Genomic DNA, 144179 nt, shown 5'->3' on the forward strand with positions numbered 1-144179 from the left:
AAATCTTTAACTTCTCTTCTTTCATTTTCCTTTCTTTCATATCATGTTCTCAAATAACCATCGTAATTGTTAGACGCAAGATGTATTTTGAATGATTATGGTCGAATAATAACTAATGAAACCAAGTATTAATGTCAGGATAAGATACATTACACTGTTATCGCGTAATAAATATTTTAAGAAATTTTATTTTCAACTGCGCCATTTGTCAATTGGTAGTCAAAACTATCAAAAAAAGTATCAGTATTGAAATGCACGAAAAACTTCAAATAATTAAAACTATTATGATTGTCCACCTATTAAATGTTCACAGATTAAAACTTGTAATTTTTATTACTTAGAAATATGTAGTCATTAATAGGTTAAATAAGCGTAAAAGTAATTACTATTTGACAAAATTTGTTAAACAGTGAGACGAAACTAAGATTGAATTTCAGAGCGTTCAAACGATATGTGGCAGGTTGAACTGTCGCCTGGTAATCATATTCGGCATATAAATGCTTTAAGGTGATAGTCGGCCGTTTTTTTTTAATTTAAACAATAATACTGATTAATAATTTTAATCAATAACTGGCGAGTGGAGTGTACGATGTGTGTACAATTTATATTTCTTTGTCTTTCTATATTTTAATACATGTCGGGTAGACATACTGTATTTTGTATTATTTCATTTAGCAGTACAATAATAATATTGTACAGAAGAAAATTTTGTTATTATTTAAAAATAGTTATAAAGTTATCTGCTTAATGGTAAAATAAGTATTTATTTTAGATATTGCTTTTATTATAATTTACAATCTGTACGAAATATTTGACAGTAAATAAATAGCTCACATTCGAAAACGTAATTCTATTGCTTCTCTTGACGTGTCACACCAAAAATTATATTCGTCTACAAAATATTTAAGATTAAATTAGTAGATGGTCAATTTTTATTTTGTTTTAATTTTATTTTTCTCAAATTTTTAAAATATCAAGTATTTATTTATAAATATATTAATAAAATTATTATTTTAAAATTGAATGGACTTTATATCGTCAAATACATAACATAGCTAAACAAAATTTGGGATTTTGATTGTTTATGAAACTTTTTTTGTTTCCGATACGTTTATTGACGTTGATTCTGAATATATTAGTTTTTCTCTGATTTCAATATTAATTATGTATAATGATTGTGTAAAATATTCAAATTATTTAAATATTTGTAAAATTACCATTTTTTTACATAAAATAATTAAAAAAAAAAAAATTTCAATACCCTTTGATTATACTTATAGAATCATGGTGATAATTTGTGCAAACTTTGAAATCATTCTGTCAATTCACACATTAGATATGGACTTTTGAAGTTGAGTTTAAAAGAATTTTTACAAAATTAAAGTTGACCTTTCTTTATAACTTGTTTTTTATTAATTTTTATAATGTTATTATACTACAATTTTGATCAATTAAATTCCCTAGCGTCCTTATCAGGGATATTTTGGGCATTCAGCGGCAAAGAGGACGTAAACGCGTGACTTATGGTGGATTGAGGAAGGGGAGTAGTATGTTTAAGGAGGGCATGGTTAGGGTTTATTCAAAAAGGTTGGAAGGGTCTACAAACTTTACAAATTGGCGACCGCCTCCCTATTTAACCCTAAAAGTTGAGAGGGGGACTCCGATGTAGACAAGGACGCTTATTTAAACTTAAATTAAACTTACGGGTATCCCTTCATAAAACCTTATGTAAAATAAACAAGCTCTCTCGTAAACTCTACGCAATGTCTTATGAGGGTACTCCCTCTCCTATTATTTTGTACTATTAAGTGGCAGAGAAGTAGGAGGACGGGATGAAATCTCAGTTGTCTTTATTCTACTCTGTGAGAGAGGCTAAGGCTCCCTTGGCCATGCGAATGAAGGCTTTAACACAACATAACTTGAAACCTATTAAATCGCCACCACCATCCGATGTCGCCGGTGATCAATGTCACTGCTACCGATACCGCCGCCGCCGCTATGGCACATTCACGTAACCTTGAACGTTAGTTTTGGATAATTTACATAAGATCGCTTATATCTCGTTAACAGATGCTCCTAGCGGTATGAATATTTTTCTCAGCTATTCCTCGATAAACGGTACATCCGAACTGATCTCGTCACGATATTTAATATGAGTCCCCCTTTATATCCCCCCGAAATCTCAATTTTGAACCCTACTTAGTAATCTCAACTAATGTCTGGTGAGGCTATCCCACTTCCATTAATGTATAATATTAAATGGCGATGAAGGGGATGAAAACGCGAGGTGTCCTTAACCGATTCTGAGGAAGAAACAATTGTATATAGAGTGTTCAGTAAGTAAGGAAACGGGTCAATTGTTTCAAACAATGAGAACTATAGAAACCCGTTTCTTTACTTACTGAACATTGTATATAAATTAAATTTATTATGCATATTATATTATTTAACATCCATTGTGTCAGTTTTTAGCTATCATTATTTGAATATATCTCTATTACTAAGGTCGTTGTATGTGCTGAAGGTATGAAAGGAAGGCGTTGGAAAAAATGTCGCTAATTTATAACCTTGGAGTACCTGCGCATCCTTCATTATTTTTGTTCCATGCTCTCATAATCCAGATCACTGTGACAGTGCTTATATTTATGGAATAATTATATAAATTAAAAAAAAACATCACGTAATAAAACGAAATGAATTTAAAGCGGATAAATATATTTTTCTATTATGCGCATACAACCCTATAATTCAAAATATTTTTTCGACATTAAAATATAATAAATAAGAGCTTTGACTCATTAAACTTCATATCCGTAACGTTAATCCATTTTAAGATCATTTCGCTTTTTTAACACGCTTGTATTAGTTTCACTTGTATGTATGTTTGTATGTTAGTTTATAACATTCCACGAGCCACGTGTTATCGCGTATCCCATCTTTTTTCAGTTTTTTTAATATAATTATATTTTTTAATTCATCTCGTATGCGTAATAAGGATGTCAACTTAATTTGTTTAATTGCAACATACATTTTTAACTTGGTCGATTTAATAACTTTTGATTTATTATTTCAGAAGCTATAACTGTTTCAAAATAGTGGCACAGTAAAGTGTGGTTTAAGTTATTTTTTTCATAACGCAATACTCTGCCGCACTATTCCACCATTCCGTATTTAAAAATGTTAATAACTTCCCAAATAATGGATTAAAAATTATTTTGGACTAGTCATTTTTTTAATTAGATCATCTTTTATTTTATATGCTAGTTCAATATGTATATTATTATTTAAAAAAAAGTTAACACCCTTATAAGTTCTAAGGGATAAATTAAAAAAATAATAATTAATAATAGTAATAGTAATTAAAAAATCAAGAAATATATAAAACGAAAAAATATTTGAATTATAATATGATTATTTTGAGTGGCTAATATTAATAGAATAGAGCAATAGAGAAAAGTTCAGTTTTACCTTTTTTAAAAAACATCAAAATTCCATATCAAAGGTTAAACACTATAGAATGATTTCGAAATTAGCAACATTATCATCATGATACTATAAATATAATTAAGGGGTATTTATTTTTATTACATTTTATGTAAAAAACAGTTATTTTACAAATATTCAAATTGTGACCAAAATTAAATTGACTTAAAAGTTCATTTTCTACTAGTTAAGTGTCAAAATATACATATGCACAAAAATGAATCGACACTATTATTCAAAACATGCGCGTGGGCTTAAAAAAAAGAAATTGTAAACGATAAAAATGAACGGATTAAATAAATTTTTTTATGATATTTTAGAAATGTGCTTGGGGCTAGTGAATATTTCAAACCTGAAGTCGTAAATCACTGGCCTCATCGAGCGTTTTTCTCAAAACGGTAAAAATTTTAAAACTTTTGAGGGCGAGCGGCAAATATTTTCCGATAATAAATTCCCCGGAGTCTCGTGACCAAGTACTTTCATTGAAAATAAGAAAATTTTTGAAATTCGGAACACACTAAGTAATTTTCCCGGAAAAGCGTTTTTATCCTTGTTATATAATATAATAAGAATCCTTGACCACGAATTTTGGTGAGATGTGTAATTTATATATAAAAAATTTCTCCGACTATTATTTCACTTGCTTATTTATGAATATTTCTATAAATTACTTGTATAAAATTAGAATTAATAAGAAATGGGTTATTTATTTATTGTTAAGGACTTGGTTAATTAATGTTGCATTAAAATAATATCTATATAAGCACAATATTTTTTTATCATAACAATTGATTGGGTTATAAAAAAAAATTACCTGTATATGATTAACTAATAAAATTAAATATTTTCGTTTACATCTTTGTAAACAAGGAAAGTTAATTAATATCTGAATACTCCGTTACGTAAATTTTGATTTTTAAAGAATATTTGGAATATTAAAGATGTATTAATGTAATAATGGTCGTTAATACACGTAGGATTTGTATTATCTATTTTAAATTTAAAGTATAATAAAAATGTAAAAATAATAATTTGTACTTGATAAACCAATTCCTTCCCGTGCCTCATTGGAGTTGAAGTTTAACCAAAGAGGGTCGTTATACAGTTATTCGCCTTTATATCAAATACTATTATAGTTAGCCCAAAAATTTTCCAATAAAAAAGATATTTACATAATGTATTCCAAGATACTAATTTTGTTAAATAGTTAAATGTTAAAAGTTATTAAATAAGTATTAATGGTCTTTATTACACGTAGAAAATGTATAATCTATGCTAAATTTAAAGTATAATAAAAATGTAAAAATGATAATGAAGTCATAATTATTTAAAAACGTTGTATAAATATATTATGTTACTCTAAATAAATCAACAAAATGTACTTTTCTGCCGATGCTTTGAAATTTTGCTTATTATAACTAGGTAACTGTTTTCAATTATTTTTAACGACTTAAATTAAAAAATTCTAAAATAAATTCAATAATTTAAATAATTACAAGTGAAACATTGCTGTACGTATTATGTAATAATAAAGTAAAAAAAAATTTCTAGGAAGTTAGTTTAAATTGATGTGTAAACAAATGCATTTTTAGACAGTAAATGGTTTTTACGTACACCTTGAATAATGGATTTTGGTGCTTTAATAAGATTCTATTTGGTGTTGATATTCTTCTTCAAATGATAATAACTGAATAAATGATAATATCTTTATAAATTCTTTATAGTCATTTCGTGTTAAATTATCTTTTACTTTATTTTCGACGAATGATAACACTTCACGAATGATAACATATATTATACTATTAAAATGTAATTTATAGTGTTCATTTGCATAAAGAAATGTCCAAAATACTTCAATTAAAATCGTGAGTTAAATTTAGGAATTCTGCCGCTACCAATAATCTATTAATTTTCCTCATTAAAAACATTTTTCTTAATTTTTTATGCATTGATAGTGTGACCTTGTTCCAATCAAATGAGCAGTGTTTGAGTCTAACGACCCAAATACAATTTTAATTTTAATTTACAATTTGTTTAATGCTGACGTTATATTTTTACAGAAATAATTATTAAACATTTTTTTTTTAAAGTGAGGGACGGGTGATACCAGCACTAACTTTCCAAGTATTCTTTAAAAATCAAAATTTTATATCACGGACTTATAAAATATCCAAACATTAACTTTTTTTACAATCTAGTAAATAAATGCTAGATAATTTAAAAATAGCAATTTTACAGAATTTAAAAAATAAATTACATTTTTCTAAATTTCTAGAGTAATAATGTATTTATAAAAAAATTTGTGAATATTTTTTTTATTGAAAATTTAAACAACTTTTACTTTATACATTTTAGCGCTATCTAATATAATGTTATAGTACTCAAAATAAATGTAAAAAACCGTGTAACAACCTCTTTGGTCAAACTTCAATCCTAATGGGTTCCATCCCAATGGGAAGGAATTGGTTGATCAACTCTAAATTTTCAAAGTACAAGTTTTTTATACTAAGTTAAAAAAATTACGGAGTGCTGTAATCTAATATCTGAGAATAAATTTTACACTATAGGTTTGAACCAGCTTAGTGTTTATAGTACAAATAATTAAATCTATTTTATGAAATAATATTTTATTGATAATGATAACCTTTCCATTCTTTTTCTTTAGCTTTATCATAATCTGAAATTATTTTTTCAATGTCCGATCCTGAAATTTCTCCATTATAAACTTTTTGATCACAGTCAGCACAAAAACGAACTCTAATGCAGGGTTCCATTTTTGATACAACTTTCTTACAGTTCATACATTTATCTTTAAATAAAATGTAAATAAATGTATTATACAATTATTTTGGATTCTACTTAGAAAATGTACATGGTAATATTATTGGATATGCATTAAATATTTGATTTTAGTGTCGATGTGAAGCTGAGAATGTATTAATTGTTGATGTGTTTATCACTACAATCTGCTGAGATCATACTGATCCAATTTCACTCAACGATAGGTCAAAATATCTCAATCATAATTAGTTGCAGATATTACTCTCAAAATTTGGAAAAAAATTCCCTTGTTCTACTAAATATCCTTCAAAAAAATTATGAGTACGACTTAATATAAATTATTCATTTCTTCGATAAAAATTTATAAAAAATATTAAATTTTTAAATTTTTGAGAATTTTGTACATTTTTTTTTATCTAAATAGCAATATTATTGACCTTTAATTGTTAAAACTAAACAAAAATAATTTTAGAAATTCGTATAACATTTTATATTTTTAGGTTGAACAAAGGTAGATAAAATTCGAATTTAAAATTCTTTTTCTAGAAGCCACTCACATCAACACATATAGAAAGGATATTAATTTTTAATTTAAAGTTCTTGATCACATTACCAGAAGATTTCTTTGGAATCTCAATTTTTTTTAATTTAAACTATTATTTTGACAATATATTTCAAAAATATACTTACATAAACGCTTTCCTAAAAAACATATATAAAAATACAATTATTTATTAAAATATATAACTATATTAAAATATAATTATCTTTGGATAATTATTTTAAAATATTTAGTGCTATATTGTGTTAAGCGGTCAATATTTAGAATGTTTTATTAAGTGTTTAAAAAAATAATATTTTTTTTGTAAAAAATCCTATATATGTAAATTGTGTTATTTATAATATTAGTTAATTTTATAAATTATTTGTGTTGGATTTTATTGGAGAAAGATAAACAAAAACTCATATAGATTAGATATAGATATTTGAAACCAAATTCATACAGATAAAAATAGAATGTCTTTGCGCAGACCTAATAAAAATTTCAGATTATAATCGAAAAACGCTGGCGACAATAAACGATTTTGAAAATATTTTTAAACTCTTACGTGTGCTAAAAAAATGTTGTTATCTTTGTAAAAATTTACCTAGAATAACGTCATGGAGTTCTTTCAATTAAAAAAAAAAATTTGAAAATCGGACATTGTTGAGTAATTTTTTCGGCATTGATTAATTTTTCAATATTTTAATATACAGGGTGTTCAGTAAATAAGGAAACGAATTTCTATTGCACTCATTGTTTGTAACAATTTAACTGTTTCCAAACTTACTGAACACTCAGTATATTATATTAGTATATGGTTCAACATAAAAAAAAATTTGATATAATAAGATAAAATTGAGAATATTATAATTATTATTTATTAATAGATAATAATAGAATAAATACCTTCGGGAAAATTTCCATGACAGTCCTTTACAATACAACTATATCCGCTTATTCTAAATTCTAATACACACTTTAAACAATACTCATGTGTGCAATTAACGAAAAACGGAGTAACTGGTTTCTCTGAATTACACTGTGTGCATCGCTCTTAAACATATGTATGAAAAATTTACAGTTAAGACAATAAAATTTAACATTGATTTTTATGTGAGATAACATAATTGATTGTATAAATTTATAATTGAAATTTTTTTTTAAAACATTGTTTTATTTTTTCAATTATTTCCGAGAAAAATTTTTGTAACATGGTTTTCTGATTATCATATTACAGAAGTATAACCCTATTAAAAATTTACCTAAAATGACCAAAAGAACTTGTCATAGCAACTTGTTGTTTATAATACATAATTTTACAATGTATAATTATCAAAAGATAATAAAATGGAAAATAATTTTTTAATCAAAACGGATCGCTTGTTGTAATAACTAGGTGAGGTTAAGGCTTGCTCCCAAAGGTTTCTCTAATCCTCAAAAAATTGTACGTTGTATAAAAATAAATTTTAAAACATATCATTAGCCTTTCCGGAAAATTTTTTTAATCATTTTCCATATATACATACGCTAAAATTAATATTTTTTAAATAAAAATATTTATGACAATACAAGTTATATAATAATTTTTTTCGGTAATATATAGAGTGGAACAGGTCAAACTGATAACATTTATAACTTTTGATACAATTAACATTTTATTGTAATTTATGGATACTTAGTTTACGTTAAATAATATTTTTATTTTTTGTTTTTAATAATATAAATAATACATTTTTTTTTAAAATTTAAAAATAGCCAGTTTATAGCACTTTTCTGATAAAAATGATTTTAAAACAATTTTAAGACAAGTAATTATTGTGTAACAAGCAATTCGATACATAAAGTGGATATGTAACGTGGGAGGAGTTATAAATAAAGAACAGTACGAACTGTTTGAACGAACAATAACTTTAGATCTCGGACTTCGCATACTATTCAATTATTTTTTTTTTATAGCAAACTTCTTAGCTCACTTCATTTTAAAATAAATCTCAAAGGCAAACAACTTCTATAAGATAGCGTTAACCATTATATAATACAACAAAAAACTTCAACCAAAGAAAACAACTCAACAGTGTTAAATCAACATAAAACGAGTCACTAATCGAACATAATCTAACATAGAAGAACAAAGTAAGAAAAAATTACACTGAAACTATCAAACAAATAGTACAACAGAACTCGAAACATTCGATAGTCACTATATACAAACAACGACATATCCAGTAACAGGTAAAACTCAAAGGCTATCGCCATACGACATTTAACCATACTACATGTAAAATATTCGAGATTCATCACGAAAGATAGGCAATATGAAATACACATGTACGTGAATGTTTTATAATATTCTATAAGCATGTCAGGTTGGGTTGGGATGGGTTAGATACAATCTACTTTCTTTATTGATTAAATAGTGTTTTTCAATAAATAAATATTTAAAAAAACCCATAAAAAAAATACCAAAGTATCTAGAATTGGTAAAAAACCACTTTTATGGATAAAAAACTTAAGCTCGTTAATAAAAATTACCATATTGAAATTTTGGAGGATAATGGATGTTGAAATATTTTAAAGTTCTGTAATACATTATTTGATTCACACATTAATAATGAAGATGAGCAATTATTAATGCCTTTTGATTAATGAATAAAACAGTTAAATGGTGTTATTCTAAAAGAAATGTAGATTTTAACATATTTATATAAAAAGTATAAAAAATTTAAAAATAGCGTCTTTACGGATAGGTTACAGATTATGGCCGAAGTACCCGACTATGCCGGTCTCGATAAGTATTGTGCACAAAAAGCATTTCTTCAGAACCAGTTTAACAAAAATATATTAAACATTTATTTATTAAAATAGAAAACGGGTAAAGAGTAAAATTTATTAAATATAAGATAGATATTTGTTGTCATCACATTAATATAATAATATTTCAATTTTAACACCATCTTTGGTATCAACGATATTAATAAAACTGCGTTATGAAGCCATAGGTGATAGGTTGAAATGTGTTACAACAATATAGAATTTCAAACAAAAGAAAGTAAATTTAAATTTGTATTGATGTATTAGATACATCAATACAAATTTTCATTAGCATCCAATAATTATTAGATGCTAAATAACATGAAAATTAAGAAAAATAAAGTTAAAAATTTCAAGTTTCAATTTGAATATATGTTGAATATTATAAATATATGTTCTTGTTAAATAAACTATAACAATTGTTATAATTATTAATATTCATTTTACTAATTTTTGGCACCACCTTCGGAAATTTTCAAAACACCTTTCAAATAATTAATGTTCAAAAAATACATCTGTTTAAAATTTTATTTTAAGTAACAATGTATATAAAATATTATTAATATATTTAAAGATAATTGCAAAAAAAAATTAATTATTGAATAATTTTATCTACGCAAAATAAAGGTTTCAGAACCTAATGAAATATAGAGAAAATGTTTTTATATGTTTTTACTGACTTTTTAAAAAATGTCATGTTCAAAAAATAACGATGCTAAAAAAATAAATTTGAGTAATTGTTGTTCAGTAACTAATCTTGTAATAATACATAGTTTATTTTATTATTTGCTTTTTAAAAGAATGTATGATATATTCAACTTACTTATGGGTTTAATCGTTGGTATATTATGATCTAGAAATATATATACGTGTAATAATTATATTTAACTCATAAAGTTCCATTTGACTCTTTAAGTTTTTTTATAATGTAAATCATTTGTAATGTATTTTATACTCTTAAAAAAAATGCTATAATTTTGTTATATAGATTTATCATTAATCATGGACTACTTAATTAATCAAAGATTAATATCTAGATTCAAGATATTAGTTATCAATATATAAAAATATATTAAATATTATTAATATATTTAAAGATATTTGTAAAAAAATTATATTTTATAAAAATAATTTTATGTACGTTAAATAAAGATTTCAGATCCTAATGAAATACAGAGGAAATATTTTTATATTGTTTTCCTTAACTTTAAACTTTCTAACCTTTTAAAAAATAACGGTACATAAAAAATAGATTTGAGCAGTTGTTTGGTAATTAAATTTATAATAATATTAAGATAATTTTTCTATTGAATTTTAACGGAATGTGTGATACATTCAACTTACTTGGCGTGGCTCTACTCATTGACATGTTATGATCTAGAAAAATATATACAACTAATAATTATAGTAAATTCATAGAGTTACATATGATATTTTTATTTATTTCTTAATGTAAATCATTTGTAATGCATTATTATATTTTTGAAAAAATGCTATAATTTTGTTTTACAGGGTGATTAATTTATCATGAACCATTAAGTTAATCAAAGATTAAAAATATTGAATTTTTTTTTTGTTTCTTTTGGTTTATGTTTTTTTCAATGTATCAATCATAAAGTATTTTTTATGTTAATCTCCTATAACTTATAAGGGTATAGACTTTATCTGTTCAAATAGTAATATACGTAATTAACTAGCTTATTTATTAGATAATGATATATTTAAGAGAATGACTGTCCAATAACAACTATTGGAATAGTATTTCGGAATTGATTAACATTTGTAAAGCTAGGCGGAAAGTGAGCGGTCTAAAAATATGTCATGACAAGATTATGAAAACTCGTGCTCACCGCCAGCCATTTCTTTGAATATTTAGTAACTTCCGAAATGCTAATCCAATTGTTGTTATTATTCAGTCATTAGTATTAATTAGATCATTTTTTATTTATTTTTTTTAAATATGAAAAATATTAATGATATAATATCTACACAATTTACTTTTTAGTAATAATTCTTAATAAATAAAGTAAGAATTATTCTTAAATAATTCATATATACATAACAAAAATCACAATATTATAAAATGTGTACTATATATTATGTTGATAAGAAAATAGTATCACTAAAATCATGCGACATTTTATACATACATGTTTTTAGGTAACAGCTAACTAAGTATTAATTATCATGTTATAATTAATACATATGATAATAATAAAACAGTCAAATTGAGCACTATATCAATCAAGATTACCAAAAAGAAATTGGGTCTATCTTATGTATAAAGGAAAAAGGCTAAGACTCAATAGTAAACTCCGATCTCTCGCGACACTACTTTTCAGGTTTACGCTCTTCTCTGCATTTATGACCTCTGTCATAGATTTTAATTACAAGAAAAGTATTAATTGTTTTTAAATAATAAGGTTATATGATCAGTCGAAATCATTAATATAAATATATAAGTAATTAATATTATCTTATTGTATATTAAGAGCGAAGCATTTGTGCTGTTGTGGCACTATTCAAGGCAAAGAAGTATTTGGAGACAGGTTGTGTTATTGCACATGCTACTCGGGGTTACTTAATACACATGAAACCATATCCTTATAATTTAACATACCAATCGAATAATCTCATTATTTTAATACCTTATTATTTTTAAACCTTCGTACGACGACCCCAATGGAATTATTTACAATTAAATATACGTATAATTCACTAGTGCTCTACTCCGTTACCCCTTTCACAAAAGATCATTATTTTTACATTTTAATATTAAAATAGTAACAAATCCTTTAGATTTATATCTTTTTATTTTATTTTGAATTACTACAGCAAATAAAAGTATTCAAAAGTAAAATTTTCGATATTATAGATATTTTTCTATTAGTAAAGTGATCAATGAAAAAATAATCACTCTTTACATAAATTATTTATTTATTACCGTTATGAATAACCATAAATACAATAGTTGAAGAGAAGATTAAAGAAAATAATTTCTGAAAAATAAAAGATTTAAGTTAAAAGTAAGATTGACTCTAGTAAAATATTCAATTTTAAAATTTGTATTTTTCAAATTATTATATTTACCATTACGATTTGTTGAAAGATAAAAAATTATAGTTTAGAATACTACAAATAAATTTTTAAGAAGAATTTAATGTAATTAGAGTTTTATTAAAGATTTTTTATAGTTATTTCAAAGTGACTATAATAATAGTTGATATGATATGTTTATCCAGTTGCAATAAAATGTTACTATAATTATATGATAAAATAATAGTTTTACATAAATCAATGTGAACTTAATATTATCACCAATAAAATAATATACGTAATTTATAAAAATTTTGTTGACAGTCTTTTAGCTTCAATGTGAAACTAAAAATGTATTAATATACACAACCATGATATTTTTTTATGTCTTCCAATAAAAATTCTTAGCTCATACTGGACCGAATTTGATGATATATACGTTAAAAGAACCCGACTTTATTCCAGTTGAAGATATTATCTTTTAAAATTAAAGTACTCAGCCATACCAAGTGAAAGGGTTGCTAAGTTGTCATAGGGTAGTTAGCCGAAAGGTAAAGTGATCATTGGGATCCTCTATGGCACCTGGCGCACCATAGAGTATACAGGCTTATCACAGTATCGAGCTCTGCTGTACTGAGATGAACCTTTATTTTTCGATTACTCGTGGGAACTATATGGATAAAAACATACAAACACCACAAAATAACGAACTTGGTACGAACAGGGACCCTACGGACATCCTATCGGAACAAGTGTGAACTGGAGATTCTTTTCAGAAGAATCGTTGTACTTTAAGGTCTCAATGTGAACAACGGAACACTTGGTGAATTAGCAAAGAGGCAGCAACGTCAACATATGCAGACCATGAGTCGCAAGATCAACTGGGAGCAGTAGCTGACAAATCGAGCGTTTAAAACTTAGACCCTTAGAGCGTTTAAAACTTACTGCATCACAGTAAGGGGGCCAGCAGTGTATTACTAAGGACCATAACTGAGAGGCTCACAACACCCTTACAAATAACACCTATTCAGAAGCCATGGATAAATGGTAACCAGATTAAGGGGCTAAATCTAAGGAATTTTAAACTGTTTCATAAACAAGCAGATAAACCATGAATTTGTACTTTGGTTAATAATAAAATTAAAGCCAGCTTGATACTTAATCTATCTTGACTATTAATGAAGTAACACCAAGTAATGGTAAAAATATTATGTAGCTTCAGTATACCTACCATATGAGGTCACCGACCTAGGTAAGGACCTAACTATGCTCTATAATTATTGCAAAAATGAAAAATATTTAGGACATGCCTTGCCTATTGTTATCAACCGGAAAGCTGACGAAAAGCCAGGGTGGTGTTTATACCTAAACCTAACCGGACTAACTATTATGAAGCAAAATCCCACAGGCCATAAGTCTTACTTCATTTCTTCCTAATACTATGGAGAAACTTATTGATAGGTACATCAAGGAGTGGCTTCTAAAGGAGAACCCTTTACATGAAAACCAACATGCGTATCAAACGGGGAAATCTACTGATACAGCTCTACATTGCTTAACCACTAAAATAGGGAAAAATGTATGCAGTAGGTATATTCCTGGACATTGAAGGGGCTTTTGACAATACTCCTTTCGATGCTATGTGTGAATCTGCACAACAGCATGGAATAGAACCACTTATTACTAAGTGGATAGAATCCATGCTTAAGAATTGCTCAATTTTGGGACAGCTCAATGATACCAAAGTAATCAAGAGTGTTAAACAAGGTTGCCCATAAGGCGGGGTTCTATCCTCCTTGCTATGGTGTCTAGTATTGGACTCGCTTATTTGAGAGTTAAACAAATATTGTTATACACAAGTCTATGCGCATGACTGAGTTATAGCAGTGATGGGTAAATTCCCAGACATTATTATAGACTTATCACAACAGAGACTAAAAACTATACAGATATGGTGTAGTAAGTATGGTCTATCTGTTAATCCAAATAAAGCAAAGGTTGTTATGTTCACTAGAAGGAGAATAGGACTAGACAGTCTTGACACTCTTACTCTAAATGGACAAGAATTTAGCTTAAAATCGGAAGTAAAATACTTAGGTATTATCTTAGATAGTAAGCTAAAATGGAAATCACATGTTGAGTCAAGAATCAAAAATGTAATGACTACATTGTGGACTTGCAGTAGAGCCCTGGGAAAGACATGGGGTCTTAAACCAAGAGTTATGTATTGGTTGTACACATCAGTGATTAAACCTATGATATTGCACGGTGCCCTAGTCTGGTGGACCAGAACAGCACTCATTACAGCTAGGAAAGAATTTAGTCGCATACAGAGAATGGCTGCTATGGCCATCACTGGAGCATTAAGAACTACACCAACGGTCGCATTAGAGACACTAATCGGATTGCCTTCTCTGCATCTAGAGGTTAAAGCTCACGCCAAAGCCACAGCACTAAGATTCCACGACTTAGGTATATGCACTTTGGAGAGTAATACAACAGAACATGGTAAAATACTAAAAGAGATAGACCAGGGCTTTTTGAAATATCCCTTGGACTATATCAAACCGGTTCTTAAGTATAACATTCCCTACAAAGTGGAGATCACTACACGTAATGAATGGAATATTAACCACCTGACTGAAAAAGGAGGATTTGTGTTATATACAGTTAGATACAAAAAATCAGGAAAGGTAGGTGTTGGAATTTGGGGTTTAAAGCCACGAATAAATATCAGTATGCCATTGGGCACAATACCCACTATTTTCCAAGCAGAGGTGATGGCGATACTGGTAGGGGCTCAGAACCTGCTGGTATACAAAAATAGGAAGATATTGGACCAGAACCAGTGGTAGGACTCACTGAGCAATCGCTCAAAGCGCTACCCAAGAATTGGTACAAAGAACAACACAGGAAAATCTGGAAATACTTGGTAGTACCTAGACAATCTAAACTGTTTATCAAAACCCCTGGTCTATTGCTGGGTGATCTTAGTAGCATGTCTAACACCAATTAACCACTTTGACTGGTCTACTGACAGGACATTGTCACTTGCTTAATCATCTTTACACAATGGGGGTATCGGACTTACTAATGTGCAGACAATGTAGAATAGAAGAGGATGACTCATTTCACATTATGTGCGAATGTGAAGGTGTCCACACTAAGATCAAACTACTTGAATAAACCTCTTCCTAAAAAAGAAGATATTAAAAACCTAAGACCCAGAGAGATACTTAATTTCGCAGGAAAGACAGGACTCTTTGGTCATCCATAGGGGTGACTTGATGGTCCACCTTTATACAATGATAGGTATAATGTGATAACATTACGGTGATAACACTTAGATGGGTAAACCGAATCAAGACAATTCGGTATGAGTTGCGCACAATGAACCAACAGGTCTGAGTGCATGGGCATTAAGTCCACCTAACTAATAACTAAAACTAAACTAAAACTAGGTCTATAATTATATCTCAATAAGTAATTTTTTTATATTTTTTTAAAAATATTAATTATTTTTAAATTTTAAATAAAATTTAAAAAAAAATTCGTAGATAGAAAATTTGTAGAGTAGATTTTAAGAAAAATTTTGGTAAATAATATCTTATTAATATTCAGTAGTAAATATTCTGTAACATTTTAAAGTTTGTGAAAATTTGAATTTTCATGTCTTATTTTACGGTATTAAACATTGAGATACTTCTTGAGTAAAGGACAGAAAAAAACACTATCTTTTCATGACTACTATAATTTGGAGGTGTGTAACTTTTTTCATGAAAATTACATACGCTTTTGAAAAAGAGACATAATTGCCTTATCAAATTTCCTATTATAGTATTAATACCAAGTTTGTAATTATAATAGACTTTATACTTAGTATAATATAAATCTTGACTCGTGATAAATACATTCAAAATTCAGTTAGAATAATTAGTTTTATCTCTAAAGAGATAAAACTACAAATTAAGAAATAGATATTGTTTGCGTTTTTTTTTTAATTAAAGTCGGTCATTAGAACGTTAACAATTTTCATTGAAAAATCCATACACATATCATATATAGTCCTTTTTTATAAAACATAGCCAGCGTTTGATACCGTGGAATAAATACAGAAAAATTTGAATTTTTACAAAATTAAATGTTACAGAAAATGAACTACAAAACATTAATGAGAAATTTTTTTACCAAATTATTTCTTAAAATTTATTCTAAAAAATGGCTATTTTGAATTTTTTTTAAACATTTTTCGTAAATTTTTAAAATTATAATTTTTTATTTTAATTATAAAAATTATATTTATTACAGTATTATTATAAGTCTTATGTATATTAAATATTTAAAAAAAAATTAGCAAAAAATATTAACTGGATCAAAAGTTATTTAAGTTGTCAGTGTGTGCTGGGCCACCTGTATAACGATATGCACAATTGTAAAAAAAAAAAATATATATTTTCTTTAAATATCTCTTTTATTATAATTTAAAATCTGTACGAATTATTTGACAATCAGTAAATAATTCATTATAGTTCTTGAAGATAAGGTTTGGGATTTGACCAGTTTTTAGTGAATTCTTCAAAATAGGCTAGAAAATATTTAAGATTAAATTATTATATGGTCAAATTTTATTTTAGAGTTTTAGTTTTAAATTTTTCAATTTCTTAAAATATAATTAAGTTTTTATTTAAAAACATATTTTTAAATTTAATACTTTAAAAGGACTGTCTGTCATTGTATACATAACATAGCTCGATAAATTTGGGTCATTGATTGTTTAAGAAATTTTTTTTTTTGTACCTATAGGTTTTTTGACGCTGATTCTGAATAAGATCTTAGTTTTTATCTATATTTAATATTAATTATGTATAATAATTGTGTAAAATATTCAAATTATTTGAATATTTGTAAAATTACTGTTTTTACATAAAATGATAATTAAAAAAAAAAAAAAATTCAATATTCTTCAATTATATTTATAGTATCATGATGATAGTTTGTGCTAATTTCGAAATAATTCTGTTAAGTTACATCTTGATATTTATTTTTTAAGTTGAGGTTTATGTTTTATTAATGTTATTATTATTTGCATCGATAGAAAATATTACTAGGTTTCAAAATTAATAACATTTTGAATAATGCGTCCCTTTTTGATGACATAATCGCTATAAATGTAAAGAAAAACTTAATAAGTCAATAAAAATTTAAATACTGCTCTATTTAATTAAAAATATTTTTATTATATATTTCATATATCGTAGAACAAAGGCTTGAAAAATTATTTTTCAATTGAATCTAATATAAATAAATACGCAGTATCATTTTCTTTTACCGAAAAAAATACACACATAAATAAACAAATCAATATGTATTAGTTATTTTCAAAAGGAAACGGACGTATTTATATTCCATATGTCGTATAACAAAAGAAATACGTTGACTGTGATGTAATATTGGTAGTCACAGTGTGCTCGACTGACATTTCGGTTCTATCGAAGGTGTCGAAGAGACGTTATCATAGGAAGTTTAATGGAATTACGCCAAGGTATGAGATGCAGACGAAGTGCAAGACACAAATACTAAGCGTACCAGTATATAACTTAGAACAAGGCGTAGACGAGGTGCAAAATATAAGTACTAAGGAGTGAAAACAAGTAGGTAAAGACGTCAAGAATTAACAAACTAATTTTGACGTAATGTTGAAAGTCTGACAGTGACAAACGAGTACTGGACTGACGTTTTGACAATAAATCTCGATAAGCTTAATTGAATACCTAGTACCTTAATTTAATTTAATTGTCAATTCAACAGTCGCCAACTAAGTGTTACCTTAATTTATTTTCTACAATTATTAAAAAATATTGATGACATGACAGCACGATAGTGTTTATGTTATTATAATTAATTACGATAGAAAATATGAGGATTTAAAAAATACTCAATTTTGTTTTTACGTCACTTTTAGATTACATAAACAATAAATCGTAATTACTGTTATTATTTTAAATTCAAAATTTCTTAACGCTGTTAAATTTGGTAAAAAAAATACAGACCTATGAATTTTTTCTGGTAGAATGCTATTGTAAAATCAGATTTTGAAACTTTCAATTATTTATAATAAAAAAACCCATCATAAATAATTGAATTGTAACATAAAATAAAATAAAATGGTGTAGATGTTTTTATTTCAATAAAAAAATTTTACTATTTAATTTCCCTTTAGATTTTTTTAAAATCTAATTAAGGAAATATAAGTGTAGAAAACGACGACAGATTCCACTAAGGCATAGCAATAATGATAAAAGATATCAGGAATCATGGAAAGAATCATTGATGGGTAATTATATGTTGAGTTTAAATTGGAAAAAAATTTGAATATTATAATATATTTATAAATTATAGAAATATATATGTATATTTTAACTTTATTTAATATTAAAAACTGACTATTTTTAAAGATTTTATTTACTAATTACACTATTTAATAACTTAATATTTGAATATTTCAAAATCTTATTTTACAATAGCATATTTTCACAAAAAATATATAGGTCTGTATTGTTTTTTTTTTTTTTTTACCAAATTTAACAAAGTTAATAGATTTTTAATTAATAAATAGTATTTATTTTGATTTTTTTGGCTTATTAAGTAACTCTTGATTTCTCATTATGTATTCTATCTGGTTATAATTAATAATAACAAAATAAACATCAGAAAAAGAAAAGTTATAAATAAAAGTATAGCTTCACCTATTTAAATATGTTGTAAAAGTCAACTTAATAAGTACATATCAAATATGAAATGGTTTCGAAATTTGTACAAATTATCATCATGATACTCTAAATATAATAAAGGTATTTTGAAAATTTTTTTTTTTAAATAACATTTTACGTAAAAAACAGTAATTTTACGAAAATAATATTATGGCCAAAATATTTACGTTAGAGAAACACTAATAGGCGTCAAAAAACAAAAAAAAAATGTCTTTATCATTCCATGACCCAAATTATGTTTAACTGTATAATTTTTACGTGACATATTTTCCAACTATTATTGCACTTGTTCATTCATCAATTTTTATATTGAACTTGTATATGATAAGAATTGTTAAGAAAATAGGTTATTTAAACTTGTTAAGGACCCGATAAAAATTATTGAATCACAATAACATGTATCTAGAGTGATTTATTTATAATAACAAATGAGTGTGTTGTAATAAAAAATCACTTGTAAGGAATATGAGATTGATTAATTAAGTTAAATATTATTGTTTACAACTTTGTAAACTTGAAAATACAAAAAAAAATAGAAAATCCAACCCACTGACATTTAATATTAGTTTGGGTAAGAGATCTAGTTTTTTATATTGTTAAGTATTTAAATTTCAGGTATTAAGACCAGTTTTTTAATTTTTATTAATGTCTCTGATATTTTAAAAATTTGAAAAATTGTAGAATCTGAAATATCAAAAATTATTAGCATATTTATTAGGGTGGTTCAAAAATTATATTACTGTTCCACCATATTTTGTTATAATGTATAAATATTTATACTGTAAAAATTTGGACTCGATCAACCAACTCTTATCTGTACGCCGCATTGGAGTTGATGTTTAATCAAAAATAACAAAGAAGGTTGTTAAATAATTATTCGTGTTTATTTCAAGTAATATTATAGGTAGCACAAAAGTATCAAGTAAAAGTTATTTAAATTTAAATTTCATATAAAAAAGATATTTACAAAATGTTTATAAATCCATTATTACTCTAATAATTTAAAAAAGATAACTTATTTTATAAATTCTACAAAATTGATATTTTTTAATTACCTAACATTTTTTCATGAGATTATAAAAACAGTTAACATCTGAATACTCAATGATGTAAATTTTTATTTTTAAAGATTATTTGGAAAGCTAGTGCTGTCCTGCTCTTACTACAATTTTTTTTTAAATAATTAATGCTATAAAAATACAACGTTATCATTAAAAAAATTGTAAATTGAAATTAGAATTGCTGTTGGGTTATAAGACTTAAACTCTGCTCATTTGATTTGAACAGGGTCGCAACTATCGATGCATAAAAAATACCCTATGCTATTGAAAACTTTAAATTACATTTAATAGAATAATAAATTATATTTATGTGTTAGAGTGTACAAATTCTCAAATATAATTCTATTAGAGTTGTGACTAACATTTTTTTTGTTACTATTGACAAACGGAAAATTTAAATCTTATACTGGCAGGTGCAGATTGGCTGTATTCTGGGCTACTACAACATTCCTTCATCGATATATATTTGCTTCCCTCAACTTAAATGTGCCCTTATTATCTACTTACAAGTATTGAGAATATTCAACAAAAAAGTTGTCATCCTCAAAAAGAGGTAATAAAAATCCAATTGGCTACCTGTATTTGTAATACCTTGTGTATTATACATGTATATTAACTCAAAAATTTGAAACTTTAATTGTTTATATCTAATAAACAAATAAAGTTATATTAAAAATTCAAATGCCATTTACTATTAAATTAAAAACTCAAACATTTTATTAAATTCAAAATATGTGTTCCCATTTAAAAAAACAAAGTTGACACCCTTACAAGGCATAAGGGATGAACATAAAAAGTTTTAAATAGTTAATAATTCAAGAATAATGTGTAACTAAAGATAATAATAAAAAAAAATTTTTTAATTATTATTATTCTATAAGTAATTGAGTGGGTTATGATAAAAAAATCACCCTGTATGTGAGAAGTGATCCGCTGTCTCTTCAATTATATTTGTACAAGAACACAATATTTATTCATTTCAGCGTGTAATATATTATATTATAAGGTTTAGAATTAAATTTTATGAGTACATAGATTAAGTAGGCATACAGGAAAATCAAGTGATCATCAATAATAAGAAGTATACCAAGTAAATTTAATAAATCGATAATAATTGTACAGAGTTAATCAGCAGTTCTTGTTATTTCTTGTTTATTTCAGGAGTTAGGTTGGAGGTTCATATGTATAGCCACCATACAATTTTGGGTAGACACGAGGAGACTCAATCCCAACTATCATCAATAACTGTCAAAACTCGTGGCATTATTGATATTAATGAATTGACAATTAATCACAATAAATCTCATATTAATAAAAGTATAGTATGTATAGTAAATTATAATAGCACAATGCGGTCGAGACACAGTGTGGACGAGGCATAGATGGGACAAGTATAGATGATATCTGTATATATTAAAATCACTATCGTAAGAAACGTTTCGATGCAAATCTGTAGATAGTGTTTCATTTTGAGAAATTGCTGGATTATTCTAAAAGCAACATCAACTCTTATTTCTTTAATTATATCTTGATTAGTTGTTCTTTGATTTTAAAATATAATATATGAATAAATAGTAATTATAGTTTTTAAATTTAGTATGAAATTGTGAGGCCAGGTATGATGTATGGTTTATAGTATTGGGCGGTTGACAAGAAAGTAGAGTAGAGAATAAGTGTAGCAGAGATGAGAATGCTTAGTTGGATGAGTGGAGTGACTAGAGAAGATAGGATAAGGAACGAGCATATAAGAGGAAGTATAGGTGTTGCGTCAATCGTGGATAAGATGACAGAAAATAGACTTAGATGGTTTAGTCATGTTATGAGGAGAGAAGAATTGGAAGCTGTAAGAACAGTTATAGAAATGAATTTTAAAGAAAGAAGAGGTAGAGGAAGACCATAAAAGAGATTGAGGGATGTTATTGAATGCGACATGAGGACAGCTGATGTGAGCATAGAAGATGAGGGAGATTGTGTCAAGTGGAAGCTTAGGATAAGGGTGGCCGATGCCAAGTAGTTGGGATTAAGGCAAAGACAAAGAAAAATATTACCAAAAATTTCGTTGGCAATTGACATAATATGATTGTTGTTTGGGAATGTACAATTTAGCGTTTAGTTGGGTTTAAACAATATAGCGTCAAATCAATTACCTACTCTATGTAGTATCACATTTTAATACATGTAATAATTAATACTTATATTTAATAAAATATATCACCATATCAGTGTTTCCCCGTGGATAAGATGAGTAATAAAATAATACCCTTACACAAGATTTAACCTCCCTCTTACGCATTCCATAAAATGCCCACGTAAAAGATTCTATCACATTAACCAATCAAATACAGCAAAAAATATTTCAAGAATCTCACCAGAGATCGCTAAACCAGTTTTGCGGGTTATAAAAAGGCCATTTTCTCCCAAATTCGGGTGGTTCTTCTGTGCTTGGTTCTCTTACAGTGGTTATGTACGATTTCTGAACATCCCTCTAGCGGATACTGGGACGCCTTGCCATTCTATCTATGCATCTCTACGGCTCTCTGGAATACTCAACCAAGATGTGAATGTGCGTGAGTTTATGTTTCATTCTTAGCTACAATTCTATATGAAATCTACATAATTTTTACCCTCTTTCGTAATCACTGAAAATATTATACATCTTATTTTCGGTCGAATACTTTTGGTGATATAAATATTCTAACACATATAAAATATTGGTATTTATTTATTTCTTTTAATTTACATTTATATTCATATATATATATAAGCATATTCTAAGGTACTTAATTTGATTGAGTTGTATCTACTACTTATTGAAGGGCCACAACCTGGCTGGACAGGGTAATAGTACAATAATATCATAATTAGGATTTTAGTTAACCATAAGATTTCTTCATAGTGTCTCTCCACTTATCGACTAGCTAGTCTGATCTCAGCCACAGTGCGGGCAATCGGAGTGTAGGACACTAGTATAATCTATTGTGCAAAGAACTGAAATTGAGCTCGCATCTACCCTAGATCACTATTTGGACGACTGAAAAGACGTAGGCCACTTGGAAATAGTTTGTTGCACAGGACAGTTATGTTGCTTAGAAGTTATTTATTTGCTTTATAAATTATTAAATAATAAATATATTAAGGTAAAACACCATATACAAGGTTAAGAACTATACTACATAAATATACAAAAGGTTTTTACAAAAGACAGAGTTATAATAAACCTAGACTTCACCTTGGGTAGATTTAATATAGAATTGTACTAGAAAAGTAGTTACATGCGAGTTAATAATAATATAAACCGTATAAATATAATTGCGTGCATTAATGCGTAAACGTATACATCGATAATCATTACATCAACAACATCATTCATCACAAGAGAATATCAGGATAGTCAGAGGTAAGTGAAACATTTGTTTATATAATAAGTTTATAATAGATCCTTTACTGAAGAATTTTTTAGTAATAAACAATTAGAACAAGATAGGTCATTGAGAATAAACTAAAATATTTTTATAAAAAACACGATACTTGTGACTCGCCGGAAATTAGTGTGCGCGTTTCTGTGCAGGAGCTAGGTAGTGACCCAGCCTTCCTTGTAATTCCATCTTATTCATACATTAGACGTTTTTACACAAGCATACCCCAAGATCCCTTTCTATTTCATTTTATTGTAGTCACTACCGGGTATCTATAGACACTTTTACTTTCCATTGGTACCCATCCTTTTTACACTACGCCTGCTACGATTATTATTTCCTTATTGGCCACCTGTGTTACATTTCTTTACATTTCTTCCCTTTCACGCTCCGAGCCCCAAACACCTTTAATAACATTCCTTCGCCACCTTATTATAGCCATTTTGTTTATTACAAGACTACCCCCTACTACCTACATACCTCCACTCTTGTCTTCTTTTTGTTTATTACATCTATCGGTTGTATATTAATATACACTACACTTTAATGATACAATAAATAAATAAACTCGCACATACAAACATATGCATTTATAACATAGTGTCTAATGTAAGTATAACATGATAAAAAGTAACCGTAAAATGAAAAAAATGGAAAATAAATTTTAGTACTCATATTAAATGTAATGTAACTCGAAAAATATTTGTTTAAATGAAAAAATATACGATAATTTGTTTGTTTATAATTGTCTTATAAACAACTTTTGTACGAAACTTTTTTTTGTAACTTATATATTTTTTGAGAAAATGAAAAAAGCTCATATTTTTTAACTTTTTCCTGACTGTAAAAAAAAAGCTCAATTCCAATCAATGAGGACTATTAGTATGTCATTATACATAATTTAATTCAAATTTTAAAAAAACAAAATTTGGTTGGGAATTTTTTCCGCAATTTTTCCTTTGTTGACTGGTTTAGATGTCAATTTTAAACTTGTAATTGAGCTAAAAGTTATGGTAGTATATTCAATTTTTTTTACTATAAACTTTCATAAATCTTTATCAAAAATTTTTCATCAACCTTAAAGAACCAAAAAATGGGTGAAAATTGAAAATTTGGACTGATTATTTTTAACATATTAATAATCAAATCAGTACTAATTTGAAAACAATTTTTTTTTCTTTTAATTATTATTTTATATATAATTAGTAATAATATTAAAAATTAGAAGTGAAAGAAAAAGTCTACTTTTAATATAATATAAAATATATATTAATATATTATATTTATATATATATAAATATAATATATTTTAAAATCAAAGAACTACTAATCAGGATATAATTAAAGAAATAAGAGTTAAAGTTGCTTTTGGAATAATTCACCAATTTCCTACATTAAAAAAAAAAAATTTAGTTGGGGAATTTTTTCTGCTATTCGCCAAAATTACTCCTTCGTTGACTAGAATGAATCATTAAATAGAAAATTTTATGAGAATTAAAACAATGTTATTTTTAAGATTAATATGCAGTCAGGAAATTTTATAATTACTATTTACAGTATATTTATCAGAAAAACTTATTACTTTTTTGCATTTTTATCGTAATAGACAATATAAATAGAAATCATAGTAATTATTTCAGTAGTAGATGTGTAAAGTATGAGCTGGGACCCCCCAAAACGGTCCCGGCCGTTTCCTCTACCTAGATAGACGTGCGATATATGTTTAAAGAACGCAGTATTTCCGGAACATTTTCAAAAATTAAGTTGAATAAGTTAGTTTTTGTAAAAAAGTTGCTATTTTAAATCCCCCTCATGAACAGGTTAAATGTTAGATTTTCAAAAAAATGATATCAAATGAAAGGGAAATATCTAAGGTTTTAGTATAATAAAAATGATGTTAATTTGTTTATTTTTCAAAAAGTTATGGAAGTTTTAAGAAAAAAATGACAAAATTTACCGATTTTTAAATTTGTAATTTTTTTGGAGATTTCCCCCATTTGCGGGGAACGAGGGAAATTTTTTTCAATTTTTAAGGGTAATGTCTTCAACTAGATACAATTTGTGACCTTTTGACGTATTGTTGAAAGAAATCAGTCCAGTAAGAGCTGAGAAAAAGTGGCAACAGACATAAAAAAAAAAAAAACTCATCATGGTAAAATTAATACCTTCTCAGCTTCTCATCGAAGCTAAAAATATATTATTAGAAATTTATATGCTAGAATAAATAAATGAATATTTATTTTTAGAAAATGTAAATGTTGCGGAGAGAATGCAGGTGGACCTCAGTGCAATTAGTCCTAAACGTCGTAGATAAAGTAACACCGATAATACTATTAAATGTAAACGGGTAAAGGTGAAACGATTACAAGACATTACGACGAGCGGTTTTCATAAAACGGGAGAATCGTTGAATAGTAAAATTTTATGGTTTTACAAAAAGAATATTGAAAACGTAGCTGGGTATCAATCTTTTTTGTCGACAACTGTAATATTATATTATTACTTATAATATTAAAATATTATATTATGTTATCTTTTGTACATGTATGTCATATATTATGAATTCACAAGATCACCAAAACAGGGTTCCCTTATCTAAGACTTAAAATAATCAATAAAGTAGTCAATTAAATCTGATTATCGTACAGATTCAAAGTCACGCCCATGTGAGGGTTCTCAACTAAGTCCAGCCAATCACATTCAACTATTAATTGAGATCTACAGTTTCTAAGATCACACTAGGGATCGCTACACGACCCTCGTCTACTATAAAAACCCATTTTTTCCTATTAAAATCAGTTCTTTCGGCTATTTTAAATTACACAAAATCTGCGACACTCTACTCAAGATTCTACTCTCTGGGACTTAGTTTATTTTTTAATTTATTTGGACTTAGAATATTTTTCAATTTTTAAAACACTTAGTCGTTTTTTTTAATTTATTTGGACTTAGAATATTTTTCTTTAAAACTAAATGACACTTAGAAATTTTAAAGTGAATTTTGTTTTGGTGAATCTTTTAATCTAATTTAATTTGTTCATTATATAATGATATTTTATTTTTATTTTACCATGGAAATAAATGTCAATTAATATTTTAAAATAAAACATTTTTTTTTTTAAAATAAAACCGAATCAACTCTAATTTTCTCAGTTAATGATAAATATTGATTATATGACTAAGTGTATTGCAACTCTATACTTACTGGGTAGCTAATCTTCTGTGGTTTAATGTCTTTGTTCTAACGAACATCGCGCCGGCAGACAGAGTAAAGGTTGCAATTAAATATTTTTAAAGTTAGGTGTTAGGTTAGAATATATTTGTAAGCCTATGTGTATTGGGTAGCTAATCTTCTGTGGTTTAATGTCTTTGTCTTAACAAACATCGCGCCGGCAGACAGCACAGAGAAACTTACAAATATATGTTTTTAGTGTTTAATTTTTGTCTTGGTGATTATTGTGCCGCATCCTTTCAAGGTGCTTTAATTTAGCACCGGGACACATTGGGCCACCACAATTCCGCCCTGACAAATCTTTTACATAGATATAAATATTTCTGAATCTTGTTTTGGCCAGGCCAGAGGAAAATTTAAGAAATATTGGTGTCGATCTCTCAATAAAATATAATCTCTCAAACAATATACTCATTCTACTAAGTCAACTAAAGATACATTATTTGATTATAATTATAAAAATATAGAGTGTATAGAATCTCTTGCATACAATAATACAGTCATAGATTTTGTGTAACAGTTTCGTATTATTTATAATTAAACGCTTTATTCTCAAACGGTCATATTTACTGTTGAAATCAAAGTGTACAACGTGTGAAATACAGTGTAAACTCATAATCAACATTGGATTGTCAAAAATAAACATTACACTACGTGGGATACAAGGTAAGTACAAATTTAAATTCCCGCTTTCAAATTATAAATACTATATTGCGTAATAAACCATTAAGATAGGTAATAAAGTTTGGTAGGATAATTGACTTCATTTATTCAATATTGTTCAACCCCGAGATCAGTTCATTATTTTTGTCACAACGTTTTTGTGCATTTTTATTTATTTGATCATTACCCTCATGTATTTAAACTCCGTTTATTCACCCCTCTGAATCATTTTTTATTCATATTATTATATTCTTTGCACCCTTACATATCTTGCCACATTTAAACATGTGTTACTCCGCCATTTACCATCTTATTTAATAATTTTTATTATTATTCGGCCATACATACGCTATATTATATCTTTAGTCTGAATAAGAACCAACCCTTAGATTTTCTTTTGGTACAATATAAGCATTTATACATTCAATAGTAAAATCCACATCACCACCATTTTTTTTCTTATCCTCCATTATTAATCCCTATAAACCTACCTATCATCTTATAATATTTTATTATACCTACCATTTATTATATTTTATTATTTTNCCTATCATCTTATAATATTTTATTATACCTACCATTTACTATATTTTATTATTTTACATTCCAACAAATTCTACTAAATACAAACTTTTTCTTTTTTTTAATCTTTTTTTCTTTTTGGTTTATTACACAACAAGAGCCGAATTATTTGAAAAATTACGCGACTGTCTTAAAGAAATGCGCCCGATAAAATTCAACCTTAAACTTGAGGCGACTTATACTGTACCGAATAATGAAACCAAGTACGAAAATCGGTCATTTATAATGTCGGCAGTCGAGATAATTAACGAGGACGATATCGGTCATGCTGTGGATATTTCATACACAAAATTATTAGAAGAACAGGAAAACTATGCTGGTAAAGGTAGTAATTTCTCGTTTAAACGGTATTTTACTGGGTGTTTACAAGTATCAGCCTTTAGGCGGGAGTTTTTACATTGATTTAAAATAAAAAAGCTGTAATAAACCCACAAAATATAGATCAACAATGTTTCAAATGGGCTATATTAGCGAAAAAAGTTACGGAAGGTAAAAGACATATAGTAGAACAAAACTATAAGTCTATAGAAAAATCTTATAATTTCTCCGGATTATCATTCCAAACACCGATTTCAGACATAAAAATGTTCGAAAAAAATAATCCGCATACTTCAGTCAATGTTTACGGACTAAAATTGAAAGATTTACATAATTAACCCGAATATTTAGTTTATTCGCTGAAAGTGTGCGCTGAAGAACGTAAAGACCATTTCGATTTGTTAATTGTGACAAACGCCGCGGGTGATAGTCAATACACTTATATCACTGATTTTGGAAAACTGGTTCAATCACAAATAACAAAGAATACGGCAAAAAGGATATTTTGCAAACTGTGTTTCACGGGCTTTAATAATGTACCTAAAAAGTATAAACTATATGAAGTTGAAGCGCTAGAAGAACATAAAAAAATTTGCGTTGAAAACAAACCGTTTTTACCTGTAATGCCTGAAGAGGGTACTAAATTAAAGTTCGAGTCATGGGGAAAAAAACAGAAACATCCATTTGCAATTTATGCTGATTTTGAAAGCCTGTTAGTTAAGTCCAATAATGATACGAAAGGCAACACAAATTTTGTTCATGAAAATGTTGCAATGAGCTATGGATACATAGTAAAAGCGGCCGATAGTTTACCCATAGAATTATTGCAACAGTTTAATATTCAAACGACGCCTAAAATATATAGAGGAAATAAAAGCACTGAGCCGGAGGAAGTAGTCAATCGTTTCATGGATGACGTAACTGAAGTGACGTTGAAAATTGAAGAGTTGCTCAAGACGAACGTTAATATTTGTACGACACACGAAGAAACTGAAGAACATATTAAGAAAACCTGCTGTGACTTGTGTAAAGGTAGTTTTACAGAGAATAATCATAAAGTAACATTTTTAATATATTTTTTTTAGAACCAAATACCAACACAAAAATCAAANGCAGACCATGATCATTTGATAGGTAAATCATAGACATAACTATGTTAAATGTATAGTAATATAAAAAGAAAAATTTATATATATTTGTTTCAGGTAGTTTTAGAAAAACGCTTTGTAACAGTTGCAATTTAAAGTTAACAACGCCCAAGTTTGTTAACGTATATTTTCATAATCTCAGCTCGTACGACGGACACTTTTTAGTTAAAGCCCTTGGAAGAGATACTAGTAGAATAAGTGTAATACCCGCTACAGAAGAAAAATATATTTCTTTTTCAAAGTTTGTTTCAAATAAATTTTTGCTTATGTTCGTTGATACATTTCGTTTTATGGGCACTAGTTTAGCGGCTCTCGCTGAAAATTTGCGCGCCGCCGACATAAAATTATTCGAAAAAACCGCAAAAGCTTTTTCATCGAACAGTGACATTGATTTGGTGACTCGTAAAGGCGTGTATCCGTATTCATACCCGTCAAGCTGGGATGTACTCGAAGAAAAACAATTGCCGTCAAAAGCCGATTTTTATAATGATCTGTCAGAAACACATATTGATGAATACAAACACGCACAAAACGTTTGGCAACATTTCAATTGTAAAACACTCGGTGAGTACTCTGATCTGTTATATGTTATATGTTATATAACATATGTTATATGTTCATCTTCTCTCTATGTCTGCATTGTCGCCGCCATCTTAGGGTTTTTTAGTTATAAGCTCTATGGCGCTTGCGAACCTATAGTATCTAGAGAGGTTTTTACTTTGATGGTCAATTTCACATTGTAAAAAACTCGATGAGAGAATTTTTTTTTTTTTTNATAATAGATATTTTAGAGTTTTATTTTTGTACTTCTTTTTTAAGTATTATAAACAACTATTTTATTCATTAAAAATAAAAATCATAGCAATAGTAACTTTAAAATTTTGATAAATCTAATAAATAAATGTTTATGAATCATTAAAAATCTATTTTTCTTGGTTAAAAATAAGGCAACTTATTTTATAATTATATGTTACTAAATATATGTTAAAATAGTTATTAAATACTGGGAAAATACTGAACTCTATTAAAATATTAAAATTTCATATAGTTAAAATGTTAATTATTTTTATGTTATAAACCCTCGCCCAAAGCTAATAATTTTATTATGCAAATAAACTTTCTTAAATTAAATAGTTATTTTGGTAATTTTTTAATAAAAATAAATATTTTGTAATTTTTTTCTCCAATGTTATACACCTTAACAGATGATGTTGATGGTGTTTCACATTTTTAATATATTTTTTTTAGAACCAAATACCAACACAAAAATCAAAATTTTACTATTCAGTAAGGAAGCTTCTGTATAACTTAATAAAAAATTTATTATATTACAAGTCAAATTATTACCATAATAGTTAATTTATGGATGAACTAATTTTATGGTTTCCTGTACATATTAATATAAAAAATATTTTCAATGTTTAAAAAAGTAAATTATTATATGCTTACTGTTTTCTATCAAAAATAACATGATTATTCTTTGGTGTCATATATGGTGAATGTGAAATTTCTCTGTTTGTTTTATCTATACCATTCAATGGAATATTTCGGTCAATTGACTCAATAGCTTTTTTAGGGCAATTTACAAAATTATCAAAATCAAACTATTAAATAAAAATTAATTTTAGTATATTTATGATAAATGTCTTTACTTTATCAAATTTTATTAACATAGAAGTATACCTCTTGGCTAGTTCTGTTTCTTACACCAAAATTTTCTAATGTTTTCCTTAATTTACGCTTTTTATCATTAGGATTTTCTCTACCTAAATTTTGAAACTCATGTGGAGAAGAATTACTGTTACTAGAATTGTTTCTAAAAAAAGTTATTTGTCAAATTAAAAGTATTTCCTATTAAAAAATTTAATTATGTATCAAATATTATAAGAGGAACTCATGAACAACATAATTTCTTAAAATAACATACTCTGAAGCATACGATACTGATAAATTTGAAATATCAGAAGTTGGCGTTGTAGATCTCATTTCTCGAGCTCTTTGAGCTATTCGATAACTAAATCCAGGACTTGTTACTTCAGCTATATTATAATTTGGTCTGCAAAATAAATTATATAAAATTTTTTATCAAATTAATAATTAATTTTTATACCATACACTTACATAAATGGAGTATTATTTCCATTATTTCTTCGAGAAATAGGCAATTTCTGGTTAAAAATATTAAGAGCTTTTGCCTCAGGACTATTGAGATTTAATGTTTTCCTACTAAGTGGGCCCGTAGATTTAACTTTGTCTGAATCAGACTTGAAATTAAATAAATTTAAAAATGAAGAAAACATATCAACAGGATAACAACTATTAAAGTCGAAGATTATATTAGGCAGTCACAAAAAAATAATACGCGGAATAGAAAATGACGATTAATAACACATAAGGCCTTGTTTATAGCATGGACAAATAAGTAAATAACTAAAAAGAAAAGATAAATCAAGTTAAAATTATTAAATTGAAAACTCCGACGAACGGCAGTGATATAAATCAACATGTGGGTAACCAGGAGCAACTAAATTATTAAAATGTGAAAAGTAATCTGTGCAAAATTTAATTTTTAAAATATTTTTTTGGTCTTATTAAGTTATTTTTACAAAAGTTTATAATAAAGATAGGTTGAACTTTTTGACAAAAAATTTTACTAGCTTAACTTGATGATCTGAAAATGATTTACCTTAGCTAAAAAAAACAATTAAAAAATATTACATTTTCAAGGGTATTTTTTTGACGTATTATTGAATGAAATCAGTTCGATGAAAACTGAGAAAAAGTGGTAACAGATACAAAAAAAAAAAAATAATTATAAAATCAATATAGTAAAATAATTTCCTACTATAACAATAATTGATCAATTGTGGCTAATGTTATTTAAAATAAAAATATTATAAATATTTAATTTAATTTTTAGTTAATTACCAATTAAGTATTTCATTAATTATAGATGAAAAAGAGTGTCCTATCTGTCAAGAATTAGGTAGAAAATTCGTGACTTTAATTCCTTGTTTACATAAAATTTGTAATCTTTGCGCAAACAATTTAATGTTAAATGAAATTTTATTTTGTCCATTCTGCAAATTTGAACTGCTTCAATATGTGTAAATTTTCATATTTTGATTTATTATATTAAATAATAAAAATAGATTACTTATGGCTAGTATTATTTAAAATTTTAAATATATTTAAATTAACGTTTTTAATTTTAAATATTTTGTCAAGCATTTGTTTCCTAACAAATACCAAACATTAATTTTTAACTTAAAATATTTTTATAGTAAAATGATTACATATTTATTTAGACTTTATAAAAAGATGTATATGTAGAAAAGAGTTACAAGAAGTAACCGTGCACCCTTGTAAACATAAAGTTGGAGTTAATTGTGCTGAGAAAAGTTGGGAAAAAGCGTTTGTTGCACCCAAATGCCCAGAATGTGACGAATACATTAAATATTTTGATATAGATGGTACGTTATCGATTAGTAAAAAATTTTACTAGCTTAACTTGATGATCTGAAAATGGTTTACCTTAGCTAAAAAAAACAATTAAAAAATATTACATTTTTGAGGGTATTTACGTGTGGCATATACTGTTGTAAGATGTCTCTTTTTTGTAACCCTTTTACAAATATGTCTGTAAATTTTAACGAGTTTAAAATTCTCGGTAGTTCTTCAATTTCTACGTTTCCGTACAGAGGTTACATTGAATGTCTGTGCTTTTTCAACCACGCGTTAACATTTCGGCTATTTTCATCTGTTGGAGTTGCATGTTTAAATATCCAGTGTTGTGTAGCATAAGTGTCAGTATCCACTACAGATAGTTCTTTTATAAGATAGTCGTTATTCGATCCCAATATACACTCAAAATCAGCTATTGCTGTAGTCATTTAGTTTGTTAACTAGTACGTTGAGGATACGGATCTTGTTCTAGGGCGTTTTGTTTTTTAAATAAACGTAGACTAGAGTCAGTATAGGCTTCATATTTTACAAAACCTTTAGTTTTATTAATCTGTTCTTCTAGCTGACTATATCGTAATTTAGAAGTTGAATCTATTGCGTTAAAATAAGTATTCAAATTTTCAATTTTAACTTCTACTCCGTGTATTTGTTCATTTATTTGTTCAATTATTTTCCGATAATTACTAAGCGTTTCAGTAATTTTTATAATATCTGTTTCTAATTTAGCTAATTTAGATTCTAGTTTGCATATTTTTTTTATTCTTTTACTTTCTAATGATGAACCAAAAACATCCATTACTGTTAACTTTTACGAATGAACTAATAATATTTTATTAGTTTTGCAGATTTTATTCTGCTCGGATGACTTTTTATATTTTTAAAAAGTAATAACACACAGTTTAATTAAAGATAGGTAGAGGGGATATGTACTTTAAGGTTAAATAATTATACATATTTAAATATATATTGGTAATTTATTATATGGAGTAAAAAATACAATTAAATATTATAAATTTTTACATTAATATCTTACAATAATATTTAAATAAATCATTTTTCAAGCTTATTTTTATTCATCCATGAATCATGTTTTGAAGGAAAACCAATCCAACGAAACAATAATTGATCACCTTTACGTCGTACAATTTTTTCAATCAGATAATTATGCGGATACTTGGTTTTTTGTAATTCTTGTTCATAAAAACACCCTATAATTGGATTTTTTTCAAAGTCTTCGAGAAGATAGGTTACTGGTATAGTGTTGCATACCTTTGCTATTATAAATATTTCAAAAGACCAATTAGTCAAATAGTCTTTTTCAAATACGACCTTGTTCGAACTAACCCTTACATAATCACCTCTACGAAATTTAATTTTTTGTTTCGTTTTAATATAATAATAATATATATTCAAGTGTTCGTCGGCCAATACGTAGTTCACAGTCACCCAGAGCAGAGACAACATCATATTTACCTAAAAAGAAAGCCGCAAGTAAATCGCCGCTAAAAGAAAAATCGACTAAGTCCATTAGCAAACGTAATTTATCGTTTTTAAAATCGTTAAACGTTCTTTGAAATTATGGACAATTTATGCTTAGACGTGACGGAAAGTTATGTCGATCAGTGTAAAATAATTAGTTAACAGGTACAATCATTTTTACCGTATAGCTCCACTGCGCTAGGTAAAAATGATGAAATATGATTTGAAATTCGCAACATGGACAGTTACACTTTACCAAGTGCCAGTTATTTGTACTTGGAAGGTGAAGTGAAAAAACCTGATGGTGTGAAATCCAGTCCTAGATTTATTAACAACGGACTCGCATATTTATTTTCTGAAATACGTTATGAAATAAACGGTACTCAAATACAAAAAGTACGCAACCCGGGCAATACATCTACTTTGAAAGGCTATTGCTCATATAACCCCGCTGATATTAACGAATTACACACTGCAGCATGGGACATTACTACTGAAGACAATAAAGACTTTTTCGACTGTACATATTTTTCTGGGATTATACCGCTGTCACATATACTGGGGTTTGCTGAAGATTATAATAAAATACTCTTAAACTGTACCCAATCATTAATATGTACGAGGAGTTCTTCAGACATTAACGTAATCAATTTGTTCGATGTGAACGAGTCCTCTGAAAAACTTAGAGGAAATACAACTCTGAAATACAGCACGGGAACTTCTGGTGATACTGAGGTTGTCAAGCTATTAGACACGAGTACCGCAGCAAAAGAAAAACTGTCTACAGTATCAATTAAACTGACAAAAGTTGTATGGAATATGCCAATTGTCAAAGTGACTGAAAAGGAACAATTAAAATTACTTAGAGTTTTAGATAGTAAAAAGCCTATACATTGCGCCCATAGAAATTGGTAACTGTGTGAATATCCGTTTGTACCACAAAACAAATCGTTTTCGTGGACCGTTAAAACATGTAATAATTTTCAAAAGCCCCGTTATGTTATAGTAAGGTTTCAAACAGACCGTAAAAATAGTGAAAGTAAATCAATGTCTGAATTCGATCACTGTAATTTAACAAATCTTAAAGTCCATTTAAATTCAGAAGTTTACCCGTACATCGATTTAAGATGTAATTTTGACTNTCCGTACAACGATTTAAGATGTAACTTTGACTGTAAACTATTTAGTATTTTATTTTCCTACTATGTTAATTTTCAAAAGAGTTATTAAAATAGACCTTGGTGTTCGCCTTTAGTAAATAAGAAACAATTTCTTAATTTAATACCTATTGCCGTAATTGACATGTCAAAACAGAACGATACAATTACAGTCTCGTCTTTTGACCTACGTATTGAAATTGAAGCATCAGGCGCGTTCCCTGGTAATACAACTGCATATGCTCTAGTAATTTCAGACAATGTATTTACATATACACCTTTTGACGGAACTGTCCGTATATTTTAACATTTTTTACACGTTTATGTAAACATTTATTATTAACCTTGTAATTATTATTATTATGAAATAAATATATTATATACAAATAACAACACTTTATTTTTTATTTTAGATTATAAGTTTATTATAAGAAACTAGTACAATATATAAAGTTATTGTTCATAAATTATTAATGTAAGTTAATTTTCTAACGTGATTGGGTTTCGGCCATTGTGAAGCCCATGGATTATAACTATTTTCTAGGATAAACACTTTTGTATCGAAAAATGCCGGACCGTCATTTTCGTCATACATTTTTTCTTTTTCCTAAAACAAATTATAAATTTAATAACAATAAAGATAATGACAATCTATGTTCATTACACTCACATTAATTTGAAGCGTACCTTCGGACCATGACTTGGCCATGCGAATGAAGGCTTTAACACAACATAACTTGAAACCTATTAAATCACCACCACCGTCCGATGTCGCCGCTGCTGTAGCACATTCACGTAACCTTGAACGTTAGATTTGGATAATTTACATAAGATCGCTTGTATCTTGTTAACAGATGATCCTAGAGGTCTGAATATTTTTCTCAGCCATCCCCTGATAAACTGTTCATCGATCTCGTCACGATATTTAATCTGAGTCCCCCTCCATATTCTTCCGGATTCCCTTTTTAAACTCTACGTAGTAACCTCAACTAATGTCCGGTGAGGATATCCAACTTCCATTAATGTATAATATTAAGTGACAGAAAAGGGGAAGAAAACTTGAGGTGTCCTTAAGTGACTCTGAGGGAGAGGCTGATCTATATAGAGTGTTCAAAAACATTATAATAATTATATACGGGTATATATTTATAAATGATTAAGGACGTGGATAATTAATATTGCATTAAACAAAATCTATTAGAGTGATTTTTTATCATAACAATTGATTGAGTTATGAAAAAAAATAACCTATATAAAGAAATATGTGTTTGACTAATAAAGTTAGATATTTTGTTTAAATTTTTGTAAACCTGGAAACACAAAAAAAAAAAAAACAGAATAACTCAACCCAACTCAAACTGAAATTAAATGTCAGTTTAGGTAAGAGTTCTAGTTTTTTAAATTGATAAGCATTTAGATTTTTGTTTCAAATTTCAAGTCCAGTTTTAAAATTTCCTTGATATTTTTAAAATTTGAAACATTGTAGAATTCTGAAATGTTAAAAATTATTAGTAGGTTTATTAAGGTGGTTCAAAAATTAGATTACTGCTCCCCGTCATTTTTATGCATTGTATAAAAAATTATCCTTTGAAAATTTGAACTCGATCAATCAACACCTTTATGTAAATATATAATGTTATTCTAAATAAATCAACTAAATGTACTTTTCTGTTTGTGCTTTGAAATTTTGCTTGTTATAAAAAGGAAACTGTTTTCAATTATTTTTAACGATCTAAATTAAAAAATTCTAAAATAAATTCATTAATTTAAATAATTACAAGAAAATAATTTCTGTACGTTTTATGTAATAATAAAGCAACAAAAATTTTCTTGGAAGTTAGTTTAAAAAGATGTGTAAACAAATGCATTTTTGACACAAAATGGATTTTCCATACACCTTGAATAATGGCTTCTGGGTGCTTTAACAAGATTCTATTTGATGTTGATATTTTTCTTAAAATGATAATAAACAATCTTTATAAATTCTTTATAGTCGTCTCGTGATAAATCATCTTTTACTTTATTTTCGACGAATGATAACACTTCACGGGCTATGTCATCACTTTTCATATTATCAATAACACGTAGAAAAACTTATTTTGTCTAAATTGCACTATTCTGATTGCAATAGTTTTAAAAAGAGTTGCATCATAATACAAGTATGCAGGCGTGTACTGGGAAATAAGGACACAGGACGCTACATAGTTTTAGAAAAAAAAAAAAAAATGTAATGATTAGAGCTATTTTACAATAACACATTTAGAACTCTTTTAGAGGATGATAACTTTTTTGTTAAATATTCATAGTAATTTTATGAAAATTAATTAAAGCACATTTATGTTGAGAGGAACAAATATATATTGTTAAAGAGATGCTGTAATAACCCAGCATCTAGTCAGTCTGAGACTTAAAGTATAAAATATAAATTCTCTGTTTGTCAACAGTAAAAAAAATATGTTAGTCATAACTTTTTACAATTATAATTGATTATCAGTACACTATAATAGAAAAATATCATTTATTATACTATTAATATGAAATTTAAAGTGTTCAATTACATGATGAAATGTCCAAAATACTTGAATTAAAATCTCCCCGGAATGGGTCCCTTAGGCATTCCTTTTGCCTCTTCCTATTTCCTGCTTGTCCGGGTCTAGGCTATTACATGATGAGTAGCCTCGGCCTACCTCTCTTTTGGGTATTTATGGGAGGTTTACCTCCCTTATTCCTTTTTGGGAGGCTTACCTCCCTTATGGCTTTCCACGGGGTAGAAGCCGCCTCATCCAAGGCGACTCGCATAGCTATGAGGTATGCGGGCCGTTGGGGCGCCTTTCTGATAAAAGTGTTCAATTACATGATGAAATGTCCAAAATACTTGAATTAAAATCGTGAGTTGAATTTAGGAAGTCTGCCGCTAGCAATAATCTATCAATTTTCCTCATTAAAAACATTTTTCTTAATTTTTTTTGTATCAATAGTTGCGAACCTGTTCCAATCAAATGAGCAGCGATTGAGTCTAACCACCTAAATACAATTCTAATTTTCATTTACAATTTGTTTAATGCTAACGTTATAATTTTACAGAAATAATTATTATTCATTTTTTTTTTTTGAAGTAAGGAACGGGTGGCATATACCAGCTCTAGCTTTCCAAATATTCTTTAAAAAATTTTACATCACGGACTTATAAAATATCCAGACGTTAACTTTTTTTACAATATAGTAAATTAATGTTAGATAATTTAAAAATAGCAATTTTATAGAATTTAAAAAATAAATTACATTTTTCTACATTTCTAGAGTAATAATGTATTTATAAAAAAATTTGTGAATATTAGCTTCGATCCGAAGCTGAGAAGGTATTGGTTTTACTATGATGTGTTTATTTTTTATTTTTGTGTCTGTTACCACATTTTCTCAGCTCTCGCCAAACGGATTTCTTTCAACGATACGTCAAAAGATCACAAATCGTAACTAGTGATTTTAATCACTGTCAGATATCATTATACTTGATCCAACTATGCCACGTCACTACTGTGCCGCGATCCCCCTGTGCTGGGTTTTTTTTTCTATTAGTAAAGTGATCAATGAAAAAATAATCACTCTGTACATAAATTATTTATTTATTAGCGTTATGAATAACCATACAATAGTTGAAGAGAAGATTAAAGAAAATAATTTCTGAAAAATAAAAGATTTAAGTTAAAAGTAAGATTGACTCTAGTAAAATATTCAATTTTAAAATTTTTATTTTTCAAATTATTATATTTACCATTACGATTTGTTGAAAGATAAAAAATGCACTTGCAGCAGAACCTTGGGTCTTAAACCAAGAGTTATGTATTGGTTGAACACTTCAGTGACTAAACCTATGATATTGTACGGTGCCCTAGTCTGGTGGACCAGAACAGCACTCGTTACAGCTAGAAAAGAACTTAGTCGCATACAGAGAATGGCTGCTATGGTCATCACTGGAGCATTAAGAACTACATCAACGGTCGCATTAAAGGTACTAATCAGATTGCCTCCTCTGCATCTAGAGGTTAAAGCTCACACCAAAGCCACAGCTCTAAGATTTCACAACTTAGGTACTTGGACTTTGGAAAGTGACACAGCAGAACACGGTAAAGTAATAAAAGAGGTATACCGGAGTATTTTTGGAATACTCCTTGGGTTATATCAAACGGTTCTTAAGAATAACATTCCCTACAAAGTGGAAATCACTACACGTAGAGAATGGAATATTAACCACCTGGCTGATAAAGGAGGATTTGTAATATATACAGATGGATCCAAAAAATCAGGAAAGGTAGGTGCTGGAATTTGGGGTTTAAAGCCACGAATAAATGTCAGCATGTTATTGGGCACAACACCCTCTGTCTTCCAAGCAGAGGTGATGGCGATACTGGTAGGGGCTCAGAACCTGCTAGTATACAAGAATAGGAAGATAATTATCTTAAGTGACAGTCAAGCGGCTTTGAAAGCATTCTGTAATGATCAGATGAATTTAAAGCTTGACCTCGAATGCAGGGAAACTTTAGAATCACTATCGAGGTCCAACAAAGTTACACTAGCATGTATACCAGGACACAACGGTGTCACTAGAAATGAAAATGTTGAATTTCTTACAATGATAGGTATAATGTAATAACACTTCAGTGATGACACTTAGGTAGGTAAACCGAATCAAAACAATTGAGTTGCGCACAATGGACCAACAGATATGAGTGCATGAGCATTAAGTCCACTTCACTAATGACTAAAACTAAACTAAAACTAGGTCTATAAATATATCTCAATAATTAATTTTTTTACATTTTAATTTTTGTTTGTGTTTTTATTTGAATTAAAGTCGGTCATTAGAACGTTAACAATTTTCATTGCAAAATTTATACACATATCACATTTAGTCCTTTTTAACACGCTTATATTAGTTTCACTTGTATGTTGTGTGTTTGTAACTCTCCACGCGCCACGTGTTTTCGCGTATCCCGTCGTTTATGTCCCCTTGAGACTAGACTATAAATATGTATATGTTAATATTTATTTATATATTCCTACTGCCGCTGTCGCCATTTTACAAAATTTTAATGGTAATAAAAAGGAACTACAAAACATTAATGAGAAATTTTTTCACCAAACTATTTCTTAAAATTTATTCTAAAAGATGGCTATTTTAAAGTTTTTTTAAATACTTTTCATACATTTTTAAAATTATAATTTTTTATATAAATTATAAAAATTATATTTATTACATTATTATTATGAGCCTTAAGTATAACACGGCCGCCGGGGATTGACGGCCGGTTATAGATAGTGTACTGGAAATCATGTGAAAAAAAGAGGCACGGTACGGGATTAGAACCCGCGACCTAAGGCGTTGTATAGACATACCTTACCACTAGGCCACCGTGCACTTATAATTCAGATCTCGATACACTTTCATTTAGGTTGATAACGTGATGCGTGGCTGAGGGAAACACGGTACCGTGTCAAGTATATTAAATATTAAAAAAAAAAAATAGCAAAAAATATTAACTGGATCAAAAGTTATTTAAGTTGTCAGCGTGATCTGAGCCACCTGTATAATGATATGCACAATTGTAAAAAAAAATATATTTTCTTTAAATATCTCTTTTATTATAATTTAAAATCTGTACGAATTATTTGATAATCAGTAAATAATTCATTATAGTTTATAAAGATAAGGCTTGAAACTTGACCATTCTTCAGATGATCCTTCAGAATAGGCTAGAAAATATTTAAATTTAAATTATTATACGGTTATATTTTATTTTATAGTTTTAGTTTTTAATTTTTCAATTTCATAAAATATGATTAAGTTTTTATTTAAAAACATATTTTTAAATTTAATATTTTAAAAGGATTGCCTGCCATTGAATACATAACATAGCTCGACCAATTCGGGTCATTATGGTTTAAGGAAATTTTTTTTTGTATCCTATAGGTTTTTTGACGCTGATTCTGAATAAGCGCTTAGTTTTTATCTATATTTAATATTAATTATGTTATAAAGTTATTTGAATATTTGTAAAATTACTGTTTTTACATAAAATGATAATTAAAAAAAAAAACCCAGCACAGTGGTGACGTGGCATAGTTGGATCAAGTATAATAATATCTGACCGTGATTAAAATCACTATAAAAAAAACGCTTTAATGCAAATCTTTAGATAGTGTTATCTTTAAATTATCTTTAGATAATTTAAAAAAATTGGTGGATTATTCCAAAAGCTACATGATCCAATAGTTCCTTATTAATATCCTGATTAAGATAAAGTATGTCGAATGAAATAGAGATATAAATATTATATCTCATAAAAAATTGTGTCGATCCATACACTTTTTAATAAGTTATAGCATTATAAAATTAAAAATGCCAAAATAATAATAATATAATAATATCATTCGGTAAAGCATTTACCGTGAAGACAAAATAAAATCCGAAATTTTTTTTTCCATAATAAAGTATATTACATTAGCTTTAATTTAAGATATATATATATAAAAGTGTCAGACTTTCTGGACCACTTTCAAAAGTTAAGTTGAAAAAGTTGTCATTTTGAATCCCCCCTGTAAGCAAGTAAAGAGTCAGATTTATAAAAAAAATATAGCAAATGATAGTTAAAGACATCATGCATACATAAAAAAAAAAATTATATTGATACCCATACATCTTTCAAAAAGTTGTAGCATAATAAAGTTAAAAATATAAAAAATATTTTTTTTACAAAAATCGTATATTTTTTATTAACTTTGATGTCTGTTTTTACTGTAAAGACCAAATAAAGTCCGAAATTTTTTTTTCCATAATATTAGACAATGTAGACAAAGACAAGTCCAGAGGTAAAATTTTTTTTTTTCAAATTAAAGTATATTACATAAGTTTTAATTTAAGATCTATATAAAAGTTTCAGATTTTACGGAACAATTTGAAAAGTTAAGTTGAAAAAGTTCTACTTTCTATATGCATTTTTAAGTTTTGAACCCCCTTGTATTAAGGAAAATGGTCCGATTTAAAAAAAAAATATGTCGAATGAAAGATATATATAAATACTACTTCTTATGAAAATATTGTATAGATCCATACTTTTTTTAAAAAGTTATAACATATTAAAGTAAAAAATATAAAATCAAGAATTTTTTCACGGAAATCGTACGATTTTCTTGAATTTTAATGCCCGTTTTCACCACGAAGACAAGTCCAGAGGTCAAAATTTTTTTCAAAATAAAGTATATTATATTAGCTTTAATTTAAGGTACATATTTTACTTCACAAAAAAAAAAAAAATTTACGAAAATTAATATTATGGCCCCATTTTGGCCATAATATTAATTTTAATAAATTATAATAATATTAATGTTTCTCTAACGTCAATAAAATATTACTAATTAATATTATTAGAAACACTTATAGGCATCAAAAAACGAAAAAAAAAAATGTCTTTATCATTCCATAACCCAAATTATGTTTAGCTGTATAATTTTTATGTGAAAACTTTTTTCAAATATTATTGCACTTGTTCATTCATCAATTTCTATATTGAACTTGTATATGATAAGAATTATTAAGAAAAATAGGTTATTTAAATTTGTTAAGGACCCAGTAAAAATTATTGAATCACAATAACATGTATCTAGAGTGATTTTTTTTATAATAACAAATGAGTGTGTTAGTGTGAAATAAAAACAAGTGAATAAAAAATCACTTGTAAGCAATATGAGATTGATTAATTAAGTTAAATATTATTGTTTACAACTTTGTAAACTTGAAATACAAAAAAAAACAGATAATCCAACCCACTGACATTTAATATTAGTTTGGGTAAGAGATCTAGTTTTTTATATTGTTAACTATTTAAATTTCGGTTTCGGGTATTAAGACCAGTTTTTAAATTTTTATTAATGTCTCTGATATTTTTAAAATATGAAAAATTGTAGAATCTGAAATATCAAAAATTATTAGCATATTTATTAGGGTGGTTCAAAAATTATATTACTGCTCCACTATATTGTGTTATGTGGTATAAAATATTTATACCCAGAAACATATCATTATTCGAGGTGTATATAAAAGACATTTATTGTCTAAAAATGCATTTGCTTAGACATCAATTTAAACTAACTTCCAAGATGATTTTAGCTATTTTATTATTACATGTTACGTACAGCAATGGCTAAACTGTAATTATTTAGTTCATTGAATTTATTTTACAAATTTTTACTTTAGGTCATTAAAAGAAGCAATGTGTCATAATACTAACAAAATAGTACATTTGTACATATGATTTATATCGAGTAAAATTATTAATTTATACAAATTTTTTAAATAATTAGGATTTCATTATCATTTTTGCATTTTTTTTATACTTTAAATTTAGCATAGATAATATATTTCTTACGTCTAATAAAGACACTTAATATTTTTTATTAATTTTTGATAAAACTAATATCTATGGAAAGTTTTTTGAATATCCATTTTATTAGAAAATGTTTGCGCTAAATTAAATAATACTTGAAATAAACGCGAATAATTATATAACAATCATCTTTGATTAAAATTCAACTCCTGTGCTACACGGAAAGGAATTGGTTGATCAAATACAAATATTCATAATATAAGATTTTTATCCTTAGTAAAAAATTTGGGGAGTGCTGTAATTTTATTATCTGAAAAAAAATTTATTATATAGATTTGAACCACCTTAATATTCAAAGGATGAACAATTAAATTTATTTTATGAAATAATAATTTATTGTTAAAGGCAACCTTTCCACGTATCTCCGTTAGCTTCAGTTATAGCTTTACCTAAAGCCATAATATGTGATTCTTCAAATTCATTTCTTGAATATTTTTGTTCACAGTTTTCACAAAATTTTATTTTAATATCTCTGGGTATAACTTCGTAACGATGTATTTTTGTTACAACTTCTTTACAGTTATCGCATTTATCTTTAAATAAAATGTAAGTTAATGCAGTATACCATTATTTTAATTGTATTTATCACTACAAAATGTTTACTGGTTATCTCATACATGTGCGATTTACAACAAAAATATGTCAAAGATCTCAAATTTATTTAGTTTCAGATATTACTCACAAAATTAGAATAAAATTTCCTCGTTCCACATAAATGACACTCAAAAATGATATATACAACTTAATTCTATATAACTTATTAATTACTTTATAAATTATTGTTACATGTTATTTTGTTCATATCGGTTGGGTTGGGTCAAATTTTACTCAGCTTATTTTTATATGTATTACAACAATTATCGAGGTGAGAGAAATTCGAATTTCAAAAATCTTATTCTAGACGCCAAAACATATTTTTAGAATCTTAATTATTTTTTATTTAAACAATTATTTTGACAATATATATCATATTTATACTTACATAAATGCATTCCTAAAAAAATGATAAAAAACATCTTTTGATTATTACGTTAAAATATATAATCCAACATTGTGTCGAATGGTAAATATTTAGAATGTTTTATTAATTATTTAAAAAATTAATATTGACTTTTTGTTTATAAAAAACCTATACGTAAATTTTGTTATTTATAATATCGTTAATATTACGAAATTGTTGTGTTGGATTGTATTGGAGAAAGATAAGTAAAAGCTCATCTAGATTACACATAGACATTTAAAAAAAAAGACTGATAGATAGATAGATAGATAGATTCATTATGGAGTAAAACAAATCAAATAATAAGAAAAATTGTTTGACAGCGAACGATTTTGAGTATTCAAAAGTCTAACATTTGTGTACAGTTAATCGTATTTTTAGTGACAATCTATATAAGACATGAAAATTTTGCCTAATTTATTTTGCTATAATTTATTGAAAGTCATTAATAAGTACAACATATATTTTTTTTCAATTAAATAAATATTATGGTAAAAATTTGGGGTTGCCATATCATAATGGAAGATTGATATTAATTTAGGGATGATAGAAGACTTTATCGTCTAAAGAAAATCACCAAAGAGACATCATGTTTTTTGTTTTTATCTATATTAACCAAAAATCGAAAATAAATACTGAACCTTTAGTGTTCTCATAAAAGTATAACTTCATTTAAAAGCTCTTTAGATCACAAAAAGTCTATCATAATCATTTAAAATTATATAGGTACGGCAAATCAAAATATAATTGTTATCTAAATAAAAATCTAGATATTCCCAACACTATGACTAAAATCTAATTTTTGTTTTTGCTATAATTTGAAATTGATAATATGTCAAATATTCTTAATTAGTAAGGAAAAAATTGAATAGATACCTATAGGAAATATTCCTTTACAATCATTCATTATACAATGAATTTTGCGGTTTATTCTTATATCCATTCTGCAGTCTTTACAATATTCATGTATGCAATTATCATAAAACTTGGCTACTGGATTCACATTTTTACAATTTACACATGGCTCTTTAACATTTATATAAAGGATATCAGTTATAAGAATAAAATTTAATATTGATTCTTATGTAATATAACTAGAGATGTGAGTCGGTATTATACATGTGTATTATACGGTATGATACAAGGTATGATACATGCGTATAAAATTATTTTATACCGGCTGTATTAAAAAAAAAAAGCTTTATAAACATTTATATTCTTTTGGATTTTATTTTAATTTAATTAAAATTAATTCTTAGTACTCAGTGATACTAAAATTTATAATCGATAAGGTGCTTAAGTTATTTTTTTTAAGGTAACAAACGTTAATACAATTATAGATTTTAAGATTAATAGTAAGATGCCATATTTTAATTTTTTAATAGTTTATTTAAAGGATAGGATTTTTTTTTGTAGGGAAAAAGTAAGTTTTATTATTTTATTTATTAAGTTATTAAAAATTTTAAGTTTTTAATGTGGTAAAATTCTAATTGTGTATTTATACTTGTTTAAAGAAGTAGAGTTCTGAGACCTTTAACATCATGGGTGGTATCTTATTGCAAATTGACTATAGTTGGTACTTAGTTGATACTAAATCATCCTCTAAAGAAGAATTCTGGATAGAGAAATATCTTAGTTCAATACTTTAACTAATTACTCCCTGAACATTTTGTTTTCATCAATTTTGCTAAAGGCTTTTTCAGTAAGTACTCATTTATTTATTGAGTTTTATGAAAAATAATCACTCTAAAGTTTATTTTTTCCCAAATTTAAAGGCGCCACAAGAATTTATACGGTATTATACAGTATTATACGTATATTATACGATATTATACAACAAAAAAATAAAATACCGTATTTTAACAACTCTGAATATAACATAATTAAATGGATAAAATTGTAATACGTTGAAAATTTATTGTTGGAAACAGTTTTAAAATTTTTCAATTATTATAATGTAAGTGGGGAAAAAAATTAGATCCCAAAATTTTCCACTAACTCCACAAAAATTGTTGATGTATAAGAACATATTTCAAACACTGTTAAATTATATTATTAGACTCTTCCCGACATTATTTCTGTCCATAGGCAGAAATAATAAAAATATTAAAATAGAAATGTCATTTATTAAATTTAACATGTTTTCAAAATAACCAATTTTAAGTTGTTTTAAAATCGGAGATTCTATTTTATTTCAAGTACATAAAAAAATTTAAAAGGTAGGCTAATAATTCGTGCACAAAAACACAACTTACAAAAAATTAAAAAAATATAAAAATAAAATATTATTAATAACTAGATTATTGAAGAATTAAATTATTTATAAAAGTATGTTCCTGTAAAATAAACTATAACAATTGTTAAAATTATTATTATAAATTTTACTCATTTTTGGCACCATCTTCGGAAATTTTCAAAACACCTTTCAAATAATTAATGTTCAAAAAATACATCTGTTTAAAATTTTATTTTAAGTAACAATGTATATAAAATATTATTAATATATTTAAAGATAATTGCAAAAAAAAATTAATTATTGAATAATTTTATCTACTCAAAACAAAGGTTTCAGGACCTAATGAAATACAGAGAAAATGTTTTTTATGTTTTTACTGAACTTTTAAAAAAGGTCATGCATAAAATATAAGGACGCTAAAAAATAAATTTAAGTATTTGTTTAGTAATTATTTTATAAAAATACATAGTTTATTTTATTATTTGCTTTTTAAAGGAATGTATGATATATTCAACTTACTTATGGGTTTAATTGTTGGTATATTATAATCTAGAAATTTATATACATGTAATAATTATAGAGTTTCATTTGAAACTTTTATTATTATTTTTAAATGTAAATCATTTTTAATGCATTATTATATCCTTGAAAAAATTCTATAAATTTGTCATAGAGGTAATCATCAATCATGGACTGCTTTATTAATCACAGATAAGATATATTGGAATTTCTTTTTTTGTTTCTTCAGAGTTCATATTTACATACAAGACACAAAAAAACCCGTGCTCACTTCCAGCCATTACTTTCAATGTTTGATTACTTTAGAAATACTTGTAGGATTTGGGTGGTAGAAATGTAACTTTTCATCTCGTCGAGGATAAAAATCCTTACCTATAATTTTTTAAACAGTTTTACAATTCTTATTTTCTTATTTAGCTAACCCAGAAACTCTCTGAAAATTTAATAATAATAGTATTACACAATTTTTTTGTCCAATAAAATAAGCTGTCGGGTGGCACCACATTTTAATGCATGTAATAACTAATACATATATAAAAAAATATAAAATTAAAAAATATAAAAATATGTCTACAAAACAGTGTTCCCTCCTGGATAAGATAAAAATAATACATAATACCATTTTACACAAAATTCAACTACTCCCTTATGAATTCCATAAGACCTTCACGAAAAAATTCTATTACATTGACCAATTTACCTACATATAACAAAACATATTTTGTTTATTTACACAATTCATCGCAGCTGAATATTTGTCTTATCAGGATAATTAGAGGTAAGTGAAAACATTTATTTATATAATAAATCTCTAATAATACCTTCATCGAATAACTTATTAGTAAGTAAAAAATAAACTAGATACCTTCAAGGAAATTTGATCCATAATCAATTACTGGACACATATTATCGTTAATTATTCTTAGATAATTTCTACAGTCTGTACAATACTCAAATCCGTTATCAAACAACTTAGCTACTGGCCTTAATTTAATACATCTTGTGCATTGCAATTTAATATCTAAATAAAGAATTTACATTTATGACAGTAAAATTCAGCATTGATTCTTTTGAAAGATAAGATAATAAAATGTAGAAAGATTAAATAAAACTTTTTCTAAAATTTTTTTTAGTTTTTCAATAATTTTCGAGAAAAATTTGAAAGTACCGAATTAATATCGTTATTTATAATATAATGTTATTTTTTTTCATCTATATCAACCAAAAATCGAAAATAAATACTGAAAGATGGGTTCAGTGATCCCATAAAAGTATATTCTTCATGTAGTAACTATTTAGATAACAAAAATTCTATCATAAATGAAGTTTAAATAATCATATAAAAAGACATCTAGATATGACAAATCAAAATATTATTGTTATCTAAATAAAAATCTAGATATTCCCAACACTAGGACTAAAATGTAAGTTAATAAATCGTAAAAATAAAAATAAATGTCTTTTAATTGGATAAATACAATTTTTTTATGAGAAATAATATTTTTTAATTCGACATACTTTATCTTACCCCACTGTGCTGGGTTTTTTTTAATATTATATCACCATTTCAACATCAAGGTTTTATACTTGTTGGGTCACTGAGGATTTCAGTCGAAAAGGTTGAAATAAGTTGGGTTTGGGCATGAATTTTTTCTTCTTGGGGTTTAGGGGCGTGAGCCCCCATACCACGAGAGTTCCGAAGGGACTCAAATTGGTCACCGGAGCCGACAGGCGTAGGTGACCACAACTTATATTTAAATGGGTTTTTGTGACTCAACGTTATAACTTTAAGATATTCGTAAAGAGTAACATCAACCATATTTTTTGGATTTTTATACTTTGATACCTCAACAACTTTAAAAAGCTGTAATATTTAAACTAATTAGGTTTATTAGTTTAATTAATTATAATTTGATACAGAATAGGATATTTTATTTTATTTATTTCACAATTATATGTAATAAATTAGTAAAACACCACATCACAGTCTTATTTTTTTCATTTTTGTTTAACTGAAATTAATTGGGTTTCTAATTACCTATAAAAAACTATATAGAAAAATCCATTTTTTTAATGGCTTAATTTTGATATCATTTTGAAAAAAAAATATTATATCATAGCTAAATGAAAGCCCATTTTTTTTGGTAATGCGTAATTTTGAAAAAAAAAAAAGAACAATTTGGAAAATTCTTATTTTTAAAGTTATTTTTGGTATTAGAGTTTTTTGAACCAGGAAATCACGTAATAAGTACGTTATTAAAGTTTCACAATATTTTTGTAAGAAAAAACCAAAAAATGCATGTTACACTGCTTTAAAAGCGTGTTTTTTTAAACTATATTTATTTTTCACTTTATAGTTTCATATGCTATGAAAGCATGTTTTTTAGTTTTTTTTAACTTTATTTATTACTGATTAGTTCAATAAACTAGTCTATAAATGAGTAATTAAAATGTAAATTTTTAAGTAAAAAACAAAAATCTAAAAGGTAGGCTGAAGAGTCTTGCACAAAAACATAACTTTTTAAAAAGGGCCTGTTAAACAAACGATGTTAAAAAAATTAATTTTAGCAATTATTTAGTAATTAATTTTGTAATAATAAATAGTTTGTTTTATTATTTGCTTTTTAATGGAATGTTTGATAAATTCAACTTACCCAGGGCTTTACTCATTGACATGTTATGATCTAAAAAATATATATTTAACTCATAGAGTTTCATTTAAGACTTTTATTTATTTTTTTAATGAAAATCATTTGTAATGCATCAAAATATATATTATAACTATGTTATATATTATGTATTAATGTCTATTTTGTAGTAAAGACAGTAAACAAAGAGGCACAATGATTACTCATAAAAAAAAACTACATTATATTGCTAATTATAATATTGTTTACTTATCAACACATTATACAAGATAATTATTTTATAATTAAACATTATAATTGGATTTTTCAAATTGCGCATGTTTAACAAGCATATTAATTCATTAATAGCCTAATAGAGAGAATGACTAGTCGATAACAACTTTTGGACAAATAATTCAAAAGTTATTAACATTTTTATACCTAGGTGGTAAAAAAAGTGCGGCCTAAAAATATATAGTTAAAAAATACAAAAACACTTTCAGCCATTACTTTAAAAATTCAGAAATACTGGTTCAATCATTTTTATCGATCAGATATTTTATTAATTAGATCATTTTTTATTTTATAATATGGATAATTAAGTATGTTATTATTTAAAAACATAAAGTTGACACTCATATAAGCTATAAGATGTGTATTTAAAAAATACTAAATTATTGAAAAATCGAAAAATATAAAAATAAAAAGTACTAAAAATGATTTTATTAAAATAATCAAGACACTCATATAGTGTATAAAGTGAACATGAAAAATACTATATGATATATAAATTAAAGAAAACGAGTAAATAAATGAAATCAAAAGTAAAATTCTCAATATTATATTAATTTTTGGAATAGTTAAATGGACTATGATAATAGAATTACTTTGTGTATAAATTATTTATTTATTACCATTATGAATAACCATAAATATAATATTTGAACAGAAGATTAAAAAAAATAATTTCTGAAAAATTAAAAATTTTAATTAAAAATAAAATTTACTTTAGTAAAATATTAAATTTTTAAATTATAATTTATAAAATATATTACTTACCATTGTGATGTTGAAAGAAAAAAAGTGTAGTGTATAATGATACAAATAACTTGTTAAAAAGAATTACTATACTTAATTGTGTCAAAGAGTGTTATAGTTATTTTAAAGTGACTATAATAATTGTTATATGATATGTTTATTCAGTTGCAATAAAATATTTTTACCATTAAAAGTAAAATAAATATAGTTTAAAAAAAATGAAAAACACGCTTTTAAAGCATATCAAACTAAAAAGTTAAAAATAATTTTTAGTTCGATGTGCTTTAAATCGTGTTTTTTTAGTTTTTTTAAACTATATTTATTTTTCACTTTTTAGTTTCATGTTATGATAGTAGTTACTATCAATATCATGGTTGTAACGGGTAACGGGAAATCAGGGTTCGATTCCGGGGAGGGTGTCTGAGAAACGGCTACCACATCCAAGGAAAGCAGCAGACGCGTAAATTACCCACTCCCGGAACATGGAGGTAGTGATGAAAAATGACGATACGGGGAATCATCCTTTGTAATCGGAATGAATACACTCTTTATCTGATGAACAATTAAATTTATTTTATGAAATAATAATTTATTGTTAAAGTCAACCTTTCCACTTTTCTCCGGTAGCTTCTGCTATAGCTTTACCTAAAGCCATAATATGCGATTCTTCAAATTCATTTCTTGAATATTTTTGTTCACAGTTTNTTTTTTCCTTGAACATTTTTGTTCACAGTTTTCACAAAATTTTATTTTAATATCTCTGGGTATAACTTCGTAACGATGTATTTTTGTTACAACTTCTTTACAGTTATCGCATTTATCTTTAAATAAAATGTAAGTTAATGCAGTATACCATTATTTTAATTGTATTTATCACTACAAAATGTTTACTGGTTATCTCATACNGAAAAATGTAGAGGGTAAAATCATTGGATATGTATTAAATACTTGATTTCAGATACGCTGTAAGGATGAGAAGGTATAAATTGTTGACGTATTTATCACTACAAAATGTTTACTGGTTATCTCATACATGTGCGATTTACAACAAAAATATGTCAAAGATCTCAAATTTATTTAGTTTCAGATATTACTCACAAAATTAGAATAAAATTTCCTCGTTCCACATAAATGACACTCAAAAATGATATATACAACTTAATTCTATATAACTTATTAATTACTTTATAAATTATTGTTACATGTTATTTTGTTCATATCGGTTGGGTTGGGTCAAATTTTACTCAGCTTATTTTTATATGTATTACAACAATTATCGAGGTGAGAGAAATTCGAATTTCAAAAATCTTATTCTAGACGCCAAAACATATTTTTAGAATCTTAATTATTTTTTATTTAAACAATTATTTTGACAATATATATCATATTTATACTTACATAAATGCATTCCTAAAAAAATGATAAAAAACATCTTTTGATTATTACGTTAAAATATATAATCCAACATTGTGTCGAATGGTAAATATTTAGAATGTTTTATTAATTATTTAAAAAATTAATATTGACTTTTTGTTTATAAAAAACCTATACGTAAATTTTGTTATTTATAATATCGTTAATATTACGAAATTGTTGTGTTGGATTGTATTGGAGAAAGATAAGTAAAAGCTCATCTAGATTACACATAGACATTTAAAAAAAAAGACTGATAGATAGATAGATAGATAGATTCATTATGGAGTAAAACAAATCAAATAATAAGAAAAATTGTTTGACAGCGAACGATTTTGAGTATTCAAAAGTCTAACATTTGTGTACAGTTAATACTATTACTTTCGTCTTATTTATATTATTTATAACTTAACTTGTTTTATTCAACGACCCGTCCATCGCCAATTTTCATCATAGCCAACCAACTCCGTCTCACTTGGATATACCTACTAAGTTAGTTAAAACTGATAAAAGTGGCACGAGTCGATGGGTATCGTGTCTTAACCATTAAGAAATTATTATTTTATAGTGATTTTCAAATGTGGTATTCTATAGTGTATATGATTGAAATTCAATTGACCTTCAATCAAAAAATATTAGATTATTTTTAAAATATAGCTTCTTTTATATGCAATAAAAATGCATAAATTGCAGTAAAAACGAATAATCAATAGTAAACAAATAGCCTTAGTATTGTAAAACATTTTTAATGAGCGTCACTTGCTAAAAATGTAATTTAAATTTACACTTTTTCATTTACAAAACGACCATTAATTTCAAGTTTTTTGTTATAAAAATTTAAGTAAACTAATCTTATAAACAGTATTTTTTATTTAAAAGACAGTACATCGAGAAAAAAATACCACTAGTTTATCGTCCCGCTATTAAAATACTAAAACACAATACGACTATTTTTGGTTTCGACATGTATCAGCAAATTAGAGGCGATCTAAAAAGTAAAAAAAATGATAATTTTATAACAGTTTTAATGATAAAAATGATAATTGGTTTGAATAAATAATAAAAAACGAAATAAACTCGTGAAATTAAAAAAATATCACATTATCTGTAGGTTTTCCAGTTTTTCTCGTTATTTAATCGTTTAAACTAAAAATAAACTGTATCACAGAACTCCCAGTAAAATTTCAATACAAATTGATGGGTCACACTAAAGTGAAATTTTTTTCCAACTTTGAACCCAAAGTTCTGGGGAGGACACGAAAGTTACAAAAAATCGATTGACCACTCAATTTGTATGAGAATTTCGTGGGAAATACTGTTGTGATTATTATTTTTTATTAAAACAAAATTTAAAGTGTGGGAACCGGAAAACCCCCAATTTTGGAGATAGGAAATTTTAGTTTTCGATTTCGCTATTTTTAGGTCCTACTGAATATCATCCTACTATTCATGACATAGCATTTAGTAACACCCTGTATATCTTAAATTAACGATAATTTAATATTCTTTATTATGTAAAAAAAAATTCGGACTTTATTTTGTCTTCACTGTGAAAACATCAAAGTTAATAAAAAAATATACGATTTTTGTAAAATAATTCTTTTTTATATTTTTAACTTTATAATGCTATAACTTATTGAAAAGTGTATGGATCAACACAATTTTTTAATGAGAAATAATAATTATATCCCTTTTTCATTCGACATACTTTATCTTAATCAGGATATAAATAGGAAATAGGAAATATAATAGGGAAAAAAATATTGAAATTTACCGATTTTAAAATTGATATATTATTTGGGATTTCCTTCATTTACAGGGAATGTCGGCATGTTTGGACAGGCTGACCAACTGCCTAGCGTCACAGAAGGGATCGGTGCTGCCTACCAGGCTGAGTGGGCATGAGGGTTGCTTGTAGTGTCAACGAAGGACGGAACAGATATTCTTTTCTATATTTCATATTTATATATTTGTTGTTTCGTTTTTTTGTTATAAGTTATTTTCTTAATAAAGCAAGTTGGTTTGTGTTTGATCATTCATTATAACTAAGATTGTTTTTATTTTATTGCATAGAATAAATTTGTCTATAATAGACAAATTTATAAATAACACAACATTATTGATAATTACATTTAGAGCAATTCTAAATAAATAAACTGCACGAGTTCACCTGCGCACAGCTACGTTAGGCATAATTCACGTCATCAGAAAGAAATAATTAGAGTATGGTGCCTTAACTATATATAATTATTTCCGTTTTATAGTCATCGTTGTCGGCGCACTGCGGTGGTCGATTGACGTCTAGGGCACTCGTGCAAGGCGGTACTCTACTGTTATGTGCCATCTGTACTCTGTGGATACCACGACATATTAAAGGCTATTTGCGCAATATTCACAGATTAAGCTACACGACGTGTAACGCATATAGTATTAATTGTTTAACCTAACATGCAGTTAGGTTATGACGATATTTGATATATTTTACACATGGTAGAGCTTCATACTCTGTTAATAATATTTTATGATTACAGTCCACTCACGAGTATTAACAGGAAATAAGTAGAATTTTTAAATTTTTAGGGTAACATCTTCAACTAGATACGATTTTTGATTTTTTTTGACTATTTGTTGAAAGAAATCGGTCGATAAAACCTGAGAAAAAGTGGCGACAGACATAAAAAAAATCACATCATAGTAAAATTATAAAAGCGTTATCTAAGATATGTTGGATTTTTAATTAAATAAGTGTGATTGTTAGGTCCGCTCGTAGTTTGTTATCAGTTATTGTTCAGTTAGCGTACGGCTTTCTAACGTGCAGTACNGTATAGTTCATACAGTGTATAAAAATAGCGAGGGGTCAGCTTATCGTTACTATACTGTTGATCAACCGTTCTGTCACGAGTATCGATGGTAATATAAGTAAAGCGGCCCCTATACGATCAATAATACTGAATCAATTAAATTGTGTCAATATTTTGTGCAATATTTATTTGCCCTAAACCTCTCAATATTATTGTCCAATATTCAATTGAAAAATATTCATTACCTATGTAATCTCCTATTATCATAGGCGTATATTTAATGTATGTTTACAAAGGCGTAGTGACATTTACCATCAATTTATGTAATATTATAAATTACCACTGTTTTAAAAATGTATCTAATTGATAACCCATAACCACTATTGCGTAATTAAGTACAATATCACATGCTAACGTACAATAATATTGTGTATTGTACAATAAATTTCCAACCCTGTTTGATTTCTTCAATATATTGTACAATCCTTCAATATCTATACTAAACTTTCAATAATATTGTGCAATATCAATTATTGTTCAATATTATTGATCGTGTAGGGGCCGCTTAAGTTGACCTTCTACTGTCTCCGTGTTGATTACCCGCGATATTCATGTATTGTTAATTTATTATAAACGTAATTTACATTTATTAATTTACTATATACTAAAAGTCGATGTCCTAGTTCTTTATAATTAAGCACCTTATAGACTTATTAGTATTATTACATAAGTTCATGTTTCATAAATCTAATAGTAAAAATAATAATAAATAAGTGCATTTATTATCAAATATCCTAACAAGGATTATCCTCTAATGCTAGTCTTAATAATCAATAAATTTAATAATTTACGCAATATTGATGTATCAAAATAGATGATTCAAAATTAACGTAACAATAATTAGTAATAATTTGATATGCGTAGGTGGTCTCTTTTAAACTAGGTCAATGTCTTCAACTAGATTAAATTCGAGTTTTTTCAGTGGTGGATTCAGGGGGCGCTTGTTCCTTCATTGGACTGTAATCGCCTATCGAGGAAACACATGCTCTCCACACATAAATAAAATTAAGTTAATTTATAATAAAATAAAATAATTAATAAAACGCAGCTCACTATATAAATACAATTATAAAAAAAGAAAACGATATCCTGTCTCCGAAGAGACCCATCCTATGGTTTGGATGCTTCTACAATGAATCGTGTAGACAATTCGGTTTTGATATTAAACGTCTTCATTTTTTTAAACTAAATTATATTATATGAGTATAGTATTTAAATATTCGTTGTAGTAGTATATTCGATACACTAATAATTTGAAATAATATTTGTTAGTGGTATTTACTTATTACTGGTGAAATCATAGAAAAATGAATAAGACATATCATGCGCACTAATTTGATCGAGCACACTTCTTATTCATTTTACTATGGGTAAAATAGTGATATCTGTTTATCACAAAATAACCTTGTTATCAGCAATAATACATTTTTATACCAACATACATTAAAACCCAACCAAACCCAACCCAACCCAACCAAACCAAACCAAACCGACAGATCTTTGTTGTGTGTATGATTGGTAAATGCGTGTAATATATGCTTTTTGTTATTATGTGTCTACATCTATCGGTTAGAAAAAGCGTTATACTCTATTAAATATTGGTAACCGAAGGGTAACCAATATTTGTTAGTGATAAGAAGTTGGTGGACCACGAATTGGTAGCTTCACACTCGTATTTATATTACATTTAATGAGTAATTTGATGTGCTTTATCAATTGCATTTAATTTTGCAAAATAATATATTATTGAGTCATATATTAGTAGTACGTTTTACGTTTTAGCGTTGATTAATAACAGTATAACTATGTTATCCAGTAAATTGCCGCGCAATTTGATTAAGTTTAACAGCGTTCCAATACTCTTCTATCACAAAAATGTAAGTATTTAAAAATTCCTAATATGTATGAATTTTAAGATTTTAAATTTTGATTGAGGTTAGCTAAGCTATTAAAAATATTAAATATTGGATATTTATATACACTTTATGAATTATGGCAAAGATATAATTTTTTAATGTATTATGTGTATTTCTGTTTCTTTCTGTATAATAAGACCTATCAAATATAATAATATAAAGCATGTGTAAAAATTAAGCTTCTGTAGGCTATAAAAGTAATTATTAATCCAAAATTGCTGTTTAGCATGTTGGACAAACCTTGAACAAAATGAATGGTTAAATAGATCTATGGGATACTAAATATTATTAGTGTCAATTATCAACAAAAAAGTTTTTAGCTGTATGGCCTGCCTCCAATATTTTTCTGGTGGTCGATCTACTTTCACTAAAACTTATGTGAAATTTGTCTAGAAATTTATTAAGAAATTTACGATATAAAAAACATTAGAGACTATTATTCAAAATAATAAATTCTTGCAGTAAGTTAAGTGAAAAAAATCTTTGTATTCAACTTGTAAAATTTTTTCTGTTAACTGGTTCTTCTATGATAATATTTTTTAAATGTTTTTGAAAGTTATTTTTAGTAATGACCCTTTTTAGCTTTTTGCAAGAGTTTGATATGATTGATACTCAAACATTATACATCTTTACTCCATAATTCAGTTAGAAATATGTTATATCTTGGATAGCACATTCCTGACCAAATTTTATAGGCTATTTTTATCTAATTTTTTTAGATTAATTGGAAACTGATTGGTTTTTAAACCATGTTTATAACTTAGTTTTTTTAAGTTTCTGAATGATTATAACCAAAAATTTGTTTGTCAATGTGGAAAAAATATTACCTCATAATTACTAAAATCAGAACATATAACTAAAAATATTTTTGTGGATAATTAATGCTATTATAGTATTTCATATCCAACAGAAGACCAAATAACCATATTTCGTTTAAAAAGATAAAAAAAATAAATAATTTGCTCAACTTGTAAAGTTTAGGATAGTAATTACTTTATAACCAATAGAATTATGGAATCATAAAATTTTGGATGTGTCATATATCATTTTATTTGATTATGTTTAATATTATGACAAGGTACTATACTGTAGCTGTAGCAGAAACTAATTGTGTATAGTATTTAATAGGTTACATCATTATTATTTTAAGTGAAAAATTAATTTATTTTGAATATTTAGGTTATTGATCATTATGAAAATCCCCGAAATGTTGGTTCATTGAATAAAAATGATAAAAATGTTGGTACAGGTTTGGTTGGTGCCCCTGCTTGTGGTGATGTTATGAAATTGCAAATTAAAGTTGATGATGCAGGTAAAATTGTAGATGCTAAATTTAAAACATTTGGTTGTGGTTCTGCAATTGCATCAAGTTCACTAGCAACAGAGTGGGTTAAAGGGAAAACAGTTAGTATATTTTATATTAATTTTAGAATTACAATTTAACATTTTTTTTTAATATAAGGTTGATGAGGCACTTTCATTAAGAAATACCGATATTGCTAAAGAACTATCTTTACCTCCAGTAAAACTTCATTGTTCAAGTAAGTATTATTTTAAATATTAAATGTATTAATAATAAAGTATTGTATATATTAATGAACATAATATATCAATCTTCTGTGCTTTCTAAATTATATGTAACTAAAATACCATGGGTTACATACATTTATGTATTAAGGATATGAAAACATCGCAAAGAGGATCATATCTTGATAGAAGTTATTTTGAAATAAATAATTTCAAAGTTTTAACATTCCATAAGAGTTACTTTGTTTTATTATTTATATTAGGTTTAAACTAACTTTTATGTATTAATTTATCTATGTATCTCTGATTTAGATAGAGAATAATGAACTATGTAAAAATATCAAATATCACAAATTTTGATATATGTCCCTGTTACAATCATAGTGTGATATGTGCCTATCATTTATACATTTTTATTTGTTAAATTATTCAAGACGTTTTATAGAATAAAAAATCTCTGAAGCAGCCATTGAATACATTTATAGAAGGTTTTTATTATAAGCAAATGTTAATCAAAGGACTGATTTTCGAAGCATTAAAAAAGTTTTTGGATGTCACAAGTCATGGAAAACTGAAAATTGGTTAAATTAAATAAAAAACTGAATCTACATTCCCACATTAATTTTTTAAAGATATATTTTTTCCTTTAAAGATAAACTTAATGAAAAACTGTAAAATTAGATTTTTTAAGTGCTTATAGCTTTTTTTTTTTTATTGATTTATCAAAAATTACCAAGTGCAGATTTATATAATTTTATCATGTTTAATTTGAAGTATTATTCATCTCTCTATCATTACTCAGTCCGTTAGAATCTGTGATATCCTTAGACATGCTTACCATTATATTTTTTTAAATTATTTATGTGGTGCAGCTTAACTGAACTTGTCAAAATTAATTAACTACTAATATTTAAAATATTTTTTACTTATTCACCTTTTTAAATTTTTTTTAATTTACAAAGATTTGTCAGTAGTACTTTAATTTATGTTTAAGTAAATTTATAAATGATGATAAAACAATGAATTTATTTAAAGCTAAACATTATAATGATATTTTAATTATCATTATTAATAGGCATCATGATAATAAACATTTTAGAAAATAAGATTTATAAAATATTTTAGCCTCTCAAAAAAATGTTAGCGAGGTTTGCTACATGAACCTATATTTTTAAAAGTGTGGGTCATTGGCTTTTAAAATTGAACTTTAGATATCTTTCATAAGTAATTTTAATCCTAATGAACTTATCTGATTATTGAATTACTTACTCTACTTATTTTTGTCATACTAATTTTAAATCATATGCTTAGTGTTAGCAGAAGATGCTATAAAAGCAGCCTTGTCAGATTACCGTATTAAACAACAAGAAAAAAAAAAAAAAGAAGATGAAAAATAATACCTTACTTTTTTTATTAATTGATTTTAGTAGTAATATTTTTTGTTAACTATATATATGTATAGATATATATAAAGTAATATTCACATAAATATTCATGTATTTACAAATATATACATGAAAATTATATAAATTATAAATTGCATAGTTAGAATCATTCACTTGTTTTTTACATTCTTTAAATATATTATTTTTGATTATTATTATACAACCAGTTTTCTTATTCTTCCTCGCCCCTTAATCCTAACTACCTGGGGTCAGCCATTCTTATCCTAAACTCATACTCTATACAGGTGATTTTTTTATCATAACCCACTCAATTGCTTGCAGAATAATAATAATTTAAACATTTTTTTTTTTTATTATCTTTAGTTACACATTATTCTTGAATTTTTAACTATGCAATACTTTTTAAGTTCATCCCTTATGCCTTGTAAAGGGGTCAACTTTGTTTTTTTAAATGGTAATATATATTTTTAATATAATTTAATTCGTTTATTAGATATAATCATTTAAAGTTTCAAATTTTTGAGTTAATATACAAGTATATTACTCAAGGGATTACAAATATAGGTAGCAAATTGATTTTTTATGACATTGCTGTCATAGTCATGGATTGTTTATTATCAATTATAACTATTAATAGATATACTTTTTGTATTGTCAGTTAGTGTATTTATAAACTCACAACAATATACCTTACTATCATTGATAATAACAATACTGTGAACCTGCTAATATCGATTTCATAAAAAATCAATTAGCTACCTGTATTTGTAATCCCTTGTGTATTATACCTGTATATTAACTCAAAAATTTGAAACTTTAAACGAATTAAATTATATTAAAAATTCAAATGCCATTTACTATTAAATTAAAAACTCAAACATTTTATTAAATTAAAAATATATGTTACCATTTAAAAAAACAAAGTTGACCCCTTTACAAGGCATAAGGGATGAACTTAAAAAGTATTACATAGTTAAAAATTCAAGAATAATGTGTAACTAAAGATAATAAAAAAAAAAAATGTTTAAATTATTATTATTCTGCAAGTAATTGAGTGGGTTATGATAAAAAAATCACTCTGTATACTTTGTCTTACTTCTACTTATCCTTAAACCCTTTTCTTCAAGATCTGATCTCCACACCTCTAGCCTTTGATTAATTTCCTATTTTCAACTATTAACACTATATCATCAGCAAACAACATGCACCATGGCACTTCTTGTATTTCTTTAGTAATTTCATCCATCACTATAGAGAATAAGTAAAGGCTTAAAGCAGAACAACCTTGGTGCACTTCTACTCTTACCCGAAAACCTTCTGTTACTCCTCCTGTGCTTTTTACCCTAGTACAAGTGCTATCATATATATCTTCTATTATATTAATGTACCTTTACAACCAGTTATTTATTCAATTTTTTCATTAATATGTAAGTGTCCCATACAATTTATAGAATAATTAATTACTTTAATGTATTTTTTCTTTTTTACTGCGTATAAACATTAATTTTTAATATTCTCATATTAAGTTAAAATAAAATTTAATTCACAAATTGAAATAATTCTATATTCAAAGTGATCTGTATAATATTTATGCTTAAGAAGCTAAAACTTATTAGTATCAAAAACTAAACTTTATCGTAACATAGTTAGTTTTTATTAAAAAAATAAACTATTATTATATTTTGTTTATCTGCACATTTGATTTATGTATATTTTTTTTATAGACTATATAGTATACTAACTCCATTTATTTTAAATTTTTTAATTTACTTCATAGACTTAAAAATTGTTTTTTTAAAAGAAAGTAATATAAAATATTTGGTCTCTATGATATAGATGTAAGGTATAATAAGATAGCTTTATTTAATATAATTTTTTTAACTGAACATATACATAAAACATAATTAACCTAAGAAAATTGATTTTTAAATCATGTAGAGCTCAAATAATATTTAAAGTTAAATTATAATTGCTCTAAACTAAGCTATCTTCACACAATTGTAGGTTATACATATATGTACATCATTTTAGTTTATATACATAAAAATTTTATTTAAGTAAAAATAAATATTATAACATGATCTTTAAATTATAATTGTAGGTTATTAAGTAAATTAGTTAAAAGTTATCATTTTTTCAACATATAATTCACAATATGCCTCAATAGAATAATTCACCTAAAATAATAATAAATGAATCAATGAATTAAAGATTAAAATAATCTATAATTATTAAATAATATCAATCAATTCAGATTTCTTGTAAGAAATGCCAACAAACATTCATACATTGTAGTAAAATAAAATAATTTCTTGGATATAAAGACTCCTAACTCTTTTATAACATTTTCCTTAATTTTTTTAATCTACCAAAATAATTAGTTACTAATTAATGTAGATTTATTTATGCATAAAATATATGGATAAAAATAAATTATACATATTAACATTATTATTTTGGAGTTTTAAAATATGTAGAAATTAATGGCATTAAACAGAGATCAGTTTATAGAAAACCACTTCAAATACAAATACTCAAACTGAAATCAAATATTATGATTTTTATATACTTTGAACTTTGATAATTAATCTAAGTTCAGATTTAACAGCTTCAGTCATTAATAGTTAATCTTTTTTCTTTGGCTTTTTTGGATTACGACTCCTAGATTTGGCTTTACATAAAGGACATATTGGAGCATTGCGATGTATTTGTTGATGACATGATAAACAAGATTTCATTGGTGGTGGTTGTTGCCTGAAATATTAATTTATAATAGTTATTGTAACATCTTTAATGAAAACAACATTTAAATGTTTTTTTTTCTGGCCGAGAATTAAGTAATTGAATAACTATTACCTTACTTTACATAATTTCATTTATAAAAAGTCAACATAAACTAGATAAATATGACAAGATAAAAATTTTTCTAAATTTTCTGTTGATGATAAAAGAAGTTATTTTAGTTTTATTGTATTTTCTTATAATAATAATTTACTAGCAGGTTTTTTCAAATAAAATTGTTATTTTTTAAAAAGTACTTTAAATTTTGAAGACTATATTTTTCTAATAAAATATTGTAATACTAACCTGAATGTTGGTGGTCCAGGAATAGGTGGTATTGGTCTTGTGTCAACAGATGTACCATTAACCATTTTACTACTAGTAGCTAACTGTTGTAAGGGTGAAGACTGAACAGCAGCTTGAGATCCTAGGAAAGCAGCAACGGCTGCTTGAGCATGTTGATGAGCTTGAGAAAAATTTAATGGTACATTATCTCCACTATGCCAATCAGAATTATTTGAAGCAGATACAGCAGGTTTTAATTGCTTATCAAAATAATTTTGCACAAAAAGACTAGAAAAAAAAGTTAATTAAATTTTTTTAAATAAAAAAAAAATGATTTGAGATATTGAATAATACAACCTTTAACAATTTACATTAAAAATGAATGATATAAGTAAAACATTCATTGTCTATCACAAGTTGAATAAATGTCACCTCTAAATTGATATTTTTCTTAATTATGAGAAAAACGTATTTTTTAAGTACAGCTTAGAAATAGTAGTGGATAGGAGAACCACAGAAGCTATTTATATATACTATTAAAATTAGTGATGATTAAAAAATAAAGTTTTTAAAAATGATCAAATGGTAAGTCTTGCCCATCTTGAATTTTATTTGTATGTAAAATGGAAGTGATATTTTGTAAAAATATGTATAATTTAGTCAAATTATATTATTAATTAAATTTAAAGCTATATTTAATATTTAAAAAATGTATTAAATTTAAAATATTGTATGCTACCGACCAGTAATGTTTCAAAACACAGCTATTATTATTAAAAAACTCCAATAAATAGTTTTATATATAAATGTGGAATTTTGAAAAAATACATATATAAAATATTTCTATAATTATTAACAAAATATGCACTAAAAAAAACTGAATACTGAGTTAATTATAACCGATTGATTATTACATGATTTAAATAAATTGTTTTCTTTTTTGTATTTAGGAGTTATCTTTTGAAGTGGATTTTTTTTTTAAAGTAAAATTGAGTTTTTTTCTTTTTTTCCTTTCTTGTTTGTCTTTAATTCTTCTATTTCTTTTATCATTTATTTTTCAAAATTACTGTTGTTTTCTAAAATTCTATCAACAAGCATACCATTGGCTTACTACTTTAACTATGGAGTTGAATATAATATATGTATATTATATAATACATATAAAATAACATATTTTTCATAAATATCTACCAGTAATAGATTCTTGCAAGAATAAAGTGGCTCTGAAATATTTGTAAATTCTTGAAGTTTAAGTAGTCTCAACTAGTGATAGGAAATATTGAATAGTAACTATGGAACTATTCGATAGTAGTCCACTATTCGAACTATTTGAATAGTAAAAATATTCGATAGTTACACATATATTCAAATATTTATAAAAACTATTCGATAGTCTATTCGAATATTTAAAAAAATATTTGATAGCCTATTCGAATATTTTTTAAAATATTTGAAAATACCCATCACTAATTTTTTTTATTATTAATTGTATCCTATTTATAATCGTAGTACCCTGAATAAACAGTTTTAAAAAATCTTATTTAGTCGTTAGTGTTATTAAAACAGCAAAACTATAAATCTGACTATAATTTTACATAAGACCAATGTTTTAAAAAATTTAACTTGACATATTTTATTTTACGAAACATTTTGTTGTAAAATGATTATTTCGAGAATTAAGAATGATTTATATTCAAAAAATGAATTTTAGCAAATTATTTTTTTATTTAATTTTTTTGAGCAAGTAAAAATAATTTTAGAAAATTTTTGTGAATATAATTTTAGAAGAAAATATTAAAATCTATAATTTATATTCTATACATTGTTACGCTAAGTGTTCAATAATTAAACGACTAATAAAAATAGTTCATATAATTTTTAAAGAGGAGCAGTATTTATTGTTGTCGCCACTTTTACAAACGTAAAAATTTAAAACGTGCTGTTCTCTTTATCGGTGTTATGCCTTTATATGACAAAAGAGCAGGTAATGCTAGACTAAGAACAGTATACAAGGTATTAAGTGTAAAATAAGACTTTAGTATTTACGAATACTTCTGTTGCGCATAGAACAAACCTTTCCGATAAAACTGAAAATATATCATTAGTCATCGGAAAAAAGAACTGCTTTTTAATTTTCAACCATATTTATCAATTTTTACCAACGACTCACAAACTAAAAATAAATAAAATGGTACTTTTTACTGTAATTAATTGTATAATAATTTATTTTAAGTATTCATTAATTATCTTCTTATTATAATTAAGTGTACTTAATAAATATTTTAGTTAGAACTAATCGAATATTTTTTAAAACTATTCGATAGTTTATGCTAAAAACACTATTCGGCTGTAAAAAAACAATTCGAATAGTATTTGATAGTTTTAAAAAACTATTCAATACTATTCGATAGTTCAAAATATTCTAAAATGCCCATCACTAGTCTCAACTACTGAAGTATTTTTCCCACTTTATTTCAATTTTGCTAATCAATCCTAGTGAAATCTTTTTTTCTCTCTTATATTCTACTAGTTTACCATTTAGTATACATATATATATATATATATATATATTTTGTTTCCTATTTTAGCTATACAATGTTGTGCTCATCCCATAATTTCATATATAACTGTTTTTAATTAAAATATTTATTTTTTTGTGAAAGGGTTAACAAGAATTATTACTTGACATCATATTTCAAATAATGACAAATCTGAAATAGAAATTTCTATTATTTCATGTGCGACAATCTTGTGAGGTTTTGCTATATACTGGATTCAATTTCATAAAAAAATCAATAATATATATTGAGCATTTGTCCAGTGTAAAATTTATTAAAATACAGTTGGGTTTCTTACCAACAATTGTTCCTTTAACCAAAAAATTAAGTTCCGATATTGATGGTCATTTTTGAATATCATTTTCATTTTGTATAATTTCATTAGTTGAATTTTATTTTAACTATTTTTATGGTTTATTTGTTATAAAAAATTTGTTTGTAATTATAGCTGTTGGATTTGTTGCTTGGATAACTGCATTTATTTAGTATTATTATTTATTTAAGTATTATTTAGCAAATTTTGTTTAATATGGATTATTTTAAAAATATGTGTTTACTCTGAAATATTGAATATTATTTTTGGCTTCTGTTTTAATATTGTTACATATATTAATTTCTTGTTATTAAATAAATCAGCTGTAAACAATTTCATATTTGGTAATCTTGAATAAGAAAAATTTTTCATCGTTGAATTAACTTTTTAATACCCAGTAAATACAAATCTGAATTGAAGATATTTTTATCGTAATTTGTCACATTAGTATTTACAAAATTATTTCATACCCATTTTTCTTTGTTGCTAGTCCTTGTTATACTTTTGATTTTTGTATATATCTTTTTGGTATTTTATTTTTTTACTTCGTTATTTTTACTAATTAATTTTTTTGTTAATATTTAACACAATAAAATAAAATTTCGCCAGCAGTTTTATCTGACACATGAGTTAATGTGTATGCATGTTACATGACAACATAGCAGTAGATTCTTTGTGTACTGCATAAATCGATTAAGTCTTTGACTGTAGTTAATATTTATAATTTTGATTCATTAATGTGTATGAAACATACACGTGACAGATGCAGTCGAATTTTTTAATTTATTTAACTTTATTTAAGAAGCTTTTCATCAAAAATATTGCTAGTACAAAATTGATTGTATATTTTTCATATCATATTATTAAACTAAAAATAGTGATTCAAATAGGGTAACAATATGCTTCTTTATAAACATTTTAAATTTTAAATAGTTTCTAAGAAAATGAATGTCATATCCTTAATCAATCACCCTTTTTTAATGGAAAAAAAAAAAAGAACTATTTTTATGGTTAGTAATTTCTTCAGTAAGTACTTATATATAGTATTAATAGTAAAATATAAAATATTACAAACAAATACACCTGAAGTTAATAGATAAAATAAAAATTACTTAATAAAAAGTTGAATACACATTATTATGTATTATTTTTATGAAATCACTTAATCATACTCAGTGTAACATTTAAGAAGGATAGATACCACTTTAACTAAATCTATCATTTTTTATTTTTAATATTTATTTAAGTTATATATTATTGATTTTTAATATTGATACAAAACTATATTTTAGGAAAACTTCTATTTAATTTCTTTCTTTAAGTATTTAATACTTTTAAAATGTATTATTTTAATTTTAGATTAAATAAATATAATTACTTATTAAATGTTTATACTATATCATCAATAAATTCATAAATATAATAATTTAGAACTTACTCAGGTCTGACAAGATCTCCCTCTTCTTCATGAAGTTCTGGTAATCTTTCAAGACCTAGGAGATCTCTTCGCATTCGATCAATATCCATTTTTAGAGGTTTATATTCATCATGTACTTGTTTAGCTCGTTCCATAGAGCGATTTCTAGACTCTTCTGCTTTTTTAATAACACCTTCCATCTAAATAAAAATAATATTTTAAAACCATAAATAAATTAATATGTTGAACAAAAAAATAAAAATAAATAACTGCATTTATATCTGCATGTATTTGTCTAAGTTCTTCTACATGAGCCATTTTTTCTTGTAAGAGAAGTTCTAATTCTTTTCGATATTCATTGAGACATTTATCTTCTTGGTCACTAGCTTCGATTTCTTTCAAAATATTCATTTTAAGAGACTCTAATTTTTCAGTTTTATCCCTAAAAGTTATTAAAATTTTAATCAATTTTTAGATAGAAGTTAAAGAAATTCAAAAGTAGTTTCAACTTTTACAGAGAAGGGCAATTCTTAAAAATTTTTTAGTATTTTCATTTTAATAAACAAGAATAATAATAAAACATTATTAATAAAAATAAATAATACAATTTAATGTTAATCATTTACAATTAAGAAAATTAAGAATTACACTTAAGAATAACAAACGGAAAACAGTACGAAAAACTATTAGAGAAAAAAGGAAAAAAATGGATTGGCCATATAATTTTATTTTATAAATACCATATTGTTCTCAAGTATAGTTAAAAAACATACATATATAACTATATATTAAGAATAATAAATATATGATTTTACCATACACTAAGTAAAATAAAATGTAAAATCATAATCTATAAAAGATTTATAGTACACACATATAGTTTACAATATTTCATATATTATAATTAAGTAAACATGTAAAAGTAGGTAGCAAGAAATGGTACCATAAAGCAGTTTAGAAAGAAAAGAGATATTAAAATTTTTATGGGGAGAAGATAAAAAGGTCAAGTTTAGTTTTATCTAATTGTTATTCAAAGTATGGAAATTATTAATATTTGAGGATACTTTAAATCCTATAAAATGAAGAAATTTCAATTTTTTCAGCTTGAGAAATTAAATAGGAGCTCTATATAAATCCATATTCTAAAATTGAGCGAACCAAGGCAAAATAAAAAGTATATATTATTAAATGAAGAAGATCTAATTAAGATCCTATTGTCCTATTTCACTGTAACAGATATACTCAGTACAGGTTACATTGAAAAATAACAAGATTACAAAACAGAATCAACAATAAATAATGAGAATTGCCAAATTTATAATTAAAATTTATTTTATTTTCTGACCTACAGAATGAAATTATTAAATTCATTCTGTATGATGTTGCAATCAAGTTTACTTGTAATTGTGAAATATAATTTAAGGTCATCGGCAAAAAGTTTGTAATTGCATAAATAAAATCAGGAAACCAAATCCATTAGGAAAATTAGGAATAATCGATGAGTGACCTCTTTGTGGAATTCCAGATATAACAAAAAACTTAGAGGATACGTGAACATTAATTTTTATGTATCAATCTGAAACCTATTGATTAGAAAAAGAAAGATGTTTAAAGATTCGGAAAGATTAGGCTCTAGGAGTTTTTCAAGAAGTTTTGGAAGAGATGAAATTTATAAGATAGGCTTATAATTAGATATATTGTTTTCTACACTATTTATGTGTTTTGGAATAATATAACAAAGCTTTCAGAAGAATAGGAAATATTCACTATTGAGAGACTAATTAGAAATAAAAAGTATTGGGATGGATAAGGCATACTTATAAGATTTCAGTAACATTTCTAAAACTCCATCCGAATTAGGTTTAGGATTGGAACTTAAAGTATCTATACTTAAAGTATTTCAGAGATAGAAAATTGGATATCAGGTAAATCAAATATGTTGGATCGATGGATACTGAGGCTATTTAAATTTGGAGTTTTGTTAGAAAATAATGTAATCTAAAATAATCTTTAAATAAGTTTGCTACATTAGTTTTAAACTACTGTTTAATATCACATTTGAATATACATTATTATAATTTTTTTAAATTATTTATGGAATTATTAATTCTAAAGGATTTTGGGTTATGAGAAAAGAAAAATTGAATGTTATTAATATAAGATTTATAATTTTAATTTAGACTGTAGCTTACAAAAATCTCTCAATTTAAAAAATTCATTGTAATATTTACAATAATTTGTAGTTTTAAACAATTAATGAATTTTTTTTATATTTTTAAGTTTTTTACTATACTATGATGTAGAAAAAGACATTTTTAAAAAACATAAAACTTAAGAACAAATAACTTAATTGAGTCATTTAAAATATCATATAATTTATCAACTTCAGAAGATATATTTGGTTGAACAGAGAGAAGGGATTGCTAATTAATGGATCATAAGTAGGTGTTCATTAATTTATAATTACCTTTAGAAAAATTATACTCCTAAACTACTTTGTTTAAATACTAAGTTTATTTTTGGACCAATTAAATGGAGTGGAGGGTGTGATATGTTTATTCTGACTAAATGAAAATAGTGTTAGATACGGTTAATTTACTTCTATTGAAGAAAATCAGATCTAACATAAGATATTAGAACAGTGGTTTTTAGAAAAATTGAACGTTGAAATAATTGTAGTAAAGCTATACTCTTCTAGTAATTTAGATTTAATTGATTTTAAACTAAAGAGGTTAGCATGGATATAAGAGTTGATGCAATTAGTATTATGTAGATTAAAATCATCTGAAATTATAAGCATCAGGATAATTTATAGAAAGATTTTCAATGGAATCATGTAATTCTCAAAAAGGTATAAGGTAAAGCTTGGATGAATATAGCAGAATTGCAGTATTCAATTTTTATTTACAACAGTAATAATTACTGAAAACTGTTCACAATTTTTATTTGTAGAAGAGTAATTGGGAAGAAAAATGTTTGTGTTTTACAATTAAAATATCTTCACTTCCTAACATGATTACTTTTTTTTTTGGATTAAGTATAGTTTGACAAAAATAATGATAAACCATGTTCTGTCCTTATTTTCATTCTTGTAGTCACATATTTTTTTTAATAATGTCAACGATTGCCTTTGATACTGAGTGAGATCAGCAGAAATTCAAATACTTTCATATTTAGGGACTTGATATAGTTGTCATATGGACTTAAGCACTGTTAAAACATCATCATCTGAATTAAGTATAACCCAAATCGATTTAGCTTAATAGTTGGTTTACCTATGGAAACTTTGAGCTTGGTTCTAAAGAAATCCTATAAATAACTTAGTCAGTTTGATCATTTACATTAAAAATAAATAATATTGCAACATTTGGACTCATGTACTAAGTCAATATTTAAAAGATTATAAAATGAGTTTTGAAAATTACTAACATTATTGCAGATTTTGGAATGTAAGTTATCAATTTCTTTTTTTTATTAAGCATTTCCTCTTTGAGCTGTAGAAATATCAGAAGAAAGAGATTCAAGTCTATTTAAAATAGTAAATGATGTATTTTTTTGAGTAATTAACTTATTTCTTATGGACTTTTTTCAGTGTGAAGAGCTTTTTTAATGAAGACATAATGTCTATTAGTGAGGTTTCATCAGTATTCTTATATTTAGTGCTAGAAAAAAATTAGATTCAATTGATGAAGTCTAAGACAAATTTTACATTCCGTACTAAATAAATATAGATAATAGCTATTGAATCAACTATGTTGATCATGTGGACTCTGCTTTTTTAAAAAACTGAGATTATTTGAAAGTGTATAAATAATAATATGGAAGTGTACCTTTATTTGAAATATATAACCAGTTTTGAACTTTAGTAACAATAAAAGAAATACTTATCAAAAATATAATTGGCAAAAATAATTTATGGAAGAAGAATTTAATGACTTAATATGTAACAGTGCAAGAGACAAGCAAGTATTTGCGAGGGATTGAGACCCAATAGTCATTGGGCAATTATAAGGATTTTAAAAAATAAGATAATAACCAGAATTTTCAATAAAATGTACAGATGAAAATAAAATAACTGATCAAAACGAAAATACTCAGATTGTCTTTTTTCTCACGTTGTAGTAAAATTTAATGGTTTACACTGAAAAAATTACCTTATGTCTTTTAATGCATCTAGTTTTTTGAAAACTTCTTCACTTTGCACTTCTTCAGTCATATTTACTGTTTATTTTTAACAACTTGATAATATTAATATAATCTAAGAGTAAAAACAACAAAGACTCTTATAAAAATCAATAGCCAAACGCCCTGCTAATACCGCTACCACACCACAGGATGAGTATTGTCGCAGTCGCGGCTCAGAGATACCATCAGGACTCAGATATACTTACAAATAGGAGATGACCACCGGATGCGGTTTATTTGTTTACTTTTTAAAATGATAAGGGTTATCAAAGTATAGCAAATTAATTATTATATTAATAATCTATTTCATTACTTTAATAATCATAATGTAGTTTAATGCTATTTATTTTTAAATCCCCCATTTAGTTTTTACTTTTCAAATTTTAAGTTTTAAGTTTTTACTTTTATTTTTAAGTTTTATTATCAAAAAAATTATGAGCTTTAATCCTTGGCAAATTGAAAGAAGTAACCGTTGTTTCCATGGTAGTTGTATACTATTCCATGATTAGTATTGTCACTGTACGTAACCTCAGCTGATTTATTCAATCGCTAAAACAAGTTCGTGTCGTCAGCTCTGCGGACCCGCTTCTCATCCTTTATTACGTCTCTAATTTTCAGTATATACGCGTTGTAGTTTAAGTATCATTATCACAATTATTTGTATTGTCGACAATTGTCGTTCGTTTAACTAGTAAATACTCTTGGCCGACTACGTTATTATACGCAATAGATTTTTCAATAATCTCCTTTTTGTAACAAATTCTAAAACGTAAACGCCAACAATGTTGCTGTTAAATGCAAGTGGTGCATTATTATTTTTCACACTCGCATATTCGCTGGCTACTGACGTGAAATTTGTGCCCGACACTAAAGAACATTATAATATAAGTAAGTATCAAAATTAGGAAATTATCATTATTATTTTCAAAGTCAGCTATTGTTAAGCCTTTTAATTTTACTTAGTATGAATTTTTTTTTTATTCGAATTTATACTATTTGTAGTTGACTATTATTATATGGTGTTGTATTGATCAATTGGACTTTGATATACAGATAGTTTACTTGTTTATCTACATAGTGTCTGCCTATTGTGTATTTACATGACTACATATATACTGTATATAAAATAACATGACTGTTGTCTGTTTAGTTTCTGTTGACTACTCATATTGTTTTGTTCAAGGTCAAACTTTTAGTCTACAATTTGCTTTAACAATGTACATACATGAGCAACAGTTATTTTGTTGAAACAAAATGTTTCTTTGGTATTGCTATATAATTTGAGCTACTAAAAATGTTTTTGCGAAAATTTATAGTTTAAAATTTTTAGTGCTGTTTTATTGTAACAACTAGATGAAAAAAAGTATTGTTTACTATGACTAAAATGACTTCTTATTCTTATATCTAGTTTTGATTTTTATGTAAAAATGTTCTTGTTGTCCAAGACTTAAAAATAATAAAAGAAAATATATGATTTTAACTTTCTACTTTCTTTTAAAGTTGTATTTAAAGAAGTCTTATAACCCAGTTTAATTCTATGATAAATAATGAATATTTTTGTATCTGTCTACTCAACCACCAATAACTAATGTAAAGATTTTTTGACCATATAAATATTAATTTTGTAAATTTTTTTTAATTTGTTATATGGCTCTCTAAAGACAATTTTTTTTTTTAATGGGTAGGTTTCTTAGTCTGAATGATTCTTAGTAGAATCTAATTACTGAATTGATTTCTCATTCAGTATTCTGATGTCACTGAGCACTTAACCATGTTTCAAATCAGTGATAGTTTGTGTAAATTAATGCTTTCTTACTGTTTTTTTAAGCTACCAGACCTAGTTGGTGGTTGCCTTTGTTTAAAATGTGTTAAATTTTTTTTCTTATTAAATGATAATTTTGGGAAAAGGGGACATTTAATTCTATGTACTATTCTGGTTCTTTGTACACTGATTGCTTGTTGCAGGTCCGTGTTACTTGAAAATTTGTTTTATATAATAACTTTAAAAAAATCTTGATATTGAGTTATTTATTGTTATAAAAAATGTATCATAAAAAATAATTGTATATTAATGAAAACATTTATGTTATTTTTACTGCATTTATATTTACATATAATTTAAAATTTAGATTAAGTCAGTATAATAATGTAATTGATTTTTATCTTATTTTCAAAATTACTTAATAATAAATTTATGTTTTAAACTTTAGGCATTATTCCAGAACCTGAATCAACAACTAATTTATCAAATACAACAGATCCTATACCAATTACAACTCTAAAACCAACTACATCAAAACCTTCTACCTCTACAACACAAAAACCTAATATTACAACCACCACTGGTAGTCCTAATACAACTACATCAACAACTCCTACCCCTACAACACCAAATCCTAATATTACAACCACTGTTAGTCCTATTACAACTACACCTGAACCATCTCCAGAGCCAGCTCCAGCTAGAAACTGGGATGGACCTAGCTTTTTAGGTAATTTAAAGTTTCACTGTATTTTTTTTTTATATACAAATATTATAATATGATATGTATTTATGTTATTTTAGGTGGAATGGTTCTAGCTTTTGGAATTGTTGCTGTTGGCTTTGTTGGTTATAGATTTTTCTATTTAGGACGTGGTGGGGCTTACCATACATTGTGAATAATGATTATCTGATGAGAGAGAATCAAATAATAAAAAGAACAATAAGGTCTTTTCGTAAGAAATATATTAAATTTAATCATAAAAACTATATATTTGTAAAATACATTATTGATAAATGTTAATCATTTTATTTTATAGAAAGCATATTATATAGTGCTGTTAATTTATATTTATTTATGTGTATCAAGTTGAAATGCATTATTTTAAATTAATTTTTTGAAAATTGTACCTACTGTAGATGCAGTATAAATTGTTTTTCTTTTTACTTAATATGGATTAGTCAATAAAAATCTGACAAAACTGTTAATCAATAATTTTGGTGATAACTAATGTAAAATTATTTTTAAGTATTTTTATACGTATAATTAAACGCTGTAAAGTATCACTAGCTTGTTTTTAATACAGAGTATTTTCAATTTGATAAAAATATTTTAATATTTAAAAAAAAAAAATTGAAACGCTCATATAATGACATGATAATTCTTAATCAAATAAAAAATTGTTCAAATTATTAGTTTTAAAGTTCTTATTTTTAAGAATAATTGTAAGAGTGTAATAATAGTAATTCATATGAAAAAAAACCATTTTTATTGTAATTAGTGGTTTAGTTCAAAGTTATTCTAATAGTAAAATAGCCTCAGCCAGAAAAATTAGCATGAGTTGCATGTTGAGTTTTTAAATTTAATTTTACAATCAATATAATTATCACATTAACTTATTACTTTCCTAGTTAGGATAATTATTTTTATGATGCATTTGATTTCAAAAATATTGCTACCTAATGTTCTTGAAAAGTGAATTATGTCTTATGATTTGTATTCTTTTATAAATGTTCTTAACTCCAATTCTATCTAATACTAAATTATTATAATAATATGTTGTTAATTATTAATTAAGCTTCATTTGTATATCTAATCCTTGCTAGTATGGTTAAGATATCTTATTGACATATTACAAATGGTTTATTCTCATGTGTCCAATAAGCCAGACACCTATCCCCTTTACCGTTTCTAATATAAATTAAATTAAAATTGAAATATGTTTTTAATTCGGTAATTATCAATTATCTGATGATGTCTTAAAAATTAATGATATTATAAACTGTTGTCAATAACGTTTGCACCCCCCAGAAATTTTTTCTGTGCATAAACATGTACGTAAAATATCAAAGATTAATGTATTGTGATCTGTAAACAAAATAAAATTAAAAATCAATACATTAATGCGCTTACTAAATGCCCATATTTTAAATCAAAATTATCGAGGCTAGTTTAATAAGTCTTAATTATAATATTATACATTAGGCTTCATCTACCTTTTCGTCGCGAAAGCCTCTTTAGGCCATCCTCATAAATAGGCCACTGATTCTAGTAGGAGTACGCGGCTACGACAGACGTAATAAGTGCTTGCAAAAAAAATGTTACACCAGAATCGTAGTACCAAAAATATATTAAAAATTTAATTATTAAAATTAGGAAAATTCAAAATGAGAAAATAGTAAAATGTATTAGGTATAAGGTTGACGTTTGCTTACTGAAGTATTCATCAGGAGTGTACTTCAGAAATCATTGTAAGAGGGTTTATAATTTTTTTTTTTAGGTAAACATATAATAAAAAATTTTTTGCAAAAAATCAAATTGATGATCAAAAAAAAAAAAAGTTTTTGAAATATATTAAAGCAATATTTATTAGTTATCAGTCTTAAAAAATGTGAATTTACTTTATTCTTTTAGATTGCTTGCGTAAAGATCGTCGATAGTCAAAATATTAAGTATGTAACTTTCTTAAATTTCTTCAATATCGCATTAAAATGTACGTTATGAGAACATGGTACGTTGAACAGCATAGATTTCATAGATAAGTTTCAATTTCTAAAAAAAAAAAAAAAAATTGATTTAAAAGATAAATAAGATTATTAATATACTGTAAATTCCTAATAACGTATGTACAAAATTTTATACTTATAACCGTGCTGAAATTTAAATATAAATATCAAACATTCATTGATAAAATAAACAAAATATATTGCTGTATATATATGTCATTAAATTTAACTAAATATAACAACCAATTTGATTTGTAAACTTCTTTAAAAGAAATTGATAGAAAATAACTATATACTTAATGAACCAAACATGTAGTATATAATTAACAAAATATCAGCAAAAAAAGTTACAATGAAGTTAGAGAATAATCTATCCATTAATACATATATGAAACTAACATGTATTAAATACGAATAGAAGTGAAAATTCAAATCGATTTAAAATAACATTTATTACATATTAGGGGCCAAAATGTAGACAAGCGCAAAAGTAAGCCAATACCCTTATTAAAAAAATTATTATTACCCTGATTAAAACATGCGCGTAGATATCAAAAAGAAAAAACCCAGCACAGGGGGGTCGCGGTAGTATCAAGTATTATGATAACTGACAGTGATTAAAATCAAAAATAAACGCTTCGATGCAAATCTTTGAATTGTGTTTAATTTCAAAAAAATTGGTGTATTATTCCAAAAGCTACATGATCTGCTAGTTCCTTATTCATATCCTCATTAAGATAAAGTATGTTGAATGAAAAAGGGATTATTAAAAAATATTATTTCTCATAAAAAAATTGCATTCATAGTAAAACCAGTACCTTCTCAGCTTCGCATCGAAGCTAAAATAGCTAGTACAAAATGAACGGATTGAATACATTTTTAAGTTATCACAGAAATATCATTGGGCGAGTATGATAAAAATTTCAAACCATAAGTCATATAACGTCAGCGAGCGTTTTTCTCAAAAGCTGTCGAAATTTTATAATTTTTGCGTTCGAGTGGTAAAATTTTCCGATTTTCTTCAATAGTTTTTTCCGGAATCTCATGACCAAGTACTTTCGCGGAAAAAAAAATTAAGTATGGGGAGCACGCCAACTAATTTCTTCAGAAAAACGTTTTTTTCTTGTTCTATTGAGAAAAATAAGAATGTTTCGAATTTATTTTGATAATTATTACATTGATAACAAGTAATAATTATTTATTCTATTTTATTATTCAATAATTTTTATTAAATTTTTTTTTTAGTGCTTTTATCAGCTCAATTAAGGGCCATAGCGGCATCTCCCAAAAATCTCCCAATCTTAACCATTTATACTCCGGGACGGGTTGTTAGTCCATCGCCGGAAAGAGGAGGATGGCGACTCCAACTACTAAACAGATTGTTCGGCAAATGAAGCTGTTCGTGACCGAGGTACGAACCCGAGACAGTGAGCGCCAAGCACTGCTGCGTTACCGACTCGGCCCCACACCGTCCTCATAAATAAATGTTATATAATCTAAAATTATATTCTATACTCATTAAAAATCGTTTACAAATGGCTTGTGTTAAACATTAGTTTATTTTAAATTTAGTAACCATTATGTTTTCGTAATACTGTTTATATATTTTTTACAAATGAATGCAGAATATTAATAATAATAATATCATTATTTGTATTGTTGCAAGATTACATTTATTAAGGCCTTATCATACCTGATAAAATAATATGTTAATTACACATTTCGGAAACAAAATGTTTGAGTTTTTAACTTAATTCTCCCTCCCTTAAATATATTTCTACATAATTTTCATGATTTTTGAGGGGAGTTCTGCTAGATTACGTCAATTGTGGTATTTTCAACAAATACTATGTTATTTATATTTGAGAGGTTAGAAAGGTAAATTAATTATTTTCGAAATATACCAATATATCAGAAACGGATAAGAAGGTTAAAACCGACGAGGAAGAAATAGAATTTGGTCGGTTAAATTTAACCTCAAACGACAATCTATTATGTAAAAATAGTACTAAGTAAAAATAGAAATCGCAGTATTTCAGTGGCCTAACCAACGTTACAATCTATGTAATCTTTTAAAAATAAAATAACCCTTACAATATAACTTTGTTACATGTTTAATTAAAATGGCAAATACAATTTTTAATCCAAAGATATTTTATATTGTGTCATTTAAATAAAATTTCACAATAGAATATAGCACGTAGCTCTTATACAATATTTATGTTTATAAACATACAGTTAATTAAACTAAATTTTTAATAGAAACGAATAATAAATTAATTATTTGCTAACATGGTACTGTTAGAATAAAAAGGTCATAAACAGAAATGTATGATATTCTTATAAATATATATAAGAAAAATAACAAAATAAAAAATATTAATTACGATTATATTCGTTAAAAACTTTAGTTGCACTGAGCGTTTATGTTAAATTCTTTAATTGTTAAAATGATATATGGCTCATATCTAAAATAAGATTTAGATTTCGAGCAATAAAGTCATATATTAAAATATTATTAGTATTACATTTTGGTCACATAAATAATTATCGATAAATTTAAAATTTTGAACATTTGCTTTCATCGATGGAGGTCTTATATTATTTTGACATGGCGATACACAAATTATTTGCCAAAGGGTTCATAAATAGATATGAATAAAGTAGAACTTACAAATTTTAAGAAAAGTTATAAAGTTGGTTTTATATTACTCGTTTCTTAGTTTTGAAGCGGTAGATAATTAAGTTAAATATTAGTCCCGTTAAAAAAATGAATAAAACTAAATTTATATACTTTTTTTTTTCATGTAAGTTTCGAAATTATTTGCACAGTTTTGTAATTACATAGTTGAATTTTGAATATATTTAAGAGTAATTTCAGTGAAAAATAATAAAAATTCAGTCTGTCGATTGTATCAAAATATGAAATTAACATAAGTAATTTTTTTATGATATTCCATTCAAGAGTAGCTTAAAATTTTTATACTTTTCATCAAAAAGTATAAGGTTTCGATTGTTTTAAAATCTAAGTTGATCATTTTTGTTTTAATTTCGTCTGAGCACGTTTCTTCTATTAATGAGTAAAGGTCTGGTGTTAACGGACATCCGGGTTCCATTTCATCAGAAAAAGCTTGACTAACCTCATTGCACTTCAAGTACACTGTTCGTTCCGGTGTGGCCATCACCATTTTATAGTGACCTCCCTCGCTGATCTCTTTCATCTGAAACACCATAATGTCAGGCCCAGCGTGTACGTTCCACCGGGACGCAATGAACTGATGAGTAGCGCTTAACACGGCCATACAGTGATAAGTATGCCGTTCGGCTACTGCGTGTTTTGGCGGTCGGTTGCCATCCACGTAAAGTTCAGCGTCAGGTGCTGGAAACAAATTGATACCGCCACGACTCAGAATTCGCATAAGTCTTTCAGGTCTATAATATATACCGATGATTTCTTGTAGAGCTGCTGTGGTAGCATTTTGAATCTGTACAACGGCCGCCAAATCTCCACGCACGGAAAATTCAACAAGCACCGTAGCTGCTGTTATTGAGAGTATCACACCAGTGTCAGCAGCTACTCCTTCTGGCCGAATTTCCCAAGACTGAAATGGAAAATTCGAATAACGGTTCACGGCTAATCCAAAAGATCCCATACGACCTGTCCGAAACGAAACAGTTTGTTTTTCGTCGTTGAATCTATAAGATAAATATAATTCATAAAAATCGGAAAAGGAACTTTTAGTTGATATTAATAATTCATTTTTTATCATTTAATTTAAAGATATTTGACGATTAAAAAATTTATGTAGCATTATTATTATTTATTTATTTGCATTTAACGTTATTGTTAGAAGCTATTTCTTGTGCCAGAGAGAATTGGAAAACAGCCTATTGCTACAGAATCGAACCTCAGTACTTATGTACCAAGGCACGACATTTCTCGAATGAACTAGGTTGCCCAAGTCTCTTGAAAATAATGTCCGAACACTCAAAAAACATTTTTTTTTGCTAATCACTGGTGAATATATGTTATAAATAAAAGCGTCATAATACCTATGTAATACAATATGACGGATCTTAGATCATTAAACTTTAATATTAGTTATTAAATAATTCAGGAAGACATACTTTAAAAAGAAAGAAAATTATACATATACAGTATACATTTTTAAGTATACTATTCTCCATTTTTTTGTTATATAATAATTTTTAATAAAAATGTATAGATTAAAATTAATCATTTTTTTTTATAAGCATTAGTCAACATCAATTTTATTCTAAATACTAGGGTTACATTTGATAGTTAAATGGGAGTCTATTATTATTTTTTTAATATTAAATGGAGCATAGTCTAAATATTATTTTGACTGGTCGATCAACCAGTTTTGTATTATTACTTTCTGAAAAACTAGTATTTGAATATTTAAAAAAGGTCCTCTAGTAGGAGGAAAAAAAGTAGTGTTTAGCAGCCACTCTATTTTTTTACTATAACGCATAGTTAAGAATATTTCTATGTTGCGCACCTGTTCGTCTATAACTGAAAATTATAACAGCTCAAAAAGTAATACTACAATACTGGTTATCGACCTGTTATAATTTTATTTAGATCATTATAAATTTCATAGCAAAAAACAATATTAGGTTATTTAATTTTCCAAAGTTACCCCTAAAATCTACCCTTTGCAATATATTTTTCTTGCAATAAATTTGATATTTACAATGGTTTTTAAAAATTAATTATTTAAAAAATGTAGGGTAGTATGGTTAATATTTTATATTGTATATATATATATTAAAATAGTGGTGCTATACACCACGAAGCAAATATTTTATGTTAGTCTTATAGTTTTCGTATCATGTTTATTAATATAATTATTAAATTGTAAAAGAAGGGAGTACCTTATGTCATGTATGCAATCAGTCGTCCATACTTTTTTATTTTCATTCCACATGGCCGGTTTTGGATTTTCGAACCATAGCATGTTCTCTGGTAGCTTGATTGTTATTAAGACGAGTCTCTGAAGAGCTTCTTGATTTTGTTTTTTTATATCTGTCTCTTCATCTTCAGATGACGTCGAGGAAAACATCATCGATGACAGCTGCAATGGCTCATATTTTTCAAAATATTCTAAGGGTTGAAGTACTGGTGGCCCAACTAGTACCACAACTATTGTACCATCTTTATGTTGAACTGGTTGCATAGGCAGTTTCCACATTTCTACATTAAATGCTCCTCCAATTATCCAGTATCTAATAATATTTCAAAACATAAAATAAAGATATTTTATGCCTCAGTGTTTCTATAAACTTTATATAATGTAAACTTAAGAAAATAATTAAATTGGATTTAGAATTAAAAATACATTTAAAATATTTATTTAAAACAAACAAATATTTAATTTAAATATGTACATGTATGTAAGTAGCGCGATGATGGTAACATTGTTTCGGAAATACGTACATGCGATTATTTTAGTAATTTTTGTGGCTTTTTGAGTTTTTTTTTAGTTTTCAATTAATGTTTTAAATATATTTAAAATGTATAAATTATATAAGCCACAAGTGATCAATTCTTATCTTATAATTAAAATAATTATTTTTGTAATTTATTGAAATATATTTACCTTCTAGGATTGAGTTCATATGCTTTTTCAGTATACTTTAAAGCTTTTAAAATTTTTTCTTTATTTTCTATTTCTCTTCTTTCGAGTTCTGCGCTTAGAGTCTTTTTAAGTTTAATTGAACTTGTTAGTTGTACATTAATTTTTTGAATTTGGTTTTCTTTTAATGGTGTATTTGTAACGTGTGGTATTCTTTCTGACTCATTGTCAATTTCTTCATTAATAACACTTTCTTCTTCTTTTCCATCTTCTTTATCATCTATTATAGATTCTGTAAGAACAGATATTAATGGTTTACCTTCAATTTCTTCTAGATATGTTTTGAGATCGTCTGGGTAATAATTATGGTCAACATTAGCAAATACTTTGAATTTTTCAGCCATTTTAGACAACCATAACATATGTTCTGCTCGCGTTTTCTCTTTATTAATTTCTTCTATTAATCGCTCCTTTTCGTTCAATTCATCCATCAAAAATTGGTAAAGATTACGGTTATCCGAATCTGGTAATTGAGAAACATCAAATTCCGACATTCTATCGCTAAATGGATCCCATCGTAACCACAGTGCCATCACTGACATGTAAGTTTGTGATAGTTGAGCTGGGATTTCTACTGATACAAGACAATCAGGAAAGTCACACTTAGGTGGATCTCGATTGTCTGTTAATAACCGGGGCTTATGACATACTGCAAATAAACCTACCGCAAAAGCATCACATAACTGCTGATATCCTACAGTTTCCAAATCCAACGGTTTCATCCTGCGTTCATAATCACTCAACAGCTGATAACAAGTACTATATACGGTTTCTAATAAAAGTTTTCCCAAGTTGTCTCTTACTTCACGAAAACACTGTAGTTTGAATTTATCTAACAAATATAAAAAGTAATGTCAGGTGATTTATTTAATTATTTTTATTTGCTACAAAAAATTAAAAAATACATTCTCACAATCCGCCGATATTTATTTTATTTTACGATGTTTTTTCATAACTATTTAAACATTTCATTATTAATGAAATCGTATTGTCCCATAATAGAGTTAACAGAGTGATTTTTTTATTAATATTAGCCACTTAATTTATCTTAAAATAATAATTATGTTAAGAAAAATACTATTTATTATTTTTATATATTCGTCGAATTATTAAATATTAAGTTTTTNATCATTATTTGTATTGTTGCAAGATTACATTTATTGAGGCCTTATCATACCTAATAAAATACTATGTTAATTACACATTTCGAAAACAAAATGTTTCAGTTTTTAACTTAATTCTCCTTCCCTTAAATATATTTCTATATAATTTTCATGATTTTTGAGGGAGTTCTGCTAGATTACGTCAATTGTGGTATTTTCAACAAATACTATGTTATTTATATTTGAGAGGTTAGAAAGGTAAATTAATTATTTTCGAAATATACCAATATATCAGAAACGGATAAGAAGGTTAAAACCGACGAGGAAGAAATAGAATTTGGTCGGTTAAATTTAACCTCAAACGACAATCTATTATGTAAAAATAGTACTAAGTAAAAATAGAAATCGCAGTATTTCAGTGGCCTAACCAACGTTACAATCTATGTAATCTTTTAAAAATAAAATAACCCTTACAATATAACTTTGTTACATGTTTAATTAAAATGGCAAATACAATTTTTAATCCAAAGATATTTTATATTGTGTCATTTAAATAAAATTTCACAATAGAATATAGCACGTAGCTCTTATACAATATTTATGTTTATAAACATACAATTAATTAAACTAAATTTTTAATAGAAACGAATAATAAATTAATTATTTGCTAACATGGTACTGTTAGAATAAAAAGGTCATAAACAGAAATGTATGATATTCTTATAAATATATATAAGAAAAATAACAAAATAAAAAATATTAATTACGATTATATTCGTTAAAAACTTTAGTTGCACTGAGCGTTTATGTTAAATTCTTTAATTGTTAAAATGATATATGGCTCATATCTAAAATAAGATTTAGATTTCGAGCAATAAAGTCATATATTAAAATATTATTAGTATTACATTTTGGTCACATAAATAATTATCGATAAATTTAAAATTTTGAACATTTGCTTTCATCGATGGAGGTCTTATATTATTTTGACATGGCGATACACAAATTATTTGCCAAAGGGTTCATAAATAGATATGAATAAAGTAGAACTTACAAATTTTAAGAAAAGTTATAAAGTTGGTTTTATATTACTCGTTTCTTAGTTTTGAAGCGGTAGATAATTAAGTTAAATATTAGTCCCGTTAAAAAAATGAATAAAACTAAATTTATATACTTTTTTTTTTCATGTAAGTTTCGAAATTATTTGCACAGTTTTGTAATTACATAGTTGAATTTTGAATATATTTAAGAGTAATTTCAGTGAAAAATAATAAAAATTCAGTCTGTCGATTGTATCAAAATATGAAATTAACATAAGTAATTTTTTTATGATATTCCATTCAAGAGTAGCTTAAAATTTTTATACTTTTCATCAAAAAGTATAAGGTTTCGATTGTTTTAAAATCTAAGTTGATCATTTTTGTTTTAATTTCGTCTGAGCACGTTTCTTCTATTAATGAGTAAAGGTCTGGTGTTAACGGACATCCGGGTTCCATTTCATCAGAAAAAGCTTGACTAACCTCATTGCACTTCAAGTACACTGTTCGTTCCGGTGTGGCCATCACCATTTTATAGTGACCTCCCTCGCTGATCTCTTTCATCTGAAACACCATAATGTCAGGCCCAGCGTGTACGTTCCACCGGGACGCAATGAACTGATGAGTAGCGCTTAACACGGCCATACAGTGATAAGTATGCCGTTCGGCTACTGCGTGTTTTGGCGGTCGGTTGCCATCCACGTAAAGTTCAGCGTCAGGTGCTGGAAACAAATTGATACCGCCACGACTCAGAATTCGCATAAGTCTTTCAGGTCTATAATATATACCGATGATTTCTTGTAGAGCTGCTGTGGTAGCATTTTGAATCTGTACAACGGCCGCCAAATCTCCACGCACGGAAAATTCAACAAGCACCGTAGCTGCTGTTATTGAGAGTATCACACCAGTGTCAGCAGCTACTCCTTCTGGCCGAATTTCCCAAGACTGAAATGGAAAATTCGAATAACGGTTCACGGCTAATCCAAAAGATCCCATACGACCTGTCCGAAACGAAACAGTTTGTTTTTCGTCGTTGAATCTATAAGATAAATATAATTCATAAAAATCGGAAAAGGAACTTTTAGTTGATATTAATAATTCATTTTTTATCATTTAATTTAAAGATATTTGACGATTAAAAAATTTATGTAGCATTATTATTATTTATTTATTTGCATTTAACGTTATTGTTAGAAGCTATTTCTTGTGCCAGAGAGAATTGGAAAACAGCCTATTGCTACAGAATCGAACCTCAGTACTTATGTACCAAGGCACGACATTTCTCGAATGAACTAGGTTGCCCAAGTCTCTTGAAAATAATGTCCGAACACTCAAAAAACATTTTTTTTTGCTAATCACTGGTGAATATATGTTATAAATAAAAGCGTCATAATACCTATGTAATACAATATGACGGATCTTAGATCATTAAACTTTAATATTAGTTATTAAATAATTCAGGAAGACATACTTTAAAAAGAAAGAAAATTATACATATACAGTATACATTTTTAAGTATACTATTCTCCATTTTTTTGTTATATAATAATTTTTAATAAAAATGTATAGATTAAAATTAATCATTTTTTTTTATAAGCATTAGTCAACATCAATTTTATTCTAAATACTAGGGTTACATTTGATAGTTAAATGGGAGTCTATTATTATTTTTTTAATATTAAATGGAGCATAGTCTAAATATTATTTTGACTGGTCGATCAACCAGTTTTGTATTATTACTTTCTGAAAAACTAGTATTTGAATATTTAAAAAAGGTCCTCTAGTAGGAGGAAAAAAAGTAGTGTTTAGCAGCCACTCTATTTTTTTACTATAACGCATAGTTAAGAATATTTCTATGTTGCGCACCTGTTCGTCTATAACTGAAAATTATAACAGCTCAAAAAGTAATACTACAATACTGGTTATCGACCTGTTATAATTTTATTTAGATCATTATAAATTTCATAGCAAAAAACAATATTAGGTTATTTAATTTTCCAAAGTTACCCCTAAAATCTACCCTTTGCAATATATTTTTCTTGCAATAAATTTGATATTTACAATGGTTTTTAAAAATTAATTATTTAAAAAATGTAGGGTAGTATGGTTAATATTTTATATTGTATATATATATATTAAAATAGTGGTGCTATACACCACGAAGCAAATATTTTATGTTAGTCTTATAGTTTTCGTATCATGTTTATTAATATAATTATTAAATTGTAAAAGAAGGGAGTACCTTATGTCATGTATGCAATCAGTCGTCCATACTTTTTTATTTTCATTCCACATGGCCGGTTTTGGATTTTCGAACCATAGCATGTTCTCTGGTAGCTTGATTGTTATTAAGACGAGTCTCTGAAGAGCTTCTTGATTTTGTTTTTTTATATCTGTCTCTTCATCTTCAGATGACGTCGAGGAAAACATCATCGATGACAGCTGCAATGGCTCATATTTTTCAAAATATTCTAAGGGTTGAAGTACTGGTGGCCCAACTAGTACCACAACTATTGTACCATCTTTATGTTGAACTGGTTGCATAGGCAGTTTCCACATTTCTACATTAAATGCTCCTCCAATTATCCAGTATCTAATAATATTTCAAAACATAAAATAAAGATATTTTATGCCTCAGTGTTTCTATAAACTTTATATAATGTAAACTTAAGAAAATAATTAAATTGGATTTAGAATTAAAAATACATTTAAAATATTTATTTAAAACAAACAAATATTTAATTTAAATATGTACATGTATGTAAGTAGCGCGATGATGGTAACATTGTTTCGGAAATACGTACATGCGATTATTTTAGTAATTTTTGTGGCTTTTTGAGTTTTTTTTTAGTTTTCAATTAATGTTTTAAATATATTTAAAATGTATAAATTATATAAGCCACAAGTGATCAATTCTTATCTTATAATTAAAATAATTATTTTTGTAATTTATTGAAATATATTTACCTTCTAGGATTGAGTTCATATGCTTTTTCAGTATACTTTAAAGCTTTTAAAATTTTTTCTTTATTTTCTATTTCTCTTCTTTCGAGTTCTGCGCTTAGAGTCTTTTTAAGTTTAATTGAACTTGTTAGTTGTACATTAATTTTTTGAATTTGGTTTTCTTTTAATGGTGTATTTGTAACGTGTGGTATTCTTTCTGACTCATTGTCAATTTCTTCATTAATAACACTTTCTTCTTCTTTTCCATCTTCTTTATCATCTATTATAGATTCTGTAAGAACAGATATTAATGGTTTACCTTCAATTTCTTCTAGATATGTTTTGAGATCGTCTGGGTAATAATTATGGTCAACATTAGCAAATACTTTGAATTTTTCAGCCATTTTAGACAACCATAACATATGTTCTGCTCGCGTTTTCTCTTTATTAATTTCTTCTATTAATCGCTCCTTTTCGTTCAATTCATCCATCAAAAATTGGTAAAGATTACGGTTATCCGAATCTGGTAATTGAGAAACATCAAATTCCGACATTCTATCGCTAAATGGATCCCATCGTAACCACAGTGCCATCACTGACATGTAAGTTTGTGATAGTTGAGCTGGGATTTCTACTGATACAAGACAATCAGGAAAGTCACACTTAGGTGGATCTCGATTGTCTGTTAATAACCGGGGCTTATGACATACTGCAAATAAACCTACCGCAAAAGCATCACATAACTGCTGATATCCTACAGTTTCCAAATCCAACGGTTTCATCCTGCGTTCATAATCACTCAACAGCTGATAACAAGTACTATATACGGTTTCTAATAAAAGTTTTCCCAAGTTGTCTCTTACTTCACGAAAACACTGTAGTTTGAATTTATCTAACAAATATAAAAAGTAATGTCAGGTGATTTATTTAATTATTTTTATTTGCTACAAAAAATTAAAAAATACATTCTCACAATCCGCCGATATTTATTTTATTTTACGATGTTTTTTCATAACTATTTAAACATTTCATTATTAATGAAATCGTATTGTCCCATAATAGAGTTAACAGAGTGATTTTTTTATTAATATTAGCCACTTAATTTATCTTAAAATAATAATTATGTTAAGAAAAATACTATTTATTATTTTTATATATTCGTCGAATTATTAAATATTAAGTTTTTTTTAATTCATATCTTTTTTGTTTAAAGTACTTAAAGATGTATCCATGTTTACAGTCGAGTTCTAACGTTTCGGCTCATTGCAGAGTCCATTTTCAGAGTAATGATTGCTAATTGGTGGCTGCAACTATACTGACGCCTTATCTTGATAACAGTCTGCTTTTATACAATTGATAACATCTGGTTTTTGATTAATATTGTTGTTTATGGAATTGTTGACATTTTGGTTTTCCTTTCCTTTACCGGCAATTGTCTATTACGTTGGTTGTAGCCTCTTCGTATATCGAATTATTTTCGGTGTTGTTGGTTGATTTTCTTTTTGTCTGGTATATGATAGGTAACCAAGTTTTGCTGATTTTCCATCCATCTTCTCTGTTTAAATTTTTCGGACATTTTTCGATTTCTATTGCTTCCTTGTACACCAGTTTACCAAAATTAGTTTCTTTGTTCAGTATTTTTACTTTATCAAATTAAATGTCATGTCCTCTATTATAGACATTTTCAGCTACTGCAGAATTTTCTATTCTTTGGTACTCCACATCTTCTTCATATTCCTTTATTCTTGTTGCAAAAGCTCTTTTTGTTTGTCCAATGTAAGATTTACTACATGAACACGGTAATTAATATACTCCTGGTGTTTGCATTTCTGGCAGTTTACCTTTGGGTTTTGGAGTAGTGATTCTGCAACTGTGTTTGGTTTGAAGACGGTTCTTAATTTTTGTGCGATTCTTGATATGTGGTCGGTAATTCCTGTATGTACGGTAGTATTAATGTTCCTCGTCATTATTNCAGTATTAATGTTCCTCGTCATCATTGTTACGCGTTGCATTTTTTCTTTTCTCTGCTTTTCTAATTGCCTTATTAATATTTTTAATTGTGTATCCATTATTCTTTAGTTCTTGTTGTAAATATGTTTTTTCCTCATTCACGTGGTCTTTATCAGCTATTATTCCTAGTTGGCTTGTTGTAGTTTTTCTACAAAGTTCGTCGAGTTTTTCACATTAGAAGACGTATATCCAGTACCGATTTTCAAAATTCCTGTTAAGTCACCTTCCAAGTTGTATGTCTCAGAGTTTATTTTCACTTCCTCAACCCTTTACATTTCAATGTTAATAACTTAAATAATAGGTCAAAAGTTGTTATCGATCAGTCATATTTTTAAAGAGATCATTTTGAATTTTTATAAAATAGTTAAATATGTATAATGAAAATTTTAATATTAAAAGAATGACTCTGTACAATTATTTTTCCTAATAAATGCAAAGAAATTCTTTAAAAAAGAATGACATTTAAATAGCCTTCATTCTTTAAATTTAATACAATAGACCTATCGGGGAAAAAAATATTTGCACGCAGCCTCGCAAATTGTTCTGCCGGCACTGAAAAATACTAAAAAAACTACAAAATTATTTGAATAGATTATCGGACAAAAATTTGACATTGAATGTATTTATCAACTGATGATTTTGTTAGAATATTTTAAACTTTATAAATAATCTTAATCAGAATAAATAATTAAATAGATTAAAAAAACACTCGATGGAATGGTAAAACACACTTATGTTAATAAAATTTTTAGTTAGTTAATTACGTTGATTAATCACGTCAAAAGAAATGTATATTAATAGATCATTCATCAAATAAACTTATTAAAAAAATATTTTTAATGAATTAATTAAACCTTTTTATTTTAAAAATAAAAGAATTAATGTTCTAATTGCCTTAAAAAAATACCATACTGAAGTTTAAGGGCAAGTCCACAATATCATCTACGGCATCCATTATATTAAAGATTTCCAAGCACTTGGTTACAAAATCATTTACATTCTCTCCAGTCTTGTACATTTCTCTCCAAACAAAAAGGTATGTGTTGAGTTCTTGCACTATTCTTGGATTTGGTGTACCGTCGCAACGTACTCTGTGTTCCCAGTCTAAATTTTCGCGGTAATTCAAGTCGTGGATATATTTTTTTTTTGATAACCATGACAACATTTCACAGGTTTGTTTTAAGCGATCCAAACGAATCTAGATAATAGCATTTGTTAATATTCATTTTAAGGTTATGCAATCAATGATCGACTATTAATTATAAATTTTCATGAATGTACTTTAGGTCTTAATTTATAAATGTAGTGTAATATATTTTTATATTATTTTAAAGTAAAAATAAACAAAATAGAAAATTGTGAAATTGAAAAGTACATATATTATACTTTTAAACCTTCTGAATTGAGTTCACAGTAGTTCATGTATACTAAAAACAAAAATAATTAATATAATTACAGCAATCGGCATAATTATAATTACTACCTTGTAAAATAGTTTAGATATACAAACTGTATGCTCTTCAAAACACCAAAATCAAAATTTATTTAAAATTGAAAAATATATAACATGTCGAAAATAAAAGTAACTAGTGTTAAAAATCAAGTAAGTATACTTTTTTTCATGTAATTAATAATTTATTTATATTGAATAATTTAATTTATTACTTTAATTAACATTATAATTTTATCAAACAATTTTTTTTTATTTTCATAAAAACTTATATTTTTATATAAACAATAAGATATTTATTGTTTTCTTCATAATTTATCCAAATATTAGAGTATATCTATGTTTTTATGGTAAACAATTATAGAAGTGTAAAAATTATAGTTGTTTCAAATTTTGAGAGATCCACACTTTGTTTTCTTTAAATGGCCAAAATATTAATTTTTGAACGTTGAAAATTATTATAATATTTTTTTTATAAGTCGAAAACTATTACTGTAAGAGAAATATAACAATAGTTATAGTGCAACGTTTAATTCTTTTTTTAAATAACGATTTTGCTAAACATTAATGGTTTTGTAAATATCAATCTTAAATTTTGCTCAAATCAATAAGTATAGCAAAATAAAAAAAATTAAGCAAAACCAAATCATTTACAGTTTAACTAATGAAAATTTTTATTTATAGTATAACAATTAAATATTTATATATAAAGGTCCAATCTAGCATAATATTATATAACATAAATAATAAAAATAATCTATAGAAAATCATACAATTGGATTTAATATAAACGTTGTATTACAATGTGACATTAGAAAAAAAAATGTCTACTAGTTAATAAAAAAGATTTACACTTTGATTATAGAGTTATCAATCTTTAGAAATTTTGTAATTAGTTTTTTTTCTTAACAATTAATTATTAATTAGAAAAAGTTGTTTTATTAAAAAAATTTATATTATTTAAAATTTTATTGAAAAGTAAACTGGATTTACAGGAAAATTATTCTTGAAAAAAATGAATTTAAAAAAATGTACCAACCTTATGTATATCAGACAAAATAGAAATTTTATTATTTGATGCATTTTCCGAAGGTCTTATACCTGTATTTTCAGAGTTCTTATGTAAAGTATCATTTTGTAAATTTGAGTCACTGACTGCTAATTTTTCCATTTGGTAAACTAATTTTTCAAAGAATTAATATAAACTATTTATTTAAAAATTATTTTATATTTTGTTGGTATTTAATCGAACCATCTTGTTAGACAAATACTTCTAAACGTTGCTAAGCAACTGACATAGCTTAATTATAAAAATATAGTAATCGTACACCACTAGAATTAAGTTATAAAAATATATACCTTTTTTAATAATCTGTTTAACTTTATTAAAATTATTTTATTTGACGACGGGAATCTCAATTTGGATAGAAGTATTTTGTTAATGCTGAAAAATAAAACAAACATTATAATTCAAATATAAAAATCTTCGTATATTACGATAAATTAACATCAACATATTATCATAGTACATTTCGTCTACTTTAATAATAATTAAATATCAAAAATAATAATTAAATTAAATAATTACTAAAACAATAATTTATTCAATTAAATATAAAAAAAAATCAATGTTTTTTTATAACCTGAGACAAAGTAGATTTTTGCCAGTTGAAATTAAGCGATTCTTCTTTTTTTTCTTCAAAAGCGTCTTGGTTTCTTTTAGTGAACCTGAAACATAAATGATATTTATACATACATCCAACACGAAATAACTATTACAAGTCGATTAAAAAAACTTACCCGAATCCTTGCAGAGTCGATAAAATCTCAAGCCTTTATATGCTTTTTCTTTATTTCTGCGGTAGGTGATCAATTTTTCACGTATTTTTTTATCACTACGACAAAAATTTCTCCATCTTTTTGAAACGCTGTTAGCGGCATTTATGTCGGCTCCATTCAAGTATTTCCTGTTGTTTTACATCATAAATTATTAAATAATGAATTCAAATTTGATTGTTAATGTAAAATAATAAAATTTTGTACTTACCGAAAAATCATAAGTGATATTTCCAACGGCAACTCTGAAATTATGTCAAAGTTAGAACTGGCATCTGAAAACCATGTACTAGTAAAACAATTAAACGAAAACATGTTTGTGTTCGAAATTAATATTAAAAATATCGTTACTATTTATAATTTTGTTGTGTTCTGTTCAAAAGTCGACAGTAAACTGAACGTAAACGCACTCGACGAAGATTATATATGCGCAGCGCATGCGCATGCGCACTTATCAGTCCGATAGATAATTATCTATGGAATAGATATGATAATTATTAGTTCCATTCAATTCGATAGATATTACAAGTCATCAATATATTTTTATAGAAATTATATTTTTTCATAATGTTTGTTATTAGTTAGTTCGATACGTAGCTGAGAAGGTGTTTAATAATACATAGAGATATTTTTAAGATTTCGATTTTATTTGTAAAATATGAAGATATAATCAAAATTATACTTTATTAAAAGACAACAAAATTCATAATATCAAATGGCTTTAAAGTAAACTATAATTATATTTTTGGATGTAAAAACCTCGTTTTAGTGTTTAAGTTTACATTTAGAAAAATATTTTGATTTTTATCAAACAATTTTTGCTCATTACTGGGTTAAGTTTAATATCAATTCTAAATGGATTTTTCTGTAAAACTCTCTAATTCGAATAAATTATATTATACAGGTGATTTTTTGTCATAACCCACTCAATTACTTACAAGAAAATATAATTTAAACATTTTTTTTTGGTTATCTTTAGTTACATATTATTCTTGAATTATTAACTATGTAATACATTTTAAGTTCATCCCTCATACCTTGGAAGGGTGTCAACTTTGTTTTTTTTTAATGGAAACCCATATTTTGAATTTAATACAATGTTTGAGTTTTTATTTTAATAGTAAATGGCATTTGAATATTTAATATAACTTTAATCGTTTATTAGATATAAACATTTAAAGTTTCAAATTTTTGAGTTAATATTCATGTATAATACACAAGGGATTACAAGTACAGGTAGCTAATTGGTTTTTATGACATCAATATTCGCAGATACACAGCATTGTTATTATCAATGGTAGTAAAGCCCATTGCAACTTATTACTTTTTGTTCAATTAAATAAATAACTTAAAAAAATATTTAGAATTTGATTGAAATTATAAAAATATCTAGAATTTTTAATATTACAAATATACAAATATTTATTATTTGTATTTAACTAGGATTTACCTATCTGGGGATCAACTCTAGACCCGGTGAACTGCAGGCCCTACGCACTTTCGGTGTTAAATTCTTCGGGCTGTCTTTATTGTTAGACCACTGATTCTGATAGAAGTACCTTGTAACGCCCAGCACGATTATATTTCTGTTATACATTTTATGTTTCTTTTAAATATATTGAATTAAAATATCAATTTGAAACAATAAATCGTAAGTATATATTTTTAAATTTTCTTTGTAAATATTTAATTAAAAAATGTATTACAAAAAATTAAATCTTCATGTGAATGTATATCAGGGAGGTATTGTGAAAGTGGTAATAAAAAAAAGTAGTCGTCACAACCATCTAAAAAACACCAAAAATAAGAAAAAATGAAAAGATATAAACAAATAAAAGTATGTATTAAACAAAGTGAAGTTTCATCCTTTTTAAGTAAATATATATAATTGTTACAGAATGTTACATTGTTTAAAACACAGGCATATTTCTTCGTTTTGTAGAAAAAATAATAATAATACCAAAAAAAGCTACCAGCATAAAAAATTGCAAAATGTAAGTAAAAGCCAAAATTAACATATGTAAAATAAAATATTATCAAGATATATCAAAAAATATTATTTCATATAGCATTATTGTAAGCGTATTTTTCAATATTATTATATTTTAATTATTCATTTATAAATCTAAAGAAACAAATGTGTTCTGTCAAACCCAATGAAACAGTACCGAACTGTAATGTGTATTATGTGTAAATATTCCTAGTATATAGTTAACTCAACAACAACAACAACAACAACAAGCATTAAAAACAACAGCATGGACAACAATAACAGTCATAAAAACAACAACAATAACAAGTAATAAAAACAGCACTAACAACAATAACAAGCAATTAAAACAACAACATTAACTAATATAAACAGAAACAAAAATAACAACTACGACGAGTCATTATTATTATAAAAAATTGGAAATGTAAATAAAAGCAAAAATTAACATTTGTAAAATAAAATATTATCAAGATATATCAAAAAATATTATTTCATATAGTATTATTGTAAGCGTATTTTTAACAATCAATATTATTATATTTTAATTAATCATTTATAAATCTAAACAAATAAATGTGTTTTAACAAAACCAACGAAACAGTACCGAACTGTAATGTTTATTATGTGTATATATTCCTAATATCTAGTTAACTCAACAACAACAACAAGTATTAAAAACAACAGCATGGACAACAATAACAGTCATAAAAACAGCACTAACAACAATAATAAGCAATTAGAACAGCAACAACAACAATGAATAATATAAACAGAAACAGGAATAACAACTACGAGTTATTATTAAAAAAAAAAAAAATTAAATATATAAATTGTGTATTATGCAAATCGTCATTTTAAAATTAAAAAAAAAAATTTCTCGACAAATTTGACCAGAAATTTTTGACAAATAACTAATATATGTAAATTACTCACAGAATATAACATTGTTATATAATTTAAAAAACAATTTTGTTGCTTTTAGGTATATATTGTTCTTGAGTCATAGCAGATCAATTCTTTTTAAATTCTTCTATTTTTCCTTATATGGAAGTTAACTGTGTTTTTCAAACTGAAATACATATTTTGCATTTAATAAAATACTTCAGTTTATTTTAATAGTAAATGGCGTTATTATTTTTAATATATTTTTATCCATTTATTAGATAAAACCTATTAGAATTAAAATACATGTATATTATACCTTGAATTATATTAACTCTGCCTTTGTCTCAATATTTCCCGAGTACTATGTTTAGGGTTTTTTTTATAATTTAAAAAAAAAAATAATATTACAAAAACTTGCTACATGCTGGTAAAGTTTTCAAGCTCACAAATTATTTATGAAAATGGTCGGAAAATTTTGATTCATAGTTTTCGATGGTAAAAACTTTTATTACAGAGGCGCTGTTGACGATGAATATAAATTTTAGGTTTAATGGTTCGAAAACTGAACAATACCTCCACCAACTACGTATATATAGCAAGAAGGAGTGTAAAACATGAAAACTGACTTAAGATAAAACGAAAAAAAATAACTTTTTTTAACATGTTAAAGAATAAACATATGTATATTAATAAGGCTTAAATACGCTTTAAATACGCTGATAATTTTAAAATATTATAATATAGAAAAGCTACCTAAGGCTACAAACTTAAAATTGTATAAATATAAATATTACATAGCTATCGAAAATGTTCATAGATATTACACTTAACTGTTTGACCATAAGTCAAGCAGTATCTTTAAAAATGGAAAAAAATGATATAATAATTTCTTTTCAAAAGTGAATAGTTTCTTCTTTCTTTTATACATTTTCAACACGAATTGACAAGTTGTTTATTAAAATATACAATTTCGAATTTATCAGAACAATAATTTTTTTCGACAGTATAAATTAAAAATACAAAAACTGTAAATTGCATGTATAATATACATTGTATATATAACGAATAAATAAATTACACATTCTTACTTTAAGAAATCTATAGCAACCATATGTGAAAAAAATAAATAGTGAAATATATACTTTGAACTAAATTCTTTCTAATTTTATTGTATTTTAATACATAAAATTGATACCTTAAGAGGAAAATATAAAAATTCTCACATTATACTTATTACAATAGAACTTTGCGTTAGTCTAAATATTTCTTTGGTAAGATTATATTAAGTCTGGAAGAAATCTTACTAAGAATATAATAATCAATTGAATTAAAATCAATAATTGAAAAAAGTTAAAAGGATAAATTGATTTGAAGTTAATACATACATCAAAATTAAAATAAGGATAATAATGTATTTATAAGATTATAGTTTATTATAAAATAAATTAATTGAAAGTCTATTGTATTTATAACTTTTTTTTTATTTCACATTAAGTTAAATAAATAAATTTAATTAATTTATAAATTATGAATTTTCATACAAAATGTGTATACACTTTATTATTAAATAGTGGGAGACAGTATATTTTTATTTTTATACTAATTTTAATTCCTTTATGTACTTATTTAATTTTCCAAATCATTTCACATGCGTTTTAAAATTCAGTATTCTTACTGTAAAAGATCCACCCTGAAAAATTACATTTAAAATTGATTTACTGCTTTTGTCCTTGCATAATTTCCAGTCCGTTAGTTTTTACGTTAAAAGCATACCCCTTCTTTAACACTTATGTACCGTAAGCAACGCCATAGTTATCAAGTTTCACATAAGTGAATTCTTTGGACATTTTCTCAAGTTCACTCATTTGCTTCTGATGCATTAAATGTGAACGTTAAAATTGCTAGGACTTTCTAGGCCATTAATATTTTATATATTAAAATCGAATTTAAAATATTCATTAAAATATACAAATTTAAAGATAAAAAAAAAAAAATATTTAAAATTAGTGAATTCCTAAATAATAATTTAACATATTTTAAAAATATTGACATTTTAAAAGAAATTATTTTCAGAATGACATATTTTCTATACAGAAAAATCCATTTAGAATTGATATTAAACTTAACCCAGTAATGAGCAAAAATTGTTTGATAAAAATCAAAATATTTTTCTAAATGTAAACTTAAACACTAAAACGAGGTTTTTACATCCAAAAATATAATTATAGTTTACTTTAAAGCCATTTGATATTATGAATTTTGTTGTCTTTTAATAAAGTATAATTTTGATTATATCTTCATATTTTACAAATAAAATCGAAATCTTAAAAATATCTCTATGTATTATTAAACACCTTCTCAGCTACGTATCGAACTAACTAATAACAAACATTATGAAAAAATATAATTTCTATAAAAATATATTGATGACTTGTAATATCTATCGAATTGAATGGAACTAATAATTATCATATCTATTCCATAGATAATTATCTATCGGACTGATAAGTGCGCATGCGCATGCGCTGCGCATATATAATCTTCGTCGAGTGCGTTTACGTTCAGTTTACTGTCGACTTTTGAACAGAACACAACAAAATTATAAATAGTAACGATATTTTTAATATTAATTTCGAACACAAACATGTTTTCGTTTAATTGTTTTACTAGTACATGGTTTTCAGATGCCAGTTCTAACTTTGACATAATTTCAGAGTTGCCGTTGGAAATATCACTTATGATTTTTCGGTAAGTACAAAATTTTATTATTTTACATTAACAATCAAATTTGAATTCATTATTTAATAATTTATGATGTAAAACAACAGGAAATACTTGAATGGAGCCGACATAAATGCCGCTAACAGCGTTTCAAAAAGATGGAGAAATTTTTGTCGTAGTGATAAAAAAATACGTGAAAAATTGATCACCTACCGCAGAAATAAAGAAAAAGCATATAAAGGCTTGAGATTTTATCGACTCTGCAAGGATTCGGGTAAGTTTTTTTAATCGACTTGTAATAGTTATTTCGTGTTGGATGTATGTATAAATATCATTTATGTTTCAGGTTCACTAAAAGAAACCAAGACGCTTTTGAAGAAAAAAAAGAAGAATCGCTTAATTTCAACTGGCAAAAATCTACTTTGTCTCAGGTTATAAAAAAACATTGATTTTTTTTTATATTTAATTGAATAAATTATTGTTTTAGTAATTATTTAATTTAATTATTATTTTTGATATTTAATTATTATTAAAGTAGACGAAATGTACTATGATAATATGTTGATGTTAATTTATCGTAATATACGAAGATTTTTATATTTGAATTATAATGTTTGTTTTATTTTTCAGCATTAACAAAATACTTCTATCCAAATTGAGATTCCCGTCGTCAAATAAAATAATTTTAATAAAGTTAAACAGATTATTAAAAAAGGTATATATTTTTATAACTTAATTCTAGTGGTGTAAGATTGTATTTAAGATTTTTATTCGATATATATACACTACTTTGTAAGTAATGCATTTCTTATTTTTAGTTTTGTTAGAAGCTTAAAAACTAAAGAAACATTGTGTTATATGATCTAAAGTTGAATCCATCTCTATTCAGGCTGACGTACATGTCGTACAATATAGTCCGACATTAGAAACAAAAATTAGAATATTTAAAAAAAATAATTTATATTTTTGATAATAATTCTCATTTTAACATAATTAAGGAAAAGTTAGCACTATAACCAGAAATATGCCTGTGTCTGCCACCCCCTGTACGTGAACGTTGTCATTAAGTTTTTACAGTTGCTAATAATTGTTAAAGGTTGTTGGGCGACAAATTTGATCGATTAAATACTCATAAAATATTCTTTAATTAATTAGTGTAAATTAATTTGTTGAAAAATTAGTTTACCAAATGGAATAATTATCAGTAAGTAATTTGAATTCATACAGATAGTTTACATAAGACTGACAAAAATACATAAATTAATAATATATATTTGTTTGAGAAAACCTGCTCAAGGAAATAGTTTTCCTCTTTTAACAAACAAAATATTAAATTATTCACACATAATTAAAACGTCTTATTTTTTAATAGAAATTTTCAATCTATTTAAATACTGGGTTAGTTTTTTATAAATTTCTCTTATACTATTTTTGGATCTCATTACATCAAAATGATATTTTTGGTAGTTAAATCATTTTTAATACTTAAAATATTTTTAATTATTGTCTCATTTTTCTTTTTTGTTTGTGTGGTTCATTTTTGCCTGGAAGAAATAAACGGAAAAAACAAACTATAACTCAACCTGCAGAAATATGGATTTATGATGTGAAAAATTAGAAATTTATTTGTTGCAGAGAGTGGTGACAACATGCAGAATGTAATGGGAACTAGAAACATTTTTCCGGTAGTTCTTTCCCCTTCGATTAAACTAGAAGTGTAGTGAGAGTATTTGGATGATTTGGGCGGATATCCGATTTTCTGGAACTTGGCCAGGATTAACTGCACTGCTACCATAGTCCATTTTGCTTCAACTCTATTCTTTCTAGATCGTTTCACTACTCCCTTCGTAATCGTTTGTATTCATCCTGTACTATGCATTCTTCTTTATCCCACTTCATCGTCATATTATAACTGAGGGTGAGTTTTCCCTTAATCTGTACATATGCTATAGAACCACCATTATTTACCGATCCAACCCTACGCACGTTCCACTACATTTTACTTAAATGTACAATCTATGTCTTATTATTGATCTTTGTATTTTTTTAAAACAAACAAATGCACAGATAAAAAACTGAATTTCTAAAGAGCAAATTTTAATAAAATTAACATTTTACAAACTACACATAATACCAGCACAATGATTATTATTTCTGAACTCAATATAACTTACGTATTAAGATACTTTTTATTTTTTCTCAACACAATCGGATCGAAATTATAAAATATATTAAGGCTTACAATAGAAAATAGAAAATATTAAATAAATGAAATTATGAGAAAACGAATTCACTGTGTCTTTATTGTTTCAATAAAAAGCAGTCGGGGAAACATAAACGAGTGTAGTAACTGTTATATTAAAGAAAAGTATTAGCTTTTATATTGACTTTTGAAGGTTATAATATGTATTGTTTTTAATAATTGCAAAGATATTTTTACACTTAAGATAATTTTTCAACGTTTATTTTATTGTAATTTTTATCTATTTTCAAGTTAAAAATAATTCATTATAATTTAAATGGAAAATTCACTTTAACTTAAATGTTTAGTATATAATAATAGTAATAAAATAGTAACGGTATTGTATAATATTTTGTGAAGAATTCAATATATATAATATATAATTTACCCCTTTTTCAAATGTATCTTTACTGGAGATTTTTCTAAAATATAAGTTTTGTTTTTATACCAGAGACATAATGAATGGTCCATTACCTACTATGCTCATTTTTTTTGTTTTGGTTTTAGAAAGAGGTGGTGGGTTAAAATACAACGCGATGCTCACACTACGGTAATAAAAATGATTTAGTGACAGTGGTTTTTGTTGTAGAAGAAATTGGAAAAAATTAGAAACCCCCTCAAAACGTTGTCTTGGTTCGATATGAATATCCAAAAAGTAACGCGTGTCTTGGGCTCAAGCAATATTTGTCTTTAGCTACGTCTTGCTCTGATATCTTTAACCGAAACACATATCTTACAAGGATATGTGTGTTCACCAATCATAAAAGGGGAGAAAAGTAATATAGGGGAAGAACTATGAGACTTTTTGTAAAAAGACTAGTGGTCTTACGTGCTCTGAAGGTTAACTAAATTTTCCTTTTGGTCTCATAGCCGCTCGGTTTGTCAAGGAAGGTGCACGTAATTGACGTATCGCCCGGCCGGTCTTGTATTTTGCTGCCATTGCTTTTGTCTCCCCAAATGTGACGGTCTTGGTGTGATTCAGTGGACCACAATGTAATGGCAAATACTGAGAACGGAATATTACGCGATGGGCGTCAATTGCTCTGTTGGAATACGAATGACTTAAGGATCTACTTTTTTCACGTGATAAAAAAAAATACGGAAATGAACCATTCGAAGAGAGCGTCTCAAAGTAAAACTTTCTTATCCATATAATGAAGACAAATTCTTTAAAAGAAATTATATAAAATTGTTTAGCTTTTTCGTTTCATGAAATAACAATAATATTATTATTAATATTATACGTAGGGGTTGCTAGGTGATAAAACGTTTTGTAATAATCACATTTTTGTGATTTATTTTTACGAATACCAAAATGAATAAACCAAATAAATTTAAAATTTATCCTATTTTTAAGAAAATAAATTTCTTAAATACTCGATAAAATTATTTCCGATGAGAACATACACACGATGGTACAAACGGTTTAACTTTTATGTATAATCATTTACTTTAATCTAATCATAATATATTTTTTATTTAACCGTGTAAGTCATTTATTATTACAGTTATTTTTTTAAAATTGTATGTTTTTACCAAAAAATTATTTAATTAAAATAAATAAATAAATAAATATATTTTTACTGTAAAATTATGAATTTGTTCTGAAAGAACTGAATTATTGTAAATATTATGAAAGGTGTACAACATTTTGTATTTACATTCATTCACATAATGAAATTAAATTTACTAGAAAATACGAATATCTTTTTTAGTTAAACAATTGAAGAACTTCAAAAATAGCCTCTAGGAATATACTTCTTAAAATATACGTCGAGTTTGTGTTGAAAATTTTATCGTTTTCAAATATCAATAACTGTAAAAACTACTATGAAACGTTTTGTCTTGCCTTCAGCATAAAACTGTCATCAAGATACAATAACTTTATTGCATTTCATTATGGATCAAAGATATCAATGTTATTTAATTATACTGTCTTATACATATTATTAAGTACAAAATTTGCCGTTCAAAAATAATGATAATAAGTAATATCGTGGAATATATTTAAATGGCAAGTAATTCTTAATTTATAATGCCTTATGAATAATTGATTAAATACCAACATTATGTTTTATTTTTGTTTAGATGATTATGAAACTATTTTTAGAACAATATAATTTTTGCTTTTGACTCAAGAAAATGTGCTTATTTAAAATATTTAGTACGATGTTTATAAATTTAAGTAAAAATATTGCTATTTAAGAATTAAAATTTTAATGATTCTCACAGATACAAAGTTCTTAGATGGAAAAAGAAAACTTAAAAAAATCTTTTATAAAATATCTGAACAGACTCTAGAAACAATTAATGTCTTTTGAACGTGGCTTTGGTAGCAAAGAGTAAAAAATTATAAATTTATTTTATCAATGTTAGTTGAAACCATTAAAGTCATTCGAAAATATAAACTCCATGAACTTACTATGAATTTTATTGAAAAGAAGAACAACTTTAAACGCATCAGAATATTTATTTCCTGTAATGGAAACTTATTCAAGTTTTAATTTAAGTTTTATCCTTTTAGGTATTTCATAACAACATTAAAAATTATTATTATTATTATTATTATTTATTTAAGTATATATACTTGAGTATATATAGTATTTACCTGAGTCAAAATTTTACTAATATTTTACATATTTATTTTTCATATATTAAGTGTATTTAAAAAAAATGAAGTTGTTTTATATATTAAAATTATTTTCTATTAAAGTTAGCTTTATCTTCAACGGTGATCATAACCTTCGTGTTATCAACCGTGTTCAAGATTACTAGCTTTTCCGAATATTCCTTTTAATCTTTTGCAACGACGCTCGTAACAACATGTTACCTAACGTGATCCAAAGAGTTATACTTTCTCTTTAGCTAAATTAATTAGTTCTTAAAGTAAGACTGATATGATAGGTAGCTGTTTAGTATAGATAAATTTGTTTCTTTTAAAATAAAACAAAAATAAGTTGATTATTTGAGCAAAATTGTGTTGTGATTTCGTATTATTGGTAAATTTAAGTAAAGTAATATAAACTCAAAAGAATACTAACTTAGAAACGTTTCACTATGATGTGTTTATTTTTTTTTCATAAATTTTTTTTAATTTGTTACTACCTTTTCTTAGCTCTCATAGAACCAATTTCTTTTAATGATATGCTAAAAGATCAAAAATTGTATCTAATCGAACATATTACCCTCAAAAATTGAAAAAATATCCATCGTTTTCCGTAGATAGAGGAAATCATCAAAATAATTACAACATTAAAATGTTGAAAAATGGATAGTTAGAAACAAATTTTGTTTTTGTAAATACCACCTTAGGTATCTACCATTTAAATCTGACCCTATATCGACCCACAAGAGGTTCAAATTGACAACATTTTTACAAAAAAATAATTAATTTGGCTTAACTTTTGAAAATGTTATGAAAATACCGACACTTTGAATATATATTTTATTAAAGCTTTTATGTAATGTAATTTATTTTGAAAAAAAATTTCATTATAATAATATCAAAATATGGATTATTATGAAAGTGGAATTAAGGGACTCTCCCCGATTTTTTTAATCAGAAATATTTATTTTGACTCATCATCATTTATTAAAGGCAAGCCTTTATGAAACACATATGAATGTATTGAAGCTTTTATGGCTTGTTGTATTATATAGAATGATTTAAGAAATGTCCATGTCTTTGTGAAAACAAGAATATATCTTTAAATATTCTAATTGTATACATTAGCAGAGATGTTGTCAAATAAATTATTATACCTCGATTTTTTAGTTTTTAAAATGATACCTATAAGTTGATATCTATATAATTTTTTTCTGAGTATTAATATAAATGGTTTCATAGTAAATCAAGTAAAATAGAGAACAAAATGCATATACTATTATTGTTTATGTATGAAGAAATAACAATAAAATATATTACTATTCTACTATAATACTAATATTAGTGTAGAATTGTGTTCGATTATGACACAAGCATATGTATACAAATTGCTTATGTTAAAACCCCATAAGTATCAAAGCTTTCAGTTCATAGTTTAAATATTAACGAGTAACGACCCCTTTCATTTTTCTAAGTAGTGGAAGGGTATTGTAGTGGTAGTATAAGTGGGCTCCAAACATTTTCTCAACAACAACGTAAACACTTATAAAAACTCTTTGGGTTGGTGTGCGTTTGTGATACAAAAGATTCATTAAAACAGGACACGTGTTATCAGACTAGAGGGTTGAAGGTACTTAGCGGAATCATGAGATCATTAGTGAAGTATTTTTGAATGAAAATATATATCTAAACTATTTAAAAAAATGAGTACTGAGTATAGAGATAAATGGCAAAAATAAAATAAAATACTACTTTTGAAAAATTCATGTTAACTCACTTAAATGGTTTTTGAAGCTTTATAATCAACTTTTATAATATTCTGAAATATCATAGAATTTTAATTGCGTCGATTTTTTAAATATTCATCAATTTTAATGTTGTTTTATGAAATAAAATATGTAATATAATATAAGTCATCGTGAGCGTTTTATCGGCTACCATAAATCTTAATTTTATTACTTTGTTAAAATAGTAGTTTACACACAGTGAACTTAATATTAATAATGAGATTGAGCTTACATAGTATTTTGTGGTTTAGGCGCATATTTAAAAATTGATATTGCCTACAATATCAGTAACTAGTAAAGTCATTTAACCGAAGGACTTTAATTTGTTGACAATATTAAACAGATTTAATACAGGCGAGTATTTAAAAAAAATATATTTATTATGGTGACGATGTGGAAATCATTTAACACTCATTAAAAATGTGTAAATAAACCAGATTATAAGCAAAAAAAACACCATTTCGTAATATTTGAAAAATATTTCTATATGATTATAACGTAACGCAAGTACTACAAAATATGACGATTAAGTTATTTTAAATGTATACATAAAAAAAACTGAACCATTAGATATATGTAGTGGTTTAGCTATGAGTAGAAAACATTCTAGGAGATTTCGAGTGTTTCAGAAACGGGTAAAATCAATACACAGCAATGGTAATATCATTATGTAAAACGGAAAAGGGCGAAAAAAAGGTCCATCAAGTGCATTCTGGTCACGAGCGCCAATCAAAATTCTATTCTTACACTTGTAAAGAGAAGAGGGCAAAAGACGTAATTCAATTTTCTTGCCGAGAAGGCGGCGGTCGAGATTATACAGTTTGTAGTTACAAAAAGGGTCTCAAATTCGGTTTGCGGATACTAATTTGGAATTTCAGCGTTGGCGGTGCATGACGTTTGATTAAAATTCCACACTACAAGTATGAAATAATACACCTACTGGTGAAACAACGGCTTTTCAACATTACATAATACTAATATTATAGTGTGAACGGAAAACAATAAACGTGCCATATTCATTTATGTTAAAACATATTGCTTAAAAGAAGCAATGAAACTGCTCTTCCACCACTGTTTGCGCGCATTTGTTGTTCAACTACGGCCAAAGTCGCCCACTTTCTGTTTGACATTTGTAAAATTCAAACAAAGAGGGCCATTGTTTGTTCCATGATAATTCGAAACAATAGGACTGACAATGGAAAACGACGCCGGGGAGGCGCAAAAAAAAAAAAAATTAAAACCTGGCCAAATAATTCATAGAACAATGCTGGATGACCACTGTTCTTTGGGATGTAACTAAAGGCGGTGAATGTATAACGGTTGGGATCTCGCGACATTGGTTTTACTCGACACAGAGTGTCCAAAACACGCCGTTTTGAATTATTTACGGCGTTATTTTACTTGTGTAGTTTTGTATTCGCTACGACATAATACTGCGGCGTTGCATACATTATAAAAAACACAGTTTTAATTATGACCGAGAAAATTTTTTACTGTTTTTTTTTCTATTGTAGTACTTTAAATGCAGCTCAATTCAGTCTACCGTAGAGTCTAATTACAATAATGGTCGCTTTTCAAGTTTGTGAAAATATTAATATGACTGAAAGAGGAGAGAACAAAATTGAATTCAGCAAAACATAATGTTATCAGAAAAACAGTGTTATTTAGTGTCGGTTAAGAAATTTATTTGGAAACTATATTTATATTTTCAGAAGATACGAAAACATAAAATGCGCACTATAAGAAAAGAACAAAGGGAAGAATGTCTCAGAAATTTTTTTACCTACAACATTACGTGTGTACAAAATATAAAGAAAAACAAATAAGATAACTTCATTAGAAAAAATGTAGAGGGCTTTGTTTTATATTTAAATTATGATTTAATAGACATACATACATATTTTTTTTTTTCAAAGAATAACCATTAAATTAAAATGTCGAATGAAAAAATTATTTGTGTGGTAACATTTAAATATAAATAAAAGTGCTTTTTAATAAGCAAAATGATGTAACTTTTAAAATGAATTAGTTTTTTTTTCTGAAATTTTTCTTAAATAAACGCAAGCTATTTAATATAAGTTAAATTAATTTATAGAATAAATTAAATATTCAGCATCAACAAAAATGTGGGTGATGTCGATTCAATATTTAAAATTCTCATTAAACCAGCCAGAAAATAAATAATTGATAATTTAATAAATATTTTATTGTTAATATTCTACTTAAATAATATAAAGTTTGGGAATCAAAGTTGTCAAAGTAGATAAAATGTTTGTCTATAAAACAAAGGTCAAACAATACATATTAAATAAAACATTCAGTAAGTAAGGCAACGGGTTTCCATTATTCTCATTGTTTGTAACAATTGACCTGTTTTCTTACTTACTGAACACTCTGTATAATATATATATATATATACAATATATATTTGGAAAATATAACATATTTTTATTGTTTAACATAAGATAAGTAATTTACTATAAAAATAAAACTTCTTTTATATTTTCCAGTGGTTCCACTATTCTGTTGTTTTTGTACAGCAATTATAAATTTCAACAGAGCAGAAAAAGTATTATGACGTTACATAAATATTTAAATCTACAGAGAAAACTTTTTTATCGAAAAATATTATTATTAAATAAAAATAAAATTAATCGTGTTGGATTTTATTGTGTAATAAAAATTCGCTTTTCTGGTATAATGATATTCTGATTTTCAAAAAATTTATTTTTAACAAAAGTATTTGGTCAATAATTGGGAAAGGTCGAAAAAATTTTTGCCATTCGCCCGCAAGCGTTTTAAATTTCAACCGTTTTAGAACTTAATTTTTTCCGTTCTACGAGCTTTTTTTGAATATGGATATTGTTTTATTGTTGCGCATTTATGTATTTTAGTTTGTGTCTTTTACTTATCAGAACGGCCAAAGATGCTTACGCGCCTTTGGCTCATGAGACTAGAGGTCCTACGAGTCAGGGGTGGAGCCCCAGCTTGGCAAAGCTCAGTGATTGTTAAAAAAATAATTGTAACATTAAAATTTTTTAACTTTGGATGTATTGGTTATATTTTAATATTAGTTCACTATTTTTATTGAAGTCCACAAAACGTGATTCATTAAAAAATTTAAAATTCATATGTTTTTGATTTGAAAGAAATTATTACAAAATACATGCAAGTTTTACATTGTTATACTAATACGTTTATAAGATTTTCCTAATATTTTTATGTAAATATGGCCACGTTCACAAAATGTCATTAATTTTTACACAAATCTTGAGTGAATAATCTTATAACTTATAAGCTATTAGCTTGTACAAGGTACGTGTAAACTCGTAAAAAGTTTCTTATAAAATTGTTAAAGCTTTTTTTTTTTTGAGTTTAGGTACTGTCACGGCTATTAAAGCTTTTAAACAACAAAATCCAGTTCATATAGGTGTTGTGTTGTAATATGCAAATTAATGGGGTAAAATTATTCTCGAGAGTCCATTATCATAAATTAAACCTTATTATCGTTTTTAAGTATCTAAATGTGAAAATAACTTGCTGCTCAGGTGAACCTACTTCAGAGACAGAACTTTTTTAGAATGACTTCCGTTAGTAATATTTAATTACAAGTAGTTTCAAACAGATTTAAAATAAACAAATGAATGAAAACTCCTATCACTTACATAAATATATATATACATTTAACATGCTTTTTGATGAATTTTTTTCAATTAGTATTATTTTAAAGTAAATATAACGCAGCTTTAATTCTGTAAAAGACATAAGAAAAAAATTATCTTATGACTATTTAATTTTAATTAATGCATCGTAAATGTCATTGAAACTCTTAATATTGTTATTTTCTCAAAATATTTTGTTGGCAAAATGGTTCATGTTATAAATACATTTTTAAAATTTAAATTCTTAATTTAAAAATATTAAAAAAAGTAATAAAATTTCTGTTAAAATGGTTATGAATATATATTATTGATATATTGAATCGTGGATTGCATAAATTGGTTGATGTCTCATTCTAACGAAGAAAGAACACGTTTATACTGAACATAAATCACGTGGACTATTGAAAATCGGTGTACTATTGTATTGTTCAAGTAGTTAAATATGTCTTCCGTTTCAATGGTCAGAACGTAATGATATGATCTTTTTTAGGTAGCTGCGATTTTATGGAAAATACAGCGTGCTGTGTTTCTTAGCGTTACACAAAAAAAGAAGTTCCGTTATGGTGTCGAAAATCCTACAGACGTTTACATGAGGTTGTATCTTAACACTGTAATTTCGAAAGGACTGGTCGGATGTAAAGGATGTGATTTTATTGTTCCGATTAAATATTTGTTTGCGCGTAAATAAATAACATTTTGACATGTTTTCAATTTTACAGCAAATATTTTTAAACAGTATAGTGTTACGAATTCTATTGTTGTAACCCGTTGAGAATATGAATAGAAAACTACCATCTCAAGACTTATTTATCTGTTATTTTATGAATAACAAAAATGTTGTCTCGAAACCAGAAATAAAAATGAACAACATAAAATTGCTTTAATTCGGAGTAAAGAAACAAAATGGTTTGAAAAATGGTGATGTTACTAGTTCATACAAAAACGTTTTATTCTCCTAAAATGTTCTTACAACATCGTATAATTAGCAACACATATTTATATTTTTTGTATTTTTTTTTACATACTCAAATTTTGTTAATACACTTATTTGTGTGGCTGTTGTGTAAAATCTAAAAATATACCGTGTTGTCTTAAATTTTATTGAGAAACGTATGCAGAAGGTCTACGAGGTCTGAAATTAAATCGATTAAATATATGTACATTTATATATGTATATATATTTATATTTATAAAGAAATTTATGATGAACCCACATTTTGTTTAATTGAAGTTTTAGGCATGTTGTATGGCAAATATAAGACTAAAAAATTTAATCCCATAAAAATTCCAGTTTTTAATTTTTACTTGCGTAGAAAAAATATTTATGAGGAACTGCATGTGTTCAGCAAACAGTTTTCAATAATTACTGGTGTGCATCGTACACGACAACGCCAATTATAAATAGTGCTTTTGGCTGCGTCTCTCGTTTAGTATCTCTATGAATTTTTTAGTTCACACGGGATTGGGATTAATAATTAGCCCTACAGGCTCCAGTGTATTCACGGTGAATTATAGCTGCCTCCTTATATTATGTTAATGCGTACTAATAATAATAATATTATTATTATTACTATACGTGGCGATGGCAGTGTTATCGAGACTGCAACAATGACTGACGACTTTAATCTGAAAATACCAGCGTCGGATCAAGTAGCTGCAAGGCTGTTTAGCGTTAAAAACATCAACGTTAGTTGATGTTCAATCTCGTCTTCTATCTAAAGCATCTGAATGACGTTTGATATTAATAAATAATAATACACGTTCGAGTTATAAACAATCAATTCCGACGACGACGACGACGAGTAGATGGTGGTGGTGGTGTTCAGGATCGATAAAACTGTGTGCCGTTTCGAGTTAAGTACTTAATACCCTCTTAAGTATATTAATCACCATTAGTGCATGAGACAAATAAAATGTACCCGACGTTGGTCGTTTGCGTGTTTAAAAACGCAATCACGGGAGTTAAGTACGTAAAACAGACAATTTATTGGAACCGATGGAACGGATAAACTCTTCGACGTGGCCTCTGCTAGTTCGTTTGCGGCAGTGTTTTGTCTTGTTTTCATGACATCGGAGTGCGCAAACACACAATGTTATTATTATTGTTGTTATCAATGCAAAATGATCTCTCCAGTTATTCGTTTCAAGTAGCTATTTAAAACGCTCAGATGTGTACATACGCCAATGCCGTTGGCGAAACGGATTATCATTCTGTTGTCACACTTACCAGTAACATCGCACAGCTTTTCACCACCTACCCCTATAGTACAAACATCATATTAATAATAATAAGTTTTTAATGCTCTTTTGCGTGTCTCCCGATTTTCCACTGCTCTATATTCACGGTAGTAGTTCACTGAAAAATTATTTATGTATTATGTTTTTTAGACAGTGTCACTATGTTACATCACAAAAATGATTACAACAAAATTGTCGAGTGGAAAATGAAAAACCGCATAATACATCTCTGAAAACCCCTACACTATACGCTAATAGTCTATAATCTTGTGTTAATACTTTTATGATATTTTTTTTATTTATGTCTTATATATTTTATAATTCGATTATCCAGATATGTATCCGGACAATCAAAATATACTCGTATATTTATTATAAACGTCAACGTTTATGGTAGTGCCGCAAGTGGTCAGATATTATTGAATTAATGCACTTTGGATACATTTTCTGTCAGAAGTACCACTGAATAAGTATCGACGTCTAAAATACTAAATTAAATATTTGTTGGAATGTTAATTACGAAATTATACTACTCAACATATAAAATAACTTATTTATTTATTGTTGCTCGCTTAATTATGTACACTAGTCTCAGTTCAATTTTAAATGGCTTCATGATTCATATTTGAAGATAAATTAAGTTTATTATTTATGAATTAAAATCTCTAATATTTAAAAATAAATGTACTTTTTCAGTTTGAAGTAGAGTTGTTAAGTTTTAAACGTACAGTGTTTAAAATAACAAAAATTTCAAAATTTACATTGGTCTTATGGGACATTTTAAACTGTTTACTTATGTTTTAATGGATCAACTTGGGGTAGTTAAATATCTATTATCATTTAAGCCGTATCAATATACAGCATTAGTAAAATGTTTACAAGTATTGTTAAGAAAAACAAAATATTTGTCGACACAAATAAATTAACGAAATCTGTAATATATATAACTGCTCCAAGTTTAATCATCGCTTCAAGTGGCCCATTTGATGGTATTTAATCCTAAATACCTAATCTTAGAAATAAATTCAGAGTAGTTTTTTTATACTAAAATTGAAATAGTTATACTTTAATAAATAGTTGTATTTATATATGTATGTATAAGTTGTATAACTTGCCAAAAAAATATAAATTATAAAAAAAAAAAAAAATGTTCAATATATTTTAAATGCTGAATTAAACGACGAATTTCTAAAGACTTATTTAATATTTATATTTGCGATGTAAATTAATCGTAATTTAATCGAATTTAATTAAAAAACCCATTCTAATGAATAACTATGGCAATGGTTACGTAGTTATTGTTGATAAAAAAATTGTAAGCAAGTAATGTTTCCCTATTATTTTAGAAATAATGATGTGCTTGAAAAACGCATTGGACATCATAAAGTACTATGATAAAACTCTCATTAAATGAGTATTTCTTGCAGTTATATCTCCACAAATTTGATCAAAGTTTAAAAGTTTCTTTTTATATCATTGGGTAATATAGTTGTCTAATATAATGAACATATTATTTTAATTGTGTAAAAATTAATGTTATTCATTATAACAAAAGTGACTATTATAATTTTCAAAATCCAGTATTTAAAATTTATAATACAATCGAAATTATGAAAATAATAATATAAATTATAATAAGTGACTCAAAATAAACTTATACAAATATTTTTATCTATGAAGAAAGTAAATTTCATAAAACGCTTCTTTTTAAGTAAAGGTAAATTAATATATATTTTTTAGAGTACATTACTAGGAAAATGGGTATATGCAGTACGCAAACATAGCCTATATTAAAATATTTCATTTTTTAAATCTACTGACTAGAATAATACTTAAATACTTACTATTATCTATCTTTAATAGATGCTAAAGTTAGTTAACGTTCACTTTCAAATAATAAAAAGGTACATTTTTCAAGGTTATTTGTTATTAAATTATTCAAAGTCGAATGAAAAACTGAACTAACTAAAGACGTTTACAAATAATTGTTTATTTAATGTTGATCATTTTTTCAATAGTTACACTATCTGATCACTATTAGATTTGCATACAAGATTTTAATAAAAATGTGAAAGTAGTAATTAATATATATATATACTTATATGTACTTGATGTTATGTCAAGTGAATAATTCACTTATTGAAGTAAATAACATTAATAATTTACTTCATAGTTAGTAAAAAAAGGAAATAATTAGTTTAGTTGTTGTAATATTTTCGTCTTATATCAAACTAGCTATGAAATCAATAAAACTATGAAAATTAATAATTTTGTTACTTTTTAATATAATATAATATAGTTGGCTATATATTTTGTTATTTATGTATTCAATGTATGATTCATAGTAGTTATTTAACTAAGTGATTTTATTTAAAATTAATTATACTGCTCAAAAATTACAATTTTTTCTGAATCTTATGTCAATATGAATAAAACTTTTGAACATGAAAAATTTAATTTATTTAACTAAAATAGTTTCCGTTTGAGAATCTTGAAATGAACCAATTAAAAATTAAATTTTAATGATTGGTTTATTTTATTTACTTTACTTCTACTGTAAATAATTTTTTTTTTTTAATTATGTTATGAGAAAAACTGATGAACAATAGCTTAGAGGCTATTATTAACTAAGTTATGGGTATGACCGAGTGCCTTGGCACTTTGTACTATATGCAATCAATATTGCACGTATGTAATGAACAACATCTTTATAAATTATTTTTTTTTAAAAATCTATCGGAACAAACTTTGGTATCATAATTAAAAATAAACTGTACTAAAATACAATATATTATAAGTAAAAAAATCAATTTATATTTATAATTTGTCTAATTTTGTTTAAAAATATTGAAACTGTCAACTAAATTTGTCAACTCACTATGGCTTTGCTGTTGCTATCTCAAGAAAAAATCACTTTTAGAATTCTAAAAGGATTATTTGTCGGTTGTCACATTATTTCTCAGAAAAATGGAAAGATAAAAGAATAAAATATTAATATATACAATTTACCTTTTTAGATTTTGACGTAGTGCAATTACTATCTGTCAAAAATCAAATGAAGCTAGTAAAAAATGGATAGGGTAAAAATTAAATGAACTACAAAATAAGATTCTTTTTTATTACCTTAACGTTTTTGACATTTCTTTTAAGATTTTTGAATTTTATTCGTTTTGTAATATATTTATTGTTATCCATTATTGGCAACTAAATCTCATTATTCCTAATAAATTTTTTTACTATATTAAAAATATATTTTAGTTTTAAATTTGAAGGCGAGAAAAAAATTGTTTCTGTTTATAAAAAGGACAAGATTCAATGTACAATTTAATAGTATGCTGAAAAAATGATAAATTTTTTCAAAAGGCTTATCAACGAAAAAAATTGCAAAATTTTTTAGTCTTTTTTTTTACTAATTTTTGTAAAACACATCTCTTTAACATTGAATTGTTGAAAATGAATTATTTGTGTGTAAAATTTAGCTAGTTTAAATCGTACAACATAAATTAGACAAAATATTTTTTTTTATCTATAAATTGTTTAAAATTAAACTATGATTTATAAATTTTATAATATTTAAGTTTTAAGCATAAACTTCGGATTAGTAATTTATCATGTAATTATATACTTAGAATATTTACTCGGTTGTAGAATTATACATTTTTATTGGAAATTACCTCAGAATGGTTGTCTTGCAAACGACAACATTACTTCCTAAACTTTTTCTACGTTACGTATTTGTTTATAAGTAATTATTATTATTGTTCGAGAGGTATATTTTCATAGACGCAGTTGATCAATATGGTCTTAGAAATATCAATGTGAGAATTAGAACAAATTCTTAAGTCAGCAAAGTGATAAATTATTCAAGATAACTATTTACGTTCAGACGTACCTATTGACCTAGAGAGTATTTTATTGAGAATGTACGATAGACTTTTTATTTTGACCCATAGGTCCTTTCTTTGTTATTGTGTTCGTCAAGTACTAGGTGGCGCTACAAGTATACTAAACAATCATATAGTATACAGTAATAAACAGCAACGTCATTGATCCATAGAAGACACTCGAAGCCATCTGTATAACACGTTTCCGAACACGAGTCTTGACCGTGACAATCACATATATTACTGACTTGTAACAAGTAGAACCATTAGAAAAAGTAATTTTTCATCATCAGCGGCCGCCATCTATTTGTATGTGCGTATAGGAAACGCTACACGAAGTTACGTGTCTTCTTCTCTCAACAACGACTGAGTAGTACTCTCCAACTATTCACCACCATAAGTTCATCTTTATTTGAAAATTAATCTCGGATCGAGAATTTTCTTCTGAGAATATATTTTTGCTGCTGTAATTAGTGTTGATGTAAAAAATATTATCGATTTTCAATTTATAAGGCGCGGCAAAACATGTCGGTGATAACCACACGAATTAATTTTGTTTGTATTGTTTATAGGAATTTATTTCAGACGGGTTAGAGTTGCACTTGAATAATAAAATCTTATAAACATAAAGGACTTGGAAAATTCGTAATTGTATGTTTGTTTGTTTATGAAATAAATGGTTGTTGTTATGAATAAGTTTTAATAACCAAAAATAAAAAAAAAAGGCCTTCATTTATCATGTTTTACCATAATTATATTATAATTGAAAAATAAAAATCCGAAATAATTCAACAAAAGCTGCAAAACTAATAAATTATAACAAGGGTAAGACAGTCGGTAAAAACGTTATACAAATTATTATTAAACTAGCTATAAACTCAAGTTATACAATTTAAGATTTTAATTGATTTTCGTGAGGGTCGTTTGTAAAAGATTGTTTCGTCTGCAAAATATTAAATGACCCGGAGGGAAAATAAATGAAGTTATTTTTTCAGGTAATAAACATAAAAGGTAAACTTGATTTATACTTCATTGAAATTCATTGAAATTATTTTTTGACTGCAGTTGTTATTGTTTTTTCTTCGATGTGTAATAGCCGGCACACGTTTAAATTATAATCGTTCGGAAATTTTTTTCAAGTACGCGCATTGTTTAAAAATTAAGTGTACAGTCATCGAGCGTTTTAATTGCACGTCGAAGATAAATTTAATCGGAATACTAGTCGTTAAGGTAATTAATTTCGTGAATATTATCATCGTAAATCTTTGGAAACGTCATACAGTTTTTTCGCGTACAATAATTAGTGACGCCCTGCGCCGCGTATTCTGTTTTAGAAGTATGCGCTTAACGATCGGAAGTAGTGTTTATCGGTAGTCGACGCTGGTGAACAGGAGTTCCTGATGTTATCACTTCATAGGCGGGTTGTTTTATTTAGTTGTTCAATGGCAGAAACGAAAACCAAACACGAGATTCGCCCGTCCGACCACCGACAAGTGTTTTTATAGTTGACGCGACACAGTACGCCGATTGTCGTAAAAGTTAATTTGCCGAGAACAATGTTGTAACCGGCGGACTTTATGGCGCAAAGTGTGCACGAATGCGTACATCTCGGTTTTTACGTTCATACGGTTCGTCGTGTCCGGCTGACAGCACTGGTGGCGCGGATGATTTATGGCTAAAGGTTCGACAGGATCACATCTTCAGATTTATCGCGGGTTCAAAAGGGGCTACATAGCGGTCCGTAACACCGCGTTAGCTTCCCCTGCGCGCGGTCTTCACCGACACCTCCTCCTCCCACGTAAGTACACGCACACACACACACACACACACATCATATTATTACCCGTACGCTTTGTAATTCCACATGGACGTCGGCGGCCCTATCTCTTTCTCGTTCTCGCCACCACGGCGTTTATGGACTTCATTAGCCGGCGGCCACGAAAATATAAACCCGCACCCCTCCGCCCGGATATCACGAGCACCTCTCCACCGGACCGTCGTGGCTATCGCACCTCGAACGCATTCTTATAATATGATTTTTTTTTTCTCTGGCCGCCGTCGGAAGATGTTTTCAAACGATCGTACAGAGATTTCGGACCAGATAGCCGTTCGAAATGTGTGACACGCGTTTGATAGATATAAAATATATTAAAAAAACTAATCTCGGTCGTCTCCCATATGAACCCGGCAATCTCCTCGTACGAAATTTCATTACGACGCACGCCTATGGTTATTTTTTGACGATTGCCCAGCGTCGGCACTCTTCGGTCTCGCTGCGGGTTTTAATTTTTTGACATCTCATCCCGAGGTTTCTGACAACAACAATCACATAACAACGACATATATACCTGTACGGCCTTAACAACAATAGGAACGTGTACGGTTCACATGTAGAGGTTGGCGTGGAAAGGATCGCCTAAGAAACGCGTAGGGTGTAATATGGTTCAGTAGACCGGAAAAATAATAATCCCTTTCTTTTTCCAATACACATTCTCAGCGTACCGTTTATGGTTTTAACGTTTACGGTGTTAGGCCAATTTATATTATCAGACTTAAAATTTCATACGAGACTTACCTGAGCAACATAAACGCCAGTTCGTATTGATATCGTTTTACATTCCGAATTATAATGTGCATTTGACACCTTAGGTATTCACAGTTAACACAACCCAACACATAAAAACTTGAAGATGGGCTATGTGTTTGGTAAAAATTTGACTGTGGCTAAACAACAAAAATGATACTGTCCTTTAATAAAGAACAAGTGCTTTACAATCGATTAAAAAATGTAATTAGCTTTATAGTATTTGTAATGCCAACACTGAATTCTTAAGCGTATAACAAGAAAAAATGTAGAGGATTTTCATTTTAAATAAGGAAAATTACAATAAATTTGCCGTAACCTTGTTCTCTCATTACAACCCTCGTATTCTGTAATTATTGTGCATCACACTATTGTATGAGATTTCTGAAATAAAAAGTATATCTTCAGATCTTTACAAATCGACATGGTTATTGAGATTTTTAATAATTTCAATGTGTTGCCGAATAGTGCTGCAGTTAATTCAATGAAAGCAAAGTCAATTAAGTATCACATTTAGTATTTCAAATTAATGTTATAAGTGGTAAAAAATACTAATTACTAATATTATCCTAAATAAATTCTAACTCGATTAAATTAAATATACAATAGTAATCGTTACTATAATAATAACATAGTAATAAAAATTATTACCATAGCAATATATATTATACTCATAATATTTATAGTATCGTTATCATAAATGTTTTCTTTTTATATATTAATATTAAAGAAATTATATTTGCAAATTTATTTTGTAAATATTGACTTTTTTCTTTAATGTCTATCACATTATAATGTTTTTGTTTTTAATTTAATAAAAAAAAAATTAGTTAGACATTTTCAAATTGAAATTTTATTTCAAATATTTTTTATTAGATATAAATTATATACCCGAAAGGAATGAAATAAACGAATAATATGCTAATACTTTAGCATACTCGAACATAATTTTTTTTTTTTAATTACAGACTACAAGTAACATTGTTGCTAATATTTTATAAGACTAGAAAATTGTGAATTATTTGTAAATACATCCACAATTTTTTATTAAGATAATACTATCAAAGTATCCAATAGATGGCGCCATATGTAATAATAAATATTTGTATTTTTAAATCGTAGTTGTCAAAAGTAATTTAAAAATGTATAAAATATTGAATATCTATTCTTTTATTAGATTTACATCAGTAAAAAATATAACGAGTTGTAAATATTTAATGAAACATTTAAGCAAATAGTTTTTAGTTGGAAATGTTACCGTCACTTTTTTCGGGAAATAATATTTTGTCATTGTTAACACCAAAACGTGATTGTTTGCGGCAAAATGCCTGCCGCAAGGGCACGGAAATGTTATTTTGAAAAGTAAACAAAACGGAGGGAAACATTATTAGGATGAGAGTAATTATTCGGGAAAGGTAGAAATGATTGCCGGTCGTCGAAAGACGCGGGGGCGGCGAGCGAAGAGAAAAGCGTTGGGCCGTCCAGACTACCGTACGCCGTGTGGTGGCGGTGGTAACGGCGGCGGCGGTATATAATCATAGGGTAACCAAAACCGGGTGCATGCCGGCAGAGGGGCGATCCGACTAGGAGAAGACGCCGTCACGTGCTGCCACCTATCGGCGGGAGGAAGCAACGGACGGAACACTTGGCCCGCCGGCCAGTATCACAGTGCCTTTCACATTCAGTCACCGCCGTGAAGTCGCCAGCGATAGTTCGTCCGCACTCGAGTTATGTGAAAGTGTTCGCGGACTTTAGTGTTACGGTTTTTTTTTTTGGACATTGATATTGTTTTATAAATTTGATTTTTATTATTCGTAGTGTGTTGTTAGTAATTTTTGTAAATATGTTGACCCAAATTTTAGGGTCGTATGTTTGTTTGGTTCTTTGACGAACACACATGAAGAACTATTGTGGCGTTGAAGAAAACTCGTCGCGTGTGTAATTCGTTTGACGACTTCGCGAAAATGTTTTTTAAAATGAAATTTTTATTGGCGGTCGCCTTGTTCGCTGTAGTGACCGCTAAGTTAGACGGCGCGGAACAGTGTACTTGGTCGCCTTACAACAACGACACGGCTAAAACGTCGGTACAGTGCCGTGTGCGGACTCTGACCGCTGACAGCCCGAACCTGTCGGCCGTTCAGTCCGAGGGCACCGTCCGGCTGACGATCGACTGTAGTGACAAGTTGTTTTTCGAGAGTACGCTGACACCTCGCGCGTTCCGTCCTTTGCACCAGCTCGAAGAACTCGCTTTGGTCAAGTGCAAATTGTTGGAAATACCGACGGACGCGTTCGACGGGCTCGGCGGACTCAAGAAGCTATCCGTGCAGACGGGTAACCTGGAATGGGGAGCTACCAAAAACCTCATGGTGGCCCAGGGCGGCTTCAACAGACTCGGCGAACTTCAATCGCTAGACTTGTCCGAATCGAATATCTACCAAGTGCCCGCTGACGCGTTTTGTGCGTTGAAAAACATTCAAAACTTGAACGTGTCGCACAACAGCATCGACGACCTGACAGCACTCGGTTTCTCCGGGCCCGACTGTCCGGGTGGCGCCGACTTAAAGGTGCTGAATTTGTCGTGGAACAATTTGCAGTCGCTGCCGGCACGCACCGCCATCTCTGCCATGAAGCGCCTGCAGACTGTATGTTTACAACACAACAGCATCACAGAAGTATCCGCTGACAGTTTGTCCACGCTGACGTCGCTAAAAGTGTTCAACGCGTCATTTAACAAACTGGAAACGTTACCAGAAAACTTATTTTCGAAAAACCGCGATTTGCGCGAAGTTTACTTACAAAACAATGGATTATACGAGTTGCCCCGCGGTTTGTTCCATCGGCTCGAACAAATGGTCATAATCAACCTGAGCAACAATAAAATCAGCCAGATTGACGACGGCCCGTTCGTGGGTCTCATCCGTTTGGTCGTTCTGGACTTGTCCCGTAACGGATTGACCAGAATAAAATCGAATTTTTTCAAGGACCTCGTGTTCTTGCAAATATTGGATTTGAGCAACAACAGCATTAGCAGTATTGAAGAAAACGCGTTTTTGCCTTTGTACAATTTACATACGCTCAATTTGGCCGAAAATCGTTTACACACGATCGGGCCGCGTCTGTTCAATGGTCTGTACGTTTTATCAAAACTGACAATCAACAACAACTTGTTGGTATCGATCGACGAGCAGGCGTTTAAGAATTGTTCTGCTCTTAAAGAACTGGATCTCAGTTCCAACGCTATTCAACAAGTGCCGTCGGCGTTAAACGAATTGTCATTCCTGAAAACGCTGGATTTAGGGGAAAATCAAATCACAGTTTTCAATAACAATTCGTTTAAGAACATGGAACTTTTGACCGGTCTACGTCTGGTCGACAATAACATCGGAAATTTGACCATTGGCATGTTCTCTAATTTGCCAAACCTACAAGTGCTCAATTTATCGAAAAACAAAATCTACACAATCGAACGTGGCACGTTTACGCAAAACACGCAGATACAAGCAATTCGGTTGGACGCCAATTACTTATCCGATGTCAACGGCGTGTTCGAATCATTGTCCAGTTTGCAGTGGATCAACTTGTCGAAAAACAATTTAATTTGGTTCGACTACGCCATGGTGCCGGCTAACCTTAAGTGGCTGGACTTGCATGACAACTATGTACAAGAATTAGGCGATTATTACAATTTAAAGGACAGACTCAACATAAACACCATCGACGCTAGTCACAACCACATTGCCGAAATCTCCGATAGGTCTATACCCAACAGCGTTGAAGTATTGTTCCTCAACAATAATTTCCTGACAAACATCAGGCCTAACACTTTTCTGAAAAAAAGAAATTTAGTTCGTGTCGATTTGTACGCCAATGAATTGACCCGACTGGATGTAAACGCGCTTCGATTGGGCGTCGTGCCTATCAATCGATCTTTGCCGGAGTTTTACATCGGTGNCATCAACCGATCTTTGCCGGAATTTTACATCGGCGGCAATCCATTCGAGTGCGACTGTTCAATGGACTGGTTACCGACCATAAACAATATGACGCAGCTTCGTCAACACCCTAAAGTCATGGACCTAGACAACGTGGTGTGCAAGACTACCGATAGTCGAGGTTCGGAGATAGTACCCATCCTGTCGGCTAATCCATCACAATTTTTGTGCAAATACGAAACTCACTGTTTCACCGTGTGCAAATGCTGCGAGTACGATGCCTGCGACTGTGAAATGACGTGCCCGAGCAACTGTACGTGCTATCACGATCAAACGTGGCGCACCAACATCGTGGATTGTTCGTACCAGCTAAACAACCCAAATCCGCCGAAAATCCCAATGGATGCCACGCACGTGTATTTGGACGGCAACAATTTCAGCCAGCTGCAAGGGCATATATTTATCGGCCGAAAAAACATGGTTCAATTGTATTTAAACAACTCTAGAATCGAGTCCCTGCAAAATCACACGTTCAACAGACTGAGTTCGCTCCAGGTGTTGCATTTAGAAGACAACATGTTGACCGAGCTGAAAGGTTACGAATTCGAGCAGCTTTATCAGCTCAGGCAGTTACACTTGCAAAACAATCGGTTGGTGTACGTCAACAACATGACGTTCGCACCACTCCGGAATCTCGAAGTCCTCAAACTGCACGGTAACCGGCTGACGAGCTTTGCTGTGTGGCAGCTCTCCGTCAACCCGTACCTCGTGCAACTGACCATTGGGAAAAACCCATGGTCGTGCCGCTGCAAGTTCCTCCAACCTTTCCGCAATTGGATATACGAAAACGGTCCTAAAATTACCGACGTTTCGGATGTTACGTGTGTGCCCGACGAATCGGATCCCGGACAGAGTCGCGAAATCGATTTTAACGACACGGCGTGTAGCGACTTTTACACCGGCGGTTGGGCGCTACGTAACATGATGACCAACAGCTACGTGCCATTACTGGTGTTCTTGTTGATCGTTTTCATCGTCGCCCTTGTTTTGTTCGCTGTTCGCGAAAACATCAAAGTTTGGCTGTACACCAAATACGGCATACGCGTGTTCAGCTGCAAACATTCCGGTAACAAACACTTTTACGAAGACCGCGAGAAGCTCTACGACGGTTATGTGCTGTACAGCCCCAAGGACGAAGAATTCGTGTTGCAGTCCGTCGTGGCCGAACTCGAACACGGCAACCCGTCGTATCAACTATGCCTGCACTACAGGGACTTGCCTATCACGTCCATGTACCACGCAGGATCGTCGCCGGTGGTCATCGAGGCGGCCGAAGCCAGTCGCCGCGTTATTGTGGTGCTGTCCAGGAACTTTATTCAAACCGAATGGTCCAGGTACGAATTCCGATCGGCCCTACACGAGGCGCTCAAGGGAAAAGTGTATAAATTGGTGCTAATCGAAGAGAACAGTATCGCGGCCGAAGCGGACGCTGATCCGGAACTAAGGCCGTACTTAAAAATCGCCTCGAAAGTTCGTTGGGGCGAAAAACGGTTCTGGGAACGACTGCGGTACTTGATGCCCAGCAACAATCACCACAATAACAATCACCATCACCATAAAGTGTGCAATTACCGCAATAATATAAACAATTATACTATTGACACTAGGACTCCGGTGGTACCGGCGCACAGGCGACAACCGTCTCCTCAAGACAAGCCGCCACATCACCGGCATCATCACCACAGTCCTAGCTCGTTACCCAGGCCGCAACACCGGCACGAGGATTCCAACTACTCGACCGCGACGACGGCCACTCCGTCACCCAAATTAGGCGGCGAGGACCGGCCGTCGTCTGCCGAACACATATACTCGGCAATCGACACGCCACCTCCATCGGTCCATCAATCACCCAGTAGGATACCGTTCGAGCGCACCAACAGTCGGAGGTCAGCCAAACACCATCAACAACACCAGCAGAACACTGTACAGGCTTATCTCGTGTAAAGTAAAATATACTTATTTTTGATAGAATAAAACCGATCGGGTCAATTTCTATTTAAAAAAAACGTGTTGGGTTTTTTTTTTTTCATACAAAAAGAAAAACACTTAATTAATGCAAGTACGTGTGCTCATCAATATGTGATAATGTTATATTATGCACGACTTTGTATAATCTAGATTAATCGAGTTCCTAAGTGTGCGTGTCTGGCGAAACGCACACTGCGGTTAATTCCCTTTGTAACTTTCATGTCCTTTTTTTGTTTGTTTAACTCTCCTAACGGGCCCGAGTCCCGTTTACGTGTAAATGTGATTGTAGACGAACTATGATATGTAATATTAAATATATGAAAAATTGTTAAGTATAAAAACGGTTCGTACTAACTATTAAGAATTTAACGCCATTTTTCTAGTCAGCTCAAAGTAAGATAAAATATTAATAATAATAGTTATATATTATAATAATTTTTTTTTTGAGCAACCAAATTTTGTGTGTTACATTCATTAAAAAAAAAAAAAAATAAAAAATTGTAAAGCCTTGATTTAAGGCTAGACTGATTTAGTCTTCATACCGCTGTTGTTTTACCCCAAACTGATTTCTATAATTTATGAAAACTAAATGACATATATTTCGTTATTATTTCATTTTCATTTTTTTACGTGACGCAGGGCAATAATAGTAAAATATTACTTTAAATTTATGACACATGATGTGGGATAATTAAAAACCTCCGTGGGTGTTTGTGTTTTTTTTACCTCTTCGCATACACCGTATAATAATAATACCGGTTCTAGGCTCTGGCCGTGTAATATATTTTATTATATCTCTCCCTATTACTGCACTCTCCTAGAACGTTTAGTCTGATTTTATTATTCGGCTGTGTCCGAGAGCGCTAACGTGTACAACTCGAAAGACAGAGAAATGAGTGAGATACAAAAAAAAAAAGAACGAACTAAAAAAAAAAAAAGGAGTAAATAAAATATGTGTATACTTATACACCTATTTCTTTTATTCGGTACACGGATTACCACTTAGTGTATTCCGTTGCGTTATCTGAAATGGATTCGGCTTTTTTTGTTCGGTAAGATAATATAACGTTACTTTTTCAGTTTTAAGAAATAATAACGTACACGCGGAATAAATATTGTGTACAAAAAAAAAAAAAAATGCACACGCAAACACACATTTCTTCATTCGGCAAAATAATCATATAAAGTCAAAATAATAATTTTATTCTCGTTAAAAATTAATTTCAAAATATTTACGTTTACATGCTCCAACGTAAAAATAGAATCCGTATAACGCATAATACATGTTTTCTTTTTTTAAGTAAAAAGAAAATAATAAAAAGAATTTTACATGCTCGCGGGAGGGTTTTTTTAATTGCAATTCAGGTTGAGTGTAGTAACAGGGCAAATTCCATTCGGTAAGACCCGGTCTGTTGTCAATAAGTAATAAATATATTATAGAGGGGTGAGGAGAATTTATTTCACCACCTGATCGAAGACTGTATGATATTTTTTTATTATTAACCACGATTTTTTATGTCTTTTTTTATTCAAAATATTTGTCAACTTCGATTCTATTTTATTATTATTGTATTATTAAGGACTTATATTATTGTGTAATATAATATTTATGTAAATACTATATAATTTATGTGTATAAAACTGAATTAAATTGTTGTACAGACTGTATGATATTATTGTACCGCGATGTTATAAATAAATAATTTATTTTTTATTTCAAAAAGTAGCTGTATTTATTTTTATAAAGTTTTATACCATCGCGATTCACCTTCAACTGCCTAAATCAAATAATATTTCACGAAAATCTCCCGGATTGAAAAAAGTATATCTATGTGTGTGGATGCATTAATAAAACATGTAGTTTTTTGTTGTTTTTTTTTCGTTTGTCGAAACCGAGCCGTCTGTCTCATTCGTATCCAACACACACTGCCTGCAAAGGCTGTCAGTCAACAAAAGTGAGTGTGTATTTACGGCGGTGGTCTCGACACAATAATTTTGCTGTTCCATACAAACACACGCGGGACTTAAAGCAACCCCCGTGCGAGTTTTGTGTATCAGAACTATAATAAAGGGTTTTAACCCTTGTGCTTCCCCTTTAAGGTTTTGTTATACGTCTGTCCCCAAAAATGCGTTTTCAATTATAATTATTTCTACAACGACTTACATGCACAAGGCATTATGTTTTTATGCAATATTTATATTGGATTTTGAACCACGGAACCACTTACGGCGTACAGAACATCTGTAAAAACCATTTGAAATAAAAAATAATAATTATAGTGAAAACAATTTAGTAAGTATGTAGGGTATAAAATAATACAAGTGTTCAGCATATTCATAAATTTGCTCAGTGGGACGTACAATAAAAAATATTATATGCATCGGCGTCATATCTGATTGTCTAATTCATGTGTTAAAAGTGTCATACTATAATTGAACCGGTCATCGAAATATATATGATATTATACATTAAATTATAACACTAGCCGGCTAAAACGATTAAAAAAGTACGTGTGAGATTCGTTAGACTGAAAAAATAATGAAGAGTTATCCAAGAGGTATTTTCAAACAGTTATGAAAGTATAAACAAATTATTTTTTTTATTTTGATATTGATCGTCTTGTCTTTTTCATCGTAGTTTTAGTACGTTTATAATGAAATAAAATAATTTTTTCCGTATGTCGGCGACCGAGAAGCTGATGAAAAAACAAACAGCGAGTATTTCAAGTAATGAAAGAATGTGGGCCAAAGTATCTATGGTAGTAGTAGTTACCCACAGTTAAGTACGTTTAAAATAATTTTTTTAACGGCACGTATATTATTCGCCCTAGGACTATTGTATTATTTGATTTACATGAATTGGACGCGGTCAATGTTTTATGTTTTATTTTATAATTGTCCGTACTTCTGGTCAACAGTTGAAAATCGTTTTCGAAATTGGTAGAAGGATTAATGTATTTTTTTGTACGTTTTTCACGGTAATTCTCAGTCGCTGCAGGTGGGCCTCGGACCGTAGAAGTATAAAAATGACTTTTACCGATTTCCATTTAGGCGCTAAAAATTTAACAGATTATTAAAAATTTGATATTTAAACTAGTATTTTCAACTGGACATGTTAATTTGGACAAAAAACGGCATACTAGTAATATAAATTACTGATTTTTGCCGAAAAACTAATTTGGGCCGTGTTCAATTATTCACCGTAAGTTATTAAAAATAAAACCGGTAACTGTCCGCAGAAACTGACATTCCTAAGGTCGTCTGTGGTGGTTTTCGCTATGCGATTGTGTGCGATAACGTTGTTGGTTAGAACATGATACGGTGCTGCCCTCACACTCGGGTAACGTTATCATCTAGTACCGAAAGTAGTCTACAAATACTTCTAATACGATCTAGATTTTGGGCGGAAAAAAAATTCATTTGGACGTTCCCCTCCGTAGTTTGCCGCTCGGGCGGAGATTGGCAGAGGATCGAGTTACTTTGCATTACACACTTACATTGAACTCGTTAAGAGCTCACCGATGTCGTGCACTGTCGACGACCCGTTGGCGATTTATGGACGAGTTTGGTTCGTTTAACGAGCTCGTCATGTGCCGACCATGTGCAGGGGACGTCATAAAATGTAATAATCACAATGTAAAATAACTGCTCGGCCGCCGAAAAAACATCATCTACATATTCGGCCGGAGTGTTGGGTTTTTTTTTCAAATATAAAATCGTCGTAATAACGAGAAGAAAAAAAATTAACAAAGACCGAAAATTTACGACCATTGCGGTTTGCCCGTTAAAGCCGCTCGGCTGTCTGTCTGCGCATCGTTTTGTGTGAACAGTATTTGAATAACGAGCGCAGACGAAACTGCGCGTTTATTAGGTTGTCAAATAAAAAAGTAGTTCAATTGTTACGATGGCCGTGACACGGCGAGAGCCAAATGAAAACGGTTGTCGCGGGTCACAAATGTCTCACGACGTGTCGCGCTTTAATGCAAAACACATTTGCCGTCGCCCCCGGCGCCGTTTATCGCACTTTAAACGCTTTCCGTCGTAATAACTTAATACATACACATGTAAATCAATATACGCGTGTAGCACTTTATTGTTTACATCGGCGAAATGTATGTAAACAAACGCTTGCTCGCACAGCGGCGGTGGACTGGTGTACGCTTTGTATTCTGGAGCACGTGAGAACCCTAACAGGTGCGACATTGCCGCGGGGCCAATTGAAATGTCGGGCTGACGAAAAAACGGAGCCAAAGAGTTAGACACGGAGTTTGAGTACGGCCGGCCGTCGCGGTCGTTCTGTTACTTATTGGGCTGGAGGGGTAGGCGGCCGTTGTTCACGCTGAACCGCTCAGGGGCACGGGGCTGAAAGTTTGTTTTCCGTGTTGTTTAGGCCGCGCTCCGGAGACTACGCTGTTGTTTTTATCGATTCGTAACAATACAACAATAATGGGCTGATGGGATTTTAAACGTCCACACGACACGTGTATAGCGGGCGCACTGCTGTCGTATGTCGTGCACAGTAGACCAGGTAATGTTATCTGGTATTTAAATATCCATCTAAAAAACGGCCGGACGACGAGCAGTGAGAATAGTGGAAAAATAAATTTAATTTACATACGAAATGTACGATATGTAAAATATGATCGTGTTGCTTCTGTACCTTTTTTAAGGAAAAAAAAAAAACACTATCCGACGATGTCATCTCTGGTAAGTGTTTCGTTAAGCGTACGGTATTTGTTTAAAATTTTACAAAAATATCCGCCCGTATTAATTTCTCGAGATTTTTTTTATCATAACAACTGTTCTCGATGTGTACTTTGTCCATATCGTTAATTTTAAACGTTTGCACTCGACGTGTGGCGTGTTCATTTTTAAGAAACTTTACTCGTTTAACTCCAATTTTCAGCCAGTTATAACAGCCGTACTGTTTAACTATTTAAAATTTTTTTTTTATCGTATAATTGTACTTTAATAACTGTTCGCCCGAGCACTTTGTTTTGGTTTTCAAGACGGCCGTGCGTGACTAGGAATTATTTCGTACCGAACTCGGTAAACGTTTCTGTATGAGCGGAACTAGACTTAATGTCGTTATAAACGCATTGTTTTTTTTTTTTTACTGTCAATGATATTTGATTCAATAACACAGGCGCGCGTCCCCATCGCTCCCCTTTTATTTTATTCATTTAAACTGCACGAGATGTGTACAACGATAAAGTGATACAGTATATCACAATAATAATTTTGTATGTACAATCAAAAGTCAACGACGACAGTGGATAATTTATAGTTTTTTACGATTTTTCGTTTGAAGTCAGTCATAACAGCTGCTCCGTCGAATCATATACAACCGGCTCAGTGCATTATACCCGCGAGTTCATTAAACTAAGTAATCTAAACGGAACAAGACGGGGCGGACTTCTTAACGGGATTATTTGATTCGGTACGGAGGGCGAATGGAAAAACAATAATCTTAACGAGGGCGATCGGTTTTAATTTTATAAAGAAAAAAGATAAGTCTACCGAAGCAATTTACGACTTTTTTTCGCCTCGCTTGTTCTTTGTTTTTCTGTACTTACATAATGTCTGTTAGATATTAGTTCCCGAAATTCGAAATGACCGCGAGTGACACGAAATCGATTGGTGAGAAATATTAAGGGAATCATTTTTTTATGAGTTGATCGTGCACGCGTTTATATAAATGACACTTAAACTGACGTTTGGTTCATATGAAATGTACTCGTTTTTTATTGTTTGCCTTCAGAGTGATTGGATATTTTCTAAATGTTTTCTAAATATCGGTGTGGCGATATTTTGAACGGTAACTGTAAGATTTAGTTTATCATATAAATTCCAACAATCGTAAAGGATTTATTGTGCAGGTCGCGTTTATTTACACCGTCGGGCACATATTTGTGCTTTATTCGAACAATAATTAATCCGCCTGTTATGAGTACAATTTACACCATCTTAACGGGGCGGGCAGTTAAAGATCTTCTGAAAATCGTTTGCGAGAGAAGTTAATTCAAGGGGTCATTTTATACGTGAACATAATCGCCTACTACACGAGTATTGCCCTTGTCCAAAAAAAGTGTGTCACAATACTGTGGAACGCATGTGGTGGTTACGTTTACTTTCGTACTCGCAGCACTTTTTTCAAAAACCTTTAATACCACGTTGTTCTAGTCGCCATCATTGACGAATAATACATAAATATTTTTTATAACAACGGTCTTTCCGGCGTGAACCAAGGGTTTTACGATAATTAAACATATTATACGTTAATTAGCCCGACACGGTTTCTTGAGCTACGTCGTCCGATTAAGTTAATTCCAACCATTTTTTCCAGATTCGAACAATGGACGGGGCCGATAGAGAAAAGCAAAAAATACCGGCAGCTGCTGTTTTTTTTAGCATTTCGGTTCGATTGGATTAAGTAGCCGAGCTCCCCCTCTGATATAATTCTAAATCCGGATCTAGTGTCAATCGGGTTAGCGATCCCTACAATTTGAAAATATCCATCCGAATTTAATATTATTCGCAGCCTACATTTGTTTTCATTTCAACACCATTCTTGATTTCTCGAATGTGATATAATGTTCATATATCCACTCCGATGATTCATTCGCATTAGCTGAGTGAGGAGGAATCGACTTGGAGTTTTGAAGTCCCATAATAATAATAATACTATTTCAACTCTTGAGCCATTTCCGTTGTAATAAAAATGCGTTCATGCGTCGGCCCGTTTATAAATTTAAATTATTTTCCAGGACAATAAAATAAAACGGATGCACTCAAAATATGTGTCCTATTAAGTAGAATACGTTTGAATAGACGTAACTGATTCAAACTTAATAGATAGACCAATTATTCGTATTGAATATAGGTTTTAAATGTCCCTCTTGACTCTTAACTGAATAAATCAACTAAATCTTATACTTGTTCCATAAATGAATTGCGCGTAATGCCTATACCGTTTTGATAACAAACTGCCACAATACGTCAGAGTTTTGATGGTTTAAATAAATTTATTGATTATATATATATATGTAACTCGCTCTTACTAGAATATTTATACTCGTACTGCATTGTATTATATTCTTCGATATATTATAGGGTTTCAAGGTTTATGATATACTTAGTAAATACTTGTCATTTTCACATACAATGAAAAGTATCAAAAATATTTGTTCTGTATAATATTTATACTATTAGAAGTACATACCTGCTTATGTTTCAAATATTTGCCACTGAAATATTTGTTCGGGTTTTGACACCTATTATTATTGTAAAAGAAACGCCTATAGGTTTCTGTTTAAGTACGATCGGTCAAGCTACTATATCAATAAGATGTTATCTGGCCTAAGTTTGAATTTCTGTTCCGTAGAAAATTGAAAAATATTAGTCAAATACAAATGATATTTCTTTGTAATCGGAACCTTACGCCGTAACTTGTGTACTTTATATGCTTAATTTTGACAAATGAACTCTAAATTTGATGTCTAATTAATTTGTTTGCCGTTTTCAACTTTGACCCAAACCTCATTAGTTACAAACAGAAAATGAATTTATTACTGACCAGGTTGAGGTTTTCGATTATTTGCACCGGCTGGTTGGTAACCAAACGTACCCTTGGTCTGCTATTCTTCATTTATTTACTTATAGGAGTGTGTCCAGCGGCATCGGAACGACAGCCGGTCCAATTACAGTATACTGTCTAAATTGTTACAAGAACTCGAAAATAATAAAAGTTAAAAAATTAAGGAATTTCAATTAAAAACCGCGCCTTTTCCACGGTTCAGTGTGCAGAACACCTGGGAATTAATCATTATTACTTTTTTTTTTAACTCAAAAAATAATGTAACGTTGCGCTCATGTGTGTGCGCGTCATGTGGCCTCGTGCTCAGGTAAAAATGGATTTTAAAACGGTTTTTTGGATGTCTATATAGTTCTGGTGAAGTGTGTTGCGCGTAGACCGTTTACAGCAGCATTCAGTTGATCGAAGTCAGCACCAGCTGTAACTCCTCTACCTGCTGCCACTGTCGCTGGACCCTCGATTCCCATTTGCACTATATATATATATATAAATATAATATTGTATTATACACTGTACCGCTGGGTTGCCACACGAGCCCCCACATTGCATTACGCATTTTTTGATCCCCGCCCCAGCACTTATGCTCATGATCACATAAAGTCTCAACAACAGTTTTTTTCTCACTATATTATTATGAACGATATTTTTTCATTCTTTTGACCGAGTTGATGTGAAGCAAAAGCGTCGGCAGTAGCACAGGAAAAACTTTTTTAATGGTCCTTTTAGTTTTCAATTTATGAGTTTCTCTTCTTGTCTCTCTTATTATCTTTTCCAGACGTGATGTTTTTTGAGATATTAATATTTTATGCAATAACAGGTATATAAAGCGCATAAAGTGCACGAAAGTATACGAAATACACAATTTCCTTAAAGGTTAAGTATATATTTCCACTTTTATAAAATGTTTTACTTTCGTTTTGGCATAAACAGAGAATTAACCAGCGCACAACGTTTTGAACAATGAACGGTAACTGAACATCAAACAACTAGATGAGTGACGTTTTACGAAATAGTGGAGGAAACATGATAGAAATTTGAAAACGACGAATTGAAATTTGAATTGCGCGGAAGTGGAGTTTTGTTTTGTGTATAAAACAGCAGCAGATGTTGCAATCAAAACTATTAGTGATTCATTGCGATAACAATAATATATTCACCAAAACAAATAAAAATCCATACCAAGTTAAACTGCGCCTACCCTCAAACAACAACGTATACATTATAAACGTACATTATTACAATTATGTGTAATATCATCTGCATAATGTATTCGGAGCTTCTCAATAGGGTTACAAAACTGTATGGATTTCATATTACGTGCATGACAGGTACATTTTTAAATAGATGATCTATCACGTCGTTTTAAATGTTGAAGCACCCGAGTTATTAATGTTTGTATCGAATACACTTTTTTATATTTTTAAATAACATTTGGTCGACTCGAGTACCAGTAATACCGTAAAATCAGCCTTGGGCTTAAAAAAAAACTACAAAAGATTATAAGCTCTCTATTTTACTGGTTTTCTTTTTAATTACGTCCAACGATAAAATATATGCGTACGACTCTTATGACGTTTACTCTGTACGCGCAACAATATGATAAATATACTCCAATATATATTAATATTCATTGTATATGAGCGTTTATCACGGTAAAACAATAATTAAAACACAAACGGATCACATAGATGTAAGATGGTTTAATTTAAAATGATGGTAACACGGCATCACAATGTATAATATTACTACTTTCATACAATCAGTGTGGGTGACTTCAAAGCATTTTATTTTAGCGTATAATTTACAAAAATAATGCCCACCATCATGTACGATCTAATAATAAAATATAAAAAATTAAAGCGATCTGTTTTTTACGGCCGTCCGTACAGGTAACAAAATAATAGATTCTCATTTATAATTGTAATGAACGACTCACAGTAGTCGAATGGCGAATATAATGGGTGGGTGTTATTACACAATAGAACTGTGAAATCTGTGTTAAACAGGCTTCTTATAGGAACCATTGTAGCTCATACCTTTTTTAATGCAGACTTTTTACGGTCTCCTGTATAAAACCGTATTTTATCTAGGGATGGATTACTCACCACAGAATATTTCTACGTTAATAATAAATAAAAAAAAAAAAATGTGCTTTATAAATATTACGTGAAAAAAAAACGGTCCAAATCGTTTTGCAAGATTTTTTCGGATTTTTCGAATTCAACAATCTTTGCTGCCGTTTTAACCTACTTAATGGATCTTCTTTTTTTTTTTTCGTTTTTCTTGAATTCCTATTTTATTATTTGAATTCTTCCGTACGCTTTCATTTGTGTGTGATGTAAATCGTACTAAAAAACGTCATTTGTAGATAAATGACACGTTGACATTACTATAATTTTTTTTTTTTGCCACATTGCCTTCAACGTTGTCATAGATTTTCAGCTATTACCTAATATTGGGTAGGAAATAGCGACATAATGTTTGTGCTGTTAATGATGATTTTCATTATGAAAATATCTGTTGTAATTGAACGACATACTAATAACAATACAAGGCAATAGAAAAATGGGTTAAGCACACAACGGAAAAGCAGAAACGCCATCAAATCTTCATTTTACACTTTAAGTTTTGATATTTTAGCATGAAAAACGATGTTCGAATGGTGTGTACACCGACGGCAAGGAAAAAATTTATGTGCACATATTGAGCTGTTTTGTTTAAAGTTTAGGTTTTACGGAATTGTTTTTTCGGCAAAGTACATTCAAACGAGATACTAAAAAAGTTTCCAACGCGCCAGTCACCATGTAATCGATTCGAAAACAATAACACGCGTGTTTGAGAGCCTTAACAGAGTTTCGTGTGTAATGCAATAACATCAGTATCAATGCGCTATTTTTAAACATTTATTTGAATACTTTCGTTTTTACATTTATAGGAAAATTGTAAAATCTGAACGAAATCAGTGTTGTCGAAAAAGGTCGGTTTTTAAGCACAATAAACACAATTTCATTTACTTTGAACTTTACACTGAAAATAAAAGCTCTGCCGCTCGTCCAGAGCCTAAGCAAGTTGAATTCTCACGAAAAAGACGTTCAGAAATCGATGAAGTTGCAGAGAACGTACCCGGGAAAAGTTTGTGTTCTCGGTATCATTGTTTTTATTTCAAGTACAGTATAATGTGGTGGTATTTCAGCGATTCGGGACTCGGTCCCACGTGGCCACTTTACAAATGCGACCTATTTGTAAGGTGGTATCCTTCACAAACAATTTGAAGGTATCACTCCATCTGCGTTATGGTAATATAATGAAATACCGTAGATTGTTTTCATAGTTGGATATGTAATGTGGTCGAGTATAAAAAATTTTTGAACAAGTTTTCTCCGTGGAGTGCAGTGATTGAAAACGTTGGAGAATATAAAACGAATTACACATTACTATTAAGGTTATGCGGTAAGATTTTTTTTTAAGAACTTTTTTTTAATATTATAATAGTGGCTGCCGATGAATCGCGGTAATCCATCTTCTGGGGTTTTAGTAAAATGACGGCCCGTACACAATGCACACACGGTTATGTGATCACTTCGATAAGTGGTCGCGGCACCCCCAGTGGATTCGCTTTTGGGGTCCGTCCTTGTCTCTCGCGCCTTGTGTGCGTTCCGACGACGGTCGTCATACACCTCTTCATCCAACACGGCCACATCATTTACACGGGCAACGATGTCGTCGTCGTAGTCGACCATGCCTTCTCAATTCTACAATGGACGGTGCACACCGCGCCGGACATCGAACACAGCTCTTTTTATTATATTTTTTTATTATTAAGAGGATTACCGACTGTTCTTGGTTTGAATGGACTGTATAATATACGTTTTTTTTATTAATAATAGTATTTGTTTATTAATTATAATTATATTTTAAGATAACAACGCTATACTATAAAACATAAAACACTACGTATCGCACTGACCATAACGACGGATTGCAGTGAACTAACTACTGCTAACGGCGATAGGGCCAAGCAGCGCAATCACAAAGATAACAAACAACAAAAAAAAAAAATACATTAATATCGGCCAGAACACCGACAGTATTTATAGGCGGATTCGGGGTTATAAATAATCAAGTAGCTAGAAAACGAATTAGACATTAAATATGGCCTCTCTATACAATATTATACTATACAAACGCTTATAATGCATGTGTATACTTATTGGGAAAATTTCCACACGAATACAATATATATATATATATATATATATAAAGTTGTGATACAAAAGGAAGGAACAACGCGCGTGCACGAGAGAGAGGGCGATAAAGAGGAATTGTGACTAGGGAATCATAAATAATAAGCGCGGTTGACTATATTATAATGGAAACCAGTATAATTCCATTCGGTGTCGTCCTTGGATAATATAATAAAAATTTGGAGGAAAAAGGATAGTAATAACACGGTAGGACAGAGCGGTAAATCGTTGGATACACAAAGTCGTATGCCGTCCATCGTCGTTGACCCTAATACAGGTACGACTGTATAACACGAGTGGACGGAGGATATTATGTCATTCACGTGCGGTGTGTCGGGTTAATTTCTAGACTAAATATTTGTCAAGTAAAAAACAATTACGTGGAAACGCTGGGCAAGCGCACGTGAAAACGTATGCGACGAGATTCTAATTGAAACGCCGGCCAGATACTTTTACAGTCAACGCGATTGTCGGACAATCGTGTAATTACTAGCTCGATAAACTGAAATACTCCAAGATAATTGTACCGAGATTCTGTACGGTCTGCGACAAGTGCGTACGTTTCAGATATTTTTTCTTCTACGAATTGTTGCACATAAGGTTTTACTTATTTTCCTTGTAGGCAAACAATTGATTTTTGTTTTTGACCATGCGTACCTAATAAAAGTTATTCGCCAGCGAGCACACGGTTGCAACAAGTTAATTCGAGCCGAGCAAACATTACAGAAGCGATCGATGGGGACGGCTTCCATAGGAGTTTGTATTTTTTTTTTAAACAGAATCTCTGTACACCGAAGTAAAATGGAAACGCGGTGTTATTTCTTAATAATATATTTAAAGAGATGTATTGATATGTATACAACTCGATGTATACATACATAATCCAACACTGTCAAGCCGCCGGTGGATAAATAATCAATCAATTAGGATTAACCGGGCGGCCGCCGTTGGATTGGCAACTGGATCTCCCACAGGCCACACTTCACCGGATTAGTGGCTCTATTATTCATTTGATCGTCTACCTCGTTCTTATGCGCGTTTCCTCCATAGTCTCATGACGCGGTTTGTAATTTTTTTAAGCATTTCGGGAGCCAGCCCACGAACAAAATGAAAATTATTCTGTGTGTACAAATAAAATATATAAAAACACACAGACGACATTCTTCTCAGTCAAACGCGCCACGCTGAGAGCATTTGTTTGGTTTGTGTGCCTATGAAATCTGCGTTGGTGTCTGATGACGAACGGTCGTGTTTCAGGTACCCACCGCCGCCGCCGTCGATATACATACATAATACAATAACATCACATTGCCCTATCATTATGCCACCACACCGGCGGTTTTAAAATTTACTATTGACAGTAGTCGTGTTTTTTAATCTCCCGGGGTACATTGCGTGTCCCTGTGCCAACCGCACAAAACAGGACATCACGGAAACAGGAAATACCGCAGTTGGTGCCGCCTATACCCGTACCCTAATTCTGTCGTCCGGTCCGTTTCCATCTCCGCAGAAGACTGCACTTAGGCAGGTACTCACGCGGCACGCACGATGAAAACTGTGTACAGGTCAATTATTTTATTATTTTTTTATGATCCCTCGGTTTGAGCAGGCGTGTGTGTCAAATGTAATGGATACCCGCAATAGATTGTGCAACGCGGAAAAAAAAGAGAAGCAAGATCCTCCAGGATATTTAACGACGGATATATTCCTAGGTTTTTCTTTACCTGATATATTGCGATATTGTATTACGTCGTAGGCGACAGTTTAAAAGATAAAAAAAGGCATTTGCGCGACTACAGCAACAGCACTGCCGGAGCAATAACCGCGAGTGGCGGCTAAAGGCATATATAAGTCGGCAAGTGTAATGCTATGGGCCGTAGGAGCTCGCGAACACGTGGAGTGATATAAAACCGAATTTCGCCGACTTGTGTCTTCCATTAATCAAACCGAGTACTTGGCACTCGGGTGAAGGGTAACGAAAGCCGGTGGAAAACGAGCGTATACACACATTTACTTTACGTGCACAAACGTCACCGGCATCGCCGCCGCCATACCGTGACGCTACGCATTGGAAAATCTAGACACATTGGTAACCATTTCACATGGTACACGCCAAGAGGATTTTCAGGATTTTTGTAAACGGGCCCCGGGAAAATATGTGTCCGGAGCAGAGGAGAATATGTTCTTTGATGACGTCCCATAATAAAACCAACCCTCCCCGCCTTAGAATCCCATGACAATATAATATCGTGGTGTGTACGAGTCCCGTGCCGTGTAACTGATGATAGACAACAGCTACATTACCAGTAAGTGCGACAGAGCACTATAAAACATTGTCTGAATAAAACGGGGCCATATACGAATACACATAGTCATCCAGAGATAGAGTAATAACACTCTATTACTGTTATACGTTGTAAGGAAATTATTGTTAAGGTCCTGCAGTGTACGGGCCAAAAAATAACTTTGTAGTCGACGGTCGTACGACCGAGGGAGAAAAAACTACTCCAACAGTAATAATACATTATTGCAAACATGGCACTAAAAAAAAATAGTCCAGTGAGACCGTATAGTCTGTTTGAAAAATCGTCTTCCGTTTATTATATATTTATATTTACAGTGAAAACAACGATTAATATTAAAATATTATTATCACAACGAACGCTTGAACGCGGACGTTTAGCTCAGAAATCGAATTCAATGTGTCTTTTCCAACGTCCGTAAAGTGTTTTAATTCCGGTTATTTTTTTGATTTATGGCGATTTGGAATTGTAATAATATTGTTTTTGCCTGATTTGCGTCGCGACTATTTTTCATTTTCAACTGCATTGGCGCACTTATCAACCACATCACGTAGCAGGTTTTATTGAGGCATGTACATGACGTGCAAGTTGTACACTGTTCATATATGTAGGTTAATAGGAAAATATTATTAGGTTGGCTGAATCACAGAGTATGTGCGTTCAAGTTAACGTTTTCTTTATGAATAACGTTGCAGGAGATCCAGGATTTTTAACTGGCATAATAGGTAGGTACTTGCACATGTTGCAGCGTTCATAATGCAAAACATACCGGTGATTTCGTGTAATATCTGAGGACGAGTAAGCAGAGCTAAATTATAATGACAGGTTTATTTGTCCAGCGCATAATACATTAGTTCTAAATATTAGTTTCTACGACGGAGTTAGGGCGAATACTTATTTTTACTTTTTTTTTATAAGTGCTCTCGTCGTACAATCATAATAGTACAAAGAACAAATTGTAATTGGCGTTTAATGTGCAGACATAGGGACGGCTTGATTCAGCGGCGAAGCAGGGATCCAATTAACTTCCCCCTCAAATTTACAGTAATATTCATTTATAAAATAAAGTAATGAGCAAAAAAAAAAAGTTCAAAATATTGAATTTTGTAGATTTTTTACTGTATGATAGAGGGAGGGCCCTCTATCGTGAATTTTTGGTTTCGTTCCGGCTTAATTCAAAGAATTTGTATAGAACGATGTATAAATATAACTTAATTTCATTAAAAAGACCACTCTTTGTTTTCTTTAATACGTATTTTTTTTTTTTTAACAAGCAAAATTAAATCATAATCAGACTCGGTCTCGAATATTATGATAAAAAGTGAGTCTGTTAAAATGAATTTATTTTTATTCTGTAATGGCGAAACTTTAGAATTACAGCAGTTCAACTTATATAAAATATAACATCAGATTGAAAAGTTTTAATGGCATATTTCATTTATGATATTATAATATATAACCACCAAGGAACATTTTGGAGTTTAACGACCGTTTTATGATTTTGAATTAAAAATATCCCATTTTTTTTAAGCACGAATTGTTTACTTACCTAATCTTATTATTTTGACTGATATATGAAGTTTGAGAAGAAATTAGGTTGGCAGATTTTAATTAATGAAATGGTAATTTTTAGTAATTAAAACATTTTTAGTAATTAAAATTATTTCGAAAACATTTTAAACGTTTCCTAAAATGTTTTGATAACTTAGCGAACAAATATTCTGTTTAATATTGTTTCCCTCATGTTTTATCACATTTAATTAATTTCACTGAAAAAAACCTTTTAATGTGACTGTTGAACTTTATATTAAAATAATTATGACTTTCACGATAATTTCCAGAATATGCGTTTATATATTTTTTCCTTATGAAAGTATAATTGAAAACCAATTATACAAGGTGATTTACTAAGAAACGACCTCCATTTTTTTGTTTAATAATGATATTTTTTTTTTATAAAAGTATACAGTTTAAAATTTGATTTATTTTTATAAATAATTGTAAATATCAAGTTTATGGTGAAAAAAAAATATTTCTAAGGGTAGACTTTATGGTCTAGAAAAATTTTCACTGGTCGATAATCAGTTACGTATATTACTCTTTGAGATTTTAATTTTTGAATAAACAGATAAGTCGAGGAGCCGAGTAGTGTTTAGCAATGTTCTATTTTTATCATAACGCACATATAAGAATTATTCTTAATTGTTATGAAAAAATCTATTTCTATTTATTATAAATAACTAATTTAACGGGAAATTTAGGGATAGTATGTTGAATAAACCACCTTGCATATTTTTTTCTATAATTTTATTGAATATTTTTTTATACGGAACACATAAGTACATAAAGTTATTAATTGTATTTGCATTTTATGTGTCATGCAAACAAGTCACTGTACAAATGATTCTCGAAAACGAACGACTTTATTTCAATCAAAAATGTCTTCTTTAAAACACACCCCAATGAACTAATGGGTTGTATAATAACGATAATGGTAGTTAAAACATTTTGCGAACACCAGTGTGTTGTGTAGGAATTGAAAATGTCCCGTTGTGTACGAATCATCTGTGTGATTCGTTGTGATGGTACCAGTCGTCTTTGTTTTATTTATGATGGTAAGGCTTGACATGTAATTAATTGTCCAAAATTAATCGACGAGCTCCGTTGCAGCCGCACTGATGATAATTTCGGCTTTTAATTGAGTAAATGGGTTTTACAGATGCGAGCTCCGGTTTGCCCTATGATATAATAAAAAAATCTCTTCCAAATGATGAATGATTTTCGTTGTGATAAAGACTAAGCAAAAAAGTTACTTGAAATTTATTGAATTACTTTGAATAATGTATAATTGAATTTTATTTTGTTTAGTCAAATTTTACACTTAAATGAAAAAAAGCGTTCTCGAAACATTATTTCATTCGATGGCTGTGAAAAATAAGTGAATAATATTTAGTCGATCATAGAAAAACTTACGAAATTTATTTGTATAATATTTCAAGCAAAAAGGTTCTTAATATTTAGATTTTCTTATTACTTGTGTTTAGCAATAACATCGTAAACAATTTTAACCTTTTATAAACTCAACAGTATTCTTTATGGGGTAACTTAAAAAAAAAAAATTTAGCTGTTAAATTTTATTATTATATTTTGTAAGAAAGATTCGTTGAATAAGATAATAAATATTTTGTTTTTCAAAGTACATCATGTTTCATAATCTTAGTGCTATGTAAGTGGCGGCTTATTATTCAAGTTTTTCACGAAATAAACTTTGATATTTTTGTATATACAATAATCGCTTTTAACTATCAAACTATCTTCTTTTCTTAAAAATATAATGTTGTTTTTATGACGATCGCATTATTTGTCATTCAAAAATAAATTATTTATAATCTTGTTGATTGTTAAATTTAAATACGTAAAAATACTTATGCCATAGAAAATTATAGAGATTTTGTTTGCTGATAAATTAATTTTGATTAAAAAAAATGAATTATAATTATAATTTGTTTTAAAATTAAAAAAATAATCAGATCTCAATGCATAATTGGTAGTTTAAATTTGTTTTTAAGTAAAAATGAAAAAAAAAAACTATGATTATTAGTGTTATGTAATTGACAAGCAAAAATATAGAAGCGTCTAAGCGTAGATAATATTATAAAATGGTAATTTTTTTTTTAGTAATCTAAGTTGTTTCAATGAGACAACAGTCTGATGAGTTTCCAATATAAAAAATGGTAATTCCGTGGTTGTACCAATTAGCAGTTATGATTTTTTTTTATAACACAAGTAGCACTAGGATTTACTTTTGGTGACACATTTGTGCGTCACTCACTAAAGCGAGTAAAATTTTCTCAAGAGTATTCGCGTCCTTTGCTGTTCTAAAGAAAGAACAAACTCACTGCGTCGCTTATTGTTGTATCGCGGGGGAGGGGAAGTTGTCGGCGCGAAATTCATTTGTGTGTACGCTAAACAAGTTTTCTCGGTGGAAGCAATGTAAGAACGGCGAGTGTAATAAATTCAAGTTAATTAAACATTATTATATTATGTGTACTGTCGGGTTTAATCGTCTCGTACGCCATAGTTTTTCTCAAATAATTAAATCATTATTGTCGAGTTGGAGTAAGAAACAAGAGAAATTTGTATTATTTATATGAGCGGGTACATTAGAACAGAGGTGTTTTAGTTTAATGTCATAATACATGAAGTAATCTCGAGTGAAACAAATTTAATTATGGTTTAACTGTTGGCAAAAAGTTTTAATGTAATAATCAAAGTACCGCAATAGCTAATACGTGAATACAAATGATTACTTTTTCTTTAAAGCCGAGTAGATCATACTTTTAAGTTGGTCTGTTTTTGTAGCTAGTGGCGTGGTAAAATTGTATACAGTATGACATGATTTAGTGCTGATTAAGTATATTTTACGGTTAGAAGACATTGGATTCGTATGACGTTGCATCTTAGCATAATAATATTGTGTGTGTGTGTGTGTGTATACCTAACTAACCTAATGCAACCGATAAAAAAATCGAGTTACAGTTGACGTGTGTTCTTATATTATTTCTTCGCCCAAGTACAAATTTAAATCCAACACATTAGCAGTTCTAACATACAGCTCATTCACGCAATATCCTTTTTTTTTTTTTATGTACGACACTGCCCAGTCGTAAAACGTTCTTATTGCTCGGAATTTGCATAGATTTTTTAACGACAAAGAAATTATTATTATTATTTTTTTATTAAACCATTTGCGAGTTTTCAACATTTAACGCGTCGTGCAGTGTGTATATTATTTATAAGTGACATTGCTCTCGACGTCCTGTACTTGAAAACGTCCATTAAGCCATAACAATGTTTTAGTGCAAAATTAAGTAATTTAATTTAATATGCATATACAATACATAAAATATGAATACGATCCGAGCAAATGAAGTAGTTGACCTAAATAGTATCCTTAACAGCAATGCAAATTTAATTATATTTCAAGAGTCTTTTTTTTCGTAAAAAATTTGAGTCTTGGTGATAAGTGCACGATATCAAAATTTACGTGTTTTCATTTTTAAAATTATTTTCAACCGTTAATAGAATTTAATTTTTCTTTACTGTGCACCTTTCTTTTTTTGTTTTATGTAAAGTAAGAAAGTTTTAAATGTGTTCGTATATTTAACCTAAAATGACTTTTAAGTCATGAAACAAAAAGATTGTTTTCAAAATAAAGTAGAACAAAATGTGTTTGTCATGTATCGGCGGATATCTCCATATAATTGGCTCTGTTTTCCCATAGTGTCCCTAGAGAATGTTTTTCGTATTTTTGAAACGATACCAATGATATTATAAGTAAGGGAATTTGCAGTATGCCATCAGCTGTGCCCAAAGCACTTCCATATTTTTCGAATTTAAAGACCCATGTAAGTCGTATTGATCGGCCATTTGGGCAAAATCAATAACTTTGTGCAGTTTCGTCTTGTGGACAAATTCACTGGTACAGTAACGCATGACTCGATATTGAAAATAGATTAACACATAGAAAATTCATTATGGTTTCGTCTGCTTCCGCGTTAGAGTATCATTAATATAATGATGATCTGCTTATGGAAACCGTACACGGTAGAAGTCAGTAAAACTTGAAAGAGGTTTTTCGGAGATTACAGAAGACACGATTCGATGGTCGACGGAACATTGTGGGAATCTGACTGATGTTGTGGTACAACATCCAAAATACGCTTTAAACAGCCGTCGTACTGTTGAATGGGTTCGACCGCATTTATCTGTTTTCGCTAATGGCATAAAGTGAATAAACGCATCAATAGTGTGGTCGAAATAATTGAAGTCAAGTCTATGCCGATCAATTGATTTTCTCAGATTTCTCTTGTTATTATCGTAAATAGATTGAGAATTGGAAAACGTAAATCATATCAAATGTTGAATCAAAAACGTGTGCATTTTCGACAAGTACCAATATTTGTGTTTATCAGAGGTCAAATAATGAAATCGCGATGAATACTATTAACTGAATTCTGTACCATTCTATTTAAATGTATTTTTTCGGTAACTGGCCTCACTTTAAAGTACGCACTCGATTATTGCGTATGGTTAAATACAAGAAGCCCTTCACAAGTCATCAACTGTGTATGATGTGTATAAGTCTTCGGTTTGATATTTTCCAAATTGAAAAGCATTCATCGAGGAGATGAATGTGTTGAAAACGATTGAACCACATTTCGTAAGTTTTTTTTTCGTTTGGCAGACCGTTGGTCGGTTAATTATTTTCTGATGAGAATAAATGACTATACCCTTCTCTACCGTTTTCTCTTTGAGTTGTTGGTTTTATTCTCATAGAGCACACACCAGTAAAAGCATATACCACCGTAGATTGTATTATTATTATTATTATTATTGTTATACGTTGTGAATAAAACGTATACAACAACAACGGTGACCCGGTAGCCGCTGTCGCAGCAACAACTACTAAAAAGTCTT

At 28.2% G+C, this 144179-nt stretch overlaps 11 protein-coding genes and 2 long non-coding RNA genes across 18 annotated transcripts; 6 read left to right on the forward strand and 7 right to left on the reverse strand.

Annotated features, from left to right (window-relative positions):
• Positions 1-6886: 6886 nt before the first annotated feature.
• Positions 6887-12819, reverse strand: LOC126902778 (uncharacterized). Its single transcript, XM_050680383.1, has 6 exons — positions 12710-12819; positions 12564-12618; positions 10964-10996; positions 10443-10472; positions 7715-7861; positions 6887-6966 (listed from the first exon to the last, which is right to left on the reverse strand). Exons 1-6 carry the CDS (start codon positions 12710-12712, stop codon positions 6908-6910), a joined length of 327 nt encoding a protein of 108 aa, XP_050536340.1. The 5' UTR covers positions 12713-12819; the 3' UTR covers positions 6887-6907.
• Positions 12820-14232: 1413 nt separating this feature from the next.
• On the forward strand, positions 14233-15671 carry LOC126902096 (uncharacterized). Its single transcript, XM_050679120.1, has 3 exons — positions 14233-14400; positions 14605-15432; positions 15483-15671. Exons 1-3 carry the CDS (start codon positions 14233-14235, stop codon positions 15669-15671), a joined length of 1185 nt encoding a protein of 394 aa, XP_050535077.1.
• Positions 15672-31238: 15567 nt separating this feature from the next.
• On the reverse strand, positions 31239-33738 carry LOC126902097 (uncharacterized). The gene is made up of 5 exons (XM_050679121.1): positions 33554-33738; positions 31967-32161; positions 31773-31901; positions 31529-31661; positions 31239-31449 (listed from the first exon to the last, which is right to left on the reverse strand). Exons 1-5 carry the CDS (start codon positions 33736-33738, stop codon positions 31291-31293), a joined length of 801 nt encoding a protein of 266 aa, XP_050535078.1. The 3' UTR covers positions 31239-31290.
• A 2668-nt stretch (positions 33739-36406) lies between these two features.
• LOC126902774 (uncharacterized) lies at positions 36407-51909 on the reverse strand. 3 transcript variants are annotated; one of them, XR_007703320.1, is made up of 9 exons: positions 51829-51909; positions 51684-51738; positions 50797-50826; positions 49008-49163; positions 48143-48172; positions 46264-46413; positions 44738-44920; positions 36617-37043; positions 36407-36553 (listed from the first exon to the last, which is right to left on the reverse strand). XR_007703320.1 is itself a non-coding variant. In XM_050680379.1 (9 exons), the coding sequence occupies exons 1-9, from the start codon at positions 51829-51831 to the stop codon at positions 36979-36981; spliced, it is 684 nt and encodes a 227-aa protein (XP_050536336.1). In that variant the 5' UTR covers positions 51832-51909; the 3' UTR covers positions 36616-36978. The 3 variants fall into 3 exon arrangements, 2 of the variants coding, with proteins under 2 accessions (XP_050536336.1, XP_050536337.1); XM_050680379.1 differs by lacking the exon at positions 36407-36553 and adding an exon at positions 45370-45381 and having other exon boundaries at positions 36616-37043; XM_050680380.1 differs by lacking the exons at positions 36407-36553; positions 36617-37043 and adding exons at positions 41272-41697; positions 45370-45381.
• A 2185-nt stretch (positions 51910-54094) lies between these two features.
• LOC126902780 (uncharacterized) lies at positions 54095-55259 on the forward strand. Its single transcript, XR_007703322.1, has 2 exons — positions 54095-54215; positions 55040-55259. It is a non-coding gene; the product is annotated as an uncharacterized LOC126902780 (long non-coding RNA).
• Positions 55260-56781: 1522 nt separating this feature from the next.
• On the reverse strand, positions 56782-57339 carry LOC126902779 (uncharacterized). Its single transcript, XR_007703321.1, has 2 exons — positions 57135-57339; positions 56782-57068 (listed from the first exon to the last, which is right to left on the reverse strand). It is a non-coding gene; the product is annotated as an uncharacterized LOC126902779 (long non-coding RNA).
• A 406-nt stretch (positions 57340-57745) lies between these two features.
• On the forward strand, positions 57746-61136 carry LOC126902777 (iron-sulfur cluster assembly scaffold protein IscU). Its single transcript, XM_050680382.1, has 4 exons — positions 57746-57958; positions 59177-59401; positions 59460-59538; positions 60836-61136. The coding sequence occupies exons 1-4, from the start codon at positions 57887-57889 to the stop codon at positions 60919-60921; spliced, it is 462 nt and encodes a 153-aa protein (XP_050536339.1). The 5' UTR covers positions 57746-57886; the 3' UTR covers positions 60922-61136.
• Positions 61137-63543: 2407 nt separating this feature from the next.
• On the reverse strand, positions 63544-72674 carry LOC126902773 (zinc finger C4H2 domain-containing protein). The gene is made up of 5 exons (XM_050680378.1): positions 72439-72674; positions 68555-68726; positions 68306-68484; positions 64018-64284; positions 63544-63684 (listed from the first exon to the last, which is right to left on the reverse strand). Exons 1-5 carry the CDS (start codon positions 72498-72500, stop codon positions 63555-63557), a joined length of 810 nt encoding a protein of 269 aa, XP_050536335.1. The 5' UTR covers positions 72501-72674; the 3' UTR covers positions 63544-63554.
• Positions 72675-73019: 345 nt separating this feature from the next.
• LOC126902775 (platelet glycoprotein Ib alpha chain-like) lies at positions 73020-75518 on the forward strand. The gene is made up of 3 exons (XM_050680381.1): positions 73020-73357; positions 74680-74961; positions 75036-75518. The coding sequence occupies exons 1-3, from the start codon at positions 73252-73254 to the stop codon at positions 75128-75130; spliced, it is 483 nt and encodes a 160-aa protein (XP_050536338.1). The 5' UTR covers positions 73020-73251; the 3' UTR covers positions 75131-75518.
• A 1299-nt stretch (positions 75519-76817) lies between these two features.
• LOC126902771 (dynein axonemal intermediate chain 7-like) lies at positions 76818-93377 on the reverse strand. Of its 3 annotated transcripts, none has more exons than XM_050680376.1 (10): positions 93209-93377; positions 92962-93128; positions 92805-92889; positions 92521-92605; positions 92201-92340; positions 90624-90909; positions 87726-88593; positions 87001-87351; positions 85242-85797; positions 76818-77004 (listed from the first exon to the last, which is right to left on the reverse strand). In XM_050680376.1, exons 5-10 carry the CDS (start codon positions 92330-92332, stop codon positions 76951-76953), a joined length of 2247 nt encoding a protein of 748 aa, XP_050536333.1. In that variant the 5' UTR covers positions 92333-92340; positions 92521-92605; positions 92805-92889; positions 92962-93128; positions 93209-93377; the 3' UTR covers positions 76818-76950. The 3 variants fall into 3 exon arrangements, with proteins under 3 accessions (XP_050536333.1, XP_050536332.1, XP_050536331.1); XM_050680375.1 differs by lacking the exon at positions 76818-77004 and having other exon boundaries at positions 84531-85480; positions 85547-85797; XM_050680374.1 differs by lacking the exon at positions 76818-77004 and having other exon boundaries at positions 84531-85797.
• LOC126902772 (dynein axonemal intermediate chain 7-like) lies at positions 79383-83399 on the reverse strand. Its single transcript, XM_050680377.1, has 4 exons — positions 83284-83399; positions 82583-83153; positions 81858-82208; positions 79383-80654 (listed from the first exon to the last, which is right to left on the reverse strand). The coding sequence occupies exons 2-4, from the start codon at positions 83149-83151 to the stop codon at positions 79919-79921; spliced, it is 1656 nt and encodes a 551-aa protein (XP_050536334.1). The 5' UTR covers positions 83152-83153; positions 83284-83399; the 3' UTR covers positions 79383-79918.
• A 5077-nt stretch (positions 93378-98454) lies between the features above and the next one.
• Positions 98455-101012, forward strand: LOC126901851 (uncharacterized). 2 transcript variants are annotated; one of them, XM_050678698.1, is made up of 5 exons: positions 98455-98623; positions 98704-98870; positions 98943-99027; positions 99227-99311; positions 100232-101012. In XM_050678698.1, exons 1-5 carry the CDS (start codon positions 98520-98522, stop codon positions 100256-100258), a joined length of 468 nt encoding a protein of 155 aa, XP_050534655.1. In that variant the 5' UTR covers positions 98455-98519; the 3' UTR covers positions 100259-101012. The 2 variants fall into 2 exon arrangements, with proteins under 2 accessions (XP_050534655.1, XP_050534656.1); XM_050678699.1 differs by lacking the exon at positions 100232-101012 and adding an exon at positions 99415-99871.
• Positions 101013-119270: 18258 nt separating this feature from the next.
• LOC126903360 (toll-like receptor 7) lies at positions 119271-124696 on the forward strand. The gene has a single exon (XM_050681517.1). It carries the CDS (start codon positions 119563-119565, stop codon positions 123532-123534), a length of 3972 nt encoding a protein of 1323 aa, XP_050537474.1. The 5' UTR covers positions 119271-119562; the 3' UTR covers positions 123535-124696.
• The last annotated feature ends 19483 nt before the right edge of the window (positions 124697-144179 follow it).

Source organism: Daktulosphaira vitifoliae, unplaced genomic scaffold (genome assembly GCF_025091365.1).
Source record: "Daktulosphaira vitifoliae isolate Bord-2020 unplaced genomic scaffold, ASM2509136v1 Scaffold_3, whole genome shotgun sequence".
Classification (NCBI taxonomy): domain Eukaryota; kingdom Metazoa; phylum Arthropoda; class Insecta; order Hemiptera; family Phylloxeridae; genus Daktulosphaira; species Daktulosphaira vitifoliae.

Coding starts and splice junctions, on each gene's coding strand:
- LOC126902778 (XM_050680383.1), bottom strand. Junction 10,997..12,563: donor ATTTATGGTTATTCATAACG/GTAATAAATAAA, acceptor ATATTTTTCTAG/ATCATAACATGTCAATGAGT. Junction 6,967..7,714: donor TCATGGAAATTTTCCCGAAG/GTATTTATTCTA, acceptor TATGTTTTTTAG/GAAAGCGTTTATGTAAGTAT.
- LOC126902096 (XM_050679120.1), top strand. CDS start 14,233: ATGTATGCAGTAGGTATATTCCTGGACATTGAAGGGGCTTTTGACAAT. Junction 14,401..14,604: donor GACAGCTCAATGATACCAAA/GTAATCAAGAGT, acceptor AAAACTATACAG/ATATGGTGTAGTAAGTATGG. Junction 15,433..15,482: donor CCACTATTTTCCAAGCAGAG/GTGATGGCGATA, acceptor ATACAAAAATAG/GAAGATATTGGACCAGAACC.
- LOC126902097 (XM_050679121.1), bottom strand. CDS start 33,738: ATGACTACAGCAATAGCTGATTTTGAGTGTATATTGGGATCGAATAAC. Junction 32,162..33,553: donor AAAAAGCACAGACATTCAAT/GTAACCTCTGTA, acceptor CGACTTTAATAG/TTGTTATCCTGTTGATATGT. Junction 31,902..31,966: donor GGAAATAATACTCCATTTAT/GTAAGTGTATGG, acceptor TTTATTTTGCAG/ACCAAATTATAATATAGCTG.
- LOC126902774 (XM_050680379.1), bottom strand. Junction 48,173..49,007: donor TGGATCAAATTTCCTTGAAG/GTATCTAGTTTA, acceptor ATAAATTTCTAG/ATTATAATATACCAACAATT. Junction 46,414..48,142: donor ACCAACAATTAAACCCATAA/GTAAGTTGAATA, acceptor TAAATGTTAAAG/AGCCATGTGTAAATTGTAAA.
- LOC126902777 (XM_050680382.1), top strand. CDS start 57,887: ATGTTATCCAGTAAATTGCCGCGCAATTTGATTAAGTTTAACAGCGTT. Junction 59,402..59,459: donor AGTGGGTTAAAGGGAAAACA/GTTAGTATATTT, acceptor TTTTAATATAAG/GTTGATGAGGCACTTTCATT. Junction 59,539..60,835: donor AGTAAAACTTCATTGTTCAA/GTAAGTATTATT, acceptor TCATATGCTTAG/TGTTAGCAGAAGATGCTATA.
- LOC126902773 (XM_050680378.1), bottom strand. CDS start 72,500: ATGACTGAAGAAGTGCAAAGTGAAGAAGTTTTCAAAAAACTAGATGCA. Junction 68,485..68,554: donor TACATGCAGATATAAATGCA/GTTATTTATTTT, acceptor ATTTTTATTTAG/ATGGAAGGTGTTATTAAAAA. Junction 63,685..64,017: donor CCTGGACCACCAACATTCAG/GTTAGTATTACA, acceptor TTAATATTTCAG/GCAACAACCACCACCAATGA.
- LOC126902775 (XM_050680381.1), top strand. CDS start 73,252: ATGTTGCTGTTAAATGCAAGTGGTGCATTATTATTTTTCACACTCGCA. Junction 73,358..74,679: donor TAAAGAACATTATAATATAA/GTAAGTATCAAA, acceptor TTTAAACTTTAG/GCATTATTCCAGAACCTGAA. Junction 74,962..75,035: donor GGATGGACCTAGCTTTTTAG/GTAATTTAAAGT, acceptor ATGTTATTTTAG/GTGGAATGGTTCTAGCTTTT.
- LOC126902772 (XM_050680377.1), bottom strand. CDS start 83,151: ATGGCACTGTGGTTACGATGGGATCCATTTAGCGATAGAATGTCGGAA. Junction 82,209..82,582: donor TATGAACTCAATCCTAGAAG/GTAAATATATTT, acceptor AAATATTATTAG/ATACTGGATAATTGGAGGAG. Junction 80,655..81,857: donor GATTGCATACATGACATAAG/GTACTCCCTTCT, acceptor TTTATCTTATAG/ATTCAACGACGAAAAACAAA.
- LOC126902771 (XM_050680374.1), bottom strand. CDS start 92,332: ATGGAAAAATTAGCAGTCAGTGACTCAAATTTACAAAATGATACTTTA. Junction 88,594..90,623: donor GGACTTGCCCTTAAACTTCA/GTATGGTATTTT, acceptor TATATTTGTTAG/ATAAATTCAAACTACAGTGT. Junction 85,798..87,000: donor GATTGCATACATGACATAAG/GTACTCCCTTCT, acceptor TTTATCTTATAG/ATTCAACGACGAAAAACAAA.
- LOC126901851 (XM_050678698.1), top strand. CDS start 98,520: ATGTTTTCGTTTAATTGTTTTACTAGTACATGGTTTTCAGATGCCAGT. Junction 98,871..98,942: donor TCGACTCTGCAAGGATTCGG/GTAAGTTTTTTT, acceptor TTTATGTTTCAG/GTTCACTAAAAGAAACCAAG. Junction 99,312..100,231: donor TAAACAGATTATTAAAAAAG/GTATATATTTTT, acceptor TATTTGTTGCAG/AGAGTGGTGACAACATGCAG.